Source organism: Balearica regulorum, chromosome 1, assembly GCF_011004875.1.
Source record: "Balearica regulorum gibbericeps isolate bBalReg1 chromosome 1, bBalReg1.pri, whole genome shotgun sequence".
In the NCBI taxonomy this organism is placed as follows: domain Eukaryota; kingdom Metazoa; phylum Chordata; class Aves; order Gruiformes; family Gruidae; genus Balearica; species Balearica regulorum.
The window spans coordinates 197,674,998-197,795,163 of NC_046184.1; the positions used below are offsets into that span (position 1 = coordinate 197,674,998).

General features: G+C 39.2%; 1 protein-coding gene across 4 annotated transcripts; it reads right to left on the bottom strand.

Annotated features, from left to right (window-relative positions):
* Positions 1 to 22,001: 22,001 nt before the first annotated feature.
* TNFRSF19 (TNF receptor superfamily member 19) lies at positions 22,002 to 82,979 on the bottom strand. 4 transcript variants are annotated; one of them, XM_075742174.1, is made up of 11 exons: positions 77,581 to 77,684; positions 76,851 to 77,036; positions 70,805 to 70,885; positions 69,280 to 69,390; positions 58,590 to 58,768; positions 54,697 to 54,782; positions 32,319 to 32,483; positions 30,881 to 31,006; positions 29,376 to 29,478; positions 26,847 to 27,247; positions 22,002 to 24,375 (listed from the first exon to the last, which is right to left on the bottom strand). In XM_075742174.1, the coding sequence occupies exons 3-10, from the start codon at positions 70,868 to 70,870 to the stop codon at positions 26,854 to 26,856; spliced, it is 1,230 nt and encodes a 409-aa protein (XP_075598289.1). In that variant the 5' UTR covers positions 70,871 to 70,885; positions 76,851 to 77,036; positions 77,581 to 77,684; the 3' UTR covers positions 22,002 to 24,375; positions 26,847 to 26,853. The 4 variants fall into 4 exon arrangements, with proteins under 4 accessions (XP_075598289.1, XP_075598288.1, XP_075598290.1 ...); XM_075742173.1 differs by lacking the exons at positions 76,851 to 77,036; positions 77,581 to 77,684 and adding an exon at positions 82,503 to 82,979; XM_075742175.1 differs by lacking the exons at positions 76,851 to 77,036; positions 77,581 to 77,684 and adding an exon at positions 82,503 to 82,979 and having other exon boundaries at positions 70,805 to 70,889.
* Positions 82,980 to 120,166: the final 37,187 nt, after the last annotated feature.

A 120,166-nucleotide genomic window follows, 5' to 3' on the forward strand; every position in this document is an offset into this window, starting at 1 on the left:
GACAAATAGCTGGGAGAGAGACAAGTGAAGAATTAAGATAAAAAAGCTTAACCAGAAAAAGTGGATGTTTGGGAAGGGATAAATAAGAGCTGGTTGGATGATTAGGCCCTGTTTTTTAACAGAATTTGTGCTATTGGATATTGTTTGATATATTACTGTATTTTTTCACTTTGTTTTTACATGGTGGGAATTTGTCTTGTATGACTAGCACTGCCATTCTACTAGAACTGGCTTTAGACATTTTTAGATATGAAATGTTTTATGAAACAACAGCAGGCGTATTTTCAGACATGTGCCGCAAGAAGGCTTCTGTGTCATACATCTGACTGACTACATTCTGTATCTGCAGTTGGTCCCTACGAGGAAAGAATGAATGGTTTCACTTACCAAACTAGGTGGGTATTTTGCTGTAAGTTAAGTGATTTAAAAAACAACCCACAGAAACTAAACAAATTTAAATTTAGATGTCAGTACAAACACCTTTTGAAGATGGGAAGTTCTCAAAAGGATACAATAGCTCATGAACGTAAATTTAACAACCCTTTGTAGAGTATTTAATGGCCATATGTTTTAAGGGAATTCAAGGGTGTTGCTAAGGGAGCTTTGTGTTGGTTATTGCCTGGTTTTTGTACTGGAGCAAGCTACCAATAATGGTTATCTGGAGTTGGCACATGTTGAAAGATTCATTGTGACAAAAAGAACTTAGCAAAAGGAAATCCTGGTGCTGGCATGGCCCTGGGAGCGCTACAGTAAAGAAAATAAAGCATCGTAATTGGCAGAATAAGCAGAGGATTTAAAGTTAAGAGATTGGCCCTAGATTTGCATTTGTAAGACATTCAAGTGATATTGGTTCTAGAGGGGAGATACTTTATCAAAATATATGTAGTAGCCACACTGTTTTATACCCATGGCTGCTACTACTTCCTTAATTCACTGTCTCATTTGATCCTTCTGTAAACAACAGTCCTTTCAAGTTCTTATCGGAGTGGTATCAAACAACATCTTCCTAATACTAAAATCAGATATAGGCAAAGAAAGGAAGAAAATTGTGTCTTTTGCCAGACCACAGTGGACTTTAGCTTATTGTCGCAGATTCACAGCTCTTGGGGCATTTGACAAAGATGGGAGCTGGCAGAAAAATAAATATAACGCAGAACGACAGCTTCATTTTTTTGTTGTTGTGAAGAAACTCTGTTGACTCTGCTAATTTTTGTTTTATGAAATAACCTTTGAGGATTGAACAGTAGATGTGATTAAGCCTCTTGAGAACGTATTATATCACCACTACGATGCTTACTACAGAAAGGGAAATATTATTCTAAATTATTTTTTTCTCTTTTTTGGTAGTTTCTAAAAATGCTTCCAGCTGTTCAAATGTCTGATGCTTTTTCCTTTCTTTTTTCTTTTCTTTTTGAGAGACTTTTATTTTCCAGCAAATATGTGTACTTTCAGTAATGTGAGACCTCTCTTGTGACCAGCAGTGTAACTCTCCTTAAATGTAAAAACCACTGTAATCCTTTTCCAGCATTCCAGATTTTCCCACTGGGGCTGCTGAACCAGCTATCCAAAAATTGCTTTTATAATAGTGTAACTCAGCGTCATGCTTTTAATCTGAAATTGTCCTATGTTTTGGATTTTAGCTGCTATAGAAAATAAGTAGTGAACATCTTCAGAAGAAATTATACCCTTATGCAATCCTGAAATAATAACACATAATTAAGACACATCGGAAAAACACACGTGGATTATGTTTGATAGCCTGAGTTGTCAGCTCTGCTTTTTTTTTTTCATGTTTGATGTGTTTATTTTTCTGATTCATTTAAGATAGACTGAAATATTGCTTAATAATTGCTTTCTGGTGACATAAATGCAGCTGGTGCTGCATGGAGTTCTCTGAACGCCTTACCAACAAAGTTAACAGGAGCAGAGAGGAGCAGTTAAGTGAAGAAGGCAGGGAAGAGAAGGGAAATACGGCAAGGAAGAACTGAATATACATTAGAAACCAGGCATGAAAAAGTGTTGATATGGAAGTAAAATGACCTCTGAGTTAAAAACTTGAGGAGAGTAAAAAAGAGTTTTCTTTCCAAAGCAGTAAGTCTAAAATGGAAATTATGACACTGTCAGAAAAGGCAGAGGTGTTCAAAAATGTTTCTGCTTTGTCTTCAGTGGAAAGGCAGATGGAAGAATTAATATCTTATGTTGATAAAATACTTTCTGCAGATGTTAAATAGCAGCTTGTACAGTGGGTCAAATCAATGTGCAAAAATTAAAATGAATCTATAATAGTAATGGAGCTTAGTATCATAGATGATACTAAGATGGTAATTAAGAGAATAGATGATTGTAACACAGCAGTATTGATGGCTCAGAAAATATGCATTTCAGTTCATCAGATTAAAATATCTTAATTGTGATACAGAAGCAGAAATTTGAAAGGTTGAACGCTGGTCTGAAAACAAGTGTTTAACAAGAGCTGGTAGCTGAAAGGTGAAATGAGACAAATTTGCCCCTAATTTTTACTTTTTTTGACAGTAGGGACAACTGAGCACTGGAACACATGTGAAGAATGGTGCTGGGGTTGACTGATCAGCACTAAAAGTGTACATCAAAACTGGACAATTTTCTCAAAAATATTCCCTAGTTCAGATTATCAGAGAAGCCCCGTAGCCTTAGTTAGGCTAGGGGACAGCCGTCTTTTCTGGTCCTATGAGCTATGAATGAAGAGTGTCTTTGGAAGGAGGTTTTGCCACGAGGGCAGCAAGTCCACGCTCGCTGGGTCACTGTCCTGCTGATGGCTTCACGGCTGGGGAGGAATTCATGAGTGGAGAGCTGGAAAAGCGGTGTGAGAGCCAAAATGCCTCTTCTGCTTGTAGTTAAGTGGGAGGCACTGTGCAAATGCTGTTTCAGGCTGCTTCTGGGCAAAGTATCGGAGATTTTCTGTTCCCAGAGCCAGGGATTTATTTACGTGGTGTTGGGAACAAGTTCAAGTGAGTGCTTTACCCTGGCAGATTTGCAGTATACCAAAAGGGGAAGATTACATTAAAATTGGAAGACTTAAAGAACTTGAGAATTGAAAATGCACGATTGCAGAAAGCAAGCGCACGGATTTCCCTGGGAGAAGGACCGTGGGAGAACAGCTAGTGTGCTCGAGGAGGAGAGGGAAGGAGATAAAAGATAAGGAAGTATAAATCATCGCCAGCAGGACTGCCTGTCGGCCCTTCTGATCTTCCCCAGGCTGCGATTTGTTTACCTTTTAAGTCCTCTGCGGCTGCTCTTCAACAGATGGCTCTTTAAACGGAGCGCCGCGGCATGCCGGAGCTGCGCAGTTGTAGGAAATCGTTACAGCTTGTTGTTCAGAGGAAGTATCAAAAAAATCTGTTAAAATACTTAAACCAGAAGCTAAGTGCCGATAAAGATCTGACAGGATGACTGGTTGGTGCTCTGCTGGCATGTAGATTTAAAAACGCAGAGGAAAGGGGGTGGGATGTCTCTTGCCAAGCAGTTGCCCGTGAGCCCGTAGCCTCGAAGGCAACTTGTAGATGGCTAAAGCTTGCCATTCCGGCTGCCTTTGCACTTGATGAAAAGGAACGGGTGCCTTCAAACTGGGACATATCCTACCTGTCTTAGGGTGGGATGAACCAGCTCTTGCACGTGCCTTTTGTTGCTCCAGTAGCTACAGAGAGAGCACAGATGGCTGGAGGAGAAGCGTCAAGAGTCCTGTTCTAAATTCAGAACACCTCAAAACACCAAACTTACTCTTTTTTTTGGTGTTACCATTTTTCAATAGTCAAATGCCACCATCATTGACTTTTTCTGACTGTCATATATGACTGAGTTTATACATTAATGACAGTATCATGTAGTATTAAAAGAGTTGCAGAAGATGCTTTTAATTAATCTCCAGAACATCTGGGGTTTAGGAAGTGGCTTTTGGCAGTTGTCCCTCTGACTCCTTACAGCCCCCTCACTTTACTCCTTAGACACCTCCAAATGCCCCCGTCTCCCTCTGCTCTTACCGCTGCAGTGGGCCGTGACCCGAGGGGGTAGGAGGAGGGGAGGGGTGATGTGGGCTGTGTTTATAAAGTCAGAAAAGGTTGCTGGCGTCACGTGGTGCACACTCCTACCAGCCCCACTCTTCTTCCTCACTAGGGTGGAATCCAGTTACCTGACTTTGCAGCTCTCTGTACAGAGCCAAATCGTCATCCAGGATCAATTTCCATAGCTCAAATGAAGTTATTAAAGACCTGTTGAGCATTTCCCCCAAGGTCATTGACAGGCATCCCAGCTCCTGGTAGCTGAGCTGCAGCATCTGCACGGTGGCAGCTTATCGATGGCCTGGGAGGAAACGAGTATCTTCAGCTTTGAACGGCTGATAATGCTGGGGTCTAGAAGTGATCGCATTTCTTCAGATGGATTTTAGAAATGAAAAAGGCAGCAAAGTTGCCTTGAATGTCTTGGCTTACAATGCTTCTCTTGACATACAGATGTGCTCAGTTGTGTACGCTTTAGTTCCCAGAAGAATACAGTTGTAACAAAATCATTTTATAAGAGAGCCCTGGGGGAATACAAGTGATACAGCAACTTTTATAACATACTAAAACTTCTATAAAACTAATTATATGTGTTATCAAAATGATTCATGCTAGCCATAGTAAATCCCATTCATTACAAATGAGAGTTGAAATTACAGCTCACTCTCTCTCAACACGCGCTGTCGCGATGGGGCTGGAAAAGGAATTCCCTGAGAACTGGAGATGTAACTGTGTGCTGCAAGAGAGAGGCAGTGCTGCCAGTACCTGTAACCCAACTCAGAGACCGGGTAAGTTCTGCTCAGACCTGATTCCTCACCATCCTGGCAAATTTTCTTCTTCTTTTCCTGTAACTGCCCTGACGCCTGCCCAACAAAACGTGTCCTTCCTGCATTGAGAAGTGCCATGTGTCTGTAGATATTGCTCTTGCTGAAACTATTTAACATCGAAGGCCTTTTGCAAAACAGTGCTGAATTGCTGGCACTGGTGTTTTCCCTAAATAGGGATTTAGATAACTTGTTCTACTTAATCAAATTAGTTATCTTTGATTCAATCTGGTGTTTAAGCCAAATTCCCAAGACAAGGTGGTTTTAGTAGTTTGTTCAGTTTGTAATCTCTGTTTTCCAAGGAAATCTACTTTTATTTTTTTCTTTCTTTGGTTTCTGATGGTCTCAAATGTGTGTGAAAAACCGCTGCAGGCTGGCTGAGTACAGGGAAGTAGCTAATTAGACATTCAATTTCTTACTTTGTGAGTTACTCCATTTTCCACGCCTTTCCCTTGGTCTGTCAGAACTATCTGTTTAGCTGGTCTGAAGCCTGTGCCTCACTGCCTTTACGCTGATTTTTCTTCTTCCCTGCTTCATGTTTATTCCCCATCTCATTTTGCATCTCTAGCTGTATCTGTTTCATTTGGCAAAAAAAGGCGTTTCACAAACTAAAATGGTCAGTAGAAGCTAAATTCTTTTTATAACTCGTTCTCTGTGTGTCAGGACCCTTTGTGCAAACTGAAAACACTTCAAACTGCCATCACCGCACCCTACGTAACAGGTCACCTCAGCGTAACCCATTCAGAAGTGCAGGGCTTGTTTAAATAAACCAAACCCTTGAGCTTTTCTCTTACTTCTTCATGATTCACCTAAGGTTTTTAAGCTGGATAGATGAGGCTGTGCACCTCATATCGATGTCAGGGGTGGGGAAGGTCACCATCTGAGCTCACGTTATCCTCTGCCAGAGACCCCTTTGGTGCTCCAGCTCTGGGTGGAAGATCCATCAGTGCTCTCAGTCAACCAAGGGACACACACGTGTATGTTTTATTAGCCCCAATCCTCTGAAAAAGTGTTTAAGGGCCAAAGTTAGTGCGGTGCTTCTGCCATGTCTTGAGAGGCTTTGTTAAACATGACAGCTGCCCGGATAGCTTATTTATTTATCAAGCCCTGAAACAACAGTCGCAGTATGTATGTGGAAATGGGAGACATAACGAAGTTGGAGCTGGTAGTTTGGCTGATGCCCCAGAATTTTATTTTATCTCCCCCTAAACGTTGAGGCAAACGATGGGGTTAGTGAAAAGTTTTGGTTTTCTGCATATTGCAGAAAAGTCCTTGTTATGCCAAATCATCTGAGCCAGCTTTGGGCCCTCCTTGTTATACTGCTGCTGCTTCTCACCACCCTCCACTGACGTGAAACCTGTATTTTATTGATCTTTTAGTTTAGGTTTGAATGTGTTTTCTTTGTTTTCTTTCAGAATGCATTCAGAGAAGGATTTGAGTTCTTCCCGCCTGGGAATAACCTAGTTGCAGGAAATCCCCCCAGATAAATTAACCCCATTTACACTGACTTACCCTGCAGAGGAATCCTATCGGGATTTGGGGTGCTGCTCTCCCTCAGACAAATGCTGGCTTCAAGGGCAACTCATTCTTCCACCTTTTATTTGCCTTTTTCTACCTACGCCATAAATCCTGCAGCCTTCACTGTGTTGCTATTTGTACAAACACTAACAGAAATATAGGCAAGCGTCTGTCTGTTATCCCTCTCTTCGTTAGTACTGCCCTAATGCTGTAAACGCTATCTAAAAAATTAAACAGGCAATGTAGAGAATATCAAAGAGATTTTAACTGGTAATCTGATTTCCAAAAATGCTGGGAACATTCAGTTAGAAGTACAGCAGAAAACTAGGAGGTTGGTGTGTTAGGTGCTGTAATGGGGCTTCAGAGAGCCATGGCTTTCCACCTGAAAACGCCTGGATTTTATCAGTGAGGACTGGGGTCGGTACTGGGACCGGCACTGTTTAACATCTTTGTGGACAACATGGACAGTGGGATCAAGTGCACCCTCAGCAAGTTTGCCCATGACACCAAGCTGTGTGGTGCAGTCAACACGCTGGAGGGAAGGGATGCCATCCAGAGGGACCTTGACAGGCTGGAGAGGTGGGCTGGTGTGAACCGCATGAAGTTCAACAAGGCCAAGTGCAAGGTCCTGCACGTGGGTCGGCGCAATCCCAAGCACAACTACAGGCTGGGCAGAGAATGGATTGAGAGCAGCCCTGAGGAGGACGACTTGGGGGTGTTGGTGGATGAGAAGCTCAACATGACCCGGCAGTGTGCACCTGCAGCCCAGAAAGCCAACCGTGTCCTGGGCTGCATCAAAAGAAGTGTGACCAGCAGGTCGAGGGAGGGGATCCTGCCCCTCTACTCCACCCTTGTGAGACCCCACCTGGAGTACTGCATCCAGCTCTGGGGGCCCCAGTACAAGAAAGACATGGAGCTGTCAGAGCGAGTCCAGAGGAGGGTCACGAAGATGATGAGAGGGCTGGAGCACCTCTCCTATGAGGACAGGCTGAGAGAGTTGGGGTTGTTCAGCCTGGAGAAGAGAAGGCTCCAGGGAGACCTTAGAGCAGCCTTCCAGTACCTGAAGGGGCCTACAGGAAAGCTGGTGAGGGACTGTTTACAAGGGCATGGAGTGATAGGACAAGGGGGAATGGCTGTACGCTGAAGGAGGGTAGATTTAGATTAGATATAAGGAAGAAATTCTTCCCTGTGAGGGTGGTGAGGCACTCAAACAGGTTGCCCAGAGAGGTTGTGGATGCCCCCTCCCTGAAGTGTTCAAGGCCAGGTTGGATGGGGCTTTGGGCAACCTGGTCTAGTGGAGGGTGTCCCTGCCCATGGCAGGGGGGTTGGAACTGGATGATCTTTGAGGTCCCTTCCAACCCAAACCATTCTGTGATACTATGATATTGTATTGATACTTAATTGTGAGGATATTGTTGATGCTGTTATATGACAACTATTTGATTTGTATTAAAGTCAGTGCTTGATGGATTCAAGATAAAACCCTATTTTCATGAAAATGTGCTCATGTGGGAGTGCATTAAAATTTTACTTCAGTGGATGTATGATTGCGTCATCTTTGCATGAAGCATTTGCAGCCAAAAACTGTGAGGATGGGTGGTATTCACTGGAATTATTTCTATCTAGGTAATGAAAAAAGTACTGTAATATCAGTATTCATACTTTAGTAAAATATAAAGTTTTCTTAAAATTGAATTTTTAATAACTCTTTTTGTAAAAATGATAGATCAATTGATTCTTTTTTCTTTTCTTTTTTTTTTTTTTTTTCCCCCTAAAATGTATCCTCTTTTTTGGCATTTAACATTTTCTGCAGATTTCCTGCCGCAGCTGAAGTCCACCTGAAGCTACAGAAAGCAAAACTCAGCAGCATTACGGTGACCGAGCTGCTCCGTATCTGCCTGCTGCAGGGCTAGACGATAGGCTACACCTGCCGATGGCTTGCTTATGTGAGCAGACATTCCCGAGTCCCAGCAGAAAGGTGCGATGGACCAGGTGAAGGTGTGCTAGAAGCCACACTTGCCCCGCAGGCTGTGTGGCCTCTTTGGAGGTGCTCCATCTCTCCTGCTGCATCGCTGTCGTGGTTTAACACCATCTGACAACGAAGCTGCCGCGGCGTTTCTGTAGCACTCGTTACTGGCCCTGGGAGCTCACTCAATCAGCTGCCAGAGAACAGGGATAACTGAGCCGCAGGATTTTAACTCACTCAAGGTTTCTTCCTCATGGAGAGTCATTTATTTGAGCACGCACCTCAAAAGGAGTCCCTTCTTACCCTACACTCAGGAGTCCTCCAGTGACTTGGGAGCCCGAAGAGCTGCTGATGCCCAAGTCAGTTCTGCAGGTGGGACTTTGAAAATGCTACCTGAGGCGATGAGCTCAAGTATGTCTTTAGTGGTCAGAGTATATAACCATTTCCTCCTTGGGACAGAACCATTGTAGATACAGCTGCCATCACACCTTCAGTATTTTAGCTGCTCCCGTAGCACCTCCCTTTGACTTGTTGACAGTCCTAAGGGATCCCTGAACTCAAAACTTGTTTTGATATTTGCTTGCCTTTCCCATGCTTTGCCTGGCTGTTGTGTACACATGAATCTCCTAAATATAGAAAAGAATGCAAAAGATAAGAGTCGTAGACACACTTTGCAGATGCACCCTAGGTGAGCAGCTCGGCTGGCTGCAGCATGCTGCAAGCATGCTGTGGTTCTCATGGGACCATCCCAGAACAGCTGGGGGGGTAGGACATGTCCCATCTGTTAGACAATGCACACAGCAGATGAGTACGAGTGTGTCTAGTAGGAGTATTTCCATAGTGGCAACATACTCAGGCAATGAAATGAGGTGGCTTATCCAAGTTTCTCCTTCCGGAATCCCCATTTTGCATCCTGCATTTTGCTGCAGACCTACATCGCTTGTCCAAGGGCTGGCTGCCAGCATGCTGCCAACAGGCTGCCGGCCCCTGCCAGCGGGATTGAGAAGATGTGGTTACAGCTGCGGAGGCAGGAAACAAATTACTGTCCATAGATGAATCTCTGAGCAATTGAAACGTGAATAAACCAGCTTGGAGTGGAAGGAGGCACTGGATCCTGGCAGTGACCACTGTTTGGAAAAGAGCAGGTGTTAATATGCCCAGAGGTCATTTGGGGCAATTAGTAGTCCCGTAACATCCCTTGGCAAGGCACGTGGCAGCCAGGCTGGTATTTTCTAACTGTTCAGGAGCGCTGGGGTGTTTGGCAGCAGCTGTGGCCTCCATGTCTTGCTCCACTTTCAGGGTTATCACCAGTGGAGCTGCTGAAATGCCATCCCTCCCACAGGGGCTGGGAGATGTTTGTAAGAAGCTGGGCATTGGCAACATGGAGGGGATGAAGACGTCAATAGCCGGTGGCTTTTCTAGGAGAGGGTTGGCTCAGCTCCTGCGTGGTGGAGGCTGGAGCTGCTCTCACCGCGCAGCAGTGCAGCCATAGCGTTAATGCCCCAGGTGCGTACATGTCTTCCATGGCTTTTCCCATTGGCCTGAATCTGGTCCGCCTCTTCTCTGTCCCCCAAAACCCACGCACAGGTCCCACAGGAGGGATGCCTGGTGCAGGACCTCCTGACCTCCTGTGTCCTGACCCACGGCATCGGGCAGTCCTCCAAAACAGCCCTTCCCAGATCCCATCTTCAGGGTGTGCACAGACGCTTTTGGTGGTCGCGTTGTTTGTCAATCCAACGTGACAGAAACCCAGGGGAGGAAATGGTGAGGGTCAGGAGTGGAAAACCAGCTGCCAGGGAAGCAGAGAGAAAGTGGCAGGAGCAGCACCATGCCGAAAGCCCTGGGCATGGCGGGGTGAGGGAAGAGAAGAACTAAAATGCACAGATGTTTTAGGACCAAATGGGCTAAATTAGGATGAGGGATTGCCTTTGCAGATGCCAGGTTCAAGAAGTTTCAAGCTGGTGTGGAAGGGAGGGGACGATGTGGGTCAGAGTAAGGACAGAAAAGGGAGAAGGGTACGTGAAATGCTTCTGTCATGACATGGCCTTGAAATGAGAGCTGGAAAAGTGGGGTGAGTGTTGGAAACAAAACTAAGAACCTAGGGCAGGAGATTTGCAGGAGGTCCCAGAATCAGTAGGGACTTCTGGAAATTACCCTCGCAGGAGGAAAGGAGAATTATGGTCCTGCACCACCACTCCCAGTTGCTGGCAGGCCCCTATCTTTCAATGTTTTAATGTTGCGTGTGAAATCTTCTATACAGGGCAGTGTCCAACAAAATGTATACATTTAAAGATAGCTTCTTTGCTTCTGGATAAAGCACAGTTTAGGTGGCTCAAGGGCCAAAGAACAACTGTCCAGGGTCAGGTAAGACCCATCTAGGAAAGTCCCCATCCCAGCTTTTTCTTTGAATGTGTCATATCACAGCTTCATTAGCTTCAAGGTAAATCTGCAAAATGTTCTGTGAAGCCCCTTGCAAAGTCCATATGTACCTTTAAATTATATGGCCATGGCTGGCTGTTGGAAATCTGGGTTTATTCACTACGAGTAGTGTGTCTTTGGGGTTTTTTCCTAGTCTCTGGATATGCTCTTGAGCTGGTCAAAGGTGTAGGGAAGGCATTCAAATATTTCTAGTAGGAGAGATAATAAATGATACTGATTTATAAATTTATTACAGTGTCAAATAAAAATATAGCTGGCTAGTGCAAAAAAGCATAATGAAAATGGTTCAAGATTCTGAAGCAAACATCCTTCTCCACAGTACCTATGACATGCCAAATGATAAATGTTGTTGGCTTGCTCAGCTGGAGGTTTACAGTGTTTAAATTATAACTACAAGTCTGAACTGTTCGCTACAGGCTGGTAGTGGGATTAGCCAGCAAAGGAGTAGGTAATTAAAGGTCCATTAAAGCAAGCTGCTCCCAGTGGAGACATAGTGGTCATCACCCAGTGAATTCAGGGATCGCGAAGTGTGCTCTTAGGAATCGGTTTGAACTAAAATGTGTTTGGCACAGCTGTGTTCATTCAAAAAAGAAAAGTATCTTAAGCTCTGAGGAGGGAATTAAATCTTGCTGAGGCCAGCCAAGAAAACATTGAAAAACATGCAAATCACCTGCAGACTTATTTAAAAACTGCTTTCAGAAGCTTCTTTACAGAGAGAGCCTGCTGTCACTGTCCCCATACATTCCCAGCTGGCATGATGCACATTTTACTCTCTTCTAGGATCTGTTCACCCTCTGTGTGGTTTTGTACATTCTGCATTGCATCTTGGCTTCTCCTCCCCTTTGGCCTTGCTGATGCATCTGTTTCACCTTCCCACGGCTTCCACTCCTTGGTGCTGCGCCGAGTTGGCCGCCAGCTCCCAGGCTGCACCAGCCGAGCTTTCCCTGCTCCCTGCTCTGCTGGGAACCCCCATGCCTCATTCAGATCTGCCTGAGATTTCCCTTTTGCTTAATTAAAGCAGAAGATTAGTGCAGTTGTAACATGCTGGTGTCAAGGGACCAAACTCCCTCCCCAATATCTGCTTTTCTGCACCACTGTGGCCCCTGGCGTGGGGCGATTCTAGTAGCCTCGTAAATGCAGAGCGGCATCTCCTGCCACAAGCTGCCTGGGGTGCCCGAAGCTGCCGGGCTGAGCCATGGCACAACTCCTGATGGGCTAATTCAGCATGTGAGCAAATGCCATAGAGCTGTGTGGGGAAAAGGGGAGCAGGTCTGGGACAGCAGCTGCACTCTGCAGGCTGGAGAACCTTTTCTGGGCTGGAGCACCTCTCCTATGGAGACAGGCTGAGAGAGTTGGGGTTGTTCAGCCTGGAGAAGGCTCCAGGGAGACCTTAGAGCAGCCTTCCAGTACGTGAAGGGGCCTACAGGAAAGCTGGAGAGGGACTGTTTACAAGGGCATGGAGTGACAGGACAAGGGGGAATGGGTTTAAGCTCAATGAGGGTAGATTTAGACTAAATACAAGGAAAAAATTCTTCCCTGTGAGGGTGGTGAGGCACTGGAACAGGTTGCCCAGAGAAGCTGTGGATGTCCCCTCCCTGGAAGTGTTCAAGGCCAGGTTGGATGGGGCTTTGGGCAACCTGGTCTAGTGGAGGGTGTCCCTGCCCATGGCCGGGGGGTTGGAACTAGATGGTCTTTGAGGTCCCTTCCAACCCAAACCATTCTGTGATCTGTGACCCTGCACCCAGCGGGGCTGTGGCACACGTGGTAGGTGGCTGCTGCCCATTCTGCTGCCCACCCCATGCTGCCCATGTCTGTCTGCAGCCCCCGTCAACTGTGGCGTGAAACAGAGAGGGGCTGCGTTTTTCCCTAGAGGATGAAATTAAAAAAATATCATTTTCCGTCTCCCCTGGCGGATGTACCCAGTGTGCTTTACACGCCGTGTACCTCACAAGGTCTGCCATGTACCCAGCAAGGTCGTCGGTGCTGGCATTGCTGGATGGGTACAGAGCCGAGGAGCGTGATTTCTAACTGGACGTGCTGTGCTAAAGGTTGCTTCTCTCAGAGCGCTGGTTTTGCTGCTGAAGCCATGTGTGCGATGAAACAGAAGGGCCGGCAGCCTTTGGCCTTGGGTTTCACGCACAGTGATGCCCACACAGAGCTGTGCCTGTGCGGGTGGGAGGCAAGGCTGTATTTTGCACGCAGACCTGCACGTAGTAAAAAAATGAAGAGAGGACTGAGGCGTGTGGATCTGCAGAGCGCACCCGGGATGCATGCTGCAGTTGGTGAGGCTGCAGAATATTCCTTTCTGCCCAGGGAAGGTTAAGGGGTAGGTAGTACAGTTTCATTTCACAGTTCAGCGTATTTTGATTGCTCTGTGTGCTCTTCCTCAGCCTTTGATGATGCCTTGGTTAGAAAAGTGCCCACTATCCTGCCAATTAGTGCTCCCTGTGCTCACAAATATTAAAAAGGAAAAGGAAGATGACAGATCTCTAGTGAAGTCCCAGGACTGGTTCTAGCAAAAAACAGATCTAGGTTCTGACCTGCTGTTGTTGCAGCCCTCGCAGGCCAAGCATGCTGTGCGGCATGGGCTGCTCGCTGCAGCGAGGTGTGTCACCCCTTTTTGTTCTGCAGCTCTGCTGAAAGCAGATGGCAAATTAGAATCACAGAATGGTTTGGGTTGGAAGGGACCTCAAAGATCATCCAGTTCCAACCCCCCTGCCATGGGCAGGGACACCCTCCACTAGACCAGATTGCCCAAAGCCCCATCCAACCTGGCCTTGAACACTTCCAGGGAGGGGGCATCCACAACCTCTCTGGGCAACCTGTTCCAGTGCCTCACCACCCTCACAGTAAAGAATTTCTTTCTAACATCTAATCTAGATCGACCCTCCTTCACCTTAAACCCGTTACCCCTTGTCCTGTCACTACACTCCCTCATAAACAGTCCCTCACCATCTTTCCTGTAGGCCCCTTCAGGCACTGGTAAGCCGCAATTAGATCTCCCCGGAGCCGCCTTTTCTCCAGGCTGAACAACCCCAACTCTCTCAGCCAATTAGACCCCAGGTGTTGTGCCAAATTCAGGGGTGAAGCTAAGCTCATGTAATTTATACATTTTCCTGGATTCCTTAAAGTTAAAATCATTCTGGTTACACCAATTTTTACACCTACACTTGCTCTATCCACAGTTTTGCCCATCCTTCACTCATCACCTCTGAATCTGGCCCTCAAGCTAAAGGAGAAAATGGGGTTTACAAGCCCAGTCCCAGCTTCATACAGCAACTTCTCCCCTTGCGCCTCTTCCCAGTATACTCTTCTGCTTTTCCTCCCGGCAGTGTACCAGCAGGACTTTAACCTGGCTTGAACTTGGGGCTCCACACAGAGCTGTCTTGGCCAGCGGGAGCGTGTCAGTGCCAGCTTTGCGGACGTTACAAATAGATGATGGGTCCTCAGCTGGAATCCCCCAACAAAATGCTGTTACAAAGAAATCCCCATCCAGAACGTTATTGCAAGAGCTTGTAGCATGGCAATGGTTTTTGGCCATTTCTGAATCTGGGTTTTCACATACTGTAAACTGATGAATTAATTGCAGCCAGGAATAATTAATCGCAGCCAGGAATATATCCTTGAGCTGCTATGAGCAGTGCTAAGAAAAAAAGCTCACTCGTTAAAACCAGTTTGCAGTCTCCCACAGACCAAGTGTGAATACTCCCTTATGGCCAAATATCATAATACAGCAGTACCTTGTAATGTAGTCTGTTTCCTGTGTAAAATCCTTTCACTCACTGGAAGACTCTGAGCAATCATCAACAAAATACTTAGCAAAAAAAAAAAGAGGTGTGTGGGAAGCAGATGTCAATATAACACAATATTGCTTCTGCTGCAGGAAAAGATGGAGGAGCCGCTGCGTGCTATGGCCATGGCATCGCTCTTGCCTTTGGCTGGATGCAGGTGAGGAGCATCACACCGATGCAGAGCTGTAGGGGCTCCTGAAAGCCCCGTGTAGGGACAGCAATAGATGGCGAGGTTCAGGAGGGGAGGGTTTGAGAGGGGAGCGGCAGTGCTCTCAGCCACCTCCCGGCATCCCCACCCGCTGCCCACGGAGACCGTTGCCTGTTTCAGACCAAATTGTATAGGACTCTTCATTCCACCTCTTCCATCTTGCTTTTTGTAAGTTTTTAAAAAAACAGCTGTTAAAATAATTTCTGTTGAACCAAATATAAACAAATAACTTGTATGTGATGGGGCTAATTCATAATTTAGCAGTTCTAAGCAGGAGCCCAAGTCTGATTGCGTCGTCCTGTCGGCAGTAACTCCTTTGCCATGTTGATGCTGTTTTTCACCAACCACGAAGTGCGCAGCAGGGAATGCCCTTGTGTGTCAACTGACAGGTCAGCCCAACCTGCTTTGACTCAGCCATTCAGGAAACTAAAAGTCAAACAGCAGGTCAGGAGCGTGCAAAATAGATCTGATATGAATGATTGTTTATTTTGCTGTATTAATTTGTGGTAAGATGATCTCAGGGAAGAGAAAATTACTGTTCCAGATAAAAAAAGAAGGCAGGTTTTTTGTTTCCAATCAGTTTAAACCATCACAATTTCCAAATGTCCTGTCTGTATTCTTGTGAAATAGATAATTTTTTTGCAGCGCATTATCAGCAATTTTTACATATTGTCATGGATGGCTCTGTCTCACCTGCTGCTGTGACCAATGCCTTGTCTTTACTTCTCCTGAGGTTCTTGGAGAAAAATCCTAATCAGGACATGCGCTTAAAAATCAGTTTTAAGCACTCAACCATTACCATCCATTTCAGAAGCAGCTGTGCACAGATAGGAATCCAACCAAATAAATTCCTGGGTAGGCCGGCTTTGAATTTAGGCTCACTGGTTTTTTGAAAGTAAGCTTTACCCGGTGTCGCACAGGTCAGCATTCGCTATAGTTGGGTAGCTTTCTTTGCCTCTCTTTTATTTCCTTTGTTTTTACGTAAGAACAGAGGAAAGCCTTAGAGATGCTTGTGTATGTTGTGTTCCATCTTCCAGGTTCATGGAATTAAATCCACAGTTCTGCTTTCATGTGGCGATGGAGGAGCCGACCAGTGGAGGCAGGAGAATGGAAAACACTGGCCTGGAGGAAAGAAGGCAAAGAAATACCCCAAAATTGCAGCAGTGATAAATAAGGCAGAACGGTAGTGGAGAGCCATGAAACAGGATGAGAGTGAGTAAGAGAGAAAGAGAGAGAGAGAGAGAGACGTTCCTTTCCTGATGGGAAAGAGCCTTCAGTGCCGGTCGCGTGTTGCTATTTCTGACACTGGGCAGGGGACGGGGAGGGCAAACCCTTCTGCATCAAGGACAAGGGGCAAGCACTGAGTGTCTACTTCACAAAATCCAGTTTTTATGAGGACTAAGAAGATAAAATGCCTGGTATGCTCGAGGGGCAGGGTGATGGCAAAGATCAGAGGAGTTTTCCTTCCTACTTGTCTTCCTATGTGGCCCAAGGTTATTTAGCTAAGCTTTTAATACACAAATGGGAATTTTGCTGAATGACTCTCCAATATAATTCTTTAAGCAGTTTTTTTCTTCTGTCTTGTCTTTTGTTTGTTTGAACTACCCATAAGCTGTGATTCAATAGCAGATTTTTAAAGAATGACTTGCTGGTGTGGGTTGGGGTTGCTCTGGTCAAAGAGGTGGTTTGATTTTTTCTGGCCTGCTTCCTGGGCTGGGGGACGGAGCACCAGAGGCAGACGCTGGTTACAGCATGAATGAGCACCTGATTCCTGGGTTGTCTTCTGGGTGGCATAGCTGCATTTCTTTTCCATGAGAAAATGAAATTGGAGTCTTATTATGGGCAGCTTCTGAGTAATGCAACTTAAGCAAAATTTGAATAGTCTTTTTTTTTGGTCCAAAAAATGAGGTAATGAGGAAAAGAACAGAGACTGTCAGGCATTTAACCCCTCCTTCAGCTCTTGCAGCATGAAGTATAACAAGGACAAACTGAAAGGTAATTTCTGCTCTCTAAGATCAGGTAAGAATTGCTAGAGCATCCTCAGAGCTGCAGCAGCTGTAGACCTTTAACTAGATGCAAGGTGTGCAAGCGAACATTAGAAAGCAGATCCAAGAGGGCCTTGAGCCCAAAATCTTAAGGTGACTTGTTTGAGTTCCGTGTTCTCCCCCAAACTAACAGAAGATACTTACTCCTTTTTACTTAAAGCTTTCAGCTACTGCAGTTACAACACTGATACTTCTGCAGAAGGTGCAGTATTGCATCTTTGGGGATATGAAAGCCTCTAAGCACAGTTAGAGCTAATTTCTGCACAGCTAGGAGCCTTGCAGAGGGAAATCAGCTGTAACAAACAGGCTGCAGTGTGTTCTGGATGTATCAGCAAGGCACCCTGCTCTTCTGCGGGCATTGCTGCTTCCCTCTGCCCACAGTCCACCCACTGCAGAAAGCCAACAAAAAGAAAGCATCTGGCTGTAAATGCAACAAGACCTCCTCAATGAAATTCTGTGTATTAGGAAACATCATCTGGCAGACAGATATGTTCGGAAATCCCTATTACAGCACTCGCCAACACCTGGAGCAAACTCCAGTGCTATCTATTTGTTGTTGAAAGCCACAGGAGATGTAATTTATGCCATTCTTCAGCTCTTCCCTGCAGATCCCATAGCCTGTTTGAAATAATGAGAGAGGGCTGAACCCACACGGCTTGCTTCTTTAAACCCATCAACAGAGAATTTTATCATCTAAAGGACTGAGAGTTTCTTCTCCCTGAATCCATCTGTCCTGCTAGTTAAAAACTTTGAGGCAGTTCTTGCCCACACAAATGGATTAGTCCTCCTTGAGTAAACAACTAATCCTCCAAAGTTTAAAATATATTTAAAGATACAACTTAAATTAATATTGAGGGTTTCAATTTATCAAAGGTATAACATTGAGGGCAACTGCACAAACCCTCCTGGAGAAAATACTGTTATGCGAGATTTTACAGCATTTTGTCATCATGTGAATTTTTTTTCAAGCAAGGAATATTTTCCATTCATATTATCAAAATGTGTAGATGTGGCACTTTTAGCAACATGGTTTAGTGGTGGAGTTAGCAGTGTTAGGTTTACGGTTGGACTCTATGATCTTAAAAGTTTTTTCCAACATCATAAACAATTCTATGATTCTATGAAAATATCAAAAAACATGATGAATTTTGGCAAAATGTACTGCAAGTCTTACTTGGTGGCACATTATGGGTCTGTTTTGGTAGCTCAGTAAGAAAGATATTCTTGCTCTTGCACAAATGTGGTGTCCCCTTAACTTTTATTGAACATCTTTAAGAATAAGGTTTAATAAAGCTGAAGCTATGAGTTACTAATGATAAATGAGTTACTAATGATCTTTAAGGTCCCTTCCAACCCAAACCACTCTATGATTTTATGAGTCTGTAATTCTATGGTAAAGGAACACAACTATTTTGGGGTCTAACAACATAAAACAGCATCAGGTTGGTCAACAACTTTCTTTTTTCTCTTGGAACAGAGTGAACCAAATGGCCAAACTGATCCTGACCGTTGAGTTTCCAAAGGTTAAGCTCAGCTACCATGTGTAGGAGGAGCAAACGTAAACCTACCAGAAAGGACATTTGCAATGTATGAACAAAATTGGTGCAGTTAATGCTGTTATTCTGCTGACTCCAGACCTTCCTCATTTTGCTTTGGCCAGGGGCAGAGTTTATGAGGTGAATATGAATTTAGAGAAGCTGGGTGGCTATAGAGTAGATCTTCACTTTGGCTTTTAAAATAAGATTACTTTGCAACATAATGGCCAGTTTTGCTCCTTTTTAGTGTACTAACAGCTAGATGTCCTTTTCTCATGATTATTTTTATTTTCATAACAAATAACCTCCCCTGTTCCTCTTTTGTTCAGTATTGTTCTCTTAAACATCCATTGTATGCAAGTGCGTGCACACACGCACACGCACAGCGCGTCCCTGTAACACAACGTCCTGCGGCCATCCGCACCAGCTGACAAGCGTTAGAGCTGCCGCTGTGCTCTCAGCTCCTCTGGTGGGGCCAGCCAGGGCCTTCAGATGCTGCCGGCCCCGGCGGAGAAATTGCATTCACTCACTGACTATTCCAGTATGTTGCTAACAAAGAGCAAGAAATTGCAGGTCTAAAATTCCTGGAAGGGAGCCATAGAGTACTGGCTGTAGCTCCTAAATATTTTATTTTGTTGTTTATAGTAATTTTTTTTTTTCCTAAGGCTCCCATATTGACCTATGAAACGTCTAGGGCACTTGGATTTCTGGACTGAAAGGCATTTAATAAAAATTGAAATAGAGCCTTTCCTATTTTTTTAAAAAAGTTCTCAGTTCATTTTGCAACCTCTGCCACATGCAGAATGCACGCTTGTGTGGTGTGAAGGTCGCGTCTGAACTGGTCCATAGTGTTCTGTAATTTCTTTGTGTGTGAGGATTTAGAAATAAAAGTAACTGGCCTGGACAATGCCCTGCCTCAGACCACATGCAAGATGATTTTTTTTTTTAATTATTGTTTTATTCTACTGTAGACTATATCTTTATGTACACATATACATTCTGTATTTATATTTATATATATAAAATATATAATTTTTATACTTTATCATTATGTTCCAATGAACCATCCGATACAGATCTTGGGCAAAGCAAGGTGAGTTCTTGAATTCCAGTGGTTTAATTTTTCGAAGCTTTAAATCAGCACTCTCCCTTCAACTGTTGATTACAGACTAGATTTTGGTATAGTATATCTCCTATACTAAGGAGAATTTTCGCATGCTGAATGGCACATGAATTGTCCATCCACAAACTGAAGCTGGGACCTGGGCAGAGAAAAAATAGAAAACTTCACAAAGAATGAGGCTCCGAGAAAGCATTTTCTAAAAGCTGCATTCTTTTTTGTGTGCTTTTCCACCAGTGCATTAGAAAAATGTCATTTATAACCTTTTGAACAAGCCAAATCTCCCTTCGTCAGGCCAACGAAGAAAAAAATCCAAGTGTGGTAAGGAAGGCTTTAGAAAATCAAATGATGGGAAAAATATCTCCATCTTACTCAACTGACCCTGCTGTTGAAGCTGTGGTGCTTGCTAGAAGCCTCAGTGTGCCCTCAATCAGCCCCCCTCTCTGCCAGTATACTATTAGAAAACATTTTTACTAATCCCACTATTCACTGCTGTTGTGGAAACCAGCAGGCTCACGAGCAAATCCACCCGCTAGTATTTTTATCCTATTGAAAGCACTACCTTATCGGACATAATTGAAACGGCTCATGTGCGATGTGAAGAGCAAGTGGGTTTTACCAACACTCATGCCAAAACTAAATATGGATTAAATTGCCCCCCTGCCAGCACAAAGTGTGCATTGTGTGGCTTTGCTCGGCAGAACCCAACCTCAGCTTGCTCCGTGCCCGATACAATACCACATGCTCCCTTCAATACCCCTTTTTTAAAAGGGCAAAACAAAGCAGCAGTGTCTGCACTGGAATGTGCTGCAGGTAGCGATCTGAACCTCCATCACCGAAGTCAACGAGAGGATTAATTGAATGCACAAAGGTTGTTGCTTGGCGGGACTTCACAGGAACGCAAACCGAAGGCCCTCAAAGAGCCCACAACAAAGGGAACAGCCATACGATCTCACACTCACGGGAGGATGAAGAGCGTCGGATTAAGAGCTTGGCCTACCTTGGAGAAAAGGCAGGAAACACTGTCGTACAGAAAGCAATGCAAGCAGGGAAAAGATTTTGGGGTGAGGTTTTTTGTTTTTTCTACAGACCTCTGTTAGGAAGATAGTTGACTAGAAAATTGCAGCCTTGCTAATGACATTTACATAGTATCTGATATGATCAATGTCTATGCAAGTTTTATGATCACATATATCATGTGTTTTGAGTTGTATTTGGTTTCCAGATAGAATAGAAACCTGTTCATAAATTCCTGTTTTTAGCTTGGGTTTTTTTTTTTTTAATTTTTATTTTTGGCAGGGGCACACCATTGCAATCCTAGCAGTGCTGAACATCACAGAGCTCAACACAAAGTGGTAGGAACGAATTAACAAACATGCCATGTGCTACTTTGCCGACTTGCAAGCATTTAAATGAACTAGAAGGATGCTTAGGTGGGCTGGGGATGTGGGCTGCTGCCATTGTTGACAGCCTGGGCAGAAGACCAGTAGAAGACTACTCAAGAGTGCAGCACACGGTCACGGTCACATTAGGAGACCTTGCTATTCTGGGAAGGTGTTCCTGAGTAAGCTCTCAATTGTGCACTTAAAAGACTGGAGAAGTAACAGCAATATACAGACAAGAACCAATGTGAAATTTGCTGCACTAAACTAGAGATGGGGGCAGAGCACCTTTCAATTTCTCAAACTTTCCCAAAAAAACCAGTAGTGCTACAAATTCTGCACCACAGCCAACCTGACTTTATGTTACCTACCATCCTTAACTGGAGCCAGTTTCCAGTCACTGCTTCTTATGTCTTTACCATAAGAAGTCATGTAATTATCTGCAATTATCAAATTACTTGTTCTTCTCAGTCCTCTACTCTTGTCAGTCAAACCATGCTGCCACCCCTTCCTTAATCATTTAAATTCCCATTTGAGTAACATTTTCCTGAATCTTTTCAATATATAAATCTTCCAGACAAGGTTTGAAAAATGGCCTACATAATCACGGGTATTCAGTCTTCTCTATTGATATTCTCTAATTCCCTCTTTCTTCTTTCTTCAATCAAGGTTTGAAACCACTCTTGGCTTCTGCAGTGCAACACAAGTGCAGGCTGTGGTGGTGCTAATCAGGGGCCATCCTTAGGACATCCTCTCATTATTTACATATCTGTCTTGGCTGAAACAGTCTACTGTGTGGAGCGCTTGGTTTTCTTTTCGAAGGCATTGTACAGATAGCAATCTATGCTGCTTACCAGCTTTTTTTTTTTCCTTTCTTGAGAAACAAAATTTTGAAAAGATTTTGAAGCACTATGATTTTAAGGATGGATCTTAACTTACTGCTTCTTCAAGGTCCTCCAGCTTGAGGAATGATACTACTGTTAAACAGCAAGCATCTCAAGACAAAAATGTACCAAATTACACCATAATTTTAAGACAATTAAACCATTCCATTAAACCAGGGAATTCTAACAATAATAAAAGATTTGATCACTAATTTTGTATAGAATGCTATTGTTAATTTAAGACCAACAAACCAAGACTGGTTCACATAACATTTTATTCACAAGTAGAAAAAGTATTACAAAATGATTTGTACAAGATTTTAATTTACATTCCTTAAAGGAGTATTTAAAAGAGCACTGTAAGTCCCTAGGTGTGATATGTGGGCAGTCCAAATGCAGTGGTAGTGTATGTTTTCTATTGGCATGTACAACATTGCTTGCCACAGGCAATATAAAAAAGACCAATTTGGTTAAATTAAGGAAAAAAGTATATACACAATATACACATATATTTAAAAAGCACTCTCTTCATTTTTTTCCTCCCAATTTGCTCTCAAGCTATCTGTCACTCATTTAAAGAAATGAGTATTTTTCTCTAGAGTTGCCGGACAAAAACAATTATACAAAGTGTCCAATGGGAAAACATACTTACTGTGGCAGATGCTGGCAAAACTTTTGAACATAGCATTTTAAAGAACTGTTATTAGTGAAAAGTTAAATCTCCCTATGTTCTAAAAATATCTTGCCATATACTGAAATGCACATTGGATTTTTTCTATTTACAAAGTATATACAAAGAAGCACACATCTCTTCATGCACAGGTAGTGAAAAATAACATTTTGTCATGTCTTAAATGGATGAAAGTATCCAAAGAAATTACTCAAAACTATTTTTATTTGAATATATACTTTAAAGTAATTAGCTGAGTACTTGTACTCCCTGTGTAACTGCATATTATTCTGTGAGTGACCAAATGGTGGTATTTACTTCTTAAAAAAAAAATAATAAAATCACTTACATAATTTCTTCACTTACTTTGGTTTCAATTTGACAACTGTTATTCATGGTTTTTGCACACAGGAATAATCTTATTGCTTTTCAGCTGAAGCATCTTCCTGCCTTGGCTTCCTGTACTGGCTTTAGCTGTTCTTGTGCAGGTTCAACCTTCTACTGGGTGCTTCCAAGCAGGAATCTTTTTCCATTATGGAATATGAATACTGTCTCAACATTTCCATTGCCACACAAACCATGTGTGGAAAGATGAGTAATATTTATTGCAAATTTGCATTTGTTTTGCTGATTGCTTTGCTTTTGTCAAGGCACATTGGGTACTTTAAAGAATAATTGCTGGAGTTCATCACTGACAAGTTTGAGCCTGTTGAATATAATGAATCAGTAGAGGTTACTGGGATTACTCACAGAAGTGAAAACTATTTTAGGGATAAAAATGGCTGCAGAACAAATGGTATTATAGGATGTGGTGCAATGAACTGCAGTTAAAAAAACCTTAAAGAACAGCAATGAGAGAGTTGATAAATTACTAGGCATGCATGCAACTTTGAGGGTTCAATTCAGAGGTTTTTTTTTTTAAATTTTATGAATTTTGATATTTTGTGTGGAAAAATTGGATTTAGACAATACTACAGTGAGAACGACAGAGTGACATGAATGAAAAGGTCTGCTAAATGAACGAATTAGGTCACCATGAAGCTTGACCCTTGTAAATAATGCATCACTAAAAAAACCCAACTGGTAATAGTCTGATTGTATGAATACTTTCATGGCACACCTGCTATAGTTTGACATTTTGATGTGACAGTTAATTACATTTATTTCAACATCCAAAAATTACATGCTATAACAATAAGTGCTGTATTCCAATACTGTGACTACCAACAACTTCCCTATCTATACGGCTGACTTTCATTAAACTAAATCTAATTTAAAGCTAATCTCCTGCTACATTTAACAAAACAATGCCCCCTCCTACAAATGTAATAACTGGATGGAGGGGACTTCAACCATACATATTGTAACATGCAAATTCTTTAACTCCCCAAACTAGCTTATTGACTATAATGTAATATATAATAAAAGCTTCAGTTTATCAATAGGTGATCCTTGCATAAATAGAAATGTTTATTTTTTTAAGTCCTTCAACAGCAGGAAACTCAGTTAAAATTAGAAACAGCCAAAAAAATCCTAATGCATGCATAAATCTGCAAGCAGAATAACTGGCAAAGTCTTGTCCCACGCCTTCTGACATCTGTAGCCGTATTTAAGATATCCACCTAAACACACTGAAGTATTTATATTTCTTGCTGTATTTACACATACTTTTAAACTCACTCCATTAGACTTTTTGAGAATCTGAGGGAATAGAAGGTTCTTTTTTAAAAAAAGATGCAAAAGGTCATAAATCTGCTCTTGGTTCTCCCAGGATGCTCCTCGAAGTTTCACTTTACAGCTGTTATAGCTCAGATGCAACTGCTCAGAAGGTGTGAAATGATGCCATTTTTTTTCCAGCTGATTTGAAACCATGCAATACTGAAGACCAGACTATGATGACAATCAGCAGAGGAGCATTAGGGAAGCATTCAGCTTAAGTGCTGACAGAAATAGCTTGGTTTCCTGAAAGAGACAGAATAGTAGTTATATAAACTCATAAAAACCCTGGATATACTTTTATACTTGACTAAATACTAAAAAAATACAGCTATACTTAGAGCTTGCTGTAAAAATTCACCTAAACCTGAAGACTGAACCTGTATTAAAATACCCATTTAAAAATTTATATGCACAGAAATAAAAATATGAGATCTTCTGAATTTATTATATTATTTATTTTTAATATAATAAATAAAAGTATGGCCCTATACAAGACTAATGCATCCACAAGTACTAAAAGACCATCTTTCCCTCCAAATATTTCAAAAAGACAAGAAAGATGAAGGGCAAATTGAAGAAAAAGAGGTAGACTGAGACGAAATAATTTTTTTGGAGTTGTATAGTTGCTGAGAGTTAAGTCTGAAAACATATCTCAGGTAAGCCTAGTCCTGATCCTGTCCCTCAAATACTACTTAAATTTCTCCATCAAAGATGCATACATAATGATGCAGTACAGAGTATGAATATGTAGAAATTGTACAAAATGACTCAGTAAAGTCTATTAAAGGAAAAAAATGAAGAAAAACCTAATCCACCGAAACTGTCCTGCTTATTCAGAATTATACACAAATCTCAAGAGGAATACATAATAATAAAAAACTATCGAATACAGGATTTTGAAATGTCAGAAAAGATTTCTACACACACGTATGAATCAGTAAGACAATTTACAATATATATATTGTAACAAACATGGTGAAATGCAAGTTAATTTTTATAGTGATATTTTGAAATTCTGCGGTTCCTCTCATCTAGAAAAACTCTAAATAATATGAATCACATATCTCTTAAGTTGATACTGATTTTAGTGGGCAAAAACCCTCACAAATGAGTTTCTGATTTTTTAAAATCTTGTTAATATGGAAATATATTCCCTTAAAACTTTGAGAGAGCATTCAAGTTCCACTGATAACCGTTGAAAAACTGGGAACTAGCAGCATCGAGATCTGCAGTCATAGTCATGTCATTGTCCCTTCCTACATATACCTAAAATTACAACTATCACCTAATGGTACTTGGCATATACCAAAATGAAACTATGCCAATTGCTATCTGGGCAGTTAGTGCCAGACATTAATGACTATTCATATTCCAGTGTTACAGACAAACCTATATATTGTAAATAATATTGAGAAAAATCTGTGTGACCTAGATAAGGTTGATATTTCTAGTGACAGCAGTAGATTTACAGGTTGATATACAAGTTCCATTGAAGTCAATGGCAAAAAAATTCTTGACTTAGCAGCCTGTTTACCTCCCTTTCTCCTCCTGAAAATATCACCTAAAGAATTGTGGCTTGATTTATAAAGAATTAACTATCACACTTACATGTTTTCAGAATATGCATATTTTTTTGTTAAATACTAATTACTCTCTACTTCTTATTTGAGAACAATATGAAAGTGGCATGCAAACCAAATGGAAGAGGATCAAAGGAAGGCAGTTTTATTTCTGCAGATGGCCCAACATTTTCATAATTACAGATAGCATAATTTTCTTAATTACATTTGATGGATTATTAATACTAGTGGCAACTGCTTCTGTTCCTGCCTTTGTATACATATACAAGAGACTATTTCAGCTTTCCAGCCACAGCCTGCATAATCCTTGAGTAACACCAAAACTACATATGCCACACTTTGGGATCCTTTCACAGATGAGCTACTTGTTGCTCGATTGGAGAAAATTCCATTTTAAAAATACAGAGCACAGCCAATATTCAAGAAGATATAATGATGAAACAGTAGCAGAGTGACTTGTTGTGATGGTTACATTGTTATGCAGTAGGGATGATTGTTTATTACCTCTTCTTATTTTGACCTCAGACCTGTGAATTAGAACACTTGAGCTTTCATAGATTAAATTATATTTTATGGACAAACTTACGGAATGTTTCATCTGATGACATGGGAATAAGAATGGCATTAAAAAGCATTTGAGATTCTCTCTTCTGTTTCTGCTACTGCTGTAATAACTTCACAGAGAAGGCTTTGTAAGTATTTTTTTGATGAACACTTGCATGTCTTTTATGCTCTGTTTACAATGAGCAAAGACAAGTCCTCAGTTCTTCCCTCATAAACAAGGACTAGGCTCACATAATAGTTTGGTCATAAGGTTATTAAACTGATTTTTTCCCCCTGAAATTTAATGTGAAAAAAAAATCTGATAAAAAGCTGACTGGTGTACAGACTTAACCCTGTATTCTAGTTCACATTATCTCAACATTACAGTTTGAGTAATTGCACCTTTCAAATTCAGTCAATGATTTAAAAATGTGAAACTGTTGGATCTCTTGTAGAGTTTTAATTTATTGCAGCAATAGCTAGGTGTAACCTGTGGAGAAACATAACCCTACAACTTTTTACAATGCTATTTTATCTAGCTCTACGTGCCTTGAGTACTCATTCTCACTCCTTTGTAGTTACATTTTTTACCTCTTTATCAGTCTGTAGAGTCATTTGCTGTTCCATTACACTTTGTCTTTGGCTGGGTTTCAGCAACCACTGAGTTCTGAAGTGATGAAACTTCTACGGATGTTGTATGTTTGGAGATTTCAAAGGACTTTGCAATGTTTCCATCAAGAGACTTAGCTGAAATAAGTACTTCACTTAGATCCTGGTTATTATCCGACTCAACAGTGGCTGCATTTTCAGTCTCAGGACTGCAGGATTTTGCAGATCCTCCAGCCAGTTCTGAATATGATTCACAGAAAGAAACACTGTCACAACAAGCTGAATTTTGCATAAGAGGCCAAGCATCTGAAATGTCTCCACAGGCAGAGTGTGAAAGAGAACCCAGGAAGGTAGGAATCATTTCTCCAACAGAATCAGAAGCCCTGCAAAAGGATAAAAGACACATGGTTGCGAAAGCACTCCAGAAAATATTACCAGTATTGTAATTATTGTTGATAATAATGATAGGTATTTCAAGAAGGTTTACCAGGCCTATATTAAGTTAATATTGTAGAGGCATCCTGTACAAATTCTTTTTGAAAAGGAATAGTTTGTTCCTCACCTGGAAACAAAGCAAGCTCTGGAAAACACTACTAAAGGTAAAGAGGATGCCTAGAGCCCTTCACACTCTGAATTCAGGGTTTTAGAAAAAATGAACTACAGTTGGGGTTGTTCACAGTCTAAAGGACAGAAATACAATAAAAAAATACTATAGTACTGTTCAGATACAAAGACTGCTTCAAAAAGGAAGGAATTTATTTGTTCTCAATGCACTGGGGGGGCGGTTGTGTTAAGACAAAATGTAACAAGCTTAAATTGCAGCAAGAAAGATGTTTGGGAAGACCGTGGAATCTCCAACACTAGGTTTTTTCCAAAAAAAACCCCAAAACCAGGCTAGACAAATATGTAGTGGAAGTAAAAGAAGTGGTTCAGACTGGGAGAAGGGAATAGACAACAAGACTGCTTGAAACTCCTTCTATCTGTGTGATTTCATATTGAACATGCTTTCACTTCAGATTTTTCAGTTTCTTCTGTCTAGTCTTCATAACATGAAAAGTTTTTCACCTGTTCTATTTCATGTGGAAAGGACAGAATATTAATGAAGGGCAAGGATTTTTAATTCTCACAAGGATTATTTTTATTTTATGGAAAATGGAAGAAAGTGAAAGTAGAAACTCAGTAGGATGTTTCTCAAGTGTATTTAAGGTGCATGATGATACTGACATGTCTGAGTGCACTATACATGCTTACCTCTGTTGAAAGCCCAGTAATGTTTTTTACTATAGTATACCAAAATAAATATTAAAACCAAAAAGGTACACCAATGTTTTATTTCCAAAAACTGTCTACAGATTTATAAAACTGTAAAGGCTATATTAAGTCTGATATACAGTAATAATTTGTGTGACAAAACTCATCCCACATTAATGTTGCCTACAAAAAAGTTTAAGTAGTTTTACTCATTTTTAAAACATGATGCTTTAATAGCTTTGATATACACACAAAGCATTTTTATAGACGAGGCCAAAAGTCAGGACATTGCACCACAATTGAAGGAAATACATTATTTTGGCAAAGGAAATTGGAGCAAACTCCATTTCTACTGGAAGGAACCACGGGATCTTTGATGTCCGCACAGCATGGATATGAAATTTATTTTTAAAGCCTTAACCAAAAGATCCCTCACAAAGTACACAACTCTCAGTTTGTCAGCCTTGGTGGTATAAAAGGATGACTCAACCTTGCTGGTATTTAAACAAGTTGTTATAGAAAATTTAGGTATTTTCTATCTTGTACTTAGGTCACTAAGTCACCTAGAATAAACAATGCATATGAAGAAGCTGCCTCTACATTTTTAGTTACATTTGGCCATAAGAACAAAACAGCTGGAGACCAATTTAAACCTTATATGGAAAACGACTGTAGCTAAAAGAAATAAATGCATCCTGTGTTAAAATCTGTAACCAGGAAACTCTGAATGACACCATAAATTGTATATATTTAGCTCATGGCACTGCTGTAGAAATAACTACTCTACTACTGTATTTATATGCAGCTGATCAGGAGAAAGTAATGGCTATAATCTGGTAGAAATTCAGAAATAGTAGATATTTAAAATCTCACAGTCATTAAGAGTTTCTGAAAAAAGAAAATCTTCACGACACTTCTACACTGTACCTTAATCCCCCAGATTCAAGGATTTATGCAGCATCTTGCTAACCCATAGCAGAACAGGGGGTCACCAAAGCCTCTAAGGTACCACAGAGTAAGAGGAAGACTATCTGCTTGTAAGAAAAGTCACTTCCCCTTCAGAGAAACTGATATATCAAGTCAACATTTTGTAAGTACTACTTAAAATTGATTTTTCACGATAAACCTGTTTTTGCACAAAGCGGAAGGATACAGTTCATCAAAATCCCTCATTCCACTCCAAATGGCTGTTGTATCTGTATAAATATGACTGCATAAAAAATATTCAATGTTTAACAGACATTTATAAAACTAAGTTACCTTTCATTAAGCGTAGTCTGTGAGTGGAAAGCACAACTGTGACTGCTGTGTTCCATGCTACAGGTTTCCTCACAGCACAGTGATGGAATCAAGTGAACTGGTCCTAAGGAATGAAAATTAATTTAATAATGTTAAAAGTATTAAAGCTCTGTATAAACTTAAGACATTTTTTTATTGCAAAAAATTGGATTGAGAGCAGCCCTGAGGAGGATGACTTGGGGGTGTTGGTGGATGAGAAGCTCAACATGAGCTGGCGATGTGCGCTTGCAGCCCAGAAAGCCAACTGCATCCTGCATCAAAAGAAGTGTGACAAGCAGGTCAAGGGAGGTGAGTCTCCTGCTCTACTCCACTCTTGTGAGACCCCCACTTGGAGTACTGCATCCAGCTCTGGGGGCCCCAGTACAAGAAGGACATGGAGAGAGTCCAGAGGAGGGCCATGAAGATGATGAGAGGGCTGGAGCACCTCTCCTATGAGGACGGGCTGAGAGAGTTGGGGTTGTTCAGCCTCGACAAGAGAAGGCTCCAGGGAGACCTTAGAGCAGCCTTCCAGTACCTGAAGGGGCCTACAGGAAAGCTGGAGAGGGACTGTTTACAAGGGCATGGAGTGATAGGACAAGGGGGAATGGCGTTAAGCTGAAGGAGGGTAGATTTAGATTAGATGTTAGGAAGGAATTCTTCACTATGAGGGTGATGAAGCACTGGAACAGGTTGCCCAGAAAGGTTGTGGATGTCCCCTCCCTGGAAGTGTTCAAGGCCAGGTTGGATGGGGCTTTGGGCAACCTGGTCTAGTGGAGGGTGTCCCTGCCCATGGCAGGGGGGTTGGAACTAGATGATCTTTGAGGTCCTTTCCAACCCAAACCATTCTATGATAAAAAATGGGTTCTTTAATTTATTACCTTAAAATTAAATTACTTATAAAAGTCAAGCCCTTTCTCCAGGAGTAATTTAAATGCCAGTCATGAGCATCTACTTTTAAAATCCATTTGCTTTTCAATTAGATATGTATGAGAGAAAGCACCACATTCTGAGTTAACGTATTTGGATGATATTTAAGCTGGTGCTCATGTTAAAATATGCATTTGTTAATGTCATAAATGCATCTGCTCTGAAAGGACTTCACAAAATCTTAATGATTTGAATTGTTCAGGTTGTTAATGTCCTTTAGAGTTCATATCACATTCTTAGATACTGTCCAGTAAATCCTTCACACTAACTTAAGTCTCAAAGCTAGACACAGTGCTGTTTTTATCAGAAAGAAATGAGATTGACATTAAAAGCTATTTTTTTAAGTGAAGGGTCATTGGAATGAAAACAGGAAAAAAAAATCATAACCAAATAGCTACTGAAAATTTCTATCTGCTTATTGAGAAATTAGCCTAGGACAAAAGGTAGATTGACAATGTTAGGTCTATAGTTAAAGTTAAATATCACAACTCAAGTGTTTGATAAATGTTAGATAAATGTTCATCATGTCATAAAGTCAGCTTTAAGTAGACCTAACATACCACATGTCTGTGACGTGCTTCTCTGGCACTGGCAACATGTTCTGTGGTCATATTCATTTAGCCGTGGTCTATCAAAACATGACAATTCAGAACCATTGTAGTGAATGTCTTGTGATCTCAGAGACCCTTTGGACAAAATGAATAAAAATATATTAGTAAATGATACCCCTTTTCCTGTTCAGAGCCTCCTATCTTCATAGAATGCTTAGATGTCATACTATACAGTATATATGCTATATACAATAGTATATATAGTATACTATACAGATCTTATGTTTTCCAACTGAAAGATCCACAATGATCATGTGGTTTCATATAACACAAACCACAGATTTTGCAACAAACCCTAGAACAGCTGGTTCAACTACAGCCTCTTCTAGGAAGATGTCTGCTCGCTCTTTGATGATTTGAGAGTGTATTGTATCCACTGTTACATTTTCTCAGTGTTTAATGATTCTCAGTGATTCCCATCTGAAATTTTCCACATTCAGCTTTCAGCCAGTGGGATGTTGTTTATGTTATCTTAAAAAGCAGACTTCCTTTAATCTGTCTAATTGTAGGCCAAGGCAAACGAGTTACTAAACTTCACTAACTGAAGTTTGAATTCACTGTGTCTGAATTTCTCAAAACTTAAATTGTAAAGCATCTTCTAGGTTAGGAAAAATTCTTTCAATGCCTCTCTCAATCTTATTATTTTTGCTTGTGCTGTAAGCAATAATAACATCATTTCTTCCTAGATATTATTCTTGCTTGATATCCAGGGTTCATTAGATGCTATAAACATATAATAATAAAAGGGTTTTTAAATTATAAATGGGAACAAGAATGCTTTTCACTTTTCTCTTTCTTAATTTAAATTAAGGGGCAGAAAATGTTTATTATAAACAAACTGAATTACATTGATTAGCTGTTATGTTTTGGGTTTGGTTTTTTTGTTTGTTCTAATTTACTAATTTAACTTAGGCATTTAATTTATCTTGAATATGCCCATAAAAACAAAATTGTTAATGACAAATCTGCTATCTACGCTGGCCACATTCATTATCTTGATGAGCTGATCTGTGTTTCACAATAGCACGTGATGCACAGATCGTCCAAAACTGGTATTTCTGCATTGGCATTGCAACTCTATAATGATGTCCCAGCCTGGATCCCAAATGGTACAAATATATCTGTGCAGCATCTAACATAGTATGGCACAGAATTAATGCAATTGGACTATTTCTGGACATCTGCACATCATTTTCTCAGTACAAGCTGGAACATCCACACTGAACTGGCAAACTTGTATGGAGTCTTGGGCTTCTGCTACCTTGTTCATCTCAATGCTAAACCTGCTTCAATGCTGTAGACGTTTCATTTATTTACCTAGAGAGATCTGCCAAACTAATACCAGTATATATATATTACAAAGAAACAGTAATAATTGGAAACTCACAGCTTGGTTTCTTCTCCATAAACTGCCTCTTACAATAGATAACACAAAGAATAAGAAGAGCTAAGAGCACTGTCGCAAGTGCGCTGCATATAACAGCTGCTAGAGCAGTGTCTCGAGGGCTGGAAGCAGTTGAAGGGATCTTCACAAGATTTACCTTGGTGGTACCTGAAATATAATTGAATAATAATTAAGGCGAATTGTAAACATTTCAGGAATATAGTCATGTAAATGAAAGTCTAGGAAATGGAAGAGGTTTGCAACACAGAAAAAAAGGATGTTCCATCTGCTAATGTATAAACTTTAGTTGCACATATAAAGAAATATCATTATCAGCAATGACATTATGAAAAAAATCTTTTAAAAATGTATTGCAAAATGAGTGATAATGAGTGGAGATGCTCACAAACACATTCTGACTGTACATCACAATGGAATCAGATCTTGACCATGAAAACAAAGACCTCTCAGTTTTTAATGTCAGATGATTTAATACGGAGAACATTTCCTAGTGTATAGTTGAGAAAGGTATCCACTAGAGGGAGTCACAAATACATGAACTTCTCTTAATAAGGAAACTTTCTGAGAACTGAGACACCCACAGAAGTTCAAATGCTGTCAAAGGTATCATTTTGCTTGGTTGCCTATGTATGTGACAAGACCATGGTCATTTCTAACTGTGCTAACTTTTTTTATTCAGTGATAGTTTTTAAATATAATACCTCTAGTAGAAGTTCAACAGATTGACTTTATACCCATAAAGTCCACAGTAAAGACTTAAGCAATGTTTCTAGCTTTGACAAACATTGTTACTTTTAGGTGGAAAGTGAAAAAGATTTTAAAAGTATCAAAACTTTAACTACAACTATTGAAACTATCTTAAATTACAAATGGTCTTTTAAATTTAAATTCTTTTTTGACAACTTATGAATTTTGATAGCTCATCTATTTAAAGCCATCTGTTAAAGTCCACATCAATTCAATAACACTTTATCAGAAAAAGGAATAAAATGTCATTTCTCTGACAGCAAATTTAAAAAAAAACACAAACCATATTTTTTAATTTATAAAAGTAAGTTAAATGTGCCTATTTACCCCAGAAAATCTTTGGTTAAAACCTAAAGACTATAATTTCCTAAGAAATGGTCCACGCAGTCATAAGTTTAAATTAGAAGATAAATGTCTGCCAGAGTATATTAAAATCACTAATCAAATTGTACATACATACAATTGTTTGTTATCTTAACTGCAATATAATAATAGGAGGAGAGAACTTACTAGCTTAGTGCAATCCATGGGATTGTATTACTAAGGAATAATTTTCTGAAATAATTATGGTATTTTCTCTACACACATCACATGTGGGCACCAAAGCATTTACAACACCATATTGCTTTGTTATAATGGCCAGATTGCCAAAAAACTAGGTTTATTTTGAAAGTCAACTTCATTCCATCCAATTCTGAGTCTTCAGACCACTTAAGAAAATATTAACTTTTAGGACATAAAGAATCCAAAATTAAAAAAAGACACCTAATATATTAAATAAAAACAATTTATGTGGATTATAGTATCATGTAGTTGCTGTAAGTGAGGGAATATAAAAAAGTGGGGAGGTCAGATCACAGCTATTAATCAGAAGAAAGAATGTTTAGCTCTTAATTTCCTGATTTCAATGTGAAGAGAAACAAGTGTTACCGTATTTACATCTGCTTAAATACTTGTATTTACCTTTGATTTGTACTATTATGTTCCACTGCCACATCAAAAGTGTGAAGAGCAAATTTATAGCAGATCTTTTTTATATCCTTTTAACTTGCCAAATTGGACAGAGTGGAGCTACTGGAGAGAGTCCAATGAAGGGCCACAAAAATGATTGAGGAACTGGAGCCTCTCTCCTATGAGGAAAGGCTTGAGAGAGCTGGGACTGGTCGGCCTGGAGAAGAGAAGGCTCAGGGGAATCTCATCAATGTGTATAAATCCTTGAAGGGAGGGTGCAAAGAAGACAGAGCCAGGCTCTTGTCAGTGGACCAGAGGCAATGGGCACAAACTGAAACATGGAGGATCCCTCTGAACATCAGGAAACACTTTTTTAACTGTGAGGGTGACTGAGCACTGGCACAGATTGACCTCCTTCTTTGGAGATGCTTAGAAACCATCTGAACATGGTCCTGGGCAACCAGCTCTAGGTGACCCCGCTTGAGCAGAGGGGTTGAACCAGATAATCTCCAGAGGTCCCTTCCTACCGCAATCACTCTGTGATTCTGAGCTATTAAAATACAGCAGATCTCAAAACTCAAGTCAATAAAGAGGCTGAAGTCTCTCTCCTACATGCACTAGAAATACATTTTGAAACTCTTGTCCTCGTACCAAAATGTTATCTTTTTCATTATCATAATAGATGGTCTATTATTTGTGTTCCACATAACAGAATAGAACTCCAATTCAGGATCTCAGGTACTTTTCCTCTTAAATAATTATCACCTGTCCTTCTCTTTATGTTCTTCTATAATTCCCATTACTCACAGAGCTAAGTTGTATGACCTCTTTTCCAAATCTTCATTGTTATTTAGAAGAAAAAGCAACCAATGTCATAATCTTTTTGTCATAACTTGAATCCTCTTGGCAGGAACATTGCAATCTTCCACAGAGAAAACTTTTCACTCAGTTTCTAGGATTCTTACAGCTGTAGTTTTAAGTTTATAGTTTTAACAGACTGCAGAAATTTCTGCTTGGTATGTAAAGTTCCAGGATATAATTTTGTAGGAAGCAGTAAAACTATATAAAAAAGTAAATGTCTATAACGCAGTGTGTGCTGGCTTTGGCGTGAAAATCAACAACTGTGCTTTGATACCGGGTTTTCAATTTTAGTCAACTGCCTGATCTAGTCTTTAGAAGATTATAGACAGCCTCGACAAGTATTTAAAAAACAACACAATAAAAACCTGATCAGAACATCTTCAGATATTTTTCATATCAATATACCTACTTGTATCAATGTACCTAACTAAAAGCACTAAACAGTTCTTAGAAATTAGGCCTTCATAATTAGTAGAAAAAAGAATTGTTAATTTTGAAAGCAAAACAAGAACAAAAGCACTGGAGGTGGAGGTGCTATATTTTTGTCTCTCGCCCTTTGCTCACAAAATACATCTATTTGCAAGTATAATTACATATTACATATTCTGGGAAATTATAAATTATATCTATTTCTTTAGTGCCCATCAGCAATATCCAAACTGGAAATACAGTGATTCTATTTTAAATAGGAATGGCAAGACTTTAAATTTATTTTAGCCATCTAGTTATTTAACATTTATTTTATTTGGTTGATTTTTTTTTTTTAACTTGAGAAAGCAATTTTCTATTACTGAGAATGCCTACCACTCATCTTCACCTTCAAAGAACTTTTTGGAATAGCTAGTGTGAGCAGTCCATTGTAGTGTAGCTCTAATTATAATGATAGTGATCTTCCCTGCAGAGACCAACATTTCAGAAGTGGATTGCTATTGTAGAAGCGGCCCGTTGGGCATTGCTGAACTCTGCTTTTCAGTGTTACTCAGATATGTATGTATTTTCACAAACTCTCTCTTTCTTTTCAGGCTCACAGACTTAATGGTCCCATTTCAGTAAAGCAAGGAGGTGCATTTTAAACTTTAAACTTGTACTTACATCTATTAACTGATTACATTATTAAATTTAAATATGTAATTAAATAAACACTTTGTGAATTGGACATGATACATCAAGAAAGGATGGAGAAGGTTCACAATGTTTTATGATTCTGGAAAGCATGTGCATATTATGTATCACAAAAATAAAACAAAAAATATATTTTATTTAAGAAATAGATTTCCTTTTCTAAGTCTGAGTTCCAGCATATTCTGGAAATGTGCTAGTGTCAAAGAAAAATTACCCAAAATACCAAGCTGTCTCCTGCATAATTTTGAGCAGTAAGCCTAAATACACATTCTTCCCTTAATTAACCAATAGTACATGGTAAGGTCAGTATATGCAAAGGTGTGGTTCTTAAAAGCAAGTAAAGTTTCTATTAATCCAAATTGGTCAAATAATAGCAGTAACTCAGCTAATATGGAACATATGAATCCCAGCTGTATCACTGTAACTTCTGCCAATAAACAGAATACTTGAATTTTCAGCCTATTATACCAAATAAGCAGAGACATGACAAAATGTAAAAAGACTTCCTTTATCACTTATTTCATGTTTATTTTCTCAGATTTTTTTTTTTCAGAACCATGATTAGTTACAGTCACTACTGGAATCAGCATGCCTAAAAAAAAAGCTTTCTGTGGTAGCTTAACCAGGTGAAAACAGAACATGCAACATTTTACATTTTTCCCAGGGAAATAATAATAATAATAAACAACAACAGCAGCAACAACAACAATAATAATCATCATCATCAAAATTGAGGGGGATAAAATGTGGAATATTATGTTCGGTTTTCTTTCTTACCATGTCAAGTCAATGCTAACCCAAAGAGGCTTTACTCAATGAAACAAAGCTAATCAAAACTCCACTTAGATAGAGCTAACATGGTAACGTTGGACCGAGTGCCATCTTTTACAATTAGGATTGAAAATAAGATACAGAAGTAAATTAAAATGTTGTTAATTCCCAGAATATGGGTATTTCTGGTCAAGAGAGGGGAAAGTTGCACTTGCCTGTTATAAAAAGTGTTTGCCCATTACCTTTATGTTGATTGGCCCAAGTCAGTGGTATCAACCTTAATTTGACAAGAATTAAGGGCTCAGACATACTCTCAAGTTACAATAATTTAACGAGATACTGCCTGCCAGCTGAATTGCAGTGGCTATCTGTATGTGTGCTCTTCATCTATGGAAAGTGTAAGGCAATGTGACTTATCTTGAAACGACTTCATTTTGAAAAAAAAGATTAAAAGATGTTTATGTTCATTTAAAAGTAAAAAGGCAGCACCTCTACCTAGTCCATATATTATATATGTGTATAAATATATATAAAGTACATGTGTAAATATACTGATGAGTGTTAATATCAATGGAAAGTAAGTCGTCCTGAGTATATTTCTGAGTCTTTACAAAGCAGCAGATTGCCTCCCTTTTCCTGATCTTTCAAGTAGGAGGTAAGAAACTTTATTAAACATTACTGCTGGAGACTGTGGTAAGCACTGGAGAAAGAGTCTCCCAACATCTGTAAAAGGACAGCCATTTGCGTGCATGGCCTACACCCAAAAGTTCATCACGTCAAACCACATTTTTCAAATGTACTCCAAGTGCTGACTTTAAAGCCTTTGTTTTCCAAGTGCCCTACAACTTTTTTGGTTTATTTTGCTGGTTTTGTTATTTTTTAATAAATGTACCAAAAAGCCGTAAGGGAGAAAATGACTATTCAAGTATTTACCCATTGTTTGGAAATCCTGAGAAATGTGCTTATAAATTAAAATCTTTGGAATTTGATTTATTCATTTCCAAGACCATTTCTCTTGCACTGCGTATTTTCACAAACTCCAAATGCTCACAGCCTTTTATGTTTAAAATGGTAGAACAATTACACTGTGTATATGAATTTAAAATATATATGAACTCCACAGTACTGGATACATACCACCATGTCTGTAAGGCATAATCAACCTCTGCAATATGTTTTTCTTTTAGTAATTAAGAGATGTTAATTCTTGGTACAACTGCGGTCATCTAAATTGAACTGATATATGGGCACAAAACTTTCACCTTTGAGAACTGTCTAGCCATTTAAAAATACTACTACATGAGAATAAAGCCTCAAATCACTGTTATCTTCAAATAACTGGGAAAAAACCCTAAGAATAAGCAAAAAATTAGAGGAAGTGGGATACAACCCGAGTCACTGCTGAACTACATATTCTCCCCTCTGCAACATAACATAACCGGTTATCAATGTGAAAAGACAATATGTTTCTCCTCCATAAATCGAAATACTTAGTGTGATCTGGTGGTACAAAGTATATATTGCTGTTAATATGACTGTGGTGGTGTCAGCAATTACCTTTCCAACTTTTGCTTCTAGCAGCTCACTCTGCACCCCTGACAGCTGAGGGTGTCTAATATCTATTTTGCAGAAAATGCAATTTCTTTCTCAGGTGTTTTCATGTGTTAAATCAGTAGCACATAAAGTTTGTGTCAGAACATATGAGATTGCTAGGTACAGTAGAAAACTTATTTCCCTACTTCACTTCTAACTTGTACTTTTAACCAAATTCTTTCCCAGACATGTTCTGGGAAGAAGAACACTGTATTTTAAGATATTCTCCTGTTCAAATCCAACTATAGAATGCATCCATCCCACCCAGGCTATGAAATTTGCTTTGTCTTTTCAACAGAAGATGAAAGTAGAAAGTATCTCTTTTGTATTCTGTATATGCAGTCCCATTTCATCTTTAGGACTAACCAGTTACAGAATAAAAACAACCTGGTGCAGTATTTGAGTCAAGTCAGTTTTTGACAGTTATTGCTTGTCACACACTCTACCACTCTCAGTTCCAAAATGCTTACACAAGGCATTACCCACGTAAGCAGAAGAAGAGTTTGCATTGCCTGAACGCACACCATTTTCAGGTGGGTAACTACTGCCATTACCTGTTTTCTAAAAAAGGAGAGGAAGACCATATACCCTTTAGAATCTAATCGTATATTCCCTAGTTAAATAACAATGGCATATATCTAAATACACGAATAAGTGTGTCTGAAGGTTGTTTCTTTAGCCAACAGAGAGTAACCCACTTTCATTAATCAAAAGTGTAACTGAACACTGTGAATCCAATGCATATTGGGATCTGTTCTAAAAGGTTCAAACACGATCCCACAGTTGTTGTGTGATAAGCCTGTAGATTGATGCATGATTTGGTTTTCGGTATAGATTGAAACAAGACAGTGTGGAAGCTCCATCCTGTAACCATGACCAGAGAGGCAGGACTGAGGGCTGGTGGGGTAGCTGTGACACTTTATGCCCTCACCCGGGCAGGGAACATACATGCTCCTTCAGCTACACACTGTTGGCACACTATGTATTCCCAGTGTTATTGTCATGTACACCCACAATCACTGAAATTAATGCAGTACTACATATAAATTTGTATTAATCCCAGTAAAGCAAGAAGTGAACTGTAAATCAGTCATAAAAGAGTTTTTGCCTCCCTCTGATTCAATGAGAAGTAATTTCTAACACTTCACTCTCTATCCTAGTTATTTCCCTCTTTGTCCTGGTTCAGTGCTATGATAAAACCCAGGAGCAGACCAAAAGTTTGCATGATGATTGCAAGCCTGTATCCTAAATTTGTTAATACAAGCTTTGATAAACATCACTAATAGTCTATGCAGTAGATTTTCAAGAGCTGTTTTTTTCTTGCTTCAAAAATGTTTTGTAAGGATAGCAACAGTACTCACCTACCTCACTTGTGTCTGCAGACTGGATACTGTTTCGTCATCAGAATCACAGGGTATAATTCTCAGTCACAAAGTTTTTATAGCTTTAGACAACATGGGTTGTATATTCAAATAAAAATTATATAAATGAATGATACATTACGAAACCTACTATATTTGAATATCAAATTATGTGCAGGATCATTTGCTTAAATTGCTTAAAAAGGAAGTTTTTGAATTGGCCAAATAACCTATCCCATCCAGAGAGCTAGATGTTCCAGCAGCAACAAAAAATTCAATAAAATTTTAGTACCCTTCCCTTGTTGCTTCCTGGCCTACAATTAAAATACAAAATAACAGAGTAAGGAAAATTAAATCCTGATGGTGATATACATCTCCGCTCTTCAAAATATCTGTAATGTACTAACATTTTTTGTTACTGAATGTGAAAAAACATAAATGTTAAGGAAATTCTTCCAGCTATTAGAAATTCCATGCAGAGAGAGCCTGCTTCTAAGATGTGACTAATAAAATATCAGTACTGAAAGAGATCTGGATATACAAGTGTGTGTGTGCACATGCATTCAACACTGGAAGAATTTATTACATTAAATTTTGAAAAGGTTATTTCTGAATTGAGACATAAATGAAATGAGAAATAAAACACCAAAGTCCCACAACTTTCAGATAATAATCTAATCACAACTTTCAAATAATCTAAAAATCAATGAACATGTAAAATTGATGACACTTTATTTTGGTATCCATTTTGAAGAGTGACAAAGGACTTGATCTTTTGGCACAGGTCTTAAGTATGTTACATACTTAAGCCCTAAAATACGTAATTTTTAAATCCAAGGTCTCTATCTGGAAAACTAGAGGCCTGGATTAGATTACATACTTCAGGTTCTATCCCATGTTTAACTTTTTATTTGCACTGTACAGAAAGTATCTGCCACACTGAGTAACACTGTGCCTAAAGTCACCATATAGATGTACAAATCTGGAGAAGGATACTAAACTTTGTTCTTCCTGTAAATTAGTCAGAGTGGCAGAGAGGGGCTTCCATCTTCTCTTAAAAGGCTCCTGACAACAAAAACCTATGATCTTATTTTAAAACTAAATTGAGGGAGGAGAAATCACGAGCATGGCTTATAACACCTTCCAGATGCAACTCTTGAAAGAGGAGGTAATGATGGGGTATCTGCCCTCTGTAAAAGCTTAAGAACCCTTTGCCAAGAAGCACAAGATAGAGGTCCAATTGCCTCCTCTGACACCTCCATGGAGGTTGTTTTAGCCACTAGGCTATAAGGTGAGCTGGGTAAAAGCTTATTCTCTTCAGATGAATGTGCCCAGTTGTAAAGATTCAGCAGAAGTAGTAAAGATCCCTCTTCTCATAGCCAACAGTCATGTGAAATGTAGAATGCAGCAAAATTAAATAAACAATACTCAGGCTTGCCCATCACTTATTTTTTTCCTGTTTATAATTTAGTTAAAATATCACTAATTTTGGTTAAATTCTCCAGGCAAGGCATGTACTTCTGAATGTGGGGTGGGTGTGGTGGGCTGTTGTTTTGGGGTTGGTGTTTTTTTTTTGGGGGGGGGGGGAGGGGTGTTGGGGTTTTTTTATTGTTTTTTTAAACATAACTGTTAGCCATTTCCACATATTGGAGGGGAGAGGGGGGCACAGAAATATATCTGTGCTGTGGAAAACACAGAGTGTGTTTATGTAATTAAGTTTGTTTCATAATACTTACACACAACTGGGCTGAATTACAATTCTGAATTAAGGTGGCAGTTAGACTTGCATAACCAACCCTACCAGTATTTTCTAACCTTTTAATGTTCAACTTTGCAACCTCAGCATCTTTTAAAAACACTTTTTTGGGTAAGTAATCTGAAATACATGGGATTAAATATAAATTTTCATAATTTTATAACATATAGCCTTAACACCTTTAGAAGCTGGACATTTATCACCAGCTTATTGTAATACTGCAAATATCAAAGTAAATGTCATTATTTTCTATAAAGTAAGTTACCTACTGTGCCATACTAAGCACACACATGAAAACTATACTACAGATGAAAAAGCTGTAGCTTTGAAGTCAGAAATAATAATAACTTATAAAAAGCAGTTTTGCAGTTTTTAATTCACGACTTAAAAGCTTTGGGGATAAAGTCAAGTCATACAGAACAAAAGGCTGCTGCATACAAGATCCCTGCTTTGTTATATTACCTAATCTGAAACATAACATCTCTCCTTTTTAACAGAAGTCAATAGGAATTAGTCATGGAATACAGAAGACACTCTGAAAGATTATATTTGAAAAGTCAAGCTCTATTGTGAGATTCATCTGACCAAAGCAAACATCTGCTTCTGAGGGAGTCACCTGAACTTTCTCTACACAGTGGTGATGGGGAGGAGAAGAGCTCTTTTAGGGTACAATTAATCTGATTTGTTTTAAACACCTCCCTTGATCATTTCGCTCCACTGACTACAGAGCGAGCCTAAGGTGACCAGCTTATAGACGTAGCCATTCTAGTTAGATATCCACAGTCAAGAAGGAGGCACCCTACTCTGGGTTTGTCAAGTAAGGACATGGGATTGTGGACGCCTTTGACTAGTTTGACTTTAAGTTCTCTGTTTCAGTTCATTAACTGTATAACAGACATTACACATTTTACATCATTTCTATTGTAAAGATGAAAGTCAGCAACAACTGCAAAATTTGTAACAACTGCTTTACAGTGGCAGAACCACAGAAAAGCCCAGTGGTAATTAGTAACTCACATTCTGCATGGAATATAAAATAGTGTGTAGCAAATAAGGCCAGACATAAAATTACAGGTTTTGCCTATCCTGTGCTTTAAACAAACAAAGGCCCAGTGGGCAATAACATATGCAACAATGTAAATAAAACCTGTATCAGAGTGACTATGTACAAAGGAATCTAATTATGGTTGCAGGCCTCAATTCTGGCACACTCTTAACTTTGGCAAGTTTTCTTAGAATGGGGGCTTCAGTTTGTAAGAAACTTTTTATCAAAGAATAAGAAAAGTATTTTTATTAATTTTTAATTTATACTTTTATTTATTTATCAGGAGTAAAAAAATAAAAATAATTTATACTCTAAAACTTCAATTTTCCTCCTTAAAATTAATTAAAAAGGTAAGAGGAAGATCAGGTTTTAGGAAGATAGATACAATCATTCAATGTTCAATTTGCAGTTTTTATCTAACCTGATATTGGCATCTAGATGAAACTCTTACTTCAGAAGTCTGAAGGTCTAAAGACAAAGTCAGAGCTACTGACCTTAGGCTCTCTTTCTAAAACGGAGCCAGAAATAGAAATCTCCAGAGAAGTAATTAATCTGAAATGACTTGAAAGACTGCTTAGTGTTAGTCATTGACGCCTGAACTCTTGAGGTATCTAATTCTCTCCACTGATTATCAGTAGGAGTTTGGGCTGACAACTTCAGTGTTAAGCATTAACTTTTACATGCCTAAATTAGGGTGCATTAATTCCAGCCCGCGTTTCCACATGCAGATATGGTAACTATAAATTACATTCAGTAGTATGCACACACAATTATACCACTGGACTTAAATGAAACTTTATTAAAACTGGTGGATACAACCCTTTATTTAAGAAAGCTATAACAAAGAGCTAATCTTTTTAAGAAACGGTCACAGCTTATACCTCAAAGGCACATGTCACTGCCCAAAATAACATGTGAGATCACTCTATGATCTTTGTAAAAGAGGAGGTTGGCAGCGCACTGCTTTAGCACAAGTGAACCAGTAAGAGTGAGAATGTGTGAGGCCTACCACCCAAAAAATTAAAGGCGAGCAAAGTAGAGGACAACAACTGGAAGGGTACAAGCTATCAGTGGAAACATTAGGTCCTTCTTCTCTTAGGTTGTTTCCAGCTCATGACATGTTAGTTTATAATGAAAGGCCCTTACTGCACAACTCCTGTTATAAGGCTATTGCATCTTACTCTATTTCGAATACATTCTAGTCCTCTGGAGTGATAGTTCAGCATTCTTTCACTTGACAATGATTTCCTTAATAGAGAGTTGGCAGCATGGAAAATTTCAGCCTAGAAGGATTCCCTGTTTTCTACTGTATTTTTTTTAAACAAGAAACTTAACAGAAACACAGCATAAGTATTTTGTAGCTAAGCAACATAGCCAATAGTATCTACTAGCAAAAGTAGATTAAAAAAACCCAACACACTACTGTACATTTGCTTAGCAGTGTTTTATACTGTCACAGCTTGGACTCTCTGTCCCCAAAAGCCATAGCAGTCAGCATGTATTTATACCGTAGGCACCAAAACTCAGTGCTGTTAAAGTGGTGTTAATGCAACCATTCCCAGAATTAGCTGGGTCATTGAACGACATAAATTCAACCAATATTTTCAGTCTGAACACAAAGTAAAAGCATGTTAATAAGTGTATATTTTTAAAACAGTCATATGGTTCTGTAATTAGAAAATGTCTAAAAAACAGTAATAAAAAATTACTGCAAAGCTGTAACTACTACTCATTTTTTCAGATTATCCCCAAACACAATAAAGTAAAAGTTAACTGAAAAAATGTTTTGCAGCTAAAGCTGCAATGTATGCAATACTGGAATAAATTTTGATCAACCTAATGTCCAAGTTAAATAAGAACTTTGCAAACCCACTCCATACAACGAACAGATAATTACTTATAGCCACTGCAAGATTGGGCTAAAGGGCTAGCCACATTAGTAAGCACATATAAGAAAAAAAACCATAGGAAATAGTACTTATTCAGTATAGGTCAACGATTAGCCCCTTCTCTGTAACTCAGGAATTTCAAGTTCACTTTAATCTAGTGTAATTGAGCTAACCAGCTCTTACATTAAAAAGTAATGATTAAGTTAAATTTCTTGCAGACATTCTGTACCTAAAACAAACATGCAGTATGCCTCTGGCAAAGAAGGATACTAATTATAGGATTGACTCATAAGATGAAAGGTTGCACAAGTTACTACTAGAAACAAAAGTATGGTAAACTGGTTTGAAAAAACATATTGAAATTCTCATACTCTGCAGTTGAGAATTTTATTTTCTAACTGTACTTAACAGTGTCAAGAAACAAAACTAAATATGCTTGCAAACTGCTTGTTCATATTTTAGATGAACAAACTAGAAGTGAATACTGCAATGACAAACTTCATCACTGTATACACTAAGGAATTTTTTAACCTAATAATGAAGCGAGGTCTCTACAGTGAATTTTTACTACACAAAAACATGCAAAACTAGTATTTTGGTCACTCTCAACTTTCTTTTTTTATATAAAACATGCTCTTAAAATGGATATTTAAGGATTCATTGCATTGTCAGGCAATGAATCCCTAACGTCACTCTTACTGCCACAATTCATTCCCTGATTTAAAAGGAACGATAAAAGAAACACATCACCAAGGCTCCAGACGTCTGTGGGGAAGGATATGCAAGTTCAAAAGTAGTTTTGTATTTCAAACTGAAGCTTTCACTAGGATTAGCAGATAGGGTTGCCAGCTGTGAGTTACAACAAAGATACGAAATCTGCCCTATACATTACTGTGTACTGATTTGATATAACCTTCTGAATGCCAGATGGGCACCATTTGTGTAAACTCCTATTAACACTTGCCTGTGATGTGAATTCATGAAATAAATGAAATTTGATTCAATTTATTTTAAAATATCACAAGTTGACATTTTCATTTGCAGCTATACATTTTTCATCAGATTGTAGTAAGCAATGACGAATGTAATTTCAAGAGATTTACACTGGAATATTGTGCTCTCTCCAAAAAACATGAATACATGCTTTAGTAGATAAAAATAGATTACACACAATTAGTGCAATTCTCATGCTGAAACTAGAAAGCCAACGCCTTTCAGTGCAATTCAACTTGGTCAAATATCACCTCAGCTTCATATCACCTACTTAAAACTTTACTGGATTATGATCATATGTATTTCATATATTAAATTTTCAGATATTATAAACACATAGTGTTGAAAAACAACATTTCCATTCCTAATTTATTCTATGATTTCTATTTGTATGATGGAAGCCATTTACATTACGTCTGCTTGCTCTAAAAATCATTTAATATTTATATTGCTAACAGCTTTCTAAGTAGGGACTGCTAATACTAAACTTCTAGATTTTCTATTAAAGTAGATGCATTTTTAAATTTCAAACTTCTAGTATTCAAATTTTCCTGTTCCTCACCCAATAATAATAAATGTACACCTTCAAGAGGTCCAGAAATTACCATTTGTTTTACATCATTTTCCTTTCTGTTGATTTTCTGCTGTTGACAAACATGGTAGGAGCTTACGCTACAACATTCTCAGTAAGCACACTAATGTGACTCCCTGTTCACTACTAGATCACTTGTTTTCATAGAATCAGAAAATTCCTTGTCTGAGGTATCTGTTACTCTGTCAGCATGGATAGAAATTAGTCATGAGGGTCAAAAGGATTTAAGTGTAATAAATTACAACAGTATTGTATATACTGTGTTGACTTAGGAAACCAAACTGAAGAAAATGCAATTCTAATCTTGTCATGTATCTTAAAAAGTTTGATGTTTAAAATATTATGAGGTTTGCAATAACACTTGAATTTACAATTCTGAAATTATTTTTAGCAGCTAGAGATGACAATTCTCACACCTTCGGCCACTGACAACATACAGCATGCTTCAAATATGGAATAGCTAAAAACAACTGAAGACAAATTCTCTGTTCTCAGAAACCTGGCCTTCAGTGGCCAGGAAGGAAAAAGGAGTTTCCCCCCAAAGAATGCTAAGCTACCAAGAACGAAAATTCTTTCACAGATCCAGAGACCAGTATGACGCAGGCATTAAAGAAATGATTCACATGCTCAATGGTAACCACCAAACACTCCTACAGGTGTTCAGCCAACAAGCCCAATTCAGCTCAATCCAGATAAATCTAGAACTTAAACAATATGAAAGTAGAATGACAGGAAACGTTTGCTTATCAGTAAGAAAGCACTTCCTATTGAGAACCTCTGACAACCTCAGGCACGCCTGTGAGGGTCAATCAGCATAAGGGTGGAACACACCACAGGATTCTGGAAGAGGAAACATTATAGCAGCATCCCATCTGTGTAACATCACAAGCTTCCACAAAGTAACAGCAGGAAAGAACTAGAAAGGGTTGGTTTGGTATTTTTGCTCTGTTGGAAGAGCTACAGCATTCCTTCATTTTTCAGCTAGCAGTAGAAGCAGTGATCTTCATGGGTCTTTACCATCAGAGACAGTAAACTGTGAATTCCTAAAAAAGTACAAATGTCTTAATTGGCATGTTAAGATAAAATGAGTATTCTACCTCCTTATTTATCACTTAATAGCATCAACAGTATTTTTCATAAAATGTATAGATATATGACTGTCCCCCCGATCAAAGGAAAAAATATTATTTTCAGAGCCACATAAAAAGCCTAGCCTTTAGTTTTGCCATGACAGAGTGAGGTTACAATATTGTTTATTTACTCAAAGACATGTTTTTCACTGTCTATGTATCAGTTTGGGCTTCCTTCTGCCATTATGTACCACCTCAATCAGACAGATTTTGCATACATCAAACTCTTCACTATGAAACTTTCTATCTACATTTTGACCCAAACTTTCACAATTCATCTGACACAGCCTTAATTATGGCAACATGCGTAAAATCAATCCGACAAACCATGTTTTGCCGAAAGAAACATCACATATTATAATTACCATATATAATAAAAGAAAGGTTTAACAATTTTCTTGAAAAATTACACAAAAGGGGGAGTCAAAGCATATCCTTCTATAGAGCCTGCAGAAAGAAATATCTCCAAGAAGTATGCATTAAATCCAACTTCTGTTTGCCTTTGCACTGCTACTGCAAAGCTTATGTTAGTAAAGCACACCTTGATCTACCATATGCCACAGAAATATTTATTTGTATGTCAGGGATATTTTGTGTTTATAAAGCTGCTCAGAAAATATTTTCATTAAAGAAGTACAAATACAATCAAGGAAAGACAATACTTTTCTGAATGAAAAGGTACAAAACCCACACCAGTTAATATAGCAGAAACATCTTTTCATGATTCTTTTGTGCAGATTCATTCCCTAACGTCCAAGATTACTCACTACAGTGTATTATGTAGTGCATTAAACTTTTTCGGTTCAATAAATCACATTTTAGAATGTATTCCTGTCCTGGTTTCATCTGGGATAGAGTTAATTCTCCTTCTAGAAGCTGGTATAGTCTTGTGGTTTGGATTTAGGATGAGAATAACATTGATAACACACTGATGTTTTTAGCTGTTGCTAGGTAGTTGTAGTGTCAACACCAAGTCAAAGACTGTTCAGCTTCCCATGTCCTGCCAGGTGCAGAAGGAGCTGGGAGAGCACAGCCAGGACAGCTGACCCAGACTGGCCACAGGGATATTCCCTACCACACAACATCGTGCTCCGTACAGAACTGGGGAAGCTAGCCGGGAAGCGGGATCACTGCTCGGAAACAGACTGGGCATTGGGTTTTGTTTTTTGCCTTCCACATGTGGTGAGCAATTGCATTTGTGCATCACTTGGTTTAAATATTATTATTAGTTATTACAATCATTAGTCTCTTCCTTTGTTATTCTATTAAACTGTCTTTATCTCACCCCATGAGTTTTTTCCCATTCTCCTGCCCATCCCCTTGAGCAGCAGGGGGGTACAGGTCAGCAAGTGGCTGTGTGGTGCTTAGTTACCGGCTGGGGTTAAACCATGACAATTCCTGATGCTTGTATTTACAATTACCAAGTTTCATCCCATTACTCATAAACCAGTTTCTTGAAAACTGTCACATGCTTCCCTTCCTGTTGATCACACTTTTTATTTGGGGGAGGGAAAAGAAAAAAAAAAAAGAAAAAAGAAAAAAAGATCAGAGGTAAAGCTTTTCCCTGTTTCTATTTTTCTTCCTTTTTTTTGATATGCATTGATTTTTGCTAAACTTTGCAGAGCCATTACAGAGCCAGATTCAGCTTCTTAAATTTCCATTGGATGATATCAGCAGACCTACTCTATAATTTGCTGGTCAATCTTAACACATCTAGTAATACAAAGGTAGCAAGAAGCAAACCAGAGGACTGCCCATTAAAGATTAAAGAGCAGAATAATCAAAATAGAAAGTCTGACCTAGTCACCTGTACTTCACACAAACACATAAAGCAGGAATTAGGGAGGAAAGTTTGGTTGATTAGTCAGATAATCATTTAAATGGAAATTCACTAATTTACAGCTTAATCTTTACTTCAAAAATACAACTCTAATTCTTAACTATTTGAAAAAAATTCCATTCAATAAAAGAATAGTCTTGCTGGTATACTTTCATCAGCATATCCAATCAGCAAAGATAGCAGATATTCTTTTACCTTCTTTTTGAAAAGCTGTATTAAATTGGAATTTATTTTTTAACCATCACCTGTGGTTGCAGTCAGAATGGGAGAATTATGAACAGTGTCATTATCTTAAGAAGGTAGTGTAAAGCTGCAATGTGTCCAAGCCACCTGGACCCAGAATGAGTGAAATACTCCTGGAGACCATAGTCTATGAACGGTTGTAGGTCCCTTGGACTTTTAAGCGTTTGCACAGTTGGGTAGCTGTTGAGCAGAACAGTTGGTGATGCAATTTTGGAGTCAAGATCCTAGGTCTATTTGGCTATTTAAGCCTTAAGTACTTCTAAAAATCTGAGAAGGCTAACACTGAAGTACAGACAACAGGAGTTAGTGAAAGCAAATTGGAAATGTTTATGTAAAAAAAAGGGCTATTCTCCGATCTAGACAAGGAAAAATTTTGAACATGATTAAACTATGCAACGAATCTAAATTTCCTCTCCATTAAGTAACATTTCAGAACTATCATAACTGATCTTAGTGGTATATTCTGTGATTAAAAGAAGGAAAAAATCTGCCCCCTCTTTGTTTGCAACTTTTTGTTTTAGGAGGGGAGCCCAGCATGTAAAGTGAATTCGGAACATGAAGAAAAGGAGCTGTTTGACTCTAAGTCATACACGAATCTTTCCCCAACGGGTCAGAAGTATCACAATTACCAAGGACAAGGAATTGAAAACATTTATGTTTTCTAGGTTAACTCTCTTTGCTCTATGATGAACGAAAGCAATAAAACTTTATAAGACATGAATAGCAATTCTCGTATCTCTGAAACACCTAGTCAAATTTGTTTCAGACTTCCTGAAGACAAGTTACTCTACCATCAGGTCACATATGGAAAATATCAGACTGACTTACTGCATTTTTACAAAAGTGTACATCTCAGTTATGAGACAATGGAAAGCTAATGTCTCTGTAATAAAACAGTACTGAAATTTATAAGCTAGTGATGCTATTAGCTGTACTTAAATTAGCTGTCATTCCTTATGACTTTTGAGAAAGGTTTATACAATATTCCAGCTGCTTTCTAGCACAGTGTCCAACATGTCAAAAAGGATTATGAGAGATGCTGTGAGGTAAGTCTAAATCACAAAAATACTGAAGCAAGATGGACATATATGTTGGAATAGAACCAAATAATTAAGACTGGTTTCACTTGTTACATACTTTCAGCTGTCAGTTGCCTCATATGCACATATGCAGCCTACCTTCAAAGGCTGCTTTGCTTTAGTAATACAAAGTTTACTGTATAAAGCAACCAAATAAAAATTACAGAAAAACTTAATAGCTAGAAAAACTTTATCTGGAGTCTGATGGCTTTCAAATCACAAAATTCTGTAAACAGAATGAAGAAAGTAAAACAAGTAAATTAAAATTCCACTATGTAAACAGAGGAACTAATGTGGAATTGAATGTCATCCAAAAATTACTCTCAAGTTAAAATGCTGTATTTATGTTTAATTAAATAATGTAAAAAAACTCCAGCAAAGCTGAGACAGTGGGAATTTTTCTCTTTTACCACGAGTGAAAGTATCTTACAGAATATATACATAGCCAGTAAGCTTCCAGCTTCCACCCCCTTTTAATCATGTGTTTTGTCACCCTACAATATTCCCTTGTCGACTGTAGTACCTAGCTTTTTATCTTCTTTGTTCTGAAGTATAGTCCTTGCATACTCCAAGGATCCATTACACTCACATGAAAGTTTACAAAATCACAGATCCTAATCTTGTGCATTTAAGTAAGTAGATTTATACCAAATTTTACTGTTCCTATACTAGCTACTTTTAACACCAGGAAGAAGGAAATACCACCAGATTTTATCCCTTAAATAGCACCTTTCATTAGTGAAACAACATATCTTGTAGGTTTAGAGTGAGACTCAGCCGCAGTTTAGGACACATATTTAATTCTCAGAAAAACAATTCTGTAAATATACAGAAGCAAACTAATAAAAAAGAAATATCTACAGAAGAAAACTGTAAAGGGAGCTTTGCGATCAGTCTTAGTGGAGGTAGACAAAGTGTTGTAGAAGTCCCTTAAAGAAACAAAAATTAAAGGAGATAAGATATGGATGCCTCACATGAAAATGTAATGTTTTCACTATGATCTGCTGTATGTATTTTGTCTCAACAAGCCATAGTCTGTACTTCTATTCTTTGTCTTCATAAAAACTACTTATTTTCTAGTTCAAGATATTCTTTCTATTTGAAACCACTATCACTGAAATGAGTATTTCAAAACATGGCTCATGCCAAAAAAAGTAGCAATTTTAAACTGAAGTGCAGGTTTATTTCAAACGCACATGATGTTACAATCAAACTGTAGATATTTCCACTGCTGTGACTTATTCAACAAAACATTTCTGCTTCATTGAAGCAAAGAATGCGTTTATTTCCTGGAACATGTAAAGGCTAGCTTCCCAAGCTCCACACGGAATGGTATCCTGCCCCTGTCCTGTCTCTCCCCAGCTTCCCATGCTCCTTGCTTTATGTCATGAAGACAAGCAGAAGTAATCCTGAAGAAGGAAAAATTAGTTTGGCTGGACATACTGTGCTATTATTATTATGTTTTAAATATAATAGTGTAGTTAATTACAAAAAAAAAAAAAAGACAAAGCTGTTCCTTTGGTGGTGGTTTGGCTGTAAAACGCTCTTGGCGCCTATGTGTTCATTTCCTCTCTTCCTTGACTCCTACAATTTATTCCAATTTAACTGTCTGTACAGCCAAATTCTAGACTGAATTTGCACGTAACAGGGAAACACCACTGACTGCAGGTTGGTCCAGAAAGGAACAGCAATGTGGAAGTACTAGGAACTATTTTTTTAATACAACTCGAAAAAGTTCAATGTCACAGGTCACAACAATACAACAGGAACCACTTGTAGGAACAGTTGACATAGCCAAGCTGATAAAAATTAAGCAACAGAGTTATTTTATCTGCCATCTTCTTATGACCAAAAGAAGATAAGGAATATGGTTTCTAATGGTTTTTTGCTTATTTGCTAAGACAGACTAGCTGAAAACATAATGCTTGCTCAAAGAAAGCAGTATTATCATTTGGAAAATCTTCTGCTCCTTACCCCAGCCTTTCCCACATCTCTCCTTCACTTGTGCCACCACGAGCATTTTGGGGTTAACGAACTCATTAGATTTAAAAATAACCTTAAGAAGGGAGTTATTTTAATTCTTTTTATATCATGGACAGATTCACAATGTTGCTTACTGAAGAGTTTCATTAACAGTTTTAGCACAACCATTGGGGCAGTACCACACTGGCCTGAGCGGACAGGAGAGTGAACTCTGCAACTCTAAAGTGGTGCTGAGAAAAAAGAATCATTGAACTGTATTTATGTCACTCTTTCTCTGCTGAACAGATACCAGTTTAGGATAGTCTATGCTACCTTCCATTTCAGAAATTACATCTTTGATTAATTCAGTTTTCACTCTAGTTGCCAGTTCAAAGGACTCCTGTCATTCAGTTGAGAAAAAACTGTCTTTGTATGAGAAAAAATATCTTAAGTTTAGACAGTGAACATAAATAGTAATTTTAAAAACATGCTTTCATGTCTAATTTAATGTTTAGATGCCAACCCTATATATAGGATTGGTATTTACAGTTTATTTACCTGAACTAAGCAAATTAAAATGTAACTATATCATTGTGTATTTAATTTTCTGACATCCTAAAAAATACGCATAAGTCATTGTGTCCCTTTTAAAGTTTACACAAAGGTGATAGCAATTCTCTCGGCCTCTAATACTCTCTTTACTTGTTCATTATAGAATCCTTTCAACTTTGCCTCTAGCAATTCACAAACTCATTTTCTCATGAGTAAATATTTAAACCAGATCTGTTTTAAAATGTCTACAGAAAGAAAGAAGATAAAAGCAAGTATTTAGATTTATAGCTAACTGGGTAATAATCAACTGCTACTAGTGCTGAAAGAACTTCACCCATGTCTCAGCTTTAGCATGAGCCTTTAGTCCAGGTAGGGGGCTGTGAGCCTTTGCGCCCTTATGGTAATGTTCTTAAGCAAACAAAAGATTGCTACACACCTCACAGGACAATTAATTCATTGAAACAGGACATTTAAACTTTTCCTTTTCATCTGTAATATAAGAGTTAGCTGCACTAATATTTGACTTTCTGTTTCACAGTGGAAAGAAAGGATAAGAAAGGCAGAGAATTAGAACTTAGTCCTCTGATCTTTGAGAACTTGCCCCATACACCTAATGGTCTGTCTCCATTTAACTTCAAGTAATGCATTCTTAACCATCTTAACTATCAAAATATATTCATTACTGAAATAAATGGCAAACATTTTCAGCATTAGGTGGAAAAAGCTTGCTTTCACACACCAGTTATACTTCCTTGTAGCATCATGTTTGGACTTAGTCTTAAAACTGAGATATTTTCACCTATTTGATGTTAAGTAAAACTCAAACAGATTTCAGTTCATTTACCTACTATTGTGGGAATAACTTCCTAGGCTGCTCTGAGGAAGGCATGTAGCTCTCCTGAACTGAGACAGCTTATGTTAGAGACCTGAAGAAGCAATATACAAATTTGAACAAAAGCCTTCTGAAAACCAGTGACATACGCTAATCATACTTCATGGTAGGATTTCCATTATTTAAGATTTCAAATGGCTGGTTAGAATGTAAATAAAGAACATTTTAATGATTTCAAAATTTTTATTATTGCTTCTTTAAAAGCTGGAAATAATTCCCAGTTATTACAACTTGCCACCAGAAATATGACAAATAAGCAATTGTTAACGCTGCTTCTTTTTCATATTAGAAAGTTGACATGAATAAACATAGCAAGAATAATTCACTCCTTTTATTGAATTACAAACTTGATGGGATGTAGACCATCAGTAGTCTTGAAAGAAGTAGCAAAAAGGTTTCTGTTGCAGAATAAAGAGGTTCTCTCCTTTCAAAGAGATTCTATTCCTCGCATTGGCCAAAGACAAATAGAGAAACTGATTACTAATTTTCTTCTTAATGTATATAGTACTATAAAGATACTTATCTATACTGTTCTCTCTCACTGTAACCTTAGTACAATAGTTATTTTTAAAGGTATCAACAAATTACCCCTTTTGGGTGTTGGGAAAGAATTCATAGTCACTGAGGCCTACCTGACAGTAGGCAGAAGGTCAAGGAAGACTGTCTTTCTTTTGGCATTAACACAAACCAGAAATTAAAATTAATATGACAACATCAGAAGTAGCCTCAAGACTCCCTAATCATGTGGTATGACAGGAATGTTTATCCTCAAGTGACTGGTCATATGAGGGAACTTTGCAATGATAGTGCTGGACCTGCTGAAATGTACTAACAAAATCACTTAGTAACAAGAAAACAAGCCTTTAAAAGAATTCTTCATACCTATGACTGTCATTTTTTGCCAAGCTTTCAAGTTAAAACAGAAAACATTCTAAACCAAAAAAGTTAATCCCTCTCCAGTAGGAGTAAAAGACCACTTACAGTGAGGTTCATAGGGAGGAGGAGGATCACCACAAGGAACGCACTCCATGTCTTGAAAGCCTCCAAGCTTAGTCTTCCTATAAAATCTAGAAGATAAAGGAATGAAAAAACAAGTCTGAATTAGTTATTTCTCCCTCACAAAATTAATCAGGTGTTTTAACAAAAATATCGAACTACAAACTTTGGTCAGTCTATGTCCCAATGCAAACTATCAGAAAATAGAAGAAAATAAAAGTAAACAAATGTACAATAGATATTAATTAATAGTACAGCGGTCGATCTAAAGTAAATTGAGGAAAAATTCTAAATCTGTTAGTCCAAATGCATAGTCACTATAATCATATATTCACATAAGAAATAAATAATTCTGGAGATTTCAAACAGAGATTAATATTCCGTTTTCCACATAGATCACAACATACAAGGAAAGTATAATGAGCTTACACTATACAAGCTTATTTACACATTTAAAAAATAAAAGGGAACTGATTAATCTACATAACTCTCTTAAAAGAAATAAGATATTACAAGGTAATTATCACCACTAATGGTATATAATGGACCAGACATCAATGTTTTTTGGTTAAAATCCCTAAGATATCCTCTAGCTCAGAGAAGGAAAAATCACTCATAAATCAGTTCATTTATGTACTTTTACAGAATGGCATCCACACCCCCCAAAAAATTTTTTTAAAATGGTGTGTGACAAAATCTTCAGGAAACAAGATTATTCTGATTGTTTCATAGAACAGCAAAACAGTAAGAATGGCTTTTCAAAACTGTATTTTAACAAACCAACAATCCCTCTCAGACTTTTCCTTCTCCTCCAGGAAGATCTTCACCTCCAACCAAAATCACAATGTGCATGGACTATGAATGCAAATTAATGGAGTGACTACATGAGTCCCAGTGTACAATATCCAGTTCTCTACTTTGTTTTCATATTCACACTTAAATGTATACTTTAAAAACTCTAGATAGCAAGCATTCCAAGGTATGAAAAAATGGATATTGCAAACAGAAGTATCAGTCAGATGTTTTAGGTAAGTAATAGCAATAAGAGACCACAAGCAATAACAAGTGAATAATAAAACAAAACTCTAAAGCAAACTAAACAGCTAGCTACTCATTCCTAAAGAAATTAATGCAAAAACATTAAAAAAAAAAAAAAAGGCAGGCTGTTGTACCCAAAGAGACATTTTTTTCTAACAACATTTCAAGAACTTTACTATTGAGTTTATGTTTGGAGAGCTGACTGACTACAGTGACAGGCAGAAGCCTGCATTCCTAAAACAAGGAACAAGAGTAGCACCAAATAAAAACCCCAGAATTTTAAAGTGTTATATTTCAAATTTGCATGACAGTATGGCATCCTCTAAAGAGCTTATCTATAGCAGCTCCCTAATCAAGTAGGTCAGTGTGTCTGTCTTACAACCAGTCATTAGTACTACGCTAGAATCAACACCTGTGGTCTGTTGAAGATGAGTTATGTGAACTAAGTGTTTTCTGCAGTAGTAGTGGCACATTAAAGAAAAGGTACTAACTCTACTGATGTTAAATTGCTAACACTGCAAATGCCATTAAAGCATGAAGACTGTATCAGCTAAAGCAAACAGCTTTCCAACTGCTCAAGAAACTCATGCTTTAACAATGTGAACAGAAACAGATTCATAGGCTGTAAAACTGAAGGGGCCACTGTGATCATTTACTCCGACCGAAATGTGTTAATATTTGTTTTTAGCTGACATGCTTACTGTAGTGTTTTGAAGCTGAACAATATGGAATGGCACATTGGAAACCCATGCAAAACAGAAATAAATATGATTGCTGAAAGGTAAAACATTAGCTAAACCATTTGGTTTGGCTAGTTATATTCACAGATTCACAGATTGGTAGGGGTTGGAAGGGACCTCTGGAGATCACCTAGTCCAACCCCACTGCTAAAGCAGGATCACCCAGAGCAGGTTGCACAGGATCGCGTCCAGGCAGATTCTGAATATTTCCAAAGAAGGAGATGCTACAACCTCTCTGGGCAGCCTGTTCCAGTGCTCTGCCACTCTCAGAATAAAGAACTTTTTTCTCATGTTCAGATGGAACTTCCTGTTTTCCAGTTTGTGCCCATTGCCCCTTGTCCTGTCACTGGGCACCATTGAGAAGAGTCTGGCCCCATCCTCTTGACACCCGCCTTTTAGATAAGGGTTGATAAGATTCCCTCTCAGTCTTCTCTCCTCCAGACTAAACAGACCCAGCTCTCCCAGCCTTTCCTCATAAAAGAGATGTTCTAGTCCCCTCATCATCTTCGTATCCCTGATACCCTCCATTTGCTTAGGCAGCATCTAAACTGATGGACAGGTATGAGTGGGTGGTGTGTTCTACAGTTCTGTTCCCCAAAACGTCCAGACCAGATGGCCTGTGACTCCCCTACCCATGACTCCCTCTCTCTTCATGTTTCCAGCTTTGCTGCCAGTAAAGCAGGTTGTGGAAACAGCTCTCATTTTAACATGTATTCAACATACGTATCCAGAATGCATTCTAGACCAGAATACCAAGAAGCATTCCTAGGTCCCCCAGTTTAGATTTACCCTTAATTCATGTTTTATTCTGGCTTCTTTTTTGTACCTTTCTCATCTTCCAAAATCTAGCTTATATTGTTTACACCACAAGAAGAAAAATTTCTCTCTGCTGATAGCCAAATAAGCCCTACAATACATACCTATTAATATGTAATAACAGCTTAACCAATCCACTACGTGGCTGCAGGTAGTATCAAAAGCGGTTGTGAGTAACATCCAACACCTGGGGCTGCACCTGCCAATAACTGTGACTTAAACTAATATTAGTTACCAAAGCTTCACTAAGTTTTTTTTAAATTAAAAGACCTCACTTCTGGCTTGCGAAGAATAACTGTAGGAGCTTAAACAGTCTTCAGGTATTTGATAGCTGGTTTACCAAAAAAAAAAAAAAGGTATATAAAAATAAAATAAAAAGGCTGAGATATATAAAAAATAACAAATGTATAAACTTTTAGGCATCTCTGAAATATATACCCTGCAAATACAAAGGCTGATACAATTGCAAATCAGTTCTCATAAACTAGTACTATCAATTAAACTACCAATCCACAGTTCAAAAAAGCACCAGAAACGTCTTCTAACAAATTCATGGCAGGTATTTGTAATAGTGGAACGTGGCAATGTAAAGAATAGCCTTTTAGAGATCTTAACACTTAATACTACAAACACAGAAAATTAGCAACAGAGACCTGGGGTGACTGGACAAGAAACTAAGCACAGGTCTTGATTTACAACAGCAGTTTCAGTGAGTCTCCACACTGTTACAATTTGTTCCAAAACAATTCTTTCAGATCCATTTATGACTTTCAGCCAGGATCATGCTCTGTGAATTTACCAACATGGTGAAGGAAATTCAGGAGCATAAACCACAGTCACTACTTTTGACCTTAAATTACATGTGTATGAGAATTATTACATATTTGACCTAAGGAGGGGGGAGAAAAAGCAGGCAAATAACGTGATCAGTCTTCAGGAAGGTAACTGTGTATGTTTCCTAATGTTTAATTCTTTATAACAATGAACTAAGTCACCAGTAACAATATTTTGAAGTATTTTGCTCAGGTGCTGTATAGGCAATACTCTCATAGATCAGGTAGGTAATTATCAAATCATTTTTATATATGAGATAATTAAGACTGCAATTCTGAAATTATATGCTTAGATCACACTGTAAATTGTTGGCAAGGCCAGGATTAGGACCTAGGACCTTCACACATACATAAAGGACACAAACATTTATCTGGGAAAAAATGAACAAGCAAATGTTAATGCAAATTAGTTTTGATTTTGTTCAAGTCTCATCTTCAGAAATGGACTTACCCTGGTAAACAGTCTCCACATACTGCATTGCTGGTGGCAGAACAGTTGGCCTTCTGGAACCGGTTAACTAATGCACAATCCAGACAAGGCTTGCACTTCTGAAAGCCCCAGTCTTCCTTGAATCTGTTTGGCCTGCATGTCATGCACTGTGCATCCTCCCCATATCCAAAGCCGCATTCCTGCAGGGATTAACAAGCAATAGCAAGCTATTCAGTCACTGAAAGTGTGAACAAGAAGAGAATGCTGGGATAAAATGAAGACCTAGTGTAATTATTACTGAGAGTAGGTCTTTCTAGAGACAAAAGCCATCCTTTCAGCAAGTTCAAATGTGTCTTCCACTGCTAATAATCTCCCTTACTTCTATAAGTAATACTTAGTCATCCACTTTATTCATGAAACCACTGGGTATTTGAATGATAAAGGGTTTCAAGGACTCCCACAGTTTCATTATTACTAGCTTATGGTAGAATTATTGAGCTGTCTGTTTTTTAATTAGGTCAGTCATGTGAAAGTGCAGAAACTGGGACAAGTGAAGTATAAAGGCACTTACTCAGTTACAAAACCAGCAAAGAAACACTTTGATATTAAGGTTCATAGCTAAGGTGAACAAAGTTAATTGCCGAAGAGAGCGCACTGATCTTCAAAGGCTTAGAATTTCTGTTACCAAATAAAACAGAGACGGTTAATGACCATCAGCTAGGCATGAAACGTTGCTTAGCCACTAAAAATTTCAGAAACTCAATCCACTCCAGTTCTAACAGTTCTTAAACTGTTGGAAAAGTTTAATAGCTCTGTGGATCACAGGGAGGCATGGTATTTTACTATACAAGGAATATCATTATTGTTGGTTATATATCCCAAATTTAGCTGTTTAAAGAAATTACTTCCATCCATTTGCAAAAGGACACCTAATACAACTAACAGGCTCCAGAGAGAAACGCTTCACCCAACAATATGTAATAGTTTTTGGGATGGAATTCTATGAACTGATTATCGAGAACTATCAATCTATTTGATTTTTATGTCACTATTTCTTAGGGTTATCAAGTTACTAAGAATTGCTATTCCCTTTTCTCATCTGCATATCTTATTACTTTTTTTGCAGTGCTTTGGAGTTAGATCTGATGCATTAGTGACACATCACAAAACAGCAAGAGGAATACAACAAATTGCTAGAAAGGACTTATTGGGAAGGGGGTAGGTAGAAAAGGCACAGTGTGGGGACCTCCTTCTCTGGCGTGTGGTCTCAGTGCAAGAATAGGACATGTTCCCAGTGGGAAAACTGCAGGATATCTTCAACTGGGGCAACTTAAGAGAAGGTTTCCACCAGTTTCCTTCACAACACATGCATGTTAGATGCATACAAATAACTTCTTCCAAAGTCACCCACCTAAGCAAATCTGCGGCAGTAAAAAAAGCTTTGAACTTTAGAAATGCACTCAGGTTTCTTCAACATTTGCATTGCGAAAGCATCTATGGAACAAGCTCTGTAATGGAGTTGGCCAATATGTATTTTTATAGCGCCTCTAATTTGCAATGATAAAGTAACAATAAACAACTTTAGATGCATTGTACTGGACATTTTAAGAATTTCCAATTTTCCTTTATGTTAAGAATATCTCTATTGTCCTCTGAAGAAGAACAAGCGCTCAAGTACACAGAAAATCAACAATTCTAAGAAAGCGACTACAAATGGACACTAAAAATAGTTGTCTTCCTCTGTCTCTAGACCCAGAATTTAAAAAATAAGTTTTAATTTATTTTTTTTTAGCTGAAATGTAGTTTCTTACTATTGAGTATTATGCAGATTAATAAGCAGACAGACAAATCATTACTGTTAGTAAGAACAACAACAACAAAAGCATACTACAGTTTCATAGACTGTACAGCATGCTCCTCCTGCAAGATATCAACCGTAATAAAGCTGGTAGGCAAAAAGGGATGAAAATATTTCAAATGTTTTTCAATTTACTTCAGACACAGAGTGTTTGCTATCATTTTATTTCAAACCTACCACTTTCTGCTAGGAATCAATGCCAAAATACTGGAGGTTCCAGCACTTAAATTTTATGTCACCTAAAAATATCTTACTGTGTTCAGTTTTACACTCAATTTCATTTACACACTTGTAAAACTGTATACAAAGCTACATGATTATCACCAGGGACCGGAACCAGACTAACTTACTTCTGGTAGGAGATTTTGCTCTTCCTAAGTGTAAATAAACTTTTTCATTGAATGTCATTATTCCTTAACACATTATCTCTAAATACCTACTCTTTACTCCTTCTGTTTAGATCATCCAAATAGTAGTGTTATAGGGTATATTATATAGTTTCACTCTAACCATGTATATTTGTATCTTTTGATAAATCGCTTGGCATTAGTCCCTCCCAAGTCCTAGTAAACTTTCAACTATAAGGCTTAAATTAACTTAATTATAAGTTTTCCTTTTCAGACTACCTTTGAAGTTTCTGATTAAAAACAAGCAAACACTAGGAAATAAAGTTAGAACTAAATGCTTTCAATTCACTGGCCCAAACTACCAAAGCCTGAGTAAATTGTTTCTAGCTCTATCGGATCTGCTTTGCTATAGTTGGATGTATGGACACATCTTAGTGGTCCTTTGTACCATGAAATGTTTTACTTGAAAGCTATAAAAATTGTGGATGCAATATAAAGAAATCTTCTGCCCAAGGAATTTACAGTCTCCAGTCTTTTCAAAGATGGCTTATAAGTCCTTGCCAGGAATTCTGCAGATATAATCCATAACAACTACAACTTTATGTACGTGCTTTTTATGTTCACATAATATTAGAGGTAGGTAACTGCCTGGCAGGTGCAAATAAATATTTAAGCTTGTAAACCAGGCAGAACTTCAAACAGATTTGTACTCATAATTAACCACATTTCCAAAACTGAAGGATATGATTTAGACGATGAATTCAAACCCTTTGAAATCTTGGACTTTAGCAGTCCAGCAAAGATACAAACAATCGACTGTTCATCTTTTATCAGTACATGTGCAAAACTGATGTGCACCAGTTTTCTTAGTGCTCTATTTACAAAGCTATCAAATTATATGGCTGATGAGATCTGAATAGTTCCCAACTCCCCTCTCCCCTTCTATCCTCTCACTCAAATTTTAAAAAGAGGGCTCATCTCCTGTGGCAGTTCACCTCAGGACTGCAGAAAAAAGAAATAAAACTTGTAATCTAATTAGTCAGGTTTAAAAAAAAATTTTTTTTTGTGCCAGAAAAAAAAAAAGAGCAGGTCAATATACACTATATTTATTTATTGTACTGTGAAGAACACTTAGCCCACTATTTCCTTTCCACTTCCCCTTTTCAATGCTATCACCAGTGGTTCCAGATAACATTAATTAAAAATTTCTCAAATGATACCCAGTACAAGCCATGAAAACCCAAACACTAATTTAGAAAACTGCATTAAAATTAATTGTAAAAATTCCTCAAAATTCAAATGCATTTCTGTTTTCTGGATATTTATATAGATTTCACTATCACAATATTGTGACTTCTCATTACCTTTAATGTATGTATCCCCAGAACAACTTTGTTCAGAAGTGGGTTTCACTAAGGTATCAAGTGAGATACTATCAAGTGAGATGTCTGGTCAAGGCCACCTAGGAATCTGTAGCAAACTACTGAACTAAACTCATAACTTAGTTTCAAGCTAAAAATATTAAAAGCATACAATAATACAGACACTTCTTAAAGCACTACCTTGGCATGTTAACATTTTCTTTCAGCATATACTACCCAACCACTGACTCAGACAGAACGACCAAAAGTATAGCAGACTATAAAGGGTAATGGTGTTAAGTGATACGGTTTTTCCCTAAAAGTTAAATGCAATGCAGCAAGTAAATGAACAGTAAATTAGATTTTAAACATTCTTTCAATTAAAATAACCTCAAGTTTCATTTAAAAAATGCTTTCAGGCATTATTAAGATCGTAATCTGCAAGTACATTTTAGAATTTGTTTCTAGTTCCACTGATTATCCACAACCTACGTAAGTCCCTAGACAGTACAGCACACAGCAGTTCCACTTAGGCCATGATGATTACAAGAATATTTGAGTATTCTCAAGAAAAAGCCTTCCAGTCATTAAGACACTTTTAATTGATGTCACGTCATATAACAGGTTGCAGCACTACACTGGTGCTGGGAAATGAAGTTTTTAGTAATATCTTTGAGTATATGGCCTTGTTAAATAGCATACAGTTTTAGCTTCTAAAAGTTCCTTAGGTTGTGGATCAGCTTCATCTAGAATCCAATAATCAGCTGTATCTATCAGCAGAAGTCTCTGAGCAGGACAGGCTGCAACAGTGTGCTGCAAACATGTCAGATTCAGCTGCTGGGGCAAAGTGCAAAGTTAGAAAAGTTTCATGCTCAGGGAGTAAGATTTGAAGTGCCTACATGCAGCTGCTCTAGCTTCCAGGAGACTGACCCAGAAACACGTTAGCTTCTCCTGAGCTGAGATATGGCAGGCTTCCTCACAAGCAGCTCTCTTGCTTTGAAAAGTTACATTGTGACTGCTAAACACAGTAGCAGCTGCTTGGTAACTTCACTGGGACAATGTCAGAGATGGCACACCACCTTTGATGTTCTGTATGAGGACTGTTACATTCAGGAGTAGCTTCAAACAGTACCTTCCTGTTTAATGCACAATTCCTTTTCTGAGCCAACGTGCAGGTCTCCTTTTCCTTCATCATGTAACTGGTGCAAGGAAGCAACCTATGATACATAGCCCTGCCTTAGCAACCATCAGCTGCCTCTGTCCGACCGGCTGTCTGTACAGCAGCAGTCTCTTGGTGACAGTATTTATCATGACTTATCATTATTTGGTTGCAATGCTGGCTTAAGACACTCTCTCCCTTTTATCTCTGCTTTTTCTTCCTTATCATACATTGTCCTCAACTGTACTGCTACAACTGATTATGAGGCTGAGCTGTAAATCTGATCATGGGACTGATCCAGGTTAAAAGTGATCAGTTCAGCGATGTGTTCCATAATACACCCTAAAAATCTACCACGTCAGCATAATTGCAAGGCAGGACACTGTGGAAAGAACTTACTGTTGCCAAAATTGTCATTTCAATGTTTCTGAACTACAACCTCAGATGTGATCTGTTGACAAAACAATCTAGAATTGTAGTTAAAGTTCTGAGCTGCAATATAAGCTTGATGAGGCTGAGATATGGATTGCTTCTTCATATAGAAGTTTAAAGAAAAAAACCAAACACGTGGAAGCTATACAGAGTTATAGGTGTTTTGTGGGTTTTTTTTTAAAGGCAAATTATGGTGAAAGGACTGGAAGGACTCTCATTTCTGTACTGGAACATTTTCAGAAAAAGGCTGAAACCCAAACTATTCCAGTTTATTTTTTCTGCATTAATTATGATTATATAAATTTGAATCATATATAAGGTTTGATTTATACTGACACACATTACTAGTAAGATAGGACAAAAAAGGCCACACCAATGACTATTCAGGCACTGGCAACTTGATGCCACTTAAAGAATGAAAGATATTAAACCACTTGGTTAACTACATGATGCTTTGTTTCCTACTAAAAGGATGAGAAATGAAATAATGCTGAGCCACATGAAGCAAACACTTGCTTCTGAATTGATACAATCATTTTAGTCTCCCACGCCAGAAGAAAGCACTGCTTACAAAAAGAACCAAACACCCCAAACAAAAACCCTACGTGCTCAAAACCAAGCTATTTCAATGGTTCAAAAGCTTCACAGAAACTACCAAGGACACATGTTTATGAGAAGAAAAGCGTATATAGATTTTTTTTAAAATGAACAAATAGAAGCAAACAAACAGGAGAAGCAGCTTTCACTCCCTTCCCCATCAATGCTAAATTGTTGATACAATAACAAAGCTGGCTTTCTTATGATGGCAATATGTTAAAAATACTTTATAAAAAAATACAATCAACATAAGCGATCAATGGATTTTAGTTCTTAGTTAATGTAGTATCTGCAGTGCTGCTGTTAGATCAGTTGATAGGGAATCCAAAAGGAAAAGCTGGTGGTATACTATTTTTTCTTATTTTAAGGAAGAAATAATTACTTTTAAACATTCTTGAAAAAGAGAGTCCCACCAAACTGCGACAGCAAAAGCTAAAAAGAATAGTCTAGATTTGGAAATAGTTACATGAAATAAGGCTGGAGGGTTTTTTTGTTTATTTTGTTTGTTTCATGCTATAAAGGGTGTCTGAAGTTGCTTATCTATGCAGACAGGAAGGTCAATCCAATAGATGGAGCACTAGTTTGCAACTAAAATTAAACACTCATCATGGACTCATAGAACAGCCCAGGTCAGAGGGAACCTTGAAAGAACATCTGGTCCAACCTTTCATGGGACAGGGAGCTGAGATTAGATCGAGCACCCTGTCCAACTGCATCCTAAAATCCTCCAGTGATGGGGACTCTACCATGTTCCTGGGGAGGTTGTTCCAGTGAATCATTGTTCTCACTGTAAAAAATTTTTCTTATACAGAGGTAAAACCTCTCTCCTGGTACAATTTGTACCTGTTGCCCCTTGTCTTATTCATGTGGCACCTTGTGAAGAGCCTCCATCCTCTTCTTCCACTCTGTGGCCTCTTTCTATTCTGTTCTACCAAAAACTTCCTGCATTACCATGGGCAAGTTGGTTTCTGTGCTAGCGTCTCATGTATCAGTTAGGAAAATCCTGTTGCCTTTTCTTAACTTAGAAAAGTATTATGAAATGCTCACATACTAGAGCAACAAAGGTCACATAAATAACTCAAGTTAATAGTTGTAAGAGTAAGTATATATACACACACATATATAGGTGTATATATATATATGTATATGTACACACCCATTCTGTACCGCTGGTATTTTGCCCTGCACATTTACCCATACTGTTGATGCAAGTCTGTGGTATATCTGAGTGTATCTGGCAACATGGGAACAGACTGGACTGTCACACAGGACCTGATTTGATTAGGCTTTAATCATACCTTACATCACCTGTGCAGCCTGTGTTAAGATTCTTAAGCCTGATCTTCAGGTATCACTGTTTCTTCCCTTAAGTGTAGGGACAACTAACAACTGTTGACTTAACTGGGTTTTATCCACCATAAAATCCACAATAAAAATCCCATTGAAGTTTAAAAAGAAAGTAGATATCATAATTAGGTACCAACGTACTAGTTTTGATTTCCATAACATCATGTACTCAGTTTAACAAAGGCAAAAGGAAGAACGTACATGCACAAGTGTACTTATGCTCTAAACTGATTGCTGATCAATTCAGTGCCAATGTATTTAAGTCATAGTACCCATATGTACCATGGTATTTATCTTAATTTTTACCTTGAGAACTCCAGTTTTCCTTTCACAGTGTTTAGCCTACTAACTCTACTTGGTTTTTGAAAGGAACATAGTTCCTATTTTTATCTAGTCAGTAATAACAAGAAAGAAATCTACCAATTTAGATTGTAACTAAGATGAAGCAGTTTCTCATAAATAAGTGAAGTTAGGGCTCTACAGTCCTGGCATTGGAACTGTCTGCTTCAGCTTACTCAGCAGTAGAAGTTCTACCTGAACTGAATTTCGAGGGAAGGAAATAGGGATGTGTGTTATATCAACAGTTCACACGGTTCACTGCTGCATGACCCAGTAGCTGGCCTTTTCTATTCAACAATATAGGTTGAGGTTTTTGTTACTAACATAAACAAGAAACCTGTCGGTCAATTGCTTAAAACATTTTGGGGAGGGAACCTAACAAAAACCCCCTACTGGTAACATTGCATTTTAGTACATATTTAGACATAGTCATGCTCACACATCCAGCAGTGTACCTAGTTCTATCCACAAGCACTAAATATTTGATAGGAAAACAGACATGTTATTTGTTATTAAGAAACTGTCATTAAAATACAGCATAATTACATCATTGCTTTCTCACATGTAAAAAAACCCAAGCAAACAAAACTCCCCCTGTGCTGCAAATTACTTCAAGTATATCATTAAATCCCTTTTCCCTTTGTTTTCTGACCTTTGACTTAACATACTTTGTTGCTTCAAGCTGTAGTTCAGCAAGACTACTCTCAACCGCATGTCAGTAACAGCCACAGCATCACATCCTTCGCTACCATTCACAGAAAATTGTACTTCTATTTATAAAGGAAATTATGCTTCCACTTACATGTAGGTTTGAGCAAAACCTGTTTAGCTATTTCAGTTCTAGTGTACCAAAACATAGAATTTGAAAGCCAGTTTATGTCTGGGAGAAGTAATTGCTTACACACTAAAATTAATTAAGCATTCATATTTTCAGAAAAAGTAGTCCTAAGAATCAGGACTATCAGATTGAAAATTAAAATAGTTCAAGTAAAACCACAACTTGAACAGTGTACTGTGGTAAACTATAACCTTCCTATTTTAGTTTAGCATTTCTTTATTAAATTGACAGAAAAGCATAATTACTGAGGGTATTAGGTTTTATGCTTTTGGGTTTTATTTGCCAAGTAGATAAGTAAGCTACATCAATGCATATAATACTGCTTTAGTAGGATCACTGTTATAAAGTGCCATATTTACAAATGCCTTTATAAATTAAAACACTCCCCAGAACCTTTCAGTCCTCAAATTTAAGGCCAATATGAAAAAAACAAAACATCCAAACAAAACCACATCCCTTCAAATCTGTACTTCAAGAGCATTCTTTGCATGATCAAGCCTTAACTAATACTGCCTAATATAGAAAACAATCCTCACTAAAGTGTGAAACTAAGTATTTCTGTTAATGCACTGAACACTAGCTACAGGAGTGAAGAGATAGGGAAAATGTGTCACTCAATTTCAGTAAATCTCTTCAAACCACCCACAAACCACAATACTTAACTCGTGCTTTTTTCCAGAGCTGAATATAGTAAGAAATACAAAGCCACAAACTGAAAGCTTCTTTTCCCCTGTTGTTTAAACATACACACACACCAGACTTAGTAATGTTTCATGCTAAAAAAATTTCAAAAATAAAATTTCAAATTCCCCATTGGATCTACATAACATACTTGTCTACAAAAGCAACCCTGAAAATTAAATTTCACACCTCCTAAATAATACTCTAAATTCTACCTTCATCATACTTTTTACACTATCTGTAAGAGTACAAAACAGAATTTGCACTTCTATATGCAAAGGCACTGGGCAGGGCAGCTACTTCTGTCTTGCTTTATGGCCCCACCTATCAGATATCCATCAGACTGCACTGTTATGTCTGGGCCACAGTTTTACACTCTAACAATGGGCAAGATGTAGGTGGACACTGAAGAGTCTTATGTTTATGCATGAGACTTGCCAAGTCTGCTCACCCTTCATGATACCAGCTTGCACCCTCTTTTTTGCCTGACCATCATCTTATCTCTAGCATGTCACACCTGCTCCCCCAAAACCATTCAATCTCCCCATGACTCCTAACTCATTCTGTTATCTCTTTCACCCCCAGTGATCAAGTTAGTGAATTCCACCATATCACTCCCTCCCTCTCCTTTTGGCTATATCTTCCTTTATACACAGCTCATACACACCACCTCATACATAGCACCTACTTTCTCTGTGCTGAAAACAACTAAGACCCCCTCATGACTTGCATTCAGACTTGGAATTTTGGCCAAGTTAGCTTTCTAGTTCTACTGAATCCCAGTCCATAACCTCAGTCACCATTCATCTCATTGATTCATTTCTGCACTTCTAAAAACCCTGCTAACTCCAAAACTTTTATGGGGATTTTCTTTTGGAAGAGATGCAGCTGTTCTAAAAGAAAAAACATTTACAGGAGACTCACAATAACAATCTTTCCTTCTCTATGATATTAACAAGGACTTCTTATGTGTATACATATTACCATGTATTTTTCTGGCCTCAACCTTCTCAGTTACTTTACAAAGCATAAAGATATGGATGAGGTTATAGAATTTTTAATAAATTGTAAAACAAAGAAATTGAGTTGCACTTGAATCTAGCTTTCCAACAAAGTGCATCAACCACTAAGCTAGTGAAAACATAACAATCACCTATCTCCCAGCTGTTCTAAGGAAATATAGCAAACATCTTAGTTCTCACTTGAATCCTATTCTGTATTTATGTGTTTATGCCCTTATTTTCATTATAAACCATTCTGTTAAGACAAGTTGTTGTATAGACAATATTTAAGCATTGTCTATAGTAGCAATTTTCCTAAAATCCAGAACTGATTCTGAAAGTTGTCACTGTACAGTGGTCTGTACCAATTTCTGTGGTCTGTACCTATCACTAGTATGAAATTCATTTTTCGTACTCTCCTCTACACAGTGAGGTTATTCAGTCTTAATTCCCTGTAGGTTTTCTTCCCCCTTTGTAGCACTAACTTACCTTTCAAAAAAGTAATTTTGAGAGGCCATACCCAGATCCTCTAATGGTACTGCCTACTTTATTAATGGCATCATCATTTTCTGAACTGAGCATTTTATATAGGGAGAACCAGAAAACACAGTACTTGAAAAAACTGTAAAAGGTTCAAATGCCAAAATTATAAAAAATATTTCCACATAAATACAGATATCTATTATTTTAACCACATACAGAAATGCATTTATCGTAAAGAAGTAAATTCAAGAAAGCATGATGTGCTTACCTTCGAGAGTTCCATTCCAGGTCCACATTGTTTGCAGAGGATACAGTTTCCAGCATAGTCTCTAAATTCTTGCTCTCTGCAATCCCCAGTCTCACAAATTACCCTACTTAGCTTAAAGGAAAAAAAAAAAAAGTCAACTCGCTAAAATATAATTAATCTGTGATTAACATATAATTTATATAAACTCTAAATCTGAGAAATCATGTTTTAATGCAGAAAGTTATTTTTAGGATAATCAAAAACTTTAAATATGACAATGAAAATTAATTATCTAACTCCAAATATGGATAAGCAACCTGAATTTTAAAAGTTCTCAGTACTCAGTGACTTGCAATTATTTTACAATTTTTAGAAGACCTGCTTGATATTTGGCACTTGTGTGATGTGAAAACACTTAATTGGTTGAACTTGAGTTTAAGTTCCTCACCTTACTCAATATTATGAAAAATGCACATGAACATTTACCAAAGCTACAATTTTCATGACAGTAAGCTATGTCACATTACATTATATTGCCGTGTTTCATTTATTTGTGATTTTTTATTTTTTAAATGATGCTATTACAATTGAATAAATAAACTAAAATCTGTTCCTTTAAACATAAATATTTTGAGATTTTAAAAGGTCGCTGAAACCTTTTGGAAACTTAAAACCCACCCCAAACCTGTATTAATAGTATTTATTCTAAATTTCACTGTCACTTTGTATTTAATGGGCCCAATGAGAAAGAATCCAATTTCTGCCTTCAAAAGTATTTAAGTACATTATCTGACGAAACCAGAAACCAAGGTTATGAGAAATACCATAAGCAGTAATGTCAGCCATGCAAAGTCTCAGCATAATCACTGGAATCCTACCTAGGAACATGAGCAAACTCTGTGAGCTCCCTCAACAGAATTTTAAATTAAATGCCTACATACAGGCCTCCACCACAGAAAGCGCTCTCCACAACTGCTACTGAATTCTTACTTTGTATATTAGTCTTTTCAGAAAGACCAAAGCCTTTCTGATAGCTATGAAGCATTAATTACCCTTAGTTTTAGAGCCTGTCTCTGCAAGACAGAGTTGAAGCATGCTTAGTAGGCAATGTAATTGTGTGCCATGCTATGTTCCGTGGATAAAATGAATACTCCAAACTCCTAAACTATACATATAAGCATACTGTACTAAGAGATGGCCACTGCAAATTGCCTAGAATTCCTTCACTCTCTTTGAAGTGAAGCAGTATCACCTTCACAGCACTATATTCACTTATATTTTCTGTCCCAGTCCAGTCCTCCTTCCATGAGGAGGCTCACAAGGTAAAATTTTTTAATTGTATATGAGGAGTAGTAAGAAATTATACAAATCACTTCACCAAGCTCGCTGTTAAATTGATAAAAAGCATATGTAATTGTCTGCACATGTGTGTTTAAGACTTTTAGTGTTAGCAGTAACGTGTAAAACAAAAGACAGCATTCCTGTGTCCAATGCAATTTTTTCAACATCCATTCTTGGAGAAAATACATATTAATTTTTAACTTACCAAATATGCTAGTAAAATGATGACCATCTTCACTTTATCTTCTCCTTGTAATCCTTTTATGTCCATTTCTTACAATTAAACCTTTCTCCATAGGGAAAAAAAAAAGTAAAAGAAAAAAAAAGAAAAAACCCATTATATTTTACAATGTTGTTTAAATTGCACAAGTCGTATGTCCCTGGTACTTTATGTCATTCAGCATGTCAAAATATGTATCTGTTAATGCCATTAAAATATTTCAGATGAATTCCTGGAAGCAAAACAACAAACATGCTTTAAAAGTTATGCTCTTTAGAAGAAGCAGCAATATACACAATGTTTCTATAGGCTTAATTCTCAAAAGAAGACAGTATACTTCAGTGGCACTATTGATATCTTTTAAGATAAATTGTATTTTGAAATGTAAAGAGAGCTAAAGTCTGCTAGGAAGAACAGAACAAGCAAAGAGGTGTGTCAGGCAGCACTCTACAGGTAAGCTAAGATTACATCTTTATGGTTATTTCTCACGTAGTGATGGTAATGGTCTATGGATCAATGACAATTATCAGATCATACGCATGTCAACATGGATAAAAAAGAAGACATACCATCAAGTGATACAAATACATACAGATATAGTATTTGACGTAGGTTGCTTTTTTAAGTCTCAGGAAAAGAAAATAAGCAGAGAAGCATGAAATGGGAAAATCTCAGAATGAATTCTGGATGACCCAAATACAATTAGATATAAAAAGTACTGCAGAACAAATGGAAAAATGGAAAAGGAGAGTCAACAAATTTTAAAATTTATTAAGTGCACAAGGTTAGCGTGATACGCTGACAGTGCTAATGCTGGGGAAAAAATTAGGTCTATAAGAACAAAAGTATGTAAGAACAAAACAATTTCTATTAAAAGTAAAGACCAAACAGTGGATAGACACAGCAAAAATACTGTTAAGGGAACTCAGAAGTTTCAAGAAATGTTTCTCATCTATGTTTGGAAGCAAACAAGATGGATAAAACCACACATCATATATCTTCTGGCTGAATAGTAACTGAAGATCTGCTAAGTAAAAACAGATTAGACACAAGACAAATTGTGAGACTCAGCACCTCAGTAACCTTGAAAAAAGTATCAAGAAAGACTTAAGCTTGCTGCTGTTCAATTTTTACACAGTTTGGAATGTTACAGAAGCTCAAGAGTGGTAAAGTTATGAAAAGAATAAAGAATAACTAAGAATAGTAATACAATAAACAACTGTACACAATATTACAGAAAAGCGGACCTGCAAAACAAGCTTGACTTCACTTGATGCAGAGAAGACAATAAAGCTAAAAGTCTAAAAGCTAAATGATATAAACTGATTAATTATTAATTCAAAGAATCATGTTGAAACAAAAGGGATTTGGCAGAAAAATCGCCATTGACTTCTTGATTTCATATAATGCTACTCAGTGGAAGAAATTAAATACTTTATATGCTTTCTTAATTGCTATAGGAGGCAAAAACTTTACATAAGTGTGCAAGTGAAATAAAGCTGTAAATGTAACTGAGTTGCTTAGAACTGAATGTTGAGTGATGATTTCAAGTCGTAAGAACTTATAGTCATTATATTCCTTAATAATATTATTGTTAAATAAATAAAACATAGCACAGTTCTAATGTAATTATGACCATCTATATAATACTACAGGATTTTAAAAATAGGATTCTTTATAATGTTAAAATTATATTTAAATTTTAATATTTACTTTTGCTTCTGAAAACAGATGCATGACATTTCAAAAGAGAAATTGAGTATCATAATAATTGTAAATTTTTATGTCATTTCATGTAGAATTATCAATACAAACAACATTGGTGAGCTGTACTAAGCCTAATGATCTAAAATATGGACCTGTGGCATAACCTAAAATGTCTGTATTTCTTCTGAGCAGGTTACCAGAAGTATGGAAAAATAAAGAAAATTAAGAACAGCCTGATTAACCAGCCAGCAGATTCAGTACTTGCCATATTATTGCAATAAAACTTTATTAGCTTTATGTAATGAAGCCACATTCATCCTATTCATTTTTTCCAATATGCAATAACCTGAAGATTTAATATTGTAAAAAGTTAGCATATAAACAATTTATTAAAATCAATACTGAAACAAAGCTAGTGATGTATTTTTATGTTTGTAATATTCTGGAGTCACAATTGGATTAAAAAAACAAATACCAGTTCTTAACAGAAGGTAGTACAGAATAACAAGCAGTGTTGTTATATTATTATAAGTTGCTGGTCATGTTGACAGCTCGTATTTCAGTTTTGGAGTTGCCATGTCTGATATAAGATGATCTTCTTATAGCATGCACATCAAAGACTTTTAGAACATGGAAAGCACATGGAGAATTCACATGCTGTACTAACATACATTTTGTTGACTTAGGTGTGGAAATTTTATTGTACCTGTGAAATATTTTCTATTTGGAAGAAAATCTACTGCCTTTATAACACTTGTCAAATCCAACACCTTTAAACATCAGGAGTTCCAAAACCCAGAGTAAATTTCCAAAACCAAGTGTTTTAGAACTGGCATCAAACTATCACAGACTTCTCCAACTCATCTACACATTTTACTGAGCTTCAAATATGTTGACTGATCATTACACGTACAAAGCAATCTCATAGCTTTAGGTCTATGATATAATATGAGATAACTTCTAGATAATTTGTCTTTTATAATCATCAAATCTTCCAAAATAAGCTTGCAAGTTGATGGGATGGGCCTTAAACTTCAGTGCACTTCAGTAGGTTTAGTAGCACTGAAACATGTTCAAAGCATCTCAGTAAACATGTATGAATGCCTGTGGTACTGTATCATGCAATCACTGTGCTTATTGCCCCAGTTCCTACCAAAAAAACCCCAAAGATGATATAACAGCTATAACATGTAAGAAAGAAATTAACTGGTGTACAATAAAAGAACCCACTGTTAAGAGAACAGAAAATTAAAATGTTTCTTTTCACGACAACATTTTGATAAAAATAATGCAAATGGTTAAGGTACATTAATAACTCATTGTATTGAAAGCAAGTCCCGAAGGAGATATAACTGTGCCAGCTGCTCGTTTCCTATTTCTGCCTCCAGTTTGGTTAAAAGCCCCGCTTAAAAAGCGGACACTGCAGCACTTACTAGGTTGCCATTGGGCAAATTTGTTCTCTTGATATCGAGTGGCATTACACTGATGTCTGTTGGAAACAACCCACTCACCTCATATGCATTCAAGTAAGAAGTAACTAGAAGTTTTTGCCTCCAAAATACGCGTGACCAAATAGAAGTTCACTACATTTAAAGAATATTTGTTCTTGTCCAGATACTGATATTTACAATGCTGAGTTCAGTTATCCTCAATTTTATTAAATGAAAGGAAACTGTGGAGACAGTGTTTTGAGGTCAGTAAATCATTCCAAATGCATCTTTTTAGGGTTAAAAGTAACATGCTTGCCCAAAATACTGTGGGAAAAGCAATCATCATTGGTAACGTACTGAACTCAAGATATAGAACTTCCACTAAGGAATGCGGTTGCAGAGTTTTAAGGTTGTGTGGGACCTACTATCCATATGCATAAAGAGATCAATATCAAACAATAAATTAGGAACATGTAATAAATGTATTGTAGAAGTAAGAACTTCCAACCTCCAGGGTCCTAGAATCCACTGTCCTCCAAAATTTAGCCCTACATTTACTTGCTTGCCTGAGCAGTAGTCATCATTCTATTTCGAAGTCAATCTGTCAGAAAAATATTTCTTCCTTCTCTCCAAAAAAATAAAGTTTCACCATGAAAGACACATAACGTTAAGACTCGTGGCAGCATGATTAAATTATGGCCTACTAGCAGGTTTCTCATACATGTAAGCATCAAAACTTTGAGGTTAACATAATCCATCTTCTAAGAAAAACTTTAGAAGGGGTGAAGGGTCCTAACTTTGAATTCCCTTAGCTTTCCTAGATCTTCTAAGTTTCCCCTATTTGATTTGACATTCATACTCAACAACCACTTTTCATGGTCTCTGTAACACCGGCAAAGAGTACTCTGAGAAGTTCTGGATGAGAAAGAGGGATGAAAATATGATCATCTTATCTTGCCAACAGAGGTCTCTGGTATCCAATGAATAGGATCTCAGCTCCCTTCTAACCACCCTGTCTCCCACCTGCAGCTGTCAACTGAGTGCAATAAAATGACAAGGAGTGGCAGATGGCTTTAGCAGAGTCAGCGCCCCACGGGCAAGAAACAAGAGAAGGGAAAGTACTTATGCTGCTGCAATGATAAAGACAAAGGGAACAAGTTAGGGACAAGAACTTCCACTATAGAACTACACATTGTTATTCTGTTTCATACTCCTAGAACACCTTCCCTTTACACCCTGCCCACAACCCTTGTGCTCTTCCCATTTGTGAAGTAAATGAGGTCTTGTCCAACTACATTTTCTCCAACTGCTCTGACAAGGCCCATGTGGGGAAAAAAGAAAAATATACTGTCAGCTAGGTATCATTCATCATATTAAATATCGTGTTGAATAAATCTGTATTTTTCAGAAGCTGCCATACATGAAATTGTACAAGATTAGGCAGCTGTGAATTTATTTCTAGTTTTGTAAAGACAGAGATGTTGGAACATCACTGGTGATAGAAAACATTTATATCTATTTTAGGGGCCGAGGGAGGAGAGAAAGGAGGTTTACACATAGCCAGGAAATATTTGTGCTCCTTCCGAGTACCATATGCTTTGAGTTACATTAGCTGAAGTACCTGACTTTACAGGAATAATGATGTTAACAATTTAACACCTCAAATACGGCATTTACAGAATGCATTATATCCTGGTGTCTCAGAAAGGGTGTAATCAGCAAAACTTGAGAATGAACTACATAAATTCATCCCTGGTTTCGCTACTAACAAATGATGTTCCAAATCCATGTGGGTAAAATTATGTAAAATAGTTTATCATCCATGTTCTTCAACATATCCAGACTATCACTAATTAGAAATTTGAGTAAAATATCGTACCAAAGCTGCAATGTGGTGATATTTTTCCTAAACAAAGCTTTTTAGATGACCAGAACCTGTGATTCACACAAGAACTCCTAATCCCATTGAAGCTGATGACACTACTCATACAAATAATGAGTGATTTTGTGCTTCAACATCAAAACTGTGGTAAAAAAATGCTACCTCTTCTGTTTAATACATCTCACTCATCTCAACTTCTAGGAGACACTAGTTTGCTAGATGAAACATCAGCGTAGAGCTGCATTTGTACATATTTGTACTTGCATATATGAATAAGTAATACAATAAAATGAGAATGCCAATATTATATTTCATTTATACCAAAGTATACTAATAGTTCTTTCTCAAAGGAATTTTTAAGAATTATAAATTATAAAGCATTGGGCTGGTTAATACAGTAACTATTGCAATGGTGCAATGTCAAGGCACTACATTAACCCAGCCACCCCTTAGCAGTTTTGGATAGCATGCCATGTCTTAAAAAAGACAGAGATGAGTTACTTCCATTCTCAGCATTCTCTTTTATTAGGATTGCAACTGCAAATTGTCGAAATTGAGAAAAAGTAATTTGTTGCCTCCTTAACTGACAATTTAAACATCTTATTACTGAACTAATAAAGAAGTTTACTTCTATTTCTAAAAAAAAAATCCCTTGGCTTATACAGTAAAAAGTTTCCAGCTAATATACCTAACTTGTTTTGCATATGATGGTGAAGGTGTGCTTGAAAGAGATTATACAGTTGCTAACAAACCGACCTACAGATTGAATCAATTGGCACTTTCGTTCCTATTAAATGCTACTGGATCCCTTTGTTGATTTCATAAAAGCATTCATTTAAAGTAGTTTTAAGTATAAAGGCAGTAAATAGGTATTAAGTATCAAGATTTTTCATGAATATCAGGTAAAGCTTTCAGTCCCAAGGTCAGATTAATGGAGACAGACATCAGGAAAGGAAGTAAAACAATCAAAGGCTTTCAACAGAACCATAATTGTGGCTTTTGAACCTCTTACCAGCCAAGAGAGAAAGTTACTAGCTCCTGCTCCTTCAACTGCAGCTCCAAAATTGTTTGAAGCAAACAGCAACTTATTCATGCAGAAGACACGAGAAAAGCTTGTGAACAAGAAAGCCCGGCGTTCAAGGACTTTTTGTTCGCCGCACTCCAGAGTGTGGAGGAGTTACTCTACGGCTGTCGAGATCTGAAAAACCCAGCAACATCAGCTGCGACTCTTTGGCTCCGCGGTGCCCTTCATACCCGCTCTGGGACGCCCCGGGGCGGAGGGGCCGGTTAGAAAGTGGCAGCGCTGGAGCCCTCTCGGAGAGAAAGGGATCCAGCGGAGCCCTCCTCTCCACCTCCCCTCCTCCCCCGCAGCCTGCGCTTTCCGCGGAGGGTCATTCCCATCATCTCCCCCGCCGCACGCAGCGGGCCCTACGCGCAATGGGAAGGCAGAGCGGGTCGGTGCCAGGCGCCCGGCGGGGCTGGGGGGCCCGGCGGGGCTGGGGGCGCATGGCACTCTCGGGTCAGCACCCAGCCACGCCAGTGCCCCGGGGGGTGGCGGGAGGAAGCTGCGCGGAGCCCCGAGGAGCAGGGGGAGCGCCGCTGCTTACGCCCCGCGGTCGCCCCGTTCCGCGCGCCCTCGTCTCGGAGCCTCCCCCGCTGCCCGCGGAAGGGGGCGAGGGGACGCCCCTCTGAGGGAGAGGGGCTGAGGGGATCGGGCCCGCTCGGATCTCCCACGTACCCACCTGCCACGCCGCGGCCTCCTGGCCGCTGCGGCGGGTGCCGGCCGGCCTCCACCGAGGAGCTCTCGCCCCGCTCCCTCCTTCACCACCCCTCGCTCCGGCTCGCCCCGTCACCCCGGCAACGCCGCGCCGCTCCCCTCCCTCCTTCGCCGGAGGGGCCGGGCTCAGGTGACCGGAGGCAGCCAATCAGCAGCCCCCCCGGCCCACGTGCCCCGTGGCGAGGAGGCGCGCGCTCGCGGAGGCCGCCGCGAGAAGGAGGGGTTGCCTGGCCGAGGCGGTTGGGGGTCGCGGGAGAGGCCGTTAGCGGCTGTTAGCGGCCGCCGCCTCAGGGGGCGGGAGGGGCCTCGCTCGCGCCTCGTCTTCTGCGGGGCGCTGCCTGCCTCCCCCCCCTCGGGTCTCCTTGCCGCCGGGAGATAGGTGCCTGGTGGTCAGTGGCGGGCTGTCTTGTACTAGTGTTGCAAAGCCAGGGTGAACCAGCGTTCCTGTGCTTGGGTCCCTTTTATCCTGCCAGGAGGATGGCAGAGGCTTGCTGTGCACACCTAGGTGGTTCATTGCAGGTTGTGGCTGCCATCCTCCCTGCAGAGCAAGCCTGGGCTTTGGGCGCTGCAGCCTTGGTATTGCTGATCTCCCTCAGGAGGAGCCCTGGCTTAGAAGTGCTTATGGCTGCCTGTCCCTGGACTGTTACTAAATGAACTGGGCAAAACCCTTTGCAGCCCTTCAGAAGGGGAATGTAGAAGGAGTCCTTGTAATTCACTGAAGTCCTTTCCAACTGTCCCACCCAAAGAGCATGATGGAGGCCCTCTGACAATAAACTGCAAAGTTCTGTCGAAGTACTTGAGTAGCTTTTCTCCCTGCCATCTCAGAACCTGAAATTTTTTTTCCATTCTGCAGGTAACAAGTTACCCAGCTATGAGAGTCGTGTCAATACCAAATGCAAGTTCAGAAATCAAGCCCTTCACAGAGAATAAATTGTTCACAGTCACTAGAAAGGGGTGTACTTCACTGCTACTTACCGTGATGTAAGTTAGGAGCTTTCCTGAAGTTTGTGATGCTACAACACTGGTGAAACCAATCTTGGAGACTTTGGTGAAAGAACTGTTACTGCAGGGATTTCAGGTAATTTGTTCCACTTCTAATGAAAAGGTTAATGATATAATGACAGTCTACATAATTGTATGGATACACTGGGAACTGAGGCTCTGAAGAGAGAGAACTATGGATATACTTGGCAGTAAAACATTTTCAAATAAACAGAATTTTTGGGAGCTGCTCACAGAGATAAAATTTTGGAGTTTGCGAGCCACGTGGACTTTTATAAAAACAAGTAGTGCTTATTGAAATACAGCAAGTTGTTTTCAAAGAGAGAAATGATTGCTGCAAAATGAGTTGTTTTCAATTAAAAAAAAAAAAAAAAAAGAACTAACTTGGAATTTACAGGGGTTTTCCTTTAATTATCTTAAAAAGGGCCTGCAAAGAAGAGTTTTGCTTCAGGACCCTTGCCAGAAGGAGCTCTGCAAGAGGCTGGAATTTCAGTGAGGAATGGCATGCTACGGTGCAACGGCGGCGCATCTGTTGTGAATGGCAGCTGCTGCACAGCACTGAGCTGGCTACATCCTCTCGCTATTTACAGACAACTGTTTAAAATGTTATCTGTTTTGTGTAGACACTGGTGAAATACAGTGCATGAGTTTTTCTTAGCACAGTCGTCATGTATGTTTCAGATACTGATTTTAAAGTAGTATAGTTAGACAAGTGTATTAAAACATCCCAGAGTTCTTAAAGTGTTGACTAAACACAGAGGATTACCATATAAAGAAACATTTCTCATCACACAGGGGTTACTATGCTAATGAATTAAGAGCAACAAGTAGTCTGTAACACTGAAACTTAAACATTAAGTCCCTGTTGTAGCATGTAAAATATTTCCTCTAAATGTAAAGTGGATAAGTTAATTCCATTCATCATTGAGCGATGTTGAAAATTGCAGGGTTTCTTTTGGTTTAAATCATGGTGTTTCTTCTAAGGAAACAGAAGAAGTGAACTGTTAGAGCAACTAGCGCAGATGCAAGTATAGAGATTCTCACTACAGTAGAGAAAGCAGAAAAATTTGGAAAGTAGTTTCAGCTGACCCCTTTGATAAGACTAAGTTGCATGGCATATCTGATGTGGAAGCAGAAATTGTACGGCAATAGGAAGTTGTTATCTCCGTATCTCAAATGCTAACACAGTTCCCCCAGTCAACTGTGAGATAGATCTACTCTTGTTATGACAGCTGCTGGAAACTGATGTCAGTATAACTGTGCAATGTCTTTTGATAGTCTTAACTATTACAAACCTTAAAATATGTTTATGATGTTATCTAAGACACACTGTTTGGAAATGGCTCTATTTATAATCAGAAATTGCTCAAGCTATTTTAATAAATAAATTATATACTTGTGAGTTTCCTAGTCAGATTTGCTTGGAAAAGCATTTTGAACTTTTTCTTTCTGAAGACTTAAGCCTGAGGATTAATTAATGTTTATACAGCACTTTGTAAAAGCAGTCGCAAGTGCCAAGAATTATTATTATTTAATCTTTAAAAGTCAGATCAATGAAAGACTAAACTGTCAGAGAACTGCTATTTAAAATAACAAAAATGCTGAAAATCCTCTCCCCCCCTACTTAAATATGCCCAACTGTGCTTTCATTTCAGTCTCACTTACATACAGACAAGCAAAGATATTTTTCAGTGTAAATGGGTTAACACCCATTTGTGCTTAAATGGTGGGAAGGGACTAGTCCTAGGGACTTTATACAAAATGAAAAAAAAATCTTTGTTTCTGAAATGTATTTCTAAGGCCTGAATATTGCAAATATTTATATATGTAAGTCCCACTCATCAGTGTAATCTACTTGATTAACCAGTGTTACTTCTGTGCACAACTTTACCCATTGGTGTGATGGGTCAGATGCCTATAGCTTAATTGTGTTAGACTCACATAGCTGTTTTGACTTCTGAGGAAAAAGGATCCTTCCACAATTTTTTTTTAGTTTGCTTCTCTTTCTACTTTACAGCAGAGGTATGGTTTAGAAACAATTTTCCTCAGAAAATAAATGTACATGTTAGAAAACTAGCAACAAGCAAAAGAAGACTGGAAAGGTAGAGAAACTCATCAGTGAAGTATAGAATTAATAAATAAACCCATCTTTTCCTGGTTACAGAAAGATGTTTTAGTACATCATTGTCATTTAAGGATAAATACTAAATTTTGCTTTGGCTATGCCTTAAACAGTAGTCTTCCTTGACAGCTATATGCACATTATTCATGCAGTGCTAATTACTTTCCTTATAATGTAATTGACTTGTTAAGTCAGAATATGAATTAATTGGTGGTATAGAAAACTAAATGATACCAAGTCAGGCCTAGTTAATCTGTGTCTGGCATATTATCTCTTGATATTCAGTAAATTTAAAATTTATATATACAAATATACTTTTAATTAGAAGAAACAAAGTTTGCAGACTGACTAATGAAAGCTGACTACATTTATCTGGAAGTGTTGATAACTTAATCTTATTCAGAATGAAGCAGACTTAAAATTTAGGTTTGCATGTTACTGTAGCGCATACTGAAATATGAACGTCTTGAGGGTCCTATGGACTGATAAACCTCTTAAAGAATAGTTTTCAAACAATGCTTAACAGCTAACAATTATGCTGACTTTTAGTTGCAATTTGTTAATAAACAGATGTACTTAAGATTTATATACACTTATATTTAGATTTGAGAATATATATATAAAGTCAGTATTTCAGAAGAACTCACTATCCACCATAAAGACTAGATTTTCAAAGAGCTCAGTGTCAGGAATGTTGAACTTTCTTTGCAAGTCTGGCCCCAATTATGGGTTCTAAGTTCTTCTGAAAATCTAAATTATATTTAAATACCTACAGAAGAAGCTTGAGTCTTATTTTAACAGACTGGCTCCAGCTGCAGGCACAGAACGCTCACAGATTTGGCCCAAACTCACCCCAAAATCTGGCCCTTTAAAACTGCAAATGTATAGTGAATAATGCTAAATCTTCTAATGATTGTTCCTTTATAATGAATTTCTGGAGTAGATGTCTTAAGTTTTCTTAAGCACAGTACATGATCATAAATGTGAATTTGAGGAACAGAAAACAAAATACTGTGAATGGAAATTGCTTCACTGAAATAGGAGCAAAACTTCCATGTAGTTCAGCAAAATCAAGTGTTTGCTTGAGATAAGCTTAAGATTTCTTTAATACCTTCATTAAAATGCCTTAAAGGAAACTTCTATCATCGGGTTAAAATGTTACTTTTATTATCGAGATTGCATTTCGCGTGGCATAGTTGAACTATCATCTCTTCAATCTTGAAGTAAGACCATTTCCCTTTTATATAAGGATGCTACATTTATAAATTTAGTTCTAATAACTTGTGGAAGAGGACCCTTTTTTCATCTCAAGTATGGCACTATTAGGATTAAAAGTGTTGCTTGAAGAAGTCATGGTTTAATAAATGCAGTGAGAGCAACTAAAGTATACACAGTGTGTAGGAAATATGGTTGGTCTTTTCTTAGAAAATAAATACTCCCCTAAATCATGTAATACTTATATCAGAATATAACTTTACAAAACTATAGACAGTAGGAATGAGCAGTGCACACCAAAATCTTATGTACCCCCAAAATATTGAACAAAATTTGATTTTGCTTCAGTTTTCAATTGTCTATGTATTCTAGTTAGTCTATTCTCAATATAATTCTGCCTAAGAGTTGCAAAATAAGTGCTGCATAAATTATATATAATCTTTTGGAATCTGTACACACAATGATGTGTAGTATTACTGTTTATGCAAACTTTATAATTTCTTAAAATCTTGCAATACAAAACTGCAAAAAAATACAAAATCTAGTACCTGTTATCTGATGAAGTCTTCCAGTGCCCAGGCTTTCTGCAGCTTAATTTCACACTGCCAGAGCTTCTGTATTAAATGCTTTTACCTCCTTAAAAAAAAAAAAAAAAAAAAAAAAGTATGTCAGCACAAGCCCAGACGAAACTCCAAATCCGGGAAAATAAAATTAACCATGCAGATCAAAGGCAGACGAGCACTGAGACCAAATGCCTGTAATCTGATCAGTGATCAGTTGCCATACATCAAAGGCAATGCTTTGGAGAGGGAAAAAAGCTCCTTTTCCAGCAGGTAGTTGCACTCTGAAATTCTGCTTTTCAGTACTCTAGCTCTTTTGTTAAAAATCGATCACTAGCTTTTTTTTTCCTCCTTTCATTGCTTGTGCTGGGAGAACGCACCCGATTCTGAAATGCTTGGAGTTGAGTGGCTGGATCTGTAGCCTTTGAGTTCCCAAGCTGTGTTGTGGATTGTGTGTTGGAAGCTTTCCCCAGTGCCAGCGGGTTCCGCTTTATCCCTTTCATCTTGCTGAGCTGCAGATCCCATGACATCATTCAATGCTGTGGGACTGGTTAGAGAGCTATAATACAGCCTGTGGGGGAATACAGCTAACGAGCAACAAGAGTTTGCATGATTTCTAATCAGGTTAGCCCATTGTAACGAACCCAAGGCTCACTTCAAAGTTTTCGTACATTAAAGTTTCCTCCCAAGAAGGGGGAATAGTGTAGCTATAAGGTTTTCTTAAAAAGATGCTTTTTAATTTTGTCTGGAACAGGAAGTTACAATTTTCCATGAAGTTCTGGGAGACAGACATGCAGGTCAGTTTGCTAGGCAGCTGTAATACATGACAGAAAACTACTTTTGTTTGTCTCTTCGTTAAGGTTTGGAGAAGAGGAAACGGTGTATTTTGTGCTCTGGGATTGGTTTTTCGCACTGCCAAAATCAAGCACAATAGAGCATGCTCTTAGTCTCTGGTTCATGTCCTCCCTGCTACTTACTGTGTGGCCTTCTGCAAATCATTTTATTTGAGCCTGATTCATCTGTGGCTCATGATTCCTTTATGTAAATGAACTGTAAGCTGCCATAAGTAACTCTCAGGAGCTTTCTAGTGTAAAGGCATTTTTTAGCTGGGGTTGATTCGAAGTGGTCACCATTGTGCTGTCAGCAGAGGGAGGCTTTTGGGGGAGTAAAAGTTTATTGACAGACATTCTTCATGCTGCTGCAGTTCACAGACCCAAGAATTGTTGGAGGAACTTGTGCAGCCTTGGGCAGCAGGGGAATTCTCAAGGCTGCTGTGACTTGCACTGTTTCGGTACAGAGGAAATGCAGAAGAAATGCACAACTGAATTTCATTTTCTCAGATCTCAGGCAAGGTTAGCTTTTGGCACTGAGATTAATTCAGCCCTCTGTACTTCAGCTATTAATAAAACATACAAATATCAAGCAGGATGGCTTTTAGGATAATCAGCCATACTGAAGTTCTCATAAACGTATACCCCATACTTTGGGTATACCACATGTGCAGATGAAAGGGATACGAGCATGTCAACCAGTAGCCATTGGTAGACTCCTGCAAATATTTACACACTGAGTAACCGAGAATTCATTTAAAAGGCAAAAGTAAAAAGAGGAAATATGCTACTCATGGTTGCCTTGAGCATTAAAAACAAAAGTAAACAATCAGCAGATAATGGGTACTGGATATTCGAGTGCGAGAGCGATAAACTGTCTTGTTGGGATTCTACTCTCCGTTTGCCGGCTGCAGCCTCCTCCCTCTCGCCGCTGCCCCCCCGCCAGCCCCCGGCCGTGCCGGTCCGATTCCTGCCCTGTGCCCTCGCAGCAGAGCCGGCCCCAGGGGGCTGCTGCTGCCCGCCGCCCCCCGCGCCCCTGCGCCCGGGCCGCTCGGCCCCCGGCTGCCCATGAGGTGGGAGCTCTTGCTGCACTCGGTAGCTTAGGGAGCCTTCTGCTGGTTGGATGATGTACTGTGGACAAGCACCAGGCCGGTAATGAGCACTGCGCTTCATAGTGATGGTAATTAACACTTCCAGAAAGCTTTGAGGTCCTTATAAGGGATGCTGTATAATGTTGTTGCTAGTTGGACATAGTTTAAATATTGTTTTGGATCATCTATCCAGGCAGGCCTTTGGGGGATGTTCTGGTAATTGAGATGGAGGAGAGGTGTTGCAGGTACAAAGGAGTATCGTGCAGGAAATGAATCCGACTTTCAGGAATACACTGCTGGAAAAAATATGTAAACAAACCATAAATTTCTCTCTTTCTCTAATTTCCACTTCCATCTATTATAAATAAAAGACAATTATCCAGGCTGCTTACTTCTATTTTAACATTAATTTGCACTCTTCTGACATACAACTTCCCTCTGCTCACTGGAAGATTTTTTGATAACAGTCCATTTGTTGCTTTCATGGTAAAACTGGAAATGCTTATGTTGAAATAAAATTTACAGGTGAGCTGTATAGGACTGAAATAACCCTTTTCTGTTAATTTCAAAGGTGTTTCTCTTTAAGAACAATACTGTTCACAGAAAGCACCTTTTAGTTCTCTGGATTTTAAGCAAAAGCAAGTCCTGAAGGTCTATTAGAGGTCTTTGATCTTTCTTTTGTACATATGAAAAAGAGAAGTAAGGTTAATTATTACCAATTTAACCTTCTAAATCTTAAGCACTGCATTTTGTCTTTATGAGACTATTTTTCACTGTGGAGCCTGGAAGCCTGAACAATCTGCTATTTCCTATTCTACAGCTTCCTCAAAATTTGATCAGAAGTGTGTAATAATAACCACAGTTATCTATATAAATCAGTATTTTTCCAAAGGTTGGTAATAATATTTTTTCCTTATATAAAATCAGGATAACACATATATATATATCACATATATATATATAGTGATTTATATAAGGCACAGAACAAATACCAGAGCCAGAAATAGAGCCTATGTAACATGACACTTCACTTACACCTCCGGATCATCAGCTCATGCTTCCTCTTGTACTCACTAATCCAGCAAAGCATTCAAGCACAAGTGGTCTGATTAAAATCCATTAGACTACTCACTAGATGTTTGATTCTAATAACTGAAATTACTGGGGTAAGGTGTGACCTGAAATTACTGGAATTGGGTATCCGGGTTATATTCACTGTTTAGGTATCTAGAAGTACTTTCTGTAAGTACTTGTGTTTCCTGTGTGAAACCAGAAAGGTGTCTCTGAAGTCCTGCAGAGGGAGATGCTGTCTTCCTAATTCATTGCTTAAACTTTTGTGAACTTAGAAAGAATCTTCCTTGAGAAATATTTGGTGGGTTAACCATTCTGTTTTTACTATGTGGGGACCTCAAGCTCATAAGGAGATTGCTTCATTTTCCCCCTAAAGGTTAGGCAGGAATTAGAGAAGGTTTTTAAGTTAGGCAGGTTAGATCCCATTTTGGGAATTTTTAGGGAAACAGAACAAAGCTCCGGGCTGCTGCTATTCATGCCCAAAGTGCTTCATTGGGTCAAAGCCATAAAAGATAGTCAGCTGATAGAAATGAGAACGTTCTGGAGATGTTTCTTAGAATAAATAATCAAACAATTGACAGTGGTTATACAAACCCCTGCCCCACACTTAACAAGGATCTTCTAGTATTCATGCTGTGCCTAACCTACTTGTATCATATACATCAAACAATTTACTGTGTTGCTTTACATACATGCTATCTGCACCACTTCACTGTACCTCTTCTGTCACATTTCCTCTACTTCAGTCCATAGGAGCTCCAGTGAAGGTTCAGAAAAGAATTCAGGAGTCATCATAGGAAATGCAGTGCCATGATTATAGCCCACTCACTGGCCATGCAACCATTGTTTGCGTTCACCACAGCCTTTTTAAGTGTGGCATAGATACTGGATATCCTATTAAAAATGTCACACCAGCAACATCAGTGCAGTTGCAAGCTGTCATCATGTACATGTGCTGGGCCAGCTGTGTCCTGGTGATCAGCGATGGGCTGCTGATTTATAGAGGTGGAAGACAATTTTCAGAGCCTTTTGTGGCAGGCCAGCACTGGCTCTGAAGCAGTAGTTGTCAGTCTAGGCCTCAGTTGTAGTCAGAAGTGCTGATCATCACCCTTCTGAAGAATCAGGGGGATATTGATCCATGAGACCAGTCAGTCCTGTGGTCAGGAGAGATGCTTTAGAATACCCAAATCCATCCTCCTGCATAATCTGCATTGCCATCCCAATAAAAGCTAACACGCTGTTTCTGCCTTATCACATAGGTGTTGTTAGTCCAGGTATTGTTGATACCTACTCCCACTCTCTGCTACAGTGCTTACAATCTCCTTGACAGTCATAATGTTCGTAAGAAGTTCAACTACAGCCCCTTTAGACAAAAAAAATCAAGACCCTTTGGCATTTCCTGAAAGTCTGGCTCACTGTTATCACAGAATATGTCATCAGACTTATGATAATCTGCAACACTCCGCACAGTCATTGCAGAGCAACTTGTTCTAGTTAACACTAGCTTTGAATGTAGCCCCAGCAGTTTTTGACTTTCAGGCAAAAAGCCCTGTCTGACATTTGTATGTGCTGCAATGGTAGGTCTTTGACCTCATAACTTATGAGGAGAAAACAGCTTGGTTTGCCTCTCTTTGGTCCTGATTTTTTATTGCTGTTTGTCTGTGTTTTTTCACCCCCGTGGATTTTTGTAGGACCCAGCTTTGACTGGTTCCCTTATAGGTACCCTAAGATCTAAGCAAAATGGAGATTTTTGGTTCTTGGCTCACCAGGTGAATCACTCTAAGGGAAGCCTCAAGGGCATTCCCACATCTAGATAATGTGGAAGGTTGGGAATTTGGCTTTGAGGTTGTCCTCAAGGATAATGTAGATGCACCCTGTAGGAAGTATTATTTAATTCACCTGTGATTGGGAGTCAGAAGTTGTGGGTTTATTCCTGGTTCTATCACATGGGTATGACTGGAGGCAAGTTACTTTTTCTTGCTGGGTTAGATCCTCAGTTGTGTGAGTTATAGCTGAAATCAAGGGAGCAATGGCAGTTTATGCCATATGGCCATCCAGTCCCCCTCAGTATGTTTTCAGGTCTCTTTAAAAATAATGTAAAGATAATTATTTGTAATACTGTATTTGAGATAATGCAAACCAATTCTGTATGAATTCCAAACCAAGATAACCTGGTTCTGAAACTTCAAAAGTTTCTGTATGTAAAGTGTTTTTGAAGAATAGTAAGAATAATAAGCATCCCTAGGGCACTAGTACGCTTCTTTCTTTACTGTGCACTGAAGTTTCACAGCCCTTAGCTGTCCTCACAGACATCAGCAAAGTGAATCAACAGCAAGAGAGTTGTGTCTTTCTTCCTTATTGTTTCATTAAATGAAAATATAAAGTTTCTTCCCTCTTTTACATCGAGTTTTCACTTGTACTGAAACGGTCCACTGTGATTTTCTACCTGTTAGGGTGGCTGAAGCTCTGCACCAGCATGCAAACTTTAATAATGTAGCATTCTTTCCAGAGGTGCTGGTTGAGTTCTGTCAATGAACTGACTTCCTCCAAGGCTGTTGGAGCTTGATCAGCAATATTGTTCAGGTAGACATGGGTCGATAGACCCATGGTTTTGTAATTTGTGTTTCAGCAGCCAACAGATGTTTTTTAGGCACTATATTTTCAGCCTACTTCTAAAAAAATTACATACATGCCCTTCTCTTCAGAACACTTTATTATCTAACCTTTTATCTTAAAGCATGCTAAGGTCTCAACCAAGTTATACCATGTTTTGCTAGATGTTGCAAAAAACAGTATAAAGCTCCCCAATACTCCAAACCCAAATCTAACTGGTCTATAGAAGAGGCAAAGAAACTAAGTGGGAAGAAAGGGAATGGAGAAACAAATCTGGTATGTGCAATTAACTGATCAGGAGTAGAGATCATAGCTGGCTACCTGCCTAGTTGTTATCAAAACACATGTTTGGAAGTGTTCCCTTAAGGCAACTCCAGCAAAACAATTTCTAAAAGATCATGAAGTTAGTTTCAACTAAAAAGAATGTTCTTATTTTAGACAAAATGATGTTTATAAATACTTATGTCTGATCATAGAGAGACTGCAATCACATGACCAGAAGTCTATCTTCAAACATTTGTTTGGTTTTGTCCCTTATTTTCACTTTGTAGTTCAGAATTTCCCCCATTTAAATAAAACACCGTAAGTCTGTCTCAGAGATCTTATACCACTCTACCTTTCTTTACCCTTTTTTCTGTCAATCTTAACCAGAACTAGCTCTCTTTCCCAAACTTTTTTTAACTGCAAGTAATCAAGAACAAACTAAGAACAAGTTTACATACTTTTTTTAATCAATGCTTCATTTTAAATTGTTTTCTAAAATACTGTTTTATACCAGAGCTTTGATTCAGTGGCCTATTTAGTTAAGGTATAAACTCATAGAAACATAGTAGTCAAGATTGTAGTTTCATGTGAGTTATATCAGTACAGAGCTGCTAATGATACAATTCTGCTTTCCCTGGTTTGTCATTACTTTGGCATCTGGGAGTTCACTTCAACAGTTCAAATGTAAAATCCAATACTGTCTATATCCAATCCTATACTCCAAAGTAGGAGTACTGTAAACACAAATCCAAGTTTCTGTGCTGAGCAATTTCAGTTCCTTATGGAATATGTGGTGGGTTAACCCAGGCTGGAGCCCAGGTGCCCACCAAAGCTGCTCTGTCACTGCCCTCCTCAGCTGGGCAGGGGAGACAAAATATAACAAAAGGCTCCTGGGTCGAGATAAGGACAGGGAGAGATTGTTCACTATGGGCAAAACAGATTCAACTTGGGAAAATTAATTTAATTTATTGCCAATCAAATCAGAGCAGCATAATGAGAAATAAAACCAAATCTTAAAACACCTTCCCCCCACTCCTCCCTTCTTCCTGGGCTCAACTTCACTCCCGATTTCTCTCCCTCCTCCCCCCTCAGCAGCACATGGGGACAGGGAATGGGGGTTGTGGTCAGTTCATCACACGGTGTCTCTGCTGCTCCTTCCTCCTCAGGGGGAGGACTCCTCACATTCTGCCCCTGCTCCAGCCTGGGGTCCCTCCCACAGCAGACAGTCCTCCACCAACTTCTCTAACGTGAGTCCTTCCCACAGGCTGCAGTTCTTCATGAACTGCTCCAGCGTGGGTCTCTTCCACGGAGTGCAGACCTTCAGGACCAGACTGCTCCAGTGTGGGTCCCCCACAGGGTCACAAGTCCTGCCAGCAAACCTGCTCCAGCCTGGGCTCCTCTCTCCACAAGTCCAAAGGTCCTGCCAGGAGCCTGCTCCAGCATGGGCTTCCCACAGGGTCACAGCCTCCTTTGGGCATCCACCTGCTCCAGCATGGGGTCCTCCACGGGCTGCAGATGGATATCTGCTCCACCATCATCCTCCGTGGGCTGCAGGGGGACAGCCTGCCTCACCATGGTCTTCTCCATGGGCTGCAGGGGGATCTCTGCTCCTGAGCCTGGAGCACCTCCTGCCCCTCTTCTGAACTGACCTTGGTGTCTGCAGAGTCATTCCTCTCACATCTTCCTAACTCTGTTACCCCAGAGGCACTACCACCGTTGCTGATGGGCTCGGCCTTGGCCAGCGGCGGGTCCATCTTGGAGCCGGCTGGCATTGGCTGTATCTGACATAGGGGAAGCTTCTAGCAGGTTCTCACAGAAGTCACCCCTGTAGCCCCACCACTACAAAAACCTTGCCATGCAAACCTGAAACATGGAATGACTGCAAACTGCGGGTACTTATTCCCTCTGCAGTTAAGATCCTAAGAGCCTGAACTTAGTCACTGAAAAGTTGGTAATTATGTTTAAAAGTGCAAAAGGGGTAGAGAGTCGAGGTTTCTTTAATTCCATCCTTACAGCAAAGCACTTGTATGTCTGTATCTTTAAGCAGGAGACAGTCAATAGGACTTAAGTATACTCATATTTCTGAACTGGGGCCTAGCCCACATGTTATTTTTGGAGATTCAGGCATAAAGAGCCTTTCCTCACAGGATGATATAGTAACTGACTTGTAGAGCAGCATTAGTGTAGTTTTTGGATGAGTTTCGCCTCTCATAGAAAAGTAGGTTTATTCAAAGAAATTAAAGACAAGATGTACAGATTGTCACCACTCTTAAATAGGCAGCTTTGATAAATAGCGCTATCATTAAGAAGACATCTGAACAGTATCAATGTCTCAGAAGAAATAGTAACTAGATCTAATCCCTAAGCAATTTTGTGCAGCCCCAGTTGCAATACATCATTTTTCCACATATTCTACTTTGAAAGAGTTGACAGATTTGATTATTTTTCTTTTCTTTTTTATTCCTGGTTAGAGATGATAAACTGTATTTTCCCTATATGATATGATAGCAGCTGCATCCTACTGTCTATAAGAAATCTTCCATATTAGCTACAGCCATAAAAATGCCAAAAGAATAAGGAAAAAGATAAACAAAAGAGTATCCGTTATAAAAAGGATCAGGCTCAGCTGATACTTGCTGCCAGTTTTTTTAAAGCAGATGTTCTTCTGCTGACATTCATCTGGTTTTAGTCTGGAGTTCTGCATCTAGTTTGACACACATTTCCTAGCTCATGATTTGTAAAGCTTTCATATAGTTTCCCTAAATACATTGTTGCACTTTTCCTCACCTTAAAACTCTCTATGTTCTTCTAAAAAACAAAGAGCTCTGAAAAAAATACTTTTAAACAACCTAAACCCCAAAGACAATAAAGACTAAATGAGGACGACTGAGGAAAAGCAATCATGGGTTTTAATAATATCTTCAAAGTAATATTATAAATGATGAGAGGACAGCTTTAAGATTTGGTTGGAAACAGTTACAATAGATTTTTTTTAATCAGGAAAATACTTTGACAGCAGTTTATCTTAGGAAAGGTAACACAAAAATCATAGTCAAGACTGGTGATTATCACATAATGCATGTTAATTCTTTACTGAAATTCCACAGAAAAATCACTTCTTAGAATGCTGTTTATTCTGTGGAACATGACCTTGCATGACAAAGTGTTTTATTTCGTGATTTATTTTTGTGTGATGTGCTTGCTCTCTCTCAAAATGTTGAGCTACAGAAATATGGCTCCATTATTTATATGATATATTCCAGCTTCTGACCTGTTCTATGTACTTTGGTGTTAAACACATACTTTTATCAAGGAATGAACTGAACTTTACAGAATGGCCAAAACCATCAGAAACATGATAATGTCCCTATTGTTCAGCAACTTCACATCATGCTCTATGAAGCAATTCCTCCCTTTGTTTATTCTGGACCTGGTGACTTATTTCATTTGATACCCACAAGTTCTCGTAATAAAATAAACAGGGAATATTTGTTCCGTACCAACATTTGAGATTTTATTTCAAGTTTTCAATAATCTTTGCTTTTGCACCCTAGAAAATACTGTTATGAAACTACTGTTTCATTTGGCACTTAGTATTAATACCTAGCAATGGACGGGTTCTGCAGTGTATGAGACATTGGATCCCCGGTATGTTCCAGAAGATCAGAGCAAATGCCTGGACTAAGCCTTACACCCTGTTGGACTCCTGCCCAATTGCATTTTCACGCAGCAGTGTTGATCTGAAAGAAAATCATCTGGAAGCAACAAACACAGGTAGGTGTAAAAAAATGGAGGTATCAAAGGGATCAGGTTCAGAGGGATCAGAAGCCTGTGTGGGAAGTGTCAGCGGGTCAAAGGTAACAGCCTGGCAGCCTTCTGCAAAGGGAAGAACAGTTATTTGGGGGGCTGGAGATTTTGTAAGCAGGAACTGTGTGGAGATGCAGTCTACAAGAGGCTGCAGAATGGGGACGGATCTGTAGGGTGATGGTGGGTTATATATTGAGATCACCATAATATCTCAGTAGCAAGTGTTTTCAGAAATTTTAGGTGCCACTGCTATGACAACGTAACAGTTTGCAGCGATCACAATACAGATCTTGGGTTTGGCTCCTCTTGACTCTGCAGCATCTGGCCCTACACTGCCCCAGCCTTTCTGCTGCAACCCAGAACAGATGTTATTTGCACAGCTTTCCTCCTCCAGCAGAAATAGGAGAAGAGGCTAGAAGCTCTCCGTGTTCTCATGTCCTTGTCTCTGTCCTTTGAAACATTGGAGTATTCAGTAGGGAATCTGTATGTCCTAGAAAGGGAGAAGATGATGAAATAAGGTGCTGTGGGACAGGAGAGCCAAAGGAGGAGAACATAGAGGAGATCTCAGTCCTCTGAGAACCAGCCTGCTTTGCAGCATCCACTGTCGGAAGTTATTTTGAAGGACAGGACCTGGTTCCTCCATGAGACCAAAGTGACTGCTCTGGAATGGCACTGACCATTTGTGCAAAAGATTCAGTAAGACTGAAATGCTTATGACTTCATAACTATTTGGTATTGCTATCACTGAAAGACTCAAAAAGTATCACTCATCATTACTGCAGGAAGAAACATGTATAAAGGGATCTCTGAGAATGCTTTCCTCTTACTTCTTACTGATCTTTGCTATATGTATTTACTTAAAGTGAAGAAAGCCTGTTATTTCATCAGCTTCTGTATGTCTATCCCTAATATAGTGTTGGTTCAGATAAGGAAAACTAAATCAGTCAAACCAGCTATAAGTAATTGCTCTGCACAGCTACGCTGTACTCATGTCCTGGTACTACATGGACTTCTGCAACCTTGGTTAAGCACTAGGCTTCCTACAGCCATATCTTTTGGTCTGAATTGCCAAGCAAAATTGTGCCACTGTTCAAAATTCTTCACAGAGTTTTATGGAAGAACCTGTTTGACCTTCCCTTTCATATGCTGGAAACTGTTTGTAACGTGCCAACTTCTTAAATTAAATAAGGCACGTAAGGCAATGCCCAGTCTTACTTGACTCCATGACCCAAGTTACAGCCGGTGCTGAAGAGCAGCACTTTCTTGAAGCATCTGTTTCAGCAGGAGGCAGGAGGGCCAGAACCACTTTGGGTTCCTCTGTGGAGGATGCTGTGAGCGGCTGATGGGAGAACATGCAGATTGTGTATGAACTTGGCATTGTATCAACACCAGGTGCTGATTTTAATAGCCATACTAAATACTATATACTGTACTAAACAGTAATCAGAAGCAGGTTTGCTGATACCGAGTTGTCAGACTACATGCAGGTGGCCATCAGTTCTGTCTTGCAGAACAGGGCTGTCAAGGACTATGTGGAGATGTACTGGTTGGAGAAGGAAAATCTGTGTTGCTGGGCATCTGTGAGGCAATTATTCCTGTGATTTGTCCAACCTGCACAAGCACTGCTGATGTATAAGCACCTGACTGGGACAAGGGAACAGCCAGAACAATCAATTTTTTATATATGCTCTTTGTTTCCCTTCCTAGCTCTACTTGGAAATAATTCAAAAAGAAATAATGGGTGTTCTTTCATTTTATACCTCTTCATCAGCCACAGAAAACAATGAATGAACACTGGTAAGGATGCAATGATAGGACATCTGATATCTCTGAGACTCATCTATCTGAGGAACAAGGAGGGGATTTTGCTACCTCCAGATAAACATACAGGACAACTGTGCATCGTTAATTCAGAGAGCCCAACCTATTTTCTAGTGCCCTGCCTCACAAAGCTGTATGCAGTACTGGGAGGAAGATCTAATTACTCAAAGACTAGTTGCTTGACGGTATTAGAATTTTGGCTGACTAAACCAAACAGGTTTTGTTCTGTAAAGCCATCTGAATGGTGATGTGTATGTTTCATGCTATTCATGCTGTTGGGAAAGAGCTTTAACTAGAAGTGGGTTCAAGATAGTACCTGACAACAGGTGTGGCTTCAGGAACCCTCAGGATGCCACTACTACCTGGAGGAGCGGAAGGTGATTTCTGTGAAGAAATAGAGGGGGACATGGGATGGATGTATCAAATACTAGTAATTTGAGGCATTTTTGTATGATTTCAAATAAACTCTTATCTCCTAGACTCTTTATGTTGATGTAAGTGTGCAGAAACAGGCCAAAAGGAAAAAAGGAAGACCCGGGAAACTACAGGCCGGTCAGTCTCACCTCTGTGCCGGGCAAGATCATGGAGCAGACCCTCCTGGAAACTATGCTCAGACACATGGAAAATAAGGAGCTGACTGGTGACAGCCAACACGGCTTCACTAGGGGCAAATCCTGCCTGACAAATTTGGTGGCCTTCTACAACGGGGTTACAGCATTGATAGATAAAGGAAGAGCAACTGATGTCATCTACCTGGACTTGTGCAAGGCATTTGACACTGTCCCGCATGACATCCTTGTCTCTAAATTGGAGAGACATGGATTCGACGGATGGACCACTCAGTGGATAAGGAATTGGCTGGATGGTCACACTCAAAGAGTTGTGGTCAATGGCTCAATGTCCAAGTGGAGAACAGCGACAAGTGGTGTTCCTCAGGGGTCGGTGGGACCAGCACTGTTTAACATCTTTGTCGGCAACATGGACAATGAGATTGAGTGCACCCTCAGCAAGTTTGCCGACAACACCAAGCTGTGTGGTGCAGTCAACACGCTGGAGGGAAGGGATGCCATCCAGAGGGACCTTGACAGGCTGGAGCGGTGGGCCTGTGCGAACTGCATGAAGTTCAACAAGGCCAAATGCAAGATCCTGCATGTGGGTCAGGGCAATCCCAAGCACAACTACAGGCTGGGCAGAGAATGGATTGAGAGCAGCTCTGAGGAGAAGGACTTGGGGTATTGGTGGATGAGAAGCTCAACATGAGCCGGCAGTGTGCGCTTGCAGCCCAGAAAGCCAACTGTGTCCTGGGCTGCATCAAAAAAAGCATGACCAGCAGGTTGAAGAGGGGGGTTCTCCTCTGCTCCCATGAGATCCCACCTGGAGTACTGTGTCCAGCTCTGGGATCCCCAACATAAGAAGGACATGGAGCTGTTGGAATGAGTCCAGAGGAGGGCCACAAAGATGATGAGAGGGCTGGAGCACCTCTCCTATGAGGACAGGCCAAAAGAGTTGGGGTTGTTCAGCCTGGAGAAGAGAAGGCTCCGGGGAGACCATAGAGCAGCCTTCCAGTACCTGAAGGGGCCTACAGGAAAGCTGGAGAGGGACTGTTTACAAGGGCATGGAGTGATAGGACAAGGGGGAATGACTTTAAGCTGAAAGAGGGTAGATTTAGATTAGATATAAGGAAGAAATTCTTCCCTGTGAGGGTGATGAGGCACTGGAACAGGTTGCACAGTGAAATTGTGATTATTCTATGATTCTAAGAAAAGCCATTATGTAGAAAGTTTAGTTTCAAGTACGCTATCTTTTCCTGATGATAGTCCTCCTATTATTTTAAGAACGAATGCCAGTGGAAGATGTTAAATTGCTGGAGAAGACCTCTAGCACAGAGGAAGTCAGTGGGCAGAATGGCAGGTGAACACAAATGAACGTGTGTTGAAATGTGCGTGAAGATGATGATATCCTGCAGTTAAGAGGTATACTGAGGTATTTATGAAAATGCACAGAGGTTTACAAATTAGTGCTACATTCTAATGCAAAATTTGAAGCACAGCAACCTTGAAAAGTATCTATAAGACCTTGTACAATGTTACAGTTATTCAAAGTGAGAATTACAAATAATAACTGCTATAATAAATACTCTATCTTTTGCAACATTAAATGAAAGCTTCTGATGTTTCAAGAATCCCTCAAGATCCCTAGTGCTGTAAATAGCAGTGTATGTTATCAGTATTGTGATCTGCTCAAGCTTTTTCACACTGTGCTAAATGCTTATATTTTAAGCAGCTATGGAAAAGTGACTTAATTTTCAACAGTTCTGGGCTGTACTACCATGGCATGTAGATTAACTGCACATCTGCTCTTCCTTCGGCCCTGCTAGTTCAGCCTCAGTCAAAGCTCTCTGTTGCCTGGCCAGGACCACACTGGAGATTTTGTGTGGGTGCTGGCTCCTTTGCCAGGGGACAGCTTGCCTGCATGTCATGCTCAGCAGGAAGGTCTTCATCCTTCCACCCCAAGCCACAACCTGTGCAGACTCCCCTGAGCTCCTGCCCGGCTGTGCTGGTGTTGCCCCTGAGTTGCTGGGTCAGTGAGCATTGGCTGGCTTTGGATTGGGCTGTCTGGTGGGCCAGTGGTCCCCGCTGACTCCAGGAGCAGATGCTGCCTTTCATCCTGTAAAAGAACGTTACGCAGCATATTATGTGCTGCTTGGTTCTTTCTGCATACAACACAGGTAGCGGCATGGTACAGCACTGGGGGCACCACTTTGACTTGGGCTGAATCAGTATAAATAATTGTACTATTTACTGAGTCTTTAATTATTTGAAAATCATGTAACACTGTACATGACTTGCTATTTTGATATTCACAGCTTTGATGTGCCTCTTCCTCAGCATACCTACTTTGAAAATAGAAATGCATGTTGGAATAAGACTGTATAGAAGAAGGACAGTATAAGCTTAACATTTTGGGAACCGGTAATCTCTCTGGTTTAAAAGGCTTTGAAAGCTACCTTTTAATTAAGGATCCGCAAACAGCAATTTTCATCCCTATTTCACAAGAAATATAGTTCTGTTCAAAGCTGTCCTTTTATGGCATGATATGATTACCCCAACTACTCTGTACAGCTAGGCTCTTGCTGAAACAATGCAGATACTTATTTTGAAAGAAAAGGTATTGTGGATCTGATTTACATTTGCCTGTTGTTATGTCCATTTCATCTTCCTCTTTCGTGGATAGTATTTTGTATTTCCAATAAGTGATTTAACTTAACCACTGCCTTCTGCAGAAGCGCAGAATTAAACTCTAAATGTTATTTACTTCCCTTTAATTATAGAAATACATCAGGTTACTTTGTAATTAAAGATAATGATAACGTTGTTTGATACCTTGTGGGAAGAAGTTTAAATATTCCATGACCAAGGAGCTGTAGAAAGGAAGGTAGCAAAGATAGCAGAAGTTTCTTTTTTTCTCCCTTTCCTGGAATGGAGAACAAAGACAATAACTGCCCCCCCCCCCCCAGCAAACTCAGTATGTAAACCAAATGCAGGAAGATGGTAGCAGTTGTAGATCCACCTTGGATAAAAGAGAGGGAGCACTGAAAAGCACAGAGATGAGCTCGTGTAGGTTTGGAGACCCACCCCTACCTAACTGCTTGTGTCTTGTGTCCTCCCAATGGAAACAGCAGAAAAGGGGCATCAGGGGCTTCAGGCCAGATCCACCAATTTAGGCTGCATGTAAAAATGGGTTACGTGAAGATGCTGGACTTGGCTAAAAGTGGCCAAGGCTTTGTTGCAGGAACTCTTCTATGCAGGAACTTCTTTCAAAGAGGTGGAAAAGACCGTTGGAGCTCCTAATTTTGTTAAGCCACCACAGTAATATACAGAAGTGCCTTCTCAGGACTCTTGAGTAGAAAAGGCCACTGCTGAACAACATTTTTGCATCCTCACGAGTGAAGTCAATATTATTACAGGCAAACATGTATATGTGAGGAGGATTGTTAATAAATTGGAGGTTTGTCAAGCTTGAATATCTCTTGAAGAGATTGTTTTATGTCTGATACTCAAGTATAACGAGCTTTTCTGTATCTTTGCTAATTATGTCTTCACAGAAGGGGAAGGAATGAAGCGACTGAGGGCCACTATAGTACTACTCATTCACAGCCAATTATCACTGTATTGAAAAGTCAATATAGCCCTCTACCATATAAGTGAAAAAAGTACCTCAGACATTCCTGATGTTTCAAACCATGAATGCTCAGCAATGTAGTTGGCTTGTATATCCCTCAGGAGGTTTTAAATTCCAACCCGTGAAATGCTATGCATAGGTATGACTTTCCTTCCCTACCTAGTTACAGGAGGATAAACCTGAACTGGCATTTTGAAGTTTGCTACTATTTCATCTCCTTTCTGCTTCGTCTGTGTATGCATTAGCAATAATTTCATGCAGGAGTTAATCCATCTTGATGGAGTTCATTTTACATTTGAAGTATGTTGACATATGTGGGAGACAACACAAGAATGAGAGAAAAGAAGGTCTTTACACAGCTGTAAAGAATGAATGAAAATCAGTTAGTTCTGGCTATGTGGGTTAAGTATGTCATTTACCAAACTTGTGGGATATACCAAAGACTGGATAACTTTTGTTGAGTTTGAAAGACTTGATTATTTATTTTGTAAAAATATTGTTTTATGAGATATTGCAAATCTGTAAAAAAATCTGTTACGGCATTGTTTTATCCACAGATGTTAGCTATTTTAGCTAATACAGTTTACAGCTGAGATCACATTTAACCTCATATTTGTAATGTTCTCTGCCTTGATTTTTAAACATTTTTGACAGATGTGCCTGTTCCTTTGTGAATGCTTTCAGGTAGGGGAAGTGGGGCCATTAGTCATAATTACCTACATTCTTTAAGTTCCCTGAATACAAAGAACAAGAAAAGTACAATTGCACTCTGACTCTAAAGAGATTGGAGGGGGCAAAGCAACTCAAATAACACCTTATCTGAGAAGGTCAGATCCTCTCCTTTGATGTGGGTTTGCCCCAGCAGAAATGCTTTTTGGGATTCCTGTGAGGTTACACCATAGCTCTGCCATCCTCAGTACAGGAAAACTGCACATTAAGTAATAACAGCCCATGGACAGTCCCTTTACAAAATAAAAGGGTCTTTAATAATGTAAGAAGTGAGGTTATGCAGATGTTGCCATTGGGAGGTGTGGCTGCAGTATGCGTGGGCATCCTGACATAAATTTCATCTAGCTAACAACAAACTCAGGTAGCTCTGTCAGTGAGTCTTTAGTGGCACTGGCTTTACACCAGGCTATATGAAGATACCTAAGTACTTACTTGGTTTTATAGATTTTGCTGAAGTCAGTGCTGCCGCGCCTTTACTGATGCTGCTCCCCAAACTGGGGAAATTAAAGCTACCTAGGCTCTGCTTACGTAGGCTAGGTTTGCACCTTGCTGCAGTGGAGGAATACCTAACAAAGACTGCAAAAAGTAGCGAATTGAAGTTCTGAAAAGGAGGGGAGAAAATAATCTGAAATCTGTGTGTAGAAAACACCTTTTAATGTCTGTATTGGCCTTAGACAATGCTATTATTTAATGTTATCTGGCAGAAGACTTAAGCACAGACCCCCCTCTTCTCTTTCTGGTAGCTGCAAAGAACCTTATGTGTATCTCAGTGAATTGCTTTAATGGACAGAAATGCCCTGAGAAATTTAGGAGGCACAGCCCACAAAGGCTTTCCATATATTTCCAGCTAAACCATTTCCACCAATAGAGTGGAAACTGCTGCGAGCATTGCAGAAACCCATCTCCTCTTTACGCCATGCCAAGGGTAGGGCCAGCTTTAATTGCCACAAGGTCTCCTGCGTAAAGGGACAGTATTTATATGTAACGCTTGTGGTATGTCCTCCAAGTAATTACAAATCCCTTTGCAACTGTTAATTACATTTAATGCGTCAAATTGCTGCTGCTGCTCCAATTTTATATCTTAGAATGGTTTGGGTTGGAAGGGACTTTAAAGGTCATCTAGTTCCAACCCCCTGCCATGGGCAGGGACACCCTCCACTAGACTACGTTGCCCAAAGCCCCATCCAAGCTGGCCTTGAACACTTCCAGGGAGGGGGCATCCACCACCTCTCTGGACAACCTGTTCCAGTGCCTCACCACCCTCACAGGGAAGAATTTCTTCCTAATATCTAATCTATATCCACCCTGCTTCAGCTTAAGGTCATCCCCGCCTTGTCTTATCACTACACACCCTTGTAAACAGTCCCTCTTCAGAGTTCTTGTATGTCCCCTTCATGTACTGGAAAGTTGCTAAAGAGGGCCTACAAATACCTGTAGGTACTTTAGGTACTGGCTGCTATAAGGTCTCCCCGGAGCCTTCTCTTCTCCAGGCTGAACAACCCCAACTCTCTCAGCCTGTCCTCATAGGAGAGGTGCTCCAGCCCTCTGATCAGCTTCGTGACCCTCCTCTGGACTCCCTCTAACAGCTCCATGTCTCTCCTGTACTGGGGCCCCCAGAGCTGGATGCAGTACTCCAGGTGGGGTCTCACAAGAGCCGAGTAGAGGGGCAGGATCACCTCCCTCGACCTGCTGGTCACACTTCTTTTGATGCAGCCCAGGACACAGTTGGCTTTCTGGGCTGCAAGCGCACATTGCTGGGTTATGCTGAACTTCTCATCAACCAGCACCCCCAAGTCCTCCTCAGGGCTGCTCTCAATCCAATTTAACAGGAACAGCTATAGTAACTGTAATGGGTTAAGTGTATTTGAAGGCAGTGGCTTAGACATTTGAACTTATTACATTAACAGTTGAAACAAAATAATTTCCACTGTGCTTTCTCCTGGATTATAGCATGATGACATCCTTTGACTTAGATTATTTTGTTTTGTTGAAGTTTGCATTTACAACAGGTATGAGCAGCTACCACAGCTTAGCTGAGACACAGCAACTTCTCCCATCTCTCAGCCCCAAATCCTCACAGCAGTTCCTGAAAGCCACGAGCTCACTTGTGCTTGACATCCTAACAGCTTTATAATTCATAGATAAAATAGTGAATTCTGTCTAATGTAGAATCTCTACATATTTTCATTAAATGCAGAGATTATGTCTGGGGGCTTCTTTTGTAAAAATGCACTTGCTCAAACAAAAGCTACACTATGTTGTAAATTCTGACTTAATTTTGATCCCTGAGTTTAATTTTTCTTCTTTTTTTTCCCCCACAAGATGTAATAAAAGTAGAAATTCTTACTTGGATTAAATGCTTCTCTTCATAAATGAGAGCCAGTGAAGGACATAGACTGAAAACAAAACAAAATGAAGATCTTTATGTTTATTACTCAGGTGACAAAATGTTAATACTGAACAAGCAACACAGATGTTGGAAAATAAAATATATAAGTGTTTTAAATTTAATAACTTGAGACATTTTAAAGCATTTAAGTAATAAAAGGTAGAAAAGATAGGGAAATGTTAATTTTCATGTTTTTGTTGCCACATATGCTGGTTGAAGTAAGTAGAACTATTCACATTACTGGAAGGAAACTTTTTATTTACCTGCTTTAAATTGTAGATTTCCTAATGTAAATTTTAACTTCAAAGTATTATGTGCGCAGTGTACTGAAACACGTTTTCACTTGTTTCCCAGTAAGTAACGGCTCCTCTCGGTAGGAGGGCAAGATAGAAGATACCATGAGCAGTATTAGAGGGCTCTTCGATGAGTATGAACAATCAGGCCCATTCCCAGATTTTGAGTCTTGTACTTCCTGATGAATTTCAAAGTCTGTTTTGTTCTGCCCACCCATAGTGTAACTTGAGCCCTTACTAGTTAGAATTTCTGAATATTACAATTGATTTGTGTGATTTATGTTCTCTAAGTGCTGCTGTCTGTTAGCTGTCATTTGTCTGGCAGGAATTCATAGCCACCTGTCATGGCATAAATACAGTTTTCTACAGTATCTTATACTATACAGCCTTATCTAAGCTGAAGATGGGTCATGGTTCCATGTTTTATCTTTATATTTTAATTTACTATTCCAAGTCTTGTGCCAAAATCATTTCCTGAAACTTGTGTCTATCTTGATGCAGACAATTGTAGTTCTCTCTCTTAAGTGTAGCCTCCCTCTTTTGCATGCATATATAATTTCATAGAAGGTGGAAGTGCGTATAATCTGATGTAGTTGTTCCACGCATACACCTACCTTTTAAGAATATTTTATATGCATACACAGACGCCCTGAGCTCAGAAGTCTTAGGCAGGTTTTTCCGGGTTATCAAAATGCCTTAGGTTTCTCCTTCCCGTGGTAAAACTTATGTGAGATATTCTTGGTTAGGACATGTGTGTGAAAATCTAAAAAAAGTTTGTGAAGGTGAATAATACTTTGTTTTTGCCCTTCTCTTAGCTCAGAGACTCCCTCTCAAGCTGGGCAGATGTCCCATCTCCTCCCTGGTTCGTTGGGACTCGCTTCAGTCCCTACCATTTGTGTTTATTCTGGGGTCCAACCAAGTGCCGACCCTACTGTAAGTGCTGAAACGTGCCAGCTAGCTCAGGTACTACAAAGTCTGAACATGCAGCCTGGTGCAGGGAGCAGGATGGATTAGCCTGGACTGAGCACTGTGCTGTCATCCTGTGTTGCTATCGGGGTCCAAAGAAGTTACCTGGAAGCAAGACAGGTTATCTTTATTTTACATGGCAGTCTGCAGTGCCGGTGTACCACTATCCGCTGAGACGTAAGGGCATCCTGGCTCTTTGCAAAGGAGAATGACCTGCAGCTCTACTGCATCTTTTTGGGGGATGCTTCTTGGCCTGTGGAGGAAGCCCAGGGTGCTCCCTTAGTCCCGACTCTTGCTGTGTCAGCCCTGCCTTCTGCCACCTGCAACATGTTCTCCTGGGAGTGCCTGAGGGAGGGGATAGTGGCGGAGATGCCCCCAAATGTCTCTTTTCCAGAGGCGGCAGTGAACGCTTTGGGTGTGGAGTGATGACGGCCACATGTGAGGAGTTCCCTGAAGGCATTGAGGTGGGCCAATAGTAGCATTGTAGGAAAACATATTCATTTAATGAGATCTTGGCTAGTTTGATATTCGTAGTGGTTTCATTTCTCTTGCCCTTTCCCACCCTACCAAGGAGTAGTGATTAAAAACTATTTTTTGGTTGATTTACTTCTTAATGTTGCTGCTTTAAGTGGTGAAACTGGCTAAGATATACGAAATGCATTATACTGCTTGCACTTGATGGCTACTCAGTTCTCTAGAGTTGCACTGAAGCCGAAAGGGTCTGGACGAAAAATGACATCTGCCCTTTGAAACCAGATTTATTTAAAGACTTCCATGTATCTTGTAGCCTGGGGTGAGAAAGCTTGTAGCCTTTCAGCTGCGACTTACAAGCAATTCAGATGCGGTTCTCATGCCAAGACTGTAGCACACGGCCGCCACCAGCGCTGTCCTGGCATGGGACAGCTGGACAACGTGGCCTCTGGCTGCAGGAGGAGCTGAACAAGCAGGAGATGGGCAGACCCAACATCAGCAGGAGACGTAACAGCCAGCTCTGTGCTCCGCGCTCCCCCAGATTAGAGCAGGGTAGATGAATTCGCATTGCGCTGTTATCACCTTCATCCTCTGAACTATCCCTGGAGCTTCCCCTGCTCCGCAGATCTCAGGGTATGTAGTACGTGTTATATGGCCTTTGATCCTGTGAAGATTTTAAATGCTTACAGGAAAAGGATAGCCACCCTGATGGCAAGTCCTTAAAATACTTTTACATAAAGGAATAAAAAGCTATCTCATTGTATCTTCTTTAAATGCACTACCAACACTTCTGATCATATTTTCATAACACCATGTTTCACTTGTTTCACTGCGCTAAGTCATCCCCCATGTAAATGATTTTCATTTGGTCCAGTGGTTGACTGAAATATCAAGTCTGTTCAAAGGAAAATATTCCTGAGACACTGTGTGCCTGCACAGCTTTCTTGAAACTAGCATTTGTGACTCTGGGGTGGTAAAATGTCAAAATTGCCGGTGTATACACTGGCAAATACACACGTGCACATACAGATATGTTCCCACTCACAGACAAAAATACCATGTGGCAGAATATTGCTATCATTTATTTTGCTGCATACTTGTCACATTGTTCTGTTTATATGTGTTTATGCCAATTTCAGAAAGAAAAAAAGGTGTGTCTGATTTTTTTTTTAATTAATCTTGTGAAGAGTCTTAGAAAAACATCAAGAATGAGAGCAGAAATTAATGTTATGATAGGTGAGCACATTGGGTGTGGGATGCAACCAGTTAACAGAAGACAGCTAAACTATTTCCAAAGTAACAGAAGTGCTGAAAAGTAAAATAATTATCATAGAACAAGAGCACACATCCCTATTGATATAAAAATAGCAAAGAGAGCCAATTTGTTCTTACTGGCATGCAAACAGCAAATAGAATTTCCCAATTAAATATGAGAGTAATTATGATAATAATGCTTTGAATTGGCCAGCCTTTTTAGGTGAGGATTCTCAGGTAGTTTTACAAAGAAACATGCCAGAATTATTATCATAAGAACAACAAAGGAAGACAAAACCCCTTGTATCAAAAAAATCCATTCAAAATCTGTTGGCAGGTACCAAAAATGAGACCAGATGTGTAGATGTAGAGGAATTGCTATATCCTTGCTGGGGTGGCAATTTGTGGAGAGGATTTGTTGTGGAATTCACCCCTTGCTGCAGAATTGTTGTTTCCATTCCGAGGGTGTGTCCACACTTGTGAAGCTACTGGAATTTATTGAAATAATTATTCCAAAATAATTTGGTAAATTTCCAGAGAAGCTCCCAGCCCTAGTTTTAAAATGTTTCTGGCCCTGATGTTTGAGAAAATATGTGGTTTTATTTGCATGGTTGTATGGAAATAGAGTTGTCTTCCTGAGGTTACAGAGAAAGCCAGAAATAATAATGTTGAGAGGTGAGATCTGCCCTGTACCAGGCGTGTTTAAACTTAAAAAGGCAAGTCCACAGTGTAGTAAAGATGAAATGTAGACTGAAGGATGAAATAAAAACAATTCACTATCAGATAGCACAGAAGCAGCATTATTGAATGTATACTTCATCTTCATATCAAAACAGTTACCTGAATTTTAAGGGTCCACGAAGTTGTAGATTTCTGGCAATTTACACTCATGTACTTTAAAATTTGGGGTCCTTCCTTAAAACAATAATACCCAGCTTTCTGCAGAGCAGATGAAGGCTCCAAGAGAAGCAACACATTATGAGTTCTACTTCCTGAGGCCTCAGCAGGAAGATTATCTTACTGGATAAAACTACACATCCTTTCAAATCCAAACTGCTATAGCTCTGTATAAGAAACTTATACCCTACAAACACTCACATGCGAATAACTCTTGATAAAGGTGACATATGCATGCAGGGTCAGTTAGGTATGAGGAGAAACATTGGTCAGTTCACCAGAGCTCCTCAGGATGTAGAATTTGCATTATATTGGCATCACACAGTCTCCAGAAATATTAATAATTTCTCTTCCACTTCAGTGAATTGTTTGATTTTAAACATGTGCACACATAGGAGAAATTATAAAAAAAAAGCTTAGTGTATTTAGGTGGGCAATAGCCATTTACTAGTAGAATTGATTCTGATCTGTGAGATGGGGAATCTGCACTCTGTAAGAAGAGTATCCATCTCCTCTTTCTCACACCGTGTTTTCTTTTATGAACTCTCTCATGTTCACTTTACTTGATTCTTTTTTAAAAAATAAGTCTTAATTATTATAACACTCTTGATTTAGAATTTTTAATGCTGTCTCTAGGTTCATTCTTTTCTCCTTGCTCTATATCTTTTCTTAGGTAGATAAGTAAGATATAATCCATCCCTCAAATACTACCTGTACCATTGCTTTATCTAGGGGCATTTTTTTCTTTAAAAATCAGTTCTAGAATCTCTTCTTGTGTTTGATTTCTTCTGTATATTGCGTACATATTGATCTCAAATGTGTCCAGCACTGTCATGAAAACCTTTTTGTGGAAAGTTGAAATTAAACTCACACTGAAATATATGAATATTCAAAAAGTGTTTTTGCCTAAAGGACGATAGCTTGTACATACCTGCAGGAATGCCATTTGCTCTCCTGTGGCCAGTTGTCTACTTTCAGATAGCTCCTCTTGAATGTTGGGGTAATCAGTTCTTGTTGGTAGGATTCACCTCACCTAACTTCAGCTATCCAAAAGCTGGAGGCTGAAACAGTTATTTACACTTCCTTAGTAACCTGAGGAGACAAATATGGGCTTTCAGGAGGGTTTCATCCTGCCCCAGAGAGGTGGGGTGATTCAGCCTCCGGTGGTACTGATCTTTGTCCACTGCCTGCACGTGGGGTGCAGGGATGACCCGCATCGACACTTAAGGCACCAAACTCCCAGATAGCTTTGATGAGGTGAAATGAATATGTCCTGAGTCTAAACCAGCCTGAGGAGCTGTGTGTGTGCCTGCAACACCCTCAACTGCACAGGTCTTAGTGCAGGAGAGTGGGATCCTGCGCTGAAAATGATCTTGTCACTTCTTCTTTTTCTTTTGGCATTTGTTTTCTGCAAATGTATATTGTGTGGTTAATGTGTCTTTTTTTTAAAATATTTTTATTTTAATGGCAATCATATCTACCTCAGACACCTGTCATGCCTTTGAAAGTACTGGTACTTGAAAATAAGTCCTAGATAACCCAAACCCAATCCACTATAAATCAGAAACAGGGAGAAAAGAATCACATGTCTGAAGGGTATCACCAGGAAAAATACTCTGGAGTAAATTCTGCAAATACTGCTACTCTGCTTACAGAGAACCTAGCCATAAGCATACAGTAGATATTTAACTATTTAGCCCCTTTTAATAACTTCTTATGTCAAATGTGAATGCTTCTATTCTACTTGTTCTGTTCTAAAGAGTTCAGTGAGATCATGGGCCACTATTTGTTTATTTACTAATTCATTTTCATTCCAATTTCATGGGAATTTTTAAATTCTCATGAAAGAAATACTATTTTTTAAATGACAGCTGCTAAGTAAACTTTTTGGCCTCTATTTGCCAAGCTCAGTTGTTCTGGGCTTTTTTTTTTGTTGTTTTTGTTTGTTTGTTTGTTTGTTTGTTTGTTTGTTTTCAACTAACAACTTTTGATCATCAGGCAAAACAGCTAGTTTGTACAACATTGAATTATTTGTTTATTCATTTTAAATTCTTTAAAAACCCATGAATGAAGCAATCCAGTCCTAGTTTTAAGGGATTGACTCAAAGACATTGAAGTAAGAGGTAGTCCTTTTGCTGATTTCAGTAGACTATGTTTGAGGATCTAAGTGATTAGTTTGTCTTAACTTGTTCCTGTCTAAAGTGTTTAAAATTCATGGAAGTCGCAGAAAATTTCTGCTGGGGATATTTATGTTCTTGTTTCTAAATTTAAAATTACTTTGATGTACAGATATAAAAGAATACAACCTAAAATATTCTACAGAGTATGTTATGAACCAGTGATATTTTTCAGTTCAAAAACCCATGATACACTATTTAAAAACAGTTTTGATATATTTCAAATGTCAAAGTTTTTAGAAGTTACAAGGAGTTGTAGCGAAATGGGATTTTTTTTACACCCATGATTATCTTAATACATGAACATAAAAGGAGATTAAACACCTGTAATAGACTCAGAAATATGTAAAGCTTACTTCAACTTTTTTTGGGGGAAGGAAGAACATTTAAAATAAAAAATTATCTTTAAATACTGAAACAATAGTATATTTGTGTATGCTGTTGTTAGGTATATTTGAATATTTAGCATCAGGATGGTCTGTGTGAAAGATAATGTAAAAATGATTCTCAGCATTCTTATATGAAACTTTGTTCTGATATTGAGATGCCTGGGGAAGAAGTAAAATATAAGGAAAAATTCCTTTAGATATAAGGAAAAAATTCTTCCCTGTGAGGGTGGTGAAACACTGGAACAGGTTGCCCAGAGAGGTTGTGGATGCCCTCTCCCTGGAAGTGTTCAAGGCCAGGTTGGATGGGGCTTTGGGCAACCTGGTCTAGTGGAGGGTGTCCCTGCCCATGGCAGAGGGGTTGGAACTGGATGATCTTTGAGGTCCCTTCAAACCATTCTGTGATTCTATGATGACCAATTGTGCATGCAGGATCATTTGAATAATTTGGGAAATTTACTATAAAGAAATGTTTGGGCACACTGAAATGTCCACATGCTGAAAGGAGTATTCAAGCCATAATCACAGGTGAGGGACCTGGGAAGGAGAGACTCTGGAGAAGGCTTGAGCACCATGAGTGGGTGCCATGAACATCTCCTGGGTGAGCTTGTGTTGATGGGCTTCGTGGGCCTTCTGCGTGTGGACACAGAAATAGTGACCTGAAAACAGCAGGCTGAAGAAAGAAAAATTACATGCTGAGAAGTAGCATGTGAAAGTCTGTCAGGAGCTGACAAGCTCTGGAGACTCCTGGTCCTGATGAATCCATAGGAACAGATAAACTCATGCCACGAAGAGCCTGTGCAAGACTATCTGTGCATGCTGACACCTACAAAGGTTGTACAACTCAGCCCGTATTGAGGAAGGTGGTGATTGCTGCATGCAGCCAGGTGAAGCACAGGACCATGAGGGACTTGCTGAGCACCCATCTGAAGCCCCCAGAGCTTCATCATGACCCTCCACTTCTGAGCAAACCACCAGGACTGGCGTCCCAACAGCTGCTCCAGCCCGGCAGTGAGCAGTGATAGCAAACATGCGTCTAAATACTTGAATGTACCAATATCTGCTATTAATTAGTAATAACAGCTCGATGTTACTAGTAGGAACAGTTAAATTGATAAATGGTGACCTGATAGATCTTGGTTGTGACATATGTCTCCCTGTCTCGGTTCCCTATGCAGGAAATTTTCAAGAGGATTTTCATCTGAAAATGATGCTTTGGTGAAAAAGACAATTTCCATCTTTGGATGTGTGAATAGGGGAATATAGACTAAAAGTTTAGACTGAAATATTGACTGTGGCTCCAGATGGTTGTGGAACTCACCGAAAAAAAAAAGTGCCAGGGTCTCATGTCAAGAAGGTGAAGGGCTGTAGGAATGACCAGAGTCCTCAAAAACTTGCCTCGGGGTGAGAGAGGCAATGAACGTGTAAGTACCTATATCAAAGCCAGAAACTTGTTATGAAAAGGCTTTTTGAACTCCAAAACAAACTAGGCTTTAATAACATCCAGTTGGTGCAAGATGAAGCAGATAAATGTAAACTACAAATGAAGTGCACATTTTTAATAGAGATGTTAATTAAACTCTGGAATTGTTCATCATGGGTTGTGGTAGATTTACCATCACTGGAATAATTTAAATCAAGTTCATATGTGTTTCTAGAGGTCTTTTCCAGTTGAAAGAGGAGTTAATTCAAGGCAGTCCTATGGCCATTATTATTCAGAGAGTTAGGTTAGATGATCTCAGTAGTTTCTGGGCTGGTTAAATATTAATCTAACAAAAACCACTTTGTCTATGTGAATGAGAAGAATTAGCTATAATCAGAAACAAATAATTCATCACAAACTATTTCAAACAAAAGGTAGCCTCAGAGAGGGAGCAGGGGCTGGACAAGTGGCTGGGCATCTTGCAAGACATACAGTTAAAGATGTAAAAGTAACCAGGGGTGTAAATTAGCCAATTAAATAGCATGAAAATGGACAGCAGTAAAAAACATTTATCTTCTGGGGAAAAAATCCATCATTTTTGATGTGCTTATAGGGAATGATTGGAGGGAAGAGGATAAATGTACGTAAAAGACACATGAAGTTAGCATGGTCAGAGATTATTTATAGTGTGTGGCAATGGGGAAAAAATCAGAATATTAATCTCCAGAATCACACTCCCTCTGTCTGAGTAAAGTGAAAATTAGTTGCACTAGTGTTGAAATACACAGAGGACTAAATGATATATATTTGAGTGGCAATAATCTTTTGCTCAGCACAAGTCACTGATTTCTATAAACTACTGCAAATGGTATTTACAGAGGACTAACAGTAACATGTTTTTAAAAGCTGATAAAATTCCTGAACGGTTCCTTAGCTGACCAGCATACCTAAGACTTTGTAGTGCATATGTACTTGGTTAGATTGTAAGGTTATGCAACTCTTGATTTATCTTGTGTGCCATCCTTTTATTTTTAATGATGCATTTTCCTAGGAATATGTTTTAATACATTTTCTTGTATCCACCTGTATTTGTTAGGTGTAGATTGTACTGGCTTTATTCTGATTTGGCAGGTTGCTTCCTAGTGATTGCCATTAATGTAACAGTTACCAGTCACAAGGATACACAGAGCTGGTTTAGCAATGAAATAAGGCAGCCTAATTGGTTTCTAAAGTGTCTGTAACCAAAGGGACTGCAAAAATATCCCAAAACAATACTCCAAAGTATCACAAAGAAACAAGTTTTGTATACACTTGGTTAATTGCAGTATTCTGTAAAAGTGCTGCTTAGGACCCTGGGCCATATTTGACACTCACGGATGGGTGGGATTAGCCCATCTCCCTGGCACCAGGCGTGTGTACGGGAATCCCTGGTTGCAGCCTGGTCATGGCTCCGTGTTGTCCATCAGACCCCACTTCTTCTGGGGGAGGGGGATTCACTTGGGGAAATAGTTTTCAGTCTGTATCCTGGGACATACCTGAGGTGTCCCAAAGTACAACGTGGATGGGGATATACTGTATTTGGAGGTTGCAAAGGGATCCTGCTCCAAACCAAGCTTCTGTGAAAGGTGGTCACAGCAATGCAGCTGTGGAGCTTGGAAATTCTCTAAGATAAATGTTGGGTCTTTAAACTAATTTATAGGAAAGTTTTAAATGTAGCAAATCTTCAAAGTTGGATTTTAACCCAGGCCCTGGATCAAAGGCACTTATGCTTTGCAAAGGAGAGCAAATTATGTCTCTGCATGACAGGCAGACCGGTAGGTCGCACCCCGCCGCAGCAGGAAACGTAGCCCCAGGAGATGACCAGCTTGCCTGTTAACTAAGGATGGGTAGCTTTCTTTTTTGCCATGAGACTCCCATGCAGCAGCAGGGACTCAGTGTTTGAGAGTGGTCTGCGGCTCCTGCAGCTGCGTCACCTCTGCGGGGAGGTGGCAGCCAGGGAGGGTTGTTGCTGGTTGTCACTGCCTCTGCCCTCTTCACGCCCCAGCTGTGCTCTGCCTCGAAACACGTGCAGTGTCTTTCTCCTAAAGAAATCAGATAGGAGTGTAAGTCATTGTTGTGGTTTAACTCCAGCCAGCAACTAAGCCCCACACAGCTGCTTGCTCACTCCCCCCTGGTGGGATGGGGGAGAGAATCGGAAGAGTGAAAGTGAGAAAACTCGTGGGTTGAGATAAAGACAGTTTAATAGGTAAAATAAAAGCCGCGCACGCAAGCAAAGCAAGACAAGGAATTCATTCATCACTTCCCATGGGCAGGCAGGTGTTCAGCCACCCCCAGGAAAGCAGGGCTCCATTATGCATGGCAAACGCTATCACTCCAAACACCCCCATTCCCCCTTCCTTCTTCCTCCCCCAGCTGTATATGCTGAGCATGACATCATATGGTATGGAATATCCCTTTGGTGAGCTGGGGTCAGCTGTCCCGGCTGTGTCCCCTCCCAACTCCTTGTGCACCCCCAGCCTACTCACTGGTGGGGTGGTGTGAGAAGCAGAAAGGGCCTTGGCTCTGTGTAAGCACTGCTCAGCAGTAACAAAAACATCCCTGCGTCATCAACACTGTTTTCAGCACAAATCCAAAACACAGCCCCATACTAGCTACTATGAAGAAAATTAACTCTATCCCAGCCTAAACCAGCACAGTGATGTAAGCCCAAATCAGGGTTAATTCCTTTGGTCTTTACTTCAGCCTTTGTGCGTTAGCAGGTAGCACGTAGGACTCAAAAAAGAGCTACCTGGGGATCTCCATAGCCTAAAGAAGTGTGTACCCCCTGGGGCAGGGGTCTGAAGGACACGGGATACCCTGAGTGGCACCTGGCCTTGTGGTTTTGCTCTAACTCTGTAGAGTTAGACTTGCTCACATGTGATACTGAGGGTTAATTTGGCCACCAAGAAGCCTGGGATAAAGGGACTGGAAAAGTAGCTGATACCCATTTTCTACACCCATGTCTCCTCTGTACCAATATGACCATTGTACAGCCCAGTTTTATACACTTAGTCAGCATCTCAGGATTGTACTTCAGCAAATGTTATGGACAAAACCCTGTTTTGGTTTAGTTTTTTTTTTTTTTTTTTTTTTTTTTTTTTTTTTTTAATAGGGCCCAGTTGTTCCTGCAGGCAATATCTCACTAATTTATTGTTTCCCAAAGACTGTATTTTTGGACACAGGAGTACCAGTGACTCAGTGGTCGTAACTTCTCTCAGTTATTCTTCTGGGACAGCAGCATAATTAGCAGCAAAACACATGCAAAATGAGAGCACAGAGTGCTCTTGGTGGCCAGCTGAGGAACAGACAATGTACTTATCCCAAAAGCATAACCCGGGAGGCAAGTAGGGCAAGTGCACAAAAAATGTTGATTCCTTTTAAAATTGTAGATTAAAGTTGACATTCAAAGGGTTAAGTATCATACAGCTGGTTAACTATTGCACTATTGCAGCTGGTTGTGTAAAAGCTTGTCAGAGAAAAGAAAGTAATAAATGTTCATTTAAAAACCTGTTTTCTTTATCCTTTGCCTTTGTGCTAATTTTCAGGGCATAATGAAGATATCCTTTAAAGTCTGAGGTTTTAAAATTAAGTCATTTTAAAAATTATATGTATACAAAAAGTCAGGCACTTTAAAACATGTGAAACCAGATGACATTTTTATTTGCATCACACTCAGTTTGATGGTTTTTCATCAGATGGAGCTGGGAAAAAAATCTTTAAAGACCTTTTCTGCATTTTGGCAACAAACAAGGAAAAAAGAGACTGTGTGGTGGTGGGTGCAGGGGAAAGGATGGCTGAAAGAAAAAAAGAAAATTGAAAAGCTGAAAGAGGGAAACCTCATTTCAGTGTGAACTTTGATTCTGCAAACGTTGACGCAGATGCCAAGTCTCTTCTAATTCAGGGCTTCAGGACTGAGTCTTTTACAGATGCATCGCTAAGCTCTTAAGGAGGATTATTTTTTCCTACCTGAACTGCAGAGATGAAATTAACATTCATTAAATTTTTCATTACACCTTATATTTTTCTCATTACGCTTCACAGATTCTTTATTAATTCCATCTTTCCTTTTGTTATAGATTTTTATACATGGTGACAGGACTTGCATCTGCGTTAGTTGACTAAGACATACCAAATCTACCTTCTTCAGTCACTGACATGATATAAATCTGAGCACTGAATAGCATAGTTTGGATCAGTTTCCCAAAAGGAAGATGAAATAGTAGGAGACCTTGATCTAAGAAGATGTAACAGTAAGTTACAAAAATATAAACAAAAAATGTGAAGGAATCTGGGAAATCCAAACTTCAATTCTTTGTCCCACCATGGTCCAAATGTGGGACTCGTCTGGTGCATGGAGGAGCCACCTCAGCAGCATTGTCCCTATGGCTGGAGCTGGTTTCTTCTGCTCCCTGCAGAAAGCTCCCTCTGTACCAAGAGGAAAGAGAGGAGCATGTGGAAATGGTCTGTAAAGCTTGGAGAACAGGCTTTGTCAAGAAAAGGTGAAAATGGAGTGCTTTATGCACCACAGTCTGCTGCAGATGACCATCTTTCTGCAAAAAGAAATCTGTAAGGGTTATAAAGACCATAATTGGATTTTCCTTCAGAAACTAAGCAATGCACGCTCTCTAGGAGAAATCTGTCAAGTCCACAGTAGTTTATTCTTCCCTGGCCTGAGCTTTCTCTAGCTCTCACTGAGTTTGTCCTACAATATTCTCTCAATTATAATAATAATACCTATGAAATTATCAAGAAATCTGTGGCATATTTCTCGGTGCTGTCAATTGTCAGCCTAATTTGGGTTAAAATGAGTTATGCATGAATTTTGCACCACTTTCTGGCAAATGAACTTGTTTCCAGATGTCAAAGAAGGCTATTTTGCCCCACTATTTAATGTGTCTTTAAAATGATCAAGATACTAATCTTTATTAAAACATGTAACTACCATTCTGGGAAAATATTCAGCTCCCTTTCACCACCTTGTTAACAAGTTATAAATGGTTTTGAGTGTTAGCAGTACATGACAGGTTGGAGAGTGTCATATAACATAGAGAAATAGCCATGTATCCGAGATGGAGATTGAATTCAGCTCTCAGGAATTTTTGCTGCAGTTTCTGTTCCAGTTCAAAACAGTGAAATAAGAGGCTAAAGGCTAAAATTAGTCTTCACAGTGTTTGTGCTTGGTACTGTTTATCTTCTGTGTCCTAAAGCCTGTAAGATGCTTTGTAGTTTGAAGTACAACGTCTCATGTTGGAGTGGCACCTGAGTTCTCAAATGCATAAACGGCAGATTTATTTTTGTATCCTTTCATCCCACTCTTGACTGGCACCTGGTGGTGCAACCATAAAATGAGTAATACGGGAAAAAAGAAAAATGTGGAGAAAACAAACAACAAAAAGTTATCTCAGCGTATTTTCTAGGTTTAGCTCCTATTACTTCTTGTGAGACATGCATTGTCTCCATTCTCAATCAGTTTAAAGGCACATCTTTTAAAGTCTGCAACACGGAAATCATGTGAAGATATCTGAGCTAGCTCTTCGTAGACATTACATTCAGTTTATGTTTTTTCCTGCCCTAGAAGTAGAAGAAACATCCTTTCCCCGCTTCACCTCTGCTGACCCATGAGATCAAAATTACACCTACTTGCGCCAGCATGGGCCAAGTGAGCCCTGGAGGGATTCACCTGAGTGCTCCTACTGCCTTCCCACCTTCGAAATTTCTGGATGAGTGGAGCAGCAATATTCAGTGAAAACTCCTTAACATCCCTCCACTGAATAAAGAGTGAGGAAAGGGCTAAGCCTCTTGCTTTCCAGCCACCCCACTTATACCCTCGTCATAGCCAGCCCTGCCATTGCAGAGGATCTCACAAGAGATGGTTGTTCTCAGCAAAGGCGAGCCAGTCTCCAGGCCTCCCTAAGAAGGCTAAATTTAGGCAGAGAATCGGAGAGCTGTAACAAGTTTCCCAAAGTCTCCTGCTTGCTTCACTGATGGTAGGTGAAGCAATGAGTCTGGCCCAGTATACCCATTCCAGCTTTTAACCCTGTTGATTGAAAGACGGGATAAGGTAATCCAACATTCTCATGAAATTAATTTTTTTTTTTGATAAAAGGGCATCCATATACATTTTTGGTACTGATCATAGGAACACCGCGTTCACTAGATGTGTAGTCTGGGAGTGAGGCTTTTCCTGTGAGATGAGTGTGTTCAAATGCCCTGGGACTGGTGGACACTTGGAAAGATGTGTCTCACACCTCCTGGGGAGTGCATCAGTAATTTTATTACATGATACAAAACTGTACAAAAGGGACATAATAGCAGCATTTACATAAAGCATAAACACATAAATACATAACAGCTTTATTTTGCAAAAGCTGTGTATCATCACCTATGGGTTTTGGGGTGTTTTTTTTGCTAAAGTCATTAGTCTGTGGGACACTTGGGTATTGCTCTTCAGCAGAGGTGTATGCTTTACTCCAAATTTCTGAGACAGTGCTGTGGGGTGAGGGACATACTTAAATAATACCAGACTGAAAAAAAGAATCAAAAAGCTCTTATACTTCTTGGAGGTGTGCTTTGGTGCCCTGTTACTGTGCAGAAGGCTTCATTTGGTGGATACTTTTGAGGTTTTGCAGTGGTTTTGAGATGGAACATCAAGGAGAGATTTAAGGCTGTGCTGGCTGGGTCTGAGTGGAGCTGGCTGCGAGCAGATCCAGCAGCGGGGTGCTGCACCCTCAGGTCCCCAGGGAAGACACTGGGACCTGCCCTTCTCTCCGCATTTCCTGCTGGTTTGTGTATGCGGCTACGCGGTCAGTGCACTCTTGTGTAAAGATGCCATTTGTAGATGCTTCATACTCCACCGGGTAGTGTGGACATTTCAACATCTAATTTTGGGCTATGAATTTTGATTTGTGCTCCAGTACCCAAATGTTTGTGTGCCATTGCTCCCAGCAGCGCTCCAAACATTTCACTTTTCTGTGGAGTTTGACATTGACAGGTATTAAAATGACATAGTCATGACAGAAGTGCTGAACATCCTAATGCAGTGTCATATAAATGGTCCCGCATAGCGGAGTTAACGTCCTTGCCAGTATGATTTTTCAGTCCAGTCAATTATTAATATTGCTTCTTGTTATGCTGGGCAAATGTTCTTCTCACAATTGTGGGCTCCTTTTACCTCAAGCACAGGGGCTGTATATTAATCACAGTAATAAAACCATAAACTGAGAAGCCTAATACTGTCATTAGAGATACCATATTTGATTTTAGATTTTATTTTTCAAAGGAACCATATTTACAATTTTTAAAGCCTGGGGGCTGAATCACAGTATAGAGTATCTAGTTTCATATACCAGATAAGTGCTTAGAAAAGATTAAAATCAATTATGCTATTGTAAAGTTTTAAAGTTCAAAGGGTTTGAGATCTGTAAAAAAATGTTTAGATGTAATCTTAAGGCAAAGAATTAGGCACTAATGGCTTCACTTGGAAATGTGTTCCACAACCCCAAGTTATCTCATTCTATCAGTCTGTTCTTGGGACCCAGAACTGTAGTTCAAGAAGAAATGGCCTGACGTTAGTGTGTGGGGTTGTCTAAAAGGGATTTGATAAACCTCCTTAGCGCCAGACCCTCATGGTTGAAGTGGCATTGCAGCTAACACCCTTTTGACTTCCATTCAGTAAGCTTAATCCATGTAGAGATCGACATATTATGTCATAAAAGCCCCCGATAACTGGGTTTGTGCCTTGCAGTCTTCCACTCCTGTGAGCGGTGTTACTGAAGTCCGAGGAACAACGTGTTGGGAAGCACATAGATCACACACATTCCTGCAGCAATGTTAGAGGTACAGCATGGAGCCTTCAGGAGAGAGCAGCCTGCGCTGTAGCGTTGCAGGATCAGGCCTTCACGCCTGCTGCTCCAGTCTGCCAGGCAAGCTGCATAGCTGAGGGGAGCCTTGGCTCCACAGAAACGCGCATCCCAAAGGTCGCTGCTTGGGCCTGCAGTGTGGCGCAGCAAGCTAAGCGGTGGAGCTGAGACCTTTCTAGTGAGTCTGTGAGCTGTTTTGAACACAAGATCCTGCAGCCCCTCTTCCTGCAATCTTTTCATCTGCTACAGGATGATATATACAATCATCTGTGCCAGAACTGAATTTCATCCATAAAAACTAGAGAAAGAAATAATGGTTTGCAGGTTTATATCCATATTCATCATGAGAGAATTTGTTTTAATGAAAAAAAAGAAAGGCTAAGGCTTTATCTTAGAGCTAGCTATGTTAAATTCATTGGAAAAGTAGTTCTGAGAGACTGAGAAGGAATGTATCTACCTATATACGTAGAATAGAAAAATACAGGCCTTTACGCTGTCTCTATATGGGTAAACGTGGGCACTTGAATCTCTGAACTTGCACGACAAGGGCCAGCTCAGGACTAATAACATCCATGGAAACATGCTAGTCTAGTACAAGCTGCTTAATACTGCTTCCCAGCAAAATTTAGTTCCTTAAACTTAGAGCTCTGATAATACAGCTTCATGGTTTGCCAGGCTTGGGCAATGGGTACAGCAGATGTGCAACCATTGGTACCAAAGTACGTAGACACACTCAAAAGCCTCTGTACAGCTGTAAGGAAGAGTGGTGGACTCAGCTTCCTTTTAAATTTTCATGGCTACCTTCTTTTATTATTATTATTTCATCCCTTTTATTATTATGTCTGTATTCCTAGACAAGCGTGCATCTTCAGAGGATGCCCCCAGCCCTGTGAGCACCGGGAAGCACGGTGTCGAGGCAGAGAGAGCCTCGAGCAGCCAGACAGCCAGGTCGCATGCATGGCTTGGGAGAGCTCAGAGGAGAGGTGCCTATGGCTATCACAGCGTGTGCTGCGAAGCCCTGCACCCTTTTATCTTTCCTTCCCCAGAACCAGCTGGAGGGAAGTCATAAGGAATAGAGTTTACCCTGGGAACAAAGGCAAAATTACAAAAAAAATACAAATGAAACAGTAAACTTTGTTTCTTCTTTTACAACCATTCTTAAAACCTGTTTGTTATAGCAGCCTTCCTCCCAGTATTTTTAATCTCCACTCTTCTTTCCCACAGCAGTTGCCTTGTCTTGCTTGTATTTTCTGATGTGGGGCATAAGAAGAGCTCATGCTGTTCTCTTTCTGAGGCTCCCAGTCTTAGACGATAAACTTGTTGGGACATACTCATACGTTGCTCGTTTCATGTGAGTACGCTTTGCTCCTGTGCTTGCAAAGTAGCACTTAAGAGAGTTTATTATTAATAACAGTAAATTATTCTGCATTTTCTTATCAGATAATATGAGATCAAGTAGCTGTCAAGACATGTTGGGCAGATATCTACGAAAACAATGATATCTAAAGATCCACAACAAAAAGGAAAAATTTGGAAGGTCTTCAGTCAGCTCCTAGCAGCTGCAAATTTTGCTTTGGATGAAATAACGAACCCGTCTAAGGGTCTCTCTCTGAAATCAGTCTCACTGAGTTATACTTGCCAGAAGTTGTATTAGGCTTCTCACTTTGATATTTTCCCTAAAAAGGAATTGGAACAAGCACTTAGAACTGGGTAAGTCAGCAAGACATCTAGGTGAGATTAGGGTGCATAAATAATAGAAAAATAGTGGCCTTATATGCAGCTGATTTGCAAAAATAAGACACTTGAGAGGCTGCTGAAGTTGCTTTGGTATTACTTACCTAATTCTCTCTCTCATTATTTATATTCAAATTTTACACTATATAATATGATGTGCAAGATAAACCTCCAATCTAAGATCAGCCAATGCCCTTAAGGCCTTGATACAAGTGCTTCTATTTGTATAGTATTTGATTAACTATTATATTCCTCTTGTTTCGTAGTTTAGATTTCAGTAATGAAAATGAGTGGCTGTACTGGCAATTAACAATACAAAAACTAGTGAGGAAAAAAGGGATTATTGTAGTTGCAAACACAGTGAAACAGAGGCAAGTTATTAGTGCAGAATATTTTATATTTGCCATTTGGATTCCTGTTCCTTTTTGTTTATTTGAGGATATTTTTGTGCATGAACAGAATTAATGTTTTCTGCACAAATGCAACTATTGAAGGAAACACACTTTTAATTGTATAAAGATGGATTTGCCTTAATTATTGTTTTCATTTTTATTTTTGGAGACAATTGTGTCATCATCTGTGACAATGATTTTCTACTTGAAAGTTGTAACCTCTGTTGAAAAAAAGTGTGATATAGCAATAAGGATATTCTACTCCTCCACTGTTGCTTTGAGGATGTGATTTATTGTACTTTTGGGCAAAACTGATATTAATTTTGCTAGTATTTTAATTATATGTGCATTCACTTATTTTTGCCAGATGTACTGGTTGAAGGCATATTCATCAGCCATAAATTAGGTACATCAGCATAATATAGATGCTGCATGTTAGCTGAAGGAAATAACTATGGGCTGCTCATATAGACGAAAAATTGTCACACGCCTTTATGCGTGTACCTGTGTGTGCGCACTCACGTGTATGTGTGTGGTAACATGGTGCCGGCTCTTTGCATTTCTTTTATACGCGCATTCTTGCTTCAGTTGTAATAAAGAATGAATGCAGAGCCAAATGGCCTTTACTGGGGTAGCCAAAAAGGGCGATTCCCAAAGTTAAAAACTCTAATGCTGTATATTTCGTATATATACCAAATCTTCATTGATCATCATGAAAGGAGCTCATGCCCTGCGCGCACATACAGTAAGCGATCAGGGAGGTCTCATCTGGCCCTGGCGGCACGCAGTTCAGTTCTCACTTGCTGAGAAAACAAATGACACACTGAGTCGATGATACAAGAGCCACCAAGTCAGAGAATCTGCAGGTAGAAAAGGCTTTCTACTTTAGGTGGCCACAGAGTCCTCCTATTTACAGCACCAAACCCCGCCGTGTTTTGTCCTTTCTCTTTCCGGTCCAGTAAGT

Bases quoted from the DNA above. Each gene is read 5' to 3' on its own strand.
- TNFRSF19 (XM_075742173.1), bottom strand. From the start codon at position 70,870: ATGGACATAAAAGGATTACAAGGAGAAGATAAAGTGAAGATGGTCATC. The intron at 31,007-32,318 runs GTGAGTTTCCAA...TTTTGTCCAAAG, and splicing joins TATGGAGAAGAAACCAAGCT to GGTCTCTGAGATCACAAGAC. The intron at 27,248-29,375 runs GTAACTTAGTTT...ATCCTTTTGCAG, and splicing joins CAGACTACGCTTAATGAAAG to GGCTTCTGATTCTGTTGGAG.